General features: G+C 43.5%; 4 protein-coding genes across 17 annotated transcripts; 3 read left to right on the forward strand and 1 right to left on the reverse strand.

The window, feature by feature from the left end:
• Window positions 1–218: 218 nt before the first annotated feature.
• Window positions 219–8,941, reverse strand: LOC121550237 (ankyrin repeat domain-containing protein 13A). The gene is made up of 15 exons (XM_041862406.2): window positions 8,373–8,941; window positions 6,745–6,880; window positions 6,092–6,216; window positions 5,931–5,975; window positions 5,694–5,838; window positions 5,365–5,554; window positions 5,179–5,245; window positions 4,876–4,957; window positions 4,668–4,729; window positions 4,327–4,457; window positions 3,718–3,875; window positions 3,289–3,405; window positions 2,887–3,056; window positions 2,536–2,600; window positions 219–2,417 (listed from the first exon to the last, which is right to left on the reverse strand). The coding sequence occupies exons 1-15, from the start codon at window positions 8,469–8,471 to the stop codon at window positions 2,210–2,212; spliced, it is 1,800 nt and encodes a 599-aa protein (XP_041718340.1). The 5' UTR covers window positions 8,472–8,941; the 3' UTR covers window positions 219–2,209.
• Window positions 8,942–12,601: 3,660 nt separating this feature from the next.
• On the forward strand, window positions 12,602–51,154 carry LOC121550174 (ARF GTPase-activating protein GIT2). Of its 14 annotated transcripts, none has more exons than XM_041862282.2 (22): window positions 12,602–12,920; window positions 34,904–35,037; window positions 35,179–35,291; window positions 35,857–35,962; window positions 36,067–36,153; window positions 38,066–38,196; window positions 38,366–38,460; window positions 38,852–38,897; window positions 39,983–39,988; window positions 40,075–40,126; window positions 40,254–40,326; window positions 40,532–40,629; window positions 40,820–40,931; window positions 41,055–41,194; window positions 41,332–41,481; window positions 43,274–43,546; window positions 45,056–45,142; window positions 47,342–47,424; window positions 47,563–47,757; window positions 48,200–48,325; window positions 49,264–49,327; window positions 49,523–51,154. In XM_041862282.2, exons 1-22 carry the CDS (start codon window positions 12,869–12,871, stop codon window positions 49,733–49,735), a joined length of 2,436 nt encoding a protein of 811 aa, XP_041718216.1. In that variant the 5' UTR covers window positions 12,602–12,868; the 3' UTR covers window positions 49,736–51,154. The 14 variants fall into 14 exon arrangements, with proteins under 14 accessions (XP_041718216.1, XP_041718217.1, XP_041718218.1 ...); XM_041862283.2 differs by having other exon boundaries at window positions 47,566–47,757; XM_041862284.2 differs by having other exon boundaries at window positions 40,078–40,126.
• A 2,210-nt stretch (window positions 51,155–53,364) lies between these two features.
• On the forward strand, window positions 53,365–60,618 carry LOC121550549 (glycolipid transfer protein). The gene is made up of 5 exons (XM_041862856.2): window positions 53,365–53,560; window positions 56,973–57,031; window positions 57,135–57,268; window positions 57,717–57,867; window positions 58,109–60,618. Exons 1-5 carry the CDS (start codon window positions 53,458–53,460, stop codon window positions 58,289–58,291), a joined length of 630 nt encoding a protein of 209 aa, XP_041718790.1. The 5' UTR covers window positions 53,365–53,457; the 3' UTR covers window positions 58,292–60,618.
• Window positions 60,619–61,729: 1,111 nt separating this feature from the next.
• LOC121551194 (transient receptor potential cation channel subfamily V member 4-like) lies at window positions 61,730–97,646 on the forward strand. The gene is made up of 17 exons (XM_041863739.2): window positions 61,730–62,033; window positions 74,268–74,349; window positions 81,692–82,167; window positions 84,094–84,278; window positions 85,939–86,091; window positions 87,438–87,578; window positions 92,354–92,652; window positions 92,847–93,026; window positions 93,306–93,464; window positions 93,642–93,734; window positions 94,046–94,119; window positions 94,627–94,792; window positions 94,886–94,952; window positions 95,062–95,372; window positions 95,666–95,793; window positions 95,893–96,023; window positions 96,162–97,646. Exons 2-17 carry the CDS (start codon window positions 74,341–74,343, stop codon window positions 96,278–96,280), a joined length of 2,691 nt encoding a protein of 896 aa, XP_041719673.2. The 5' UTR covers window positions 61,730–62,033; window positions 74,268–74,340; the 3' UTR covers window positions 96,281–97,646.
• Window positions 97,647–111,123: the final 13,477 nt, after the last annotated feature.

Here is a 111,123-nt window from a genome sequence, read left to right on the forward strand (position 1 = left end):
ATCCAGTGTTGTAAACTGTAAAATATCAGTGAAATTACAGCAATTCAGGGGTCATTGAAGGGTCAATGATCAGGGCGGAGATGTGTCTGAAAAACTAATTAAGGATTGTGCTTTTATGATCAGAAAAATGAATAGGTTTCGCCATCTGCTGTTTATCTTAGCAAGAAGCAGGCTAGGAAACAGCTACTTGTAAAATAAGGAGCCATAGTTCACCCAAATTGAAATAAAGTGCATTTATTTAAGAAAGAAAACAATTTGAAACCAACATCACAGTTTACAAATGCTTTCTTGAATTCTGTTAAGAAAATAAGCTTACCTACTAGCAAATAAAGCAGTACAAAGACTGTTCCCCAGAAATCGAAACAAAGTGAACTCTGCTACATTAGAGAATGTTCTGCTGTTTGGCAACTTGATCATTAGCCGTTTTGAGCTCTAGCCCCCAGAAAACAGACAAAGCGATGCATCAGAACCATGTCCAAAGTGCTGTTGGTTATCAGTGTAATTAACTACATTGCTTAATTCATTTTATGTCCAGCAACACCACTGGATGGGAAACATTTTTTTAAGCCCCTGGATCACAGCTTTAAAGATGAGACATTTCAAATGTTCTCTGGTGTCTTTAGTAGGTCTGGCCTGAGTAGCAGTATAACACTGATCCCTCACCCCCAGACCAATCATGTCTGTGGCCCAAATGGAATCTAGACCCTACTATGCACTTGTGGAGATCTAATTAGCAATATGATTTTAATACATTCCCCTAGGAGGGCAAGTTACACTTATTACCATATTGCGTACACCTTTCAAATCCTCTCAGATCTGCATAAGAGCATAGGTAGGCTCCATTTGGGATTGGGAATGTTAGAGGGGAACGCTCCCTTCAGTACAAAATGATGCTACACGGAGCTTGCATCCATGTTCATCTCAGATCTCTCACACATCACTCAGTTCACAGGTCTATCTGTAGTTTCAAGATTTATAAAATACCTTAGAACCCTGTTGTGTTTGAGGTCTAACGGCCATATTCTTTGACATTTAAGAAAGGAAAAAGTGTTTGACAATGGATAGCCTACAATAATCCATGTTTCGACCTTGTTTATTTGCGAGCACCACTGAACCGTGTGTATGTTCCTTGGTCATCCACAGGTAGGCACAGCGGCTTCTGCTATTGCGTTGTTGAGGTGCTGATGCTTGATGATGCCCAGTGACCATGGCCAACAAGATCAAGCACTCTTAAATAACAAGCCCTTAGCCCAATTGAATAAAACCTGGTTTCTGGGGCAAGTCAAAAACTTGTTTGAATGATCATGTTCACTTTCATTTTAACATTGCATCAATGACAACAAATCCAAAACATGAATTCTTGCAGCGCAAGAAAAAAGGGTCGGAAGCACCAGCAAGATATATTGTTTGATGACATTCTGTTCAAAGTGCAAAAATGCCATATTGTTGACCAGAAAACCATGTTTGATGTGTCTACAATAAACTAATATACTGCACTTTCACTAGTTTCAGAGATACTGTAGAACAATGGAACCCTGAGATATTAAATATTTTGAATAGCTGTGTGACTGGAGTGCTATTTCCAGGGTCATGTTAATAATACAAAAATATGTTTTAAACCTTTTGCAACAGGAAACTGAAAATGTGCAGGTAGTCCCTCCCGGTTTCATTCCGCTCCTTTCCATTTGGTGCCTAATGAACCTGACCCAGGGCTCTAAAACAACAACCTTCCAGAGCCACAACTAAAGCAGCTACCAGTCACAGGTTTAACCTGATCTTGGCAACACCCAACAAAAACAATCACAGGTTGCAACCCTTACACTCCAGTGCAATGAAAATCCTTCCCAAAATAATCTCAAAGAATACCTGGATACCTCTTTGGGAGAGTAGAGTGGCTATGGCTCTGTTTTAAAAGGGACGGGAGGAATTTTGACAGCTTCTACACTTTTAAGACAGAGCCTCAGTGTTATATAGAAATACAAATATAGCAATATACATGTTAGTTTTTTAAAACCAAAAATAGGTTTTGTTTATGACATATGTTACATGGATGTTTTGCCGGTGTCATGGCAGATTGTAGTGAAGGAGGAGGGGGTGGGGTGGGGCTGGATTGGGGGTGTGGTGGTGGCCGCTTCTTGATCTACGAAAAGTTAATGCAGTTATGGCAAGGCATGGCCTTAATATTATTTTCCCTCATATTTTCCTCTTTTTACTTCTCTGTGAGCGAGAGCTGCAATATCCTCTCCAGCTCCTCCTCTTCCTTCTTCCTCCTCCTTCCCTCATCCTCGGCCTGGGCCCGGGCCGACAGCTCCATGGCCATGCGGAGGTCCGCATCGGGGCTTGAGGCCGAGGTGCCCGAGCTCGCCTGACTCGACGTGGTGTCTCCCAAGTCCACCAGCACCCCCTCTGGGATGCTTCTGGAAGAACAGAGGAGGGATATGGATATATTCTGAATATACTGCATGTGCTAATTGGAAGTCAATTTGGACAAAAGTGAAAAGTGTAGATAATGATATGCATGAATACTTGGCGTACCCGTCACTCTGGCTACTGAATATGGGGTCCGTGAGGTCACCATTGGCATCCTCCCATGTCACTTCCTAGAGGACAAAAAAAAGGGTGGAGTTAGTGAGGTGAAACTCTTGGCACGTCCAGATAAAACTGGCATAAACGTAACGGATAGGATTCCCTATTCCTTATGTCAGACAATAATATAGTTTCCATACAATCCACTATCTGGAAGTTTTGCAACATTGCAGCTTCCTGAACAGACCGACCACTGGTCGAACAGATGAACACCAAGGCGGCGGCCGTGAGCGCAAGAGGACCAGATAGGGAGTGAAACAGATGAGTAGGAGGGGGGTGTGTGTGTGTGGCATCTAGGACCTGTCCCAGGGCTCCACCACCGGACTCCAGCAGACTCTGGTGGATGGCATACTGCAGTAGCTCCTCGTCGTGATTTGACACCGCCGTGTGGCGGCTGCCACCCCCTCCTCGGTGGCGGTAGTGTGAGGGCACCTCGAACACCGAGGGGCACACCTGGAATAGAGGGGGAACTGGGTGGAGGGAACAGTCATACAGAATGATGTTAATAGTGGTGGCTGTCAATATTGACATTTCGACCAAAAGCGATATGGATACAAACATTAATATTGGTTGTTCAGCTGTTAGATGCAACTGAAGAAATACATTTGAGAAATGACTATATGTGTGATTTGTTTTGTTCAGACCCCATGGGGACAAATTCCGGGGTCACCCTGGTCAGCGGCATGGGCGTGCCTTGCCTACCTGCAGCTTCCCCACAGCTGCCCTCCTCGGGTGTGGCAGTGGAGTGGTCGCCCGTACTGCATTTGTTGACACTGCCAAATGAAATGCGGGCGTTGAGCACATGGAATAGGGGAATCTCTGAGTGAGAGGAAACAAAGACAGGTCACTCCATGGATCCCATTATTTATAAGCAAATGCCTCTATGGTGGGCTTTTCATTGTGGTACCTTGTATGTGTAGGTGCCGTTTTTCTCAATCAGGCCCGTATGTATGAAGCGTCTCAGAGTAGGAGTGCTGATTTAGGGTCAAAAGGAATAAGATTATATGGACTTGATCAGCACACCTCCTCTGAGACGCTTGATACAGTTGTGCTTGAATGAGCCGAGTGGCACAAGCATTTTGTGTAAACATTCTCATTTCATCACTCTGTTCCACAGAGGTGTGATTGTACCTATTTTTACAGGGAACCCTGGAGGGAACTTGAGGGTGACAAAATCCCGCAGCCGGGCGAAGTGGGTGCTGGTCCGGGCCATGAGATCGATGATGGGGGTGACCTGCTCCACCAGGGAGAGAGGGTGTTCCTCGCTCATCCACAATGTACCCTTGAACCTGGACACATCAGGGTCGTATTCATTATTGTACACCGTAGCAAAACATTTTCCAATGGAAAACAAAAACAATTTATAATTGGACAAGTTAAGCTAGTCCCTCCTGTTTCAGTCCATTTTCTTCTGTTTGGTGCCTAATGAATACGAACCAGAAAACAGTGTCGTCGTGTTTGAGGGATCAGTTTGAGGAAGCGCAGAATTGCTAATCTTGATCCCATCATGAGTAGTTATTTGGGATGCAGGGTGATTTGTAGATATGGCGATTTGTAGATTATGCGCACTGCAAAGTAGTCCCATCTCAATACAACCACCCTTATGCTAAAACCTAAACACCAACACCTTCTTATGAACTGAGAGGGAACCCGTTATAAAAACAATCAAGACTTCTGATGACATGAATATTGATCAGAAAGCCTTGCTCTCTCTTGGGTTTTGCAGCATAATTGTCTTACTTCTGGGTTCGGACGGTAAGTTCAATGGGCCGGCCAATGTCTCGGTCTTCAAGGTCAAACGCAGGGTCAAAGTACTCCTGTGGTGTGATGGCGGTGGGGTTGGTGGCTGTCGCATACTCCAGAGTGAGGTCCTATCCACAATATGACCAGAGTAGAGCATTCTTATTGAAGCCATTATACACCAAGTTGAGCGTTCTTATTGAAGCCCATATGAACCAAGACGAAGCATTCTTATTGAAGCCATTACAAATCAAACAGGCAAGTAAGATTCTGTCTATATAGGTCATACAAAAATGAGATAATCCACCATAACCTCAAATTCAGGTCTGCTGATCTCTTACCCCTTGAGCACTTATCTGCTGCTCCACAGTGCCCAGAAGATACTCCAGAACATTCCTCTCACCTAGAAGCCAAAAAAAAGAGACAATCCACACAAAGCGTTATTGTGTCTGACAGAGCGTTAGTCTCCAACAAGTCCCCTTCTAAACCGAGACAGGTCATTTTGGTTCTGCGTACTCTCTCTGGGTTATGTAGGGAAAAGGTGTATACTTTTTATTCTAGCCTTCTCCTCATCGGTGAGATGCTCTGTCCTTGTCCGGATCACCACGTTTACATTGTTCACAGTGAAAACCTGCAATGAAAATAAAAACAGCTCATGCAGTATACCGCATACTATCCTTCCATTTACTGCTACTAAAATAAAATAACAACTGACCATTTAAAAAAAGCTGGCAATGTACTGTAGATCTTGTCAAATTAAAGAAAGGGACTTGTGTAAGGTCAGCAAACCAAGACAAGCAACAAAATAATTATATATCAACAACACAAGAATGCTTTAATAAATGCACAAACCTTAGCCTCGAAACCATTGACAACTTCCGTTTTGTCACTCCTCCAACCCAAAATCCCAGATTTATTTCTGTGAAAAACAATTTAATGTCATGTTACTATAAATCCATGTACAAGTTTACACATCCTTCAACATACTTATTATATTACACAATAGAGAAACAAGATAAAGTATGGTTTGGGTCTTGCCTCTCAAAAGCAATGTCCCTGGTGTCCAGAAAGGTATTAACAATGGGCGTGGTCAGCCGCTTGGCCACTTCCTGTTCTGCAGGTTGCATGGAGTCCAGCGTTACGTCTTCTATCTCCCTGGAGATGTCAAAGCGCTCCGTGTCCACCACCTCTTCGTCATGGTTCACCTCCATGAACTCGGTGCAGGTATCTGCCAATGGGCACAACCACACACTATGAAACATGCCAACAGAGCAAAAGACGAGGTAAAAGATGAGACGGCCTGCTGAAACAGAGGTCAGGAGGACACAGTTGCGTGCAAGCCTCACTCAGGGGAAAAAGGGACTCACCATCTCCTCTGAAAATGAAACTCCGACGACCTCTGATCCAGGTCATGTTCTCGAAGCCTAGCAGAGTGGCATCCACGCGCAGGCTGGCCCCACTCTTCCAAATCCGACACACATCGCCGGGACAAACCCGGGACACGAGAGGGACTGGGAAAGGATGGGAAAGCAACGTAAACAACAACGTCTCAAACATCTACACACGGCCAATTCTAAAGGGGGATTTTCAAGTAGAACTTACTCCCAACTTGTGAACTCCCATTTCATTTCCATGTAGAAATCCGCGGACTGGGGGGATTGAAAAGAGGCATGAGTTTGCGGTTCTTTGTTTTTTTTGTGATGAGTGAAAAACATTTCAGAGAGGGGAGCAAACAGAGAGAGTAAGAGAGAGGGCGAGAGAACACCTCACGGATCTTGCTCAGAAGCTCAGGCACTCCTCCCAGGGCTGTAGAGGCTTTGAGGTAGTCTCTCCGCTGGAGCACTAGCTGCACCATCTCTGGGTCGCCGGTGCTGACCGCCTCCTGCAGCACTACACACAATCAGGTTTAAAACAAGAAGATATTTTAAACATATAACATACTTCTGTGACAATAAATGTATACAAAATAAATTATTGTTATGGCCAGCATCAACTACTAAGCTGTGTGTGTAGTAACAAGAGCTATTGTGTGAAGCAGTGGAAATAAATCATGTGTCCCACTTCGACTGGAATAGACACCTACTGATTCAAGCGTACATGTTGTGTGAAATTGATACAGACACCCCCACTGTCCATGTGTGGAAGTGACTTTGATCACACAATTTAACAACCAACAAATAGACCTATACCAAGGTGTCAGATGAAGCCATAGCCCTATAAATAGTATGCCAAAGTCATGGTATTAATACACATTTACATTTGGATATATGTTTTATTTTATTCATTATATAAATAAAAAAGACAATATCCAAATGTAAATGTTTATTATAAAATATAATGAATGTGGCATTCTATTTATAGGGCTAATGAAGGCAAAACACAGAGGTCTGAATTGTCATGGAGGATAGCCTGCCTAACCTGTCCAATTCTTGGCATTCTCTTTGGTAACTTCAGCGCCATGTCTCAGAAGCACTCTCACCGACTCCAGGTGGCCCAGTGACACAGCCAGGTGGAGCGGTGTCCTTCCCCTGGGATCCACAGCCTCGACGTCGTTCTGAGAAGAACAAACAAACAAACAAGCATTGCAATGGCTTCAAAAACAAATAGCCTAGCTACCTAAAGAGAATCTCTCGAGATCGTCATCATACACACTGGAAGCTATAGCTACACTGAGGGGATTCGATCATCTGGCCCGGGTTACCCCGGTGGGAGGAGTTTGCACCGAGTGAAAAGTGATTGCATTAGATTTCCCCATGGATATTCAGTCTGAAAGAAATCTGCATAAAAAAGACAATAGTCTACAAGTCAGAATGTTGAATAAAATGACATTTACACTTACTTCACCAGTTGTACATGCTGTTGGTCCATTTGATGGTAGGATGTGGAGGTAAAATATCCACAGGAAAGTGTTGTTTACCCAACTTTTTGCGGTGCCGGTAGGTTCTGCCGCTTGTATTTTCAATCTCCTGATGCATTGCACAATATGTAAACAATAGCCGAATGTAACCGAAAGTATCATCCAAAGCACATTTCCTCGCAATCTGGAAGTGTTAGTGAAATTTGCCAGTTGATTGTGCAGGACAACGTGCGCTCTGTGGTTCGGTTAGGCTCGGCCATATTGTGCAAGTGTTTGTCGGGTGCGAATTGTGTCAATATTGAAAATAAACTGGAAATACAAACCAGCATACTTAAGGTCGGATTGATAACGCTTCTCTGTGGATATTTTGTATCAGATTACCTCAGACATAGTGGCAAAATCGGCAGACAACATGTAAAGTAAGTTGAAATGGAGTTTGTTCAACATTCTGACTTGTAATGGGATTGTTCGGGAATGCTGAGCCTACATGTTAGAGACGAGAGTGTATTTCGCTCTCCTATTCTAAAAGAGGCTACATGCTGCATTGACTGAGCAGCTCAGATTACTGTTCGTTTGAGAAGGGCGCTCCTCCCTCACCGCTTTTGCATGTCACGGGCCATAGACCGGTTCACCGCAATAAATCCCCCATTTCCTGTTAATGACAAATACTCAACTGACAACAAAAACATTTAGAATGGAGTAAAGCAACCATATCTTTGGGTTATGATTAGCTGAGAATGATCCACTCCACGACATGTACATCACATCTCAATTCTCAGCTAGGTTATTATAATAGGAAAATACAGTTTCTAAACTCTTAAGGCGTTTCTATTCTTCAAGAATCAGTGGCCAGCCTATACCAGGTGTCGAACAGCAGGAAATAGCCTATGCAAAGTGAAACCAGTAGTAACGTTAACAAGAAGGCTAGCTATGCTGAATGAAATGTGTACTGTAGTTAATATCATCATGATTAATGATGCAACATGGCATTCCGTGAACGGATAAAATGGCATACATAGCCTAGGAATTACGCCAATCAAATTGTATGCTTCTCCATGTCAGGCCAAGTAGCTAGCTAGCTTCAGACATTTTGAAGCAGATAGATCTAGATCTGTAGTTAGCTAGCTAAAGGCGGCCAAACAGGCAAGTAGCTATAGCTAGCTCATTGTCCATATTTTGACATAACTACCTTTGTGGAGTCGTTTTCCAATTTCCTGTAATCATTTTCCCAGACTAAGGAATGTAGTGGAAACTTCACCCTGAAATCTTCGTTGGCCGCGGATAACATCTTCCCCCAACGTTACTAGTTTCAACTTCTCAATATAGCTAGCTTATATTTACAGCCATGGACAACCTAAGCTAAACCTTAACGTTGAAGAAATGTTAATCAATGCACCTCATCTCATATTCCAACTGGATCCATGTCAAATTGTGCTAGCCATAGATAGCCAACTAACGTTACTACCAAATAAAACTTTTCGAAAAACAAGGAAGTGTCACGTTGAGACCATTGTGGTACGGGTGTTTGAAATAAACTATTTGAGGATAAAGACCAATATAGGACTATATTTATGAATACATATTATTATTTGTATATATTTCTTAAATAAAAGACACGTTTTTAAGTTCAATATTAGCAAATAACAAATTCCGCCTCCCGAAAAATGTATTTTTTTTCTCCAAGCAATGACGTTACCATGTTACGCTATGGGCGGGGGAAGCGAGGCTTTACTTCTTCTTCAATGAGTTTTAACGGCGGTTGGCATCCACTTTGTTGCATTACCGCCACCTACTAGACTGGAGTACAACTCACTTATATTTTGCTTGAAAAATAAAATAAAGAAATACCCTACCATCTAACACTACACTCACAAATTCAAAATTATTATTAATAATTAACACCACCCTTCCCCACTATCTAAATATATTCATTCCCACCTCATACCCTCAACCTGAAATGATGGGACATCACCACTTAACAATCCCTGTAACTCTTCTGATGTCAAGTCTCGTAAACCCAAATACCTCTCTGCAGCTGCCACCACAACCTCAATTTTCTTCGACTTACGTTCCATCCATGCAGTACAATTAATAACCATTGCTATAAACGCTAAAAATCCAATCTTACTGAAACATATCACTTGCTGGCCTATCCCTCTGTACTGGTAAAAACCTACTACTCTCACCACTCCCACCCTTGACACCTCTTCCTCTACTTTCTTCACTGCCTCAGCATATGACAACTTCTTCACTACTCTTACCCTGGAAACCTCAACCTGCTTCTCTCGCACGGGACATTTCTGATCCCCAGCCCCATGGCCACCCCTACAATTAGCACATACCACTACTTTCCCCAATGCTACACATTCCTTTGTTTTATGCCCTTCTGCACACCTTGGAACCTCCCTCCTACATACTGCTGCCACATGCCCATACATTTGACACCTGTAACATCGTAATGTAATGTATTCGGCACATAAGCTCATACAGGATAACTTATATATCCTAACTTCACTTTGTCTGGCAAAGACAACTTCAAAACTCAAAAGAACAGACAATGACTCTTCTGTTTCCTCACTCTCGCCATCCGGTGTGCGTCGCACCAAACAACGAGCATCACAAACACCGGGAATCTTCAGTTGGTCCACTTTTACATTTACTGCTACCCCAGTAATCACTCCTTTCAATGGCGCCCTTTTCTTGAGAGCGAAACAATTCACAATTATTTCCCCCATTTGTTTAACTCTGAGCGCCTTCTCCCTCTGCCCAACAGAAACACAAACAATTATCACTAGACCACTTCTGATTACCCTCACCGATTCCACTACACCCAACGCTTTTTTCACCCATCTTGAAACCACAAATGGATCAGCCAAAAGGCAAGGGTGCAATTTTTCCAAAAACTTCACTCCTACTGTCACGGACTCATCTTCATCCTGACCCTCTGTGAAAGCCTCTGGCTCCGAGTACTACCACACCTACCACCTCCGATACTTCACCCTCATTCACTTCCATTTCTCCTCCTGTATTCAGCTCACTTTGCTTACATTTCCTACCATTCTTCTTTACCAAACCTTCTCCCTTTCCCCCGCCTCAAGCTCACATTCTTCCTCCCTCTCTCTCTGCCTCTCTTTTTCCTTCCATTCCTCCTCCGCCATCCAAGTATACGTCTCCTTATCCCACAGCTGTCTGTTAGACATCGTTTTTCCTCCAACTTCAGCCACCAACTAGCTAGCGCTGTGAAAGAAATCAGCGTCTCTCAGCGAGGCTTTACTAATTTCTGCCAATACAAATACTTTTTCGTACATATAATTTAAGTATTGTAAATATAGAAATGTACTTTAAGTAGTGCATATTTGCGCAATTAAATTGCAAATCAATGACAACAATTCGTGTTGTTATTGATTTACCATGCGACGCTTCCCTTTACCACCACAACAACAACAACAACAACCACTTACCAAGGTCATTGCTAGAAGGGATCCAGCTTTTGTCAAATGAACGTCAAAAGTTTTTTCTTTCTTTGCCTTTTATACTGAACAAAAATATAAACGCAACAATTTCAACGTTTTACTGAGTTACAGTTGAACTAAGGAAATCAGTCAATATAAATAAATAAATTAGGCCCTAATCTATGGATTTCACATGACTTGGCACCCACTCCGGAGCCAGGCCCAGCCAATCAGAATGAGTTTTCCCCCACTGAAAGGGATTTACTACAGACAGAAACACTATTCAATTTCATCAGCTGTCAGGGTGGCTGGTTTCAGACGATCCCAGAGGTGAAGAACCTGGATGTGTAGGTCCTGGGCTGGCGTGGTTACAAGTGGTCTTCAGTTGTGAGGCCGGTTGGATATACTGCCAAATTCTCTAAAACAACATTGGAGGTGGTTTATGGTAGAGAAATGAACATTAAATTATCTGGCAACATCTCTGGTGGACATTCCTGCAGTCAGCATGCCTATTGCACGCTCCCTCAACTTGAGACATCTGTGGCATTGTGTTGTCTGACAAAACTGCACATTTTAGAGTAGCCTTTTACTGTACCCAGCACTAGGTGCACCTGTGTAATGATCATGCTGTTTAATCAGCTTCTTGATATGCCACACATGTCAGGTGGATGGATTATCTTGGCAAAGGAGAAATGCTCACTAACAGGGATGTAAACAAATTTGTGCACAACATTTTTGAGAAATACCCTTTTTGTGCACATATGGAAAGTTTCTGGGATCTTTTATTTCAGCTCATGAAACATGGGACCAACACTTTACATGTTGCGTTTATATTTTTGTTCAGTATAGCTAACCCTAACTCTTAACTTTAACCTAATTCTCCTAACCTGCCACGTTAATTATCCTTACATGCTACATAACGTCAAATCGGAAGTTAATTTGACAAAAATGTGATCCCTTTCTAGCCATGACCACTGAACAACTAGCTACAACAAAGATTGTGGATAATTGAAGATAATTTACTCCGGTCGTTTAACGTTGAAAAAAAGATCACTTCCGGTGTACTTAACGGGTGGCTCTCCCATAGACACCAATGTGATAGCAACGGGGACTGGTCTACTTAAATATTCCATTTTGCAGACGGTTTTATCCAAAGCGACTTACAGTCATGCGTGCATACATTTATGATCGAACCCACTACCCTGGCGTTACAAGCGCCGTGCTCTACCTGCTGAGCTACAGAGGACTTCCATTGAAACAGAAAACATGAGGGAGTAGGATGTTTCGCATCCTCTTCCGTCTCTACTAGTACTAGTAGAGACGGAAGAGGAAGCGAGACACCCCACTCGCTGTTTTTTTCTGGTTCAATGAACTAAGTAGACTAGACCCAGTTGCTATTACATTGGTGACTATGGGAGACACGCCGAGTTAAGTAGACCGGAATTGACCATTTTTTCAATGGTAAACGGCCTGAGTGAACTATCTTCATTTATCCACCATCTTTGGTACTAGTTAGCGCACAAATTTTGGCACACTCAACCAGCTACTTTTTAAATTAAACAGTCGTTTGGCTGACCATTTTACATTGTAGGCGACTGCCAATTGACTAATCTACAAAATACTTTTTATGTAGTGTTACTGCTGTCCATTGATATATTTCGTAATTCCATTCTGAATAGAAGTACTTTCACGAGCTGGCTCGGCTACGGTTTGTGCTGTCCGGGATCCTAGACGTCCCAAGGATTCCAGATGGCATGGACCGCTCGGCTACAGGGTTTTAACTAGTTACCACAGCCAATAAAATCGACTATATCATAAAAATTCATGAAAACAAAAACGTGTTTTGGGGTCTTCAATTGAGGTTAGGGTTAGGTTTTGGTTTAAAATCAGATTTTAAGAAGATACATTTGAGAAATAGGCGGGGTTTATGACTTTGTGGCTGGAGTAACTAGTGAAGACCCGGCTACACACAACTAGTGGCAAGAGAGTTTCCTTCCTGACAATCGCAGCTGCTTGTTGTGTGCAAGCTAGCTAGCGGTAGCTTGGTTGGAGCAAGAAACTAAGATTGAAGAGGAAACTATTTTGCTCCTCTCCAATCAACTGCTCTGTCTTTTTAAAACAACAGGTCATATGTAATTCGCTTAGATAAATTCTTCCCAGCTATCAAATGAGTATATAAACACTCATCAATTCCCTTGACTTTTTTTAAAGGCCTTTTTTTTCTCTGCAAAGGATGTCAAAACGATTAAGGAATAGTGAGGTTTGCGCGGATTGCAGTGTCCCAGGTAAGTGACTTAACGTTACTGATCAATGGTGGGTAGCTAGCCAAACCATACATCATCCAGGCGGAATACTAGTCAAGTATTAACATGGCTAATAGATCTAGCTATCAGCTATTACTTGTTAGCTTACTTGCTAACTAGCAAGTAATAGCTAGATCTATTAGCCATGTTAATACTTGACAAGTATTCTGCCTGGATGATGTATGGCTTGGCTAGCTACTAGCTACCCACCGTTGATCAGTAACATGGTTGATGTGTTGGTTTATGAAGCTAGCACTGAGCTCAAATTTAAGCATGAGATTAGGTTAACTAAACTAACGTTAGCTAGTTATGACAGTTCAGCTGTTGACAGTGTTGTTACAAGCGGTGTCTTCCCCCTATGAAGTCAACATTATCAACTACAGTGTCAAATGTACTGCTGGTTCATTGGTTGTAAAATAAACCATCAAGCTATCTGCTGAGTCCTTGCATGAGTCATGCAAGTCTTTGCATTATTTGATCATGATGCAGCTATTCCAAGATAGGGGTGTTTTGATTTTGCAGGAATAACCATTTCAAATATGATTTCCTGTCAAAGTGCTGCCACAATGTATTTCATGTGGTTGTCAATTGAAGTAACATGTTCAGTTTCAGACAAGCCATTGTCTCTTAGTCTCAGTTTAAATGTGGGCATGCAAATCTCCTGATGATATGCCAAGGTAAAATGTGTATGACATGGGATTTGCACAACAATCAAGTCTCTTTCTGCTATAAAATATCAGAAGATGGTTACAATGTGGTGTAGTTCAGTGTGTGCATCCTTTTGCACACCTAATTGTGGTGGTTTAGTGTTGTTGATTGACTTCCTGTGTCTGTCTGGCTGCATGCTTCTGAAGAGTCATGACAGAGGGGATAAGAATTTCTCTGTGGTCATGGTTTTAGATTCTAGAGGTGCTTCCCTTCAATTGCCTTCTGGAATGAGTTTTGACAAGAGTAGAAGAACAGATGACCAGATACACACTGCTTCCACATCTGAACTGTGGTTGGGTCCCCTAGTTACAACCTCACACTGCTGTTCATTTTGGGGAAATGAACCGACTGTCAACCTGCGATTTAAGAATGATGCTGCTGTGCTGTCCAATTTGATGTTGTCACTCCACTCAGAGGCTCTTTATCAGTGGTTAGTAAACAAAATCCACTACAAATACCATACATTGTTTATCTTATAGAATAATGAACATTTCCTAACAATTTAGAGCTCGTCCAAAATGTGTAGAAATCATGTAACGTCCTGCTTCTCTGTGAGAGATTTAGGCAAAGTGTTGTGAGGGTTGTTTTGCATAATGTTTAGCCTATTTCATACAGGAATGACGTTGTGGTGATGTCCAATGAGCACAGGAAGAAAAACAGGATGTTGAGTGAATTGACTGGATGCTGAGGATGCAATGAGAATTGTGGCTATTGTATTTGACTTAGTATAAAATGTTCCTCACCTATTTTTTTTACTCTTCCTCCACTACTCTCAGTAGGTTATTCTATCATAGGGAGTTTTAAATCAGTTTAGGCCTATTGAACAAGCATCTGCGCTTTTCCTTTGTGTTAAATGTTAGTCTAAAAAAATCCACAAAAAAAAATAGAGGTCAACAGCTAGTGGTTGATGTTCCTAGTTAAAAGAGGAACACTGCTTGGTTAGAATATTGGATAGTCTTGTTGGGAAATAAGCCTAATTATTGTGACAATAAGTAGGCCTAGCTGTGTGTAATCTCGTCATCCAGCCGGCTCTCTCTCTATCAATTGAACCTGGGGACAAGGTTAAGCTGTATACAGTAGCCTAGGGCCATTTTGAAGTAGGCTAGCCCACACCAATCTATTTCCAATGGAATTCATTCACTTTTTGACAGCACCCCTTTTGATAAAAAAACATCAATGCAAATAGTCTGGGTAACTATTGGTTAACTGTTTCACTATTTAACAGTCTTATGGCTTGAGGGTAGAAGCTGTTCATGGTCCTGTTGGTTCCAGACTTGGATGGCAGGGAGCTCAGCCCCAGTTATGTACTGGGCCGTACGGACTACCCTCTGTAGCGCCTTGCAGTCAGATGCCATATATTTTCAGCCTCCTGAGGGGAAGAGGCGTTGTCGTGCCTTCTTCACAACTGTGTTGGTGTGTGTGGACCATGATAATTCCTTAGTGATGTGGACACCGAGGAACTTGAAGCTCTCGACCCGCTCCACTACAGCCCAGTCAATGTGGATGGGGGTATGCTCGGACCTCCGTTTCCTGTAGTCCACGATCAGCTTCTTTGTCTTGCTGACATTGAGTGAGAGGTTGTTGTCCTGGCATCACACTACCAGGTCACTGACCTCATCCTTATAGTCTGTCTCGTCATTGTTGGTGATCAGACCAACCACCGTTGTGTCGTCAGCAAACTTAATGATGGTGTTGGAGTCGTGCACGACCACGCAGTCATGGGTGAACAGGGAGTACAGGAGGGGACTAAGCATGCACCCCTGAGGGGCCCCTGTGTTGAGGGTCAGCATGGCAGATGTGTTGTTGCCTACCCTCACCACCTGGGGGCGGCCCGTCAGGAAGTTTAGGATCCAGTTGTAGAGGGAGGTGTTCAATGCCAGGGTCCTGAGTTTAGTGATTAGTTTGGAGGGCATTATGGTTTTGAACGCTGAGCTATAGTCAATGAACAGCATTCTCATGTAGGTGTTCCTCTTGTCCAGGTGAGCAGTGTGGTGTGCAATATAGATTGCGTCATCTGTGGATCTGTTGGGCCGGTATACGAATTGGAGTGGGTCTTTGATGATCTTCATGTGAACCATGACCAGATTTTCAAAGCATTACATGGCTACAGAGTGGCGAGGTGATGGGTCCTCAAATCCTCAAAAGGTTCTACAGCTGCACCATCGAGAGCATCCAGACTGGTTGCATCACTGCCTGGTATGGCAACTGCTCGGCCTCCGACCGCAAGGCACTACAGAGGGTAGTGCGTATGGCCCAGTACATCACTGGGGCCAAGCTTCCTGCCATCCAGGACCTCTATACCAAGCGGTGTCAGAGGAAGGCCCTAAAAATTGTCAAAGACTCCAGCCACCCTAGTCATAGACTGCTCTCTCTGCTACCGCACGGCAAGCGATACCAGAGCGCCAAGTCTAGGTCCAAGAGGCTTCTAAACAGCTTCTACCCCCAAGCCATAAGACTCCTGAACATCTAATCAAATGGCTACCCAGACTATTGCCCCCCACCCCTCTTTTACGCTGCTGCTACTCACTGTTTATTATCTATGCATAGTCACTTTAATAACTCTACCTACATGTACATATTACCTCAATTACCTCGACTAACCGGTGCCCCCGCACATTGACTCGGTACCGGTACCCCCTGTATATAGCCTTGCTATTGTTATTTTTACAGCTGCTCTTTCATTATTTGTTACTTTTATTTTATATAGTATTTTTTTGTGATTTTTGTTTTTTGGTATTCTTTCTTAAAACAGCATTGTTGGTTAAGGGCTTGTAAGTAAGCATTTCAGTGTAAGGTCTACACCTGTTGTTTTCGGCGCATGTGACAAATAAAATGTGATTTGACAGTCATTTAGACAGGTTACCTTGGCGTTCTTGGGCACAGGGACTATGGTGGTTTGCTTGAAACATTTAGGTATTAGAGACTGGGTCTGGGAGAGGTTGAAAATGTCAGTGAAGGGTCTTGCCAGCCTGTCAGCGCATGCTCTGAGTAGGCATCCTGGTAATCCGTCAATGTTAACCTGTTTAAAGTAGGACTGGGCGATATGGCCACAATATCCTATCACAGTATTTAAAAAGAAATTGAAGGTATTTTATGTTTTTGAATAATACAAGATCTACATTTGTTTTATGAGTAGTGCGTGACCCTAGGGTGGCAAAACATACATTATACGTGATTTCAATGGGTCTTTCTACATTCTGATTGCTTTATACTGTTCAATTCAACTAATTTTCAGGATTTTCATCATGTTCTGCATTTCCTGCACTCATTTGAGATCATTTCCACACTGCAACATAGGGCTGCATGATATGGGCAAACAATTTAGGCCTTATTTTTAACCAAATGTTGCAATTAAGATTTGACTCGGGATTTAGAGCAAAACTCTAATTCTATAGTTAGAATATAATGGTGGGCACTTTTATTAGCTAGCTAGCTAACTAGCAATTAGCATTAGCGGTTGACACGATTTAGGCCCAACTTGCTAAGAAAAGACAAACTAGATGTTTGCATATGTAAAAAACACAAACTAATAGTGTAATTATAGAATACTAGTGGATTTATATTAAGAAGCAAAGTAAAAACAGCATCGTTGTCATCAACATTGTTGCAGGTGCTGCATTGACCATGCAGACTGAACGCAAGTGTCTCGTGGTCAAGGAACAACAAATGCGCTCCTTGAATGACAGGGCAGGGCTAGGTCTGTGTGGAAAGCAGCATGGAGAGAGAGAGAGAGAGAGTGGAGAGAGATGACTCAAGTAGAGTAAACCGTAAAAGTGGATGTTACACACGGCATATCACATTTAACAAATCAAATATTCAAATACCGTTATATAAGATAAAGTAAAAACCCAAACTGGTACGTGCATCAATACTGGTATATCGTAAAATACGGTATACCGCGCAGCCCTAGTTTAAAGGTCTTACTCACATCGGCTACGGAGAGCGAGATCACACAGTTGTCTGGACCAGCTGGTGCTCTCATACATGGTTGTGTTGCTTGCCTCGAAGTGAGCTTAGAAGGAATTTAGCTCGTCTGGTAGGCTTGCGTCATTGGGCAGCTCTCTGCTGGGTTTCCCTTTATAATCTATGATAGTTTGCAAGCCCTGCCACGTCCGACGAGCGTCAGAGCCAGTGTAGTAGGATTCGATCTTAGTCCTGTTTTGACTGTTTGATGACACGTCGAAGGTCGTAGCGGGATTTCTTATAAGTGTCCGGATTAGTGTCCCGCTCCTTGAATGCGGAAGCTATAGCCTTGAGCTCAGTGTGGATGTTGCATGTAATGGCTTCTGGTTGGGATATGTACGTACGGTCACTTTGGGGATGACGTCATCGATGCACTTAATAATGAAGCCGGTGACTGATGTGGCAAACTCCTCAATGTTATCGGATGAATCCCAGAACATATTCCAGTCTGTGCTTGCGAAACAGTCTAGTAGCTTAGCATCCGCTTCATCGGACCACTTACGTATTGGTACTGTTACTTCCTGTTTGAGTTTTTCTTGTAAGCAGGATTCCGGAAGATAGAGTTATGGTCAGATTTGCCAAATGGAGGTTGGGGGAGAGATTTGTATGCATTTCTGTGTGTAGAGTAAAGGTGATCTAGAGTTATTTCAGCTCTAGTTGCATAGGTGACATGCTGGTAAAAATGAGGTAAGACGGATTTCAGTTTCCTTGCATTAACATCACCGGACACTAGGAGCGCCACATCTGGATGTGCATGTTCTTGTTTGCTTATGGGCATATACAGCTCGTTGAGTGCGGTCTTAGTGGCAGCATCGGTTTGTGGTGGTAAATAGACGGCTATGAAAAATATAGATGAAAACTCTCTTGGTAAATAGTATAGTCTACAGCGTATCATGAGGTATTCTAACTCAGGCGAGCAGAACCTCGAGACTTCCTTAACATTAGAGATCGCACACCAGCTGTTGTTAACAAAGAGACACACACCTCCCCCTTAACCTTACCCGAAGCTGCTGTTCGGTCTTGACGATGCATAGAAAAACCAGCTAAATGTATAATATCCATGTCTTTGTTCAGCCACGACTCCAAAGTGCTCAGAAAGTGACGTTTTGGACCTGAATGCCACAACATTCCAGAGATAAAGGTGCTCAAAGTTTACCCATTTTCTATACCCAGGTTTATTTTTATAAAAAATAAAATAATAATTAGGGTTTAGATCAGCTTAATATTGCAGATAGATTGTAACTTCCATCAATGTAATTGTCTGCATCACTTCCAATCCCCCATGTTTTATTTGTATATATATATATATATATATATATATATATATATTAGGGGTGTAACGATTCGTTTTAACAACGATTCGATTTGTATCACGATTCGTGGTTGTCGATACGATTCAAGGACGATATTGGTTCATTTAGAACGATACGATCCGAAGCGATTCAGTGACTTGAAATCGATTCAGTAACCTTTTAGCCAAAAAATTCAACCAGTGTGACTGAAATAAATACCTGGATACTGGACAGTGCAGGTGAAGTTTCCTAGATTCCTGTTTCTTGTAAGGACCGCAATGGTGGCTTGATAATTTCTCGCTCGTCGGCTTCTCCTCTGTCGTCCGCCATGCTATGTTTTGTTGTCTTTGCGCCTTTGCGCTGCTGCTGGCGCGGGGCGATGACGTCACGGATAGGCAGACTGAATCGAGTAATGTTTAAAGCCTTTATCATTAAAAGTGCAAAGAAAAAACATCCATATAAAGTCTGACGTGCTTAAATCCAATGGGTTATTTCCTAGTATCGATACAATCGATTTATTACATTTTAAAACGATGTTAGATTGATATATGTTGTCCAAAAGGCCAACTCGCCGAGCACAGATCGATGTAGTTGGATCATAGGAATATAAATCGATACATCGATGTAGTAGATGGATTGTTACACCCCTAATATATATATATACATACATACATACATACATACATACATACATACATACATACAAGAACAAGTATTTGATACATTGCCGATTTTCCAGGTTTTCCTACTTACAAAGCATGTAGAGGTCTGTAATTTTTATCATAGGTACACTTCAACTGTGAGCGACGGAATCTAAAACAAAAATCCAGAAAATCACATTGTATGATTTTTAAGTAATTAATTTGCATTTTATCGCATGACATAAGTATTTGATACATCAGAAAAGCAGAACTTAATATTTGGTACAGAAACCTTTGTTTGCAATTACAGAGATCATACGTTTCCTGTAGGTCTTGACCAGGTTTGCACACACTGCAGCATGGATTTTGGCCCACTCCTCCATACAGACCTTCTCCAGATCCTTCAGGTTTTGGGGCTGTCGCTGGGCAATACGGACTTTCAGCTCCCTCCAAAGATTTTCTATTGGGTTCAGGTCTGGAGACTGGCTAGGCCACTCCAGGACCTTGAGATGCTTCTTACGGAGCCACTCCTTAGTTGCCCTGGCTGTGTGTTTCGGGTCGTTGTCATGCTGGAAGACCCAGCCACGACCCATCTTCAATGCTCTTACTGAGGGAAGGAGGTTGTTGGCCAAGATCTCGCGATACATGGCCCCATCCATCCTCCCCTCAATACGGTGCAGTCGTCCTGTCCCCTTTGCAGAAAAGCATCCCCAAAGAATGATGTTTCCACCTCCATGCTTCACGGTTGGGATGGTGTTCTTGGGGTTGTACTCATCTTTCTTCTTCCTCCAAACACGGCGAGTGGAGTTTAGACCAAAAACCTCTATATTTTTGTCTCATCAGACCACATGACCTTCTCCCATTCCTCCTCTGGATCATCCAGATGGTCATTGGCAAACTTCAGACGGGCCTGGACATGCGCTGGCTTGAGCAGGGGGACCTTGCGTGCGCTGCAGGATTTTAATCCATGACGGCGTAGTGTGTTACTAATGGTTTTCTTTGAGACTGTGGTCCCAGCTCTCTTCAGGTCATTGACCAGGTCCTGCCGTGTAGTTCTGGGCTGATCCCTCACCTTCCTCATGATCATTGATGCCCCACGAGGTGAGATCTTGCATGGAGCCCCAGACTGAGGATGATTGACCGTCATCTTGAACTTCTTCCATTTTCTAATAATTGCGCCAACAGTTGTTGCCTTCTCACCAAGCTGCTTGCATATTGTCCTGTAGCCCATCCCAGCCTTGTGCAGGTCTACAATTTTATCCCTGATGTACACAGCTCTCTGGTCTTGGCCATTGTGGAGAGGTTGGATCTGTTTGAATGTGTGGACAGGTGTCTTTTATACAGGTAACGAGTTCAAACAGGTGCAGTTAATACAGGTAATGAGTGGAGAACAGGAGGGCTTCTTAAAGAAAAACTAACAGGTCTGTGAGAGCCTGAATTCTTACTGGTTGGTAGGTGATCAAATACTTATGTCATGCAATAAAATGCAAATGAATTACTTAAAAATCATACAGTGTGGTTTTCTGGATTTTTGTTTTAGATTCCGTCTCTCACAGTTGAAGTGTACCTATGATAAAAATGACAGACCTCTACATGCTTTGTAAGTAGGAAAACCTGCAAAATCGGCAGTGTATCAAATACTTGTTCTCCCCACTGTATATATATATATATATATTGTGACGTCACGAGAGGCTACACAGCTTTCAGCGGGATTGCTCAAGTAGTGCAAGGAGACAAGGTTCAAACAAAACAAGGATTTTATTATAGGTCTTGGGAAATTAACGAAAATATAACAAAATTCTGTTCTCTTGTGGCTCTTTAAGGGTTAACAGTTCAGGGATGTCTCTTCCACATCCAAAATCATAATTCTCACTCGCTCAGATAACTTTTCCCCAGCCTTACTGTAGTCCACGTTGCAGCTAGTGGCCAACCCAGCAAAAAGTCCTTCCAAATGTCTCTCACGTATTTCCACAGGTGCATATATCCAAAGGTGAGTATTTCCCAAAGGTAAGTATCTCCAAATCCTTATATTCCTCATGGAAGTGGACGTGCAGCACTCTTGTTCTCCAGAGAGCCCAGGTTGGAGACTGTGTCTCTTCCCTTCCCAAACCTTCAGCTCATCAGCTCCTCATTTGTTTCAGCTGCGTGGGAAGATTGGCCATAGAGGGGTGGAGTTCCCGACCATACCAGCAGATGGAGCCATAGCTGTCTGGGTTTGCAGCCACCTCAGGGGGATGTAACGTCCCTCCAGGACACAGCCTCTCGTGACATCACACATCCCCTCTCGGGACCGACGTCCGTCGCCGGGTAAAGGCAGCGAAGAAGGCATCACGCCGGGAGAGGGCGTCCGCATTGCCGTGGTGCTTGCCAGACTGCTCTCTCTTCAACTCCTCCAACTCTAGGACCAGGGACTCAGCCTCCTGTTGTCTCTCCTTGAGTTTCTTACTGAACGCATCAGCCTTGGTTTTAGCAGAGTTTAGCTTCTGTTGAGCAGCTTTCAGTTCCTTCTCTCTCTGCCTCCGCATTCTTCATCTTGTTCTCCAACACCTTGTACTTCTCCTCTGCCTTCTTCTGGACCTCCTTACTACTGCGCAGGGTCTCCTCACACTCCTCGATGGTCCTGCGCAGCCTCTCCAGCTCCTCCTGTTGCTTAGGAAGGAGCTCTGTTGGAGTTTAGCCTGGAGGATATCTAACTCTTCTGTCTTCATGTCTAACTGTTGCTTTAACAAACGATACCTCTCAGCGGTCCCCTTCAGACCAGACAGTTCTTTGTCCAGATTCTGTAGCTCCGTCTCTGTGTCGGTCTGGGCACCTGCCATCCCTATCAGAGCCCGGGCGGGAGTGAGTAACTCGGAGGATTGCACCGAGCCTTCCCAGGATGAGTCTTGCCTCTCCGTTTCCGAGGTACTCGGGTTATCCTCTCCTGAGACTCTCTCCAGAGTGGGTAAAAGGCTGGGCAGTCTCGAGCCCAATTAGGACAGGGACGGGGAGGGAATCAACCACCCCCGCTGCCGTGTGTATGGTTCCCCGTGTGCTGGTCATTGTAAGTTCAGTAATGGGGTATTCTCTGGTGTCCCCATGGACACAGGAAACTGGGAGGACTTTCCCCGGGGTCAGACACGTTGGGCCCACCAAATCCTTACGCACCAGGGTGGCCCGGCTACCAGAATCCAGTAAGGCCTCCACATCATGGTGATTCACAGTTACCGGGCAGGTGGGGGGTCGATCTGGGCCGCCATCTACGACTCCCAAGAGCGAGGCAAAACGGTGTGTGGGTGCTGAGCTGGAGGACTCCGCAGTGGGCATAGGTTCATCGGCTGGTTCCCCACACTGCCAGGAGATATGTCCCATCTCCCACACCGGTAACACTGTCGAGTTTCCCCCTCTGGTGTACTCTTCTTGGACCCGCCTGGTTTCTGGCTCCCCCTGGAGCCGGGATAAGTCCTGACGTGGCTGGGTTCGAGACCTTGGGGTCCTTTGGACGGGTTCTTCCCATTTGTGGTGGGGCCGCACTCCGGGGGTCTTTTCGGGAAGCATTCAGCATCTCCGCTGTGGCCTGGTACTTTTTCCACAGCTTCCACGGTCAGATCAGCCGTGGTCAAGGCCTGCTTGACTGATGAACCGTTTTGCCTCATAAGGCAGGGCGCGTAGGTAACGATCCACCACAACGGCCTCCACCACCGCCGCTGCTGTATTCCTCTGCGGATCCAGCCATTTCCTTGCGATTCGGACAAGTTCATGCATCTGCGCCGAGGAGGTTGGTCTGGTTGGGAAGGTCCAGCTGTGAAAGCGCTGGGCCATACCAAACTTTGTGAGTCCATATCTGCTGAGGATCTCAGACTTCAGGGCATCATAGTCAGTAACCTGGTCAGGGCCCAGGTCCCGGACAGCATTCAGCGATTCCCCGGTTAGAAAGGGGGGCTAACAGACCAACCCACTGTTGCTTGGGCCAGGCTTCCCTAGTGGCCGTGGCCTCAAATGCATGCAGGTATGCCTCAATGTCATCGGTAGCTCCCATCTTAGATATAAAGTCACTTGCCTTTATTGGGCGGGTATTTTGGACCACCCTCTGTCTCTGCAACTGCAATTCCTCTGCCTTCAGAAGGTTGGCTTTCTTTTTGCTCCTCCAAGAGAGCCACGTTTGCTTGCATCTGGGCTTGCTGGCCAGCAACAAGGGCTTTCAATATGTCCTCCATTTCAGTCGGGCGGGGAGCCTACGGCCAACTTGGAAAACTGGGTGATCAAACCTTGGGTATCCTCCTCTGACATGCACTATTAACGCTGAGCGTCCCCCGTATTCTCCACCATCTGTGACGTCACGAGAGGCTACACAGCTTTCAGCGGGATTGCTCAAGTAGTGCAAGGAGACAAGGTTCAAACAAAACAAGGATTTTATTATAGGTCTTGGGAAATTAACTGAAAATATAACAAAATTCTGTTCTCTTGTGGCTCTTTAAGGGTTAACAGTTCAGGGATGTCTCTTCCACATCCAAAGTCATAATTCTCACTCGCTCAGATAACTTTTCCCAGCCTTACTGTAGTCCACGTTGCAGCTAGTGGCCAACCCAGCAAAAAGTCCTTCCAAATGTCTCTACGTATTTCCACAGGTGCATATATCCAAAGGTGAGTATTTCCCAAAGGTAAGTATCTCCAAATCCTTATATTCCTCATGGAAGTGGACGTGCAGCACTCTTGTTCTCCAGAGAGCCCAGGTTGGAGACTGTGTCTCTTCCCTTCCCAAACCTTCAGCTCATCAGCTCCTCATTTGTTTCAGCTGCGTGGGAAGATTGGCCATAGAGGGGTGGAGTTCCCGACCATACCAGCAGATGGAGCCATAGCTGTCTGGGTTTGCAGCCACCTCAGGGGGATGTAACGTCCCTCCAGGACACAGCCTCTCGTGACATCACAATATATATATATATATATATATATATATCCTTTAAAAAAAAATATATTCCCCTTTATTACTTTCCAACCCCACCACCCTTTCCCTAATTGGAGTAAACTAGTGAACAACAATGCTTAGGCCTCTACTTCCATACTTACTATATACATTTTATGGACACAGTCAATTTTACAATAATTATATTTTGTTTGTTTTTTCTCCTGAACTTTTTCTACTCTCAACCTCTCCGATCATTTTCATGATGTCCATCCGGTTTGCTTCTATATGCCATATCTTTCTAACTGTGCTCTTTCACAAAAGCTCCCAACCTACAACCTATATACTTATTATGGACACAGTATGCTTACATTATTAGTTATCTTGTTATTAGTTGTTGTTAGTTGTTGTTAGTCCCATCTTTCAACTCCATTCAACACCACCCATCTATCTCTTAACACCATCCATATAGGATTTCTATTTAAAAGTATTATTATATTATTGATCGATTGACTATGACTTTTCAGATCACCCAGTAATGCTATCTGCAAGGTTAGCTCCAGGTAAATATTGCAATCCTTTAGCCATTCCTGGACCTGTGTCAAAAAACAAGCTACAAATGGACAGTACCAAAACAAATGATCTAATGATTCTGTCTCTTCGCAGCAAAATCTGCAGAGCTGGGAAGATTGTATCACCCATATAAATAACATTCTATTGGTAGCAAGAATTTTATATAATAATTTAAATTGAAAGATTCAAAGTTTTGCGTATCAGTTCATAAACACTATGCCATGGGATCGGTACGTCAAAAATCTCTTCCCAACTATTTTGCAATCTATATGGGACGGCTGTCAATCCTTTGGTCCTTAAATGAAACTGGTATGCTTTTTTATTTATCACAGTTTTCTTTAACCAATTATGTTCTTTAATGCAAGGCCGACAGACAAGTTCCTTACTTTCTCCCCCTTACACTTTCCTCTTCCATTTTTGCGTTAAGGCTGCAATTATTTGGTTGTAATTTTGGATAGAGCAGACATTTCCATATGTTTTTGTTAGCTGCATGTGCGACATAACTCCACAAGTCCTACCGATGATATCATTTACGAAGATTATACCTTTTTTAAACATTTTGTCAAAAGAAATAGTTTTTTTGTCAATTAGTATATTTGAGTTTAACCACGATATTTGTTGCATTATTTGTTCTGTCGTTTCTGGAGGATTACATTGAAATTGAAACCAACTTTCTATGGCTTGTTTTAGAAATAGTGATATTTGGGAGATGATTTCCTTTTCAAATAACTGAAAGTGAGAGGTTGTAATCTGAATAAAGGGAAAAAGGCCATTCTTGAACATTGGGTGAGACAATCTTACTAATTTGCCAGAGAACCAGTTCGGATTTAAGTATAACTTTTGTATGACTGAAGCTTTTAGTGATAGGTCTAATGCTTTAATATTTAATAATTTCTGTCCTCCGAATTCATATTCATTATATAAATAGGCCCGTTTCATTTTGTCTGGCTTGCCGTTCCAAATAAAATTGAATATTATTTTCTCCATATAATTTAAAAAACTGTTCGCTAGGCGTAGGCAAGACCATAAGCAAATAGGTAAACTGGGATAATACTAAAGAGTTAATCAGGGTGATATTTCCACAAATTGACAGGTATTTACCTTTCCATGGTAGCAAGATCTTATCTATGTTTGCTAACTTTCTATTAAAATGTATTGGAGTGAGATCATTTATTTCCTTTGGGATATGTATTCCGAGTATATCCACATCACCATCAGACCATTTTATTGGTAAACTACATGGTAATGTACAATTTTTATTTTTTAGTGATCCAATACGTAATATAGTACATTTGTCATAATTTGGTTGTAATCCAGAGAGGTTAAAAAATTTATCTAGATCCTCTATGAGGCTGTGGAGGGATTCTAGGTGTGGATTTAAAAGAAAACATAAATCATCAGCGTACAATGACACCTTTGTTTTTAAACCCTGGATTTCTAATCCCTTGATATTATTGTTGGATCTGATTTCAATAGCTAACATCTCGATGGCCATAATAAATAGATATGCCGATAGTGGACAACCTTGTTTCACTCCTCTTGACAGTTTAAAACTTTCGGAGAAATAGCCATTATGTACTATTTTACACCTAGGGTTACTATACATGATTTTGACCCATTTTTATAAGCGATTCTCCAAAATTGAAATGCTCCAGGCATTTATAAATAAACCCCAGTCGTACTTTATCAAATGCCTTTTCAAAGTCTGCTATGAATAGCAGGCCTGCTTTCCCAGATTTTCCAGAGTGTTCTATTGTTTCCAGTACTTCCTTATATTATCTCCAATGTATCTTCCATGTAAAAAACCTGTCTGAGTAGAATGAATAATGTCCGACAATACCTTTTTTAATTCTATGCGCTATACATTTTGCTAGAATTTTTGCATCACAACACTGAAGTGTAAGGGGCCTCCAATTTTTTTAATGGACTGGATCTTTAGATTTTCCACTTGTATCCTGTTTCAGTAATAATGAAATCAGACCTTCTTCTTGAGTATCTGATAATCTACCATTTACATAGGAGTGGTTAAAACATGCTAATAACGGTCATTTTAGTATATCAAAAAAGGTTTGGTATACCTCGACTGGTATGCCATCCAACCCTGGAGTTTTCCCGGACTTAAAGTCTTTAATTGCATCCAGAAGTTCCTCCTCTGTAATTTCACCTTCACATGAGTCTTTCTGTATGGCTGTTAATTTTACATTATCAATAGAAAAAAAATCTCTACAATTAGCTTCAGTTAGAGGAGATGGAGGCGACTGAAATGAAAACATATGCTTAAAGTACTTTGTTTCCTCCTTCAAAATATCATTTGGTGAATCATGGGTGACTCCGTCAATTGTAACCAGTTTCATTAAATTCTTTTTGGTAGCATTCCTATGTTGAAAATTTAAAAAGAATTTGGTGAATTTTTTTCCCATATTCCATCCAGTTTGCTTTATTTTTATAATATATTACACTTGATCTTTCTTGAATACGTTTCTCCATTTCTTTTAGTTGTTCCTCTAATTTATTCTGAGCCTCTATATTAGTTTTTATTGCCATCTATCTGTTCTGTTAGACCTTCTATTTCCTTTGTTAGTATACACTCTTTTGACCTAAATTGCTTTTGTTTTCGAGATGAGTACTGAATTGCATGGCCTCTAAAGGCACATTTAAAGGCGTTCCATACAATAAGGGGATTTGCTGTACCTATGTTATGTTGTAAAAAATCTGTTATAAATTCCTTTGTCCTAGTTAAAAATAAATTATCATCCAATAGGCTTTGATTACATTTCCAATATCCTCGCCCACGTGGAAATTCAGTAAGAGTAATGTATATGCCAATTATATGATGGTCCGACCGCATTCTGTCCCCTATCAACACTTTAAAAAAAACGTTTGGTGTCATCGAGAATGACATAAGAAAGAAGTCAAGACGACTAGCTTGATTTGAGTCTCCGCCATGTATATCTCACTAGATCAGGATATTTAAGCCTCCATATATCTACTAGTTCTAATGTATCCATGACATTCACGACTTCCTTAAGAGCATGAGGGTGATTGTTTGTGGTGTGATTTCCTTTACGGTCCATTGAGCTATTTAAAACAGTATTATAATCCCCCACCATAATAATATTGTCTTGAATTGCTTGCAGGGTTGATAATTTATTATATATATTGTCAAAGAAGTGTGGATCATCATTATTTGGTCCGTTAAGGTTAATGAGCCATATCTGTTTATGGTCCAATAACATATTTAAAATAATCCATCTACCTTGCGTATCCATTTGGACAATTTGCACATTCGGATCGAAATTACTATTAATTAATATCATCACCCCTTTTGAGTTTCTTTGCCCATGGGAGAAGTATATTTCTATACCCTGTTTGTAAACTTTTAAATGATATCAAACTCAACCGTGTATCCTTTCCAGTGATGAAGACATGGATGTCTCATGGTATGGTGGGGTATGTAAAATGGATCAACTTTGAACACCTTTATCTCTGGAATGTTTTGGCATTCAGATCCAAAAAGTCACATATTGACCATTTCTTCCATGGGCAAACGAGTATGCAAAAAAATATGAATTCTAATGGTTTTACCCCAATGTATTTACCAACAGATAGGGTTACCACTCACTGCAGTTCATTACATCCATTTCAGCATATATTTCTCTATCCAATTCTCTGACCATCACAATGAATTTGTCAAGGTCCCTCCCTTCCAACACCAGTTGGCCTGGACTGCCTGTCTGTGAGGCAGAGGGATCAGAATATTTTTGCAGGTACAGACGTGATTTTTAATTTAGCAGCACTTTACCCTTGTTGAGGAAAGAGTGGGCTTGTCAACACCCAGCTCTCACTGGACAGGAAGATGAAGAAACACACAAAGGTGGACCAGGTGCTGGAACCCTCAGCCCATGTCCCCCCCCTCTCCCCAAACACACACACACACACCACACACACACACCACACACACACACACCACACACACACTTCAGCTGTCGCCAGGGAGAAGTGACAACCCCACTGCCACTCATTTGCAATTTGCTTGTGTGGTTATGAGTTGCAATTTTGTTTGTTTGTCGGTCAATCTGGCAGCCAACCTACAGTATATGTTGGTAAGTTTGTCAGTGAAATGCAGTCATTTTAGATGTTAGGATGCTCCTGTCATGTCAATAGCCTATAAGTTGGTCAGTGTAACGTGAGCTAGCAACATGCAGCTCAATAGAATGCCACACAAACAGTATTGAAGCTAACACACTGACACTGATACTGTATTTAGACATTCATTGCAGTACTCGCCAAAATTCTTGACTGCAGGTTCTACATCTCTATTTTGAACCACAAGGAAGTGAAACAGCAAGTCACCCAGGGAAGGCGAACTTCTCCTCTCAAAACATACACTGAACAAAAATATAAACACAACATGCAACAATTTCAAAGATTTTACTGAGTTACAGTTCATATAAGGAAATCAGTCAATTGAAATAAATTAATTAGGCCCTAATCTATAGATTTCACATGACTGGGAATACAGGTATGCATCTGTTGGTCACAGATGCCTTAAAATAAAGGTAGGGGTCGTGCATCGGAAAACCAGTCAGTATCTGGTGTGACCACCATTTGCGTCATGCAGTGTGACATCTCCTTCTCATAAAGATGATCAGATTGTTGATTGTGGCCTGTGGAATGTTGTCCCACTCCTCTTCAATGGCTGTGCGAAGTTGCTGGATATTGGCAGGAACTGGAACATGCTGTCGTACACGTCAATCCAGAGTATCCCAAACATACTCAATGGGTGACATATCTGGTGAATATGCAGGCCATGGAAGAACTGGGACATTTTCAGCTTCCAGGAATTGTGTACAGATCCTTTCTACATGGGGCCGTGAATGGCACTACAATGGGCCTCAGAATCTCGTCACGGTATCTCTGTATTCAAGTTGCCATCGATAAAATGCAATTGTGTTCATTGTCCGTAGCTTATGCCTGCCCATACCATAACCCAAACGCCACCATGGGGCACGTTGACATCAGCAAACCACTCGCCCACACAACGCCCTCTGCCGGTACATCTGAAACCGGAATTCATTAGTGACGAGCACACTTCTCCAGCGTGCCAGTGGTCATCAAAGGTGAGCATTTGCCCACTGGAGTCGGTTACGATGCCGAACTGCAGTCGGGTTAAGACCTTGGTGAGGACGACGAGCACACAGATGAGCTTCCCTGAGACAGTTTCAGTTTGTGCAGAAATTATTCGGTTGTGCAAACCCACAGTTTCCTCTGCTGTCCGGGTGGCTGGTCTCAGACGATCCTGCAGGTGAAGAAGCTGGATGTGGCATTGTGTTGTGTGACAAAACTGCACATTTTAGAGTGGCCTTTTATTGTCCCCAGCAGAAGGTGCACCTGTGTAAGGATTATGCTGTTTAATCAGCTTCTTGATATGCCACACCTGTCAGGTGGATGGATTATCTTGGCAAAGGAGAAATGCTCACTAACAGGGATGTAAACAAATTTGTGCACAACATTTGAGAGAAATACCCTTTATGTGCATATGGAACATTTCTGGGATCTGTTATTCCAGCTCATGAAACATGGGACCAACACTTTACAAGTTGCGTATATATTTTTGTTCAATATATTTCTAAACAGGTTTAGAAGCGAAACCACAGCCTAGCCTATTTAGTTTTGACTCTAGGGCTCAGTTGTAGAGAACATAGAGAGTTCTCTAAATGGAGATGCAGATCAGTTGATCACTTCTCTCCTTGTGCTTATGGGGTCACATGATGAGGAGAATGCAGGCCTGGGGCATTGAGGCAGTCCTCATGTTACTTCTGTTGCCCCCTACCTAAAAGGAAGCTTGCCTTCTATTGGTTTCAATTGACAAATGTTGATGCTATGGGGTCAGGATTAGCCTACATTAGCATGTTTTGGAGGCCTTTGCGCCACACCTTGAAAGAAATTAAACTAGGGGAAAGACTGCTGCTTCAAGTAGGACGTCAGAGAAATATAATGGCAAGCCTTTTAATACTGACTTTTTTGTCTTTTGAAGAGACTGTAAGTGAGCATTCTCATGCTCTATGGTCTGTGTCTGTCTCAGTAGGCCTATCCCTCCCTCTGTGTGTTTGCTGTTACTTTACCAGCAGCACGGTGTGCGCAAGTTCAAACAAGTTTCATTTCTCTCTGCAGTTAGCGATTATCTTTGAAGTTCTGTGTGATCTACGCTGAATGTCTCGCTTGCTCAGTCCTTTTGTCATAAAAAATCCACACAGACCCCTTCAATATACCATCATGAGCCTAGAATGAGACTACCATCCCCATATATTGGTTGGTGGAGTGCACATGCCTCTAAAGTGCACATATTTTGTGGCTGGTTGGACGGAAGTCAGTGAAAGAGGAAATGTCTCTTTTGCTCTCTCAGCTACAAAACATAAGAGGACGAGATTTTGGAGCAGTCTCTTTGACACTGTCCATATATGGAAGTGTGTGGTTTAACTTCCCCCTTGCAGTCTGCATGACTCCACTACCTAAATGTAGTGAACAGTTATTTATATATATATATATATATATATATATAAAAGGCTATAGGCCTATACACTCAGTGGCCAGTTTATTAGGTACATCCATCTAGTACCGGGTCGAACCCCCCTTTGCCTCCAGAACAGCCTGAATTCTTCAGGGCATGGAAACGTTGCTCAATTGGTATCAAGGGACTTATCGTGTGCCAGGTAAATATTCCACACACAATTACACCACCGCCACCAGCCTCGTTTTGCCCATTCTAACGTTCAATCGAATAGTAACTGAATGCCTCGATGTCTATATGGCTGCTTTATATAGCAAGCCATGGCCACGTGACTCACTGTCTGTAGGAGCAAACCATTTTCGTGAACGGGATGGTGTACCTAATAAACTGGAGACTGAGTGTATATGGGAGCTATTTGCTATTTCTTATGACTAGCATTGTAATTACAGTGCAATCGGAAAGTATTCAGACCCCTTCCCCTTTCCCACATTTTGTTACGTTTCACAATACCCCATAATGACAAAGCGAAAACAGGTTTTTAGAAATGTTTGCTTATTTATACAAAACTAAAAACAGAAATACCTTATTCACATAAGTATTCAGACCCTTTGCTATGAGACTCGAAATTGAGCTCAGGTGCATCCTGTTTCCATTGATCATACTTGAGATGCTTCTACAACTTGATTGGAGTCCACCTGTGGTAAATTCAATTGATTAGCATTATTTGGAAAGGCACACACCTGTCTATATAAGGTCCCACAGTTGACACTGCATGTCAGAGCATAAAACCAAGCAATGAGGTCGAAGGAATTGTCCGTAGAGCTCCAAGACAGGATTGTGTTGAGGCACAGATCTGGGGAAAGGTACCAAAACATTTCTGCAGCATTGACGGTCCCCAAGAACAAAGTGGCTACCATCATTCTTAAATGGAAGAAGTTTTGAACCACCAAGACTCTTCCTAGAGCTGGCCACCCGGCCAAACTGAGCAATCGGGGGAGAAGGGCCTTGGTCAGGGAGGTGACCAAGAACCTGATGGTCACTCTGACAGAGCTCAAGAGTTCCTCTGTGGAGATGGGAGAATCTTCCAGAAGGACAACCATCTCTGCAGCACTCCACCAATCAGGCCTTTATGATAGATTGCCAAGACGGAAGCCACTCCTCAGTAAAAGGCACATGACAGCCGCTTGGAGTTTGCCAAAAGGCACCTAAAGGACTCTCAGACCATGAGAAACAAGATTATATGGTCTGATGAAACCAAGATTGAACTCTTTGGCCTGAATGCCAAGCATCACGTCTGGAGGAAACCTGGCACCATCCCTACGGTGAAGCATGGTGGTGGCAGCATCATGATGTTTTTCAGCGGCAGGGACTGGGAGACTTGTCAGGATCGAGGGAAAGATAAACGGAGCAAAGTACAGAAAGATCCTTGATGAAAACCTGCTCCAGAGCGCTCTGGATTTCAGACTGGGGCGAAGGTTCACCTTCCAACAGGACAACGACCCTAAGCACACAGCCAAGACAATGCAGAAGTGGCTTCGGGGAAAGTCTGAATATCCTTAAGTGGCCCAGCCAGAGCCCGGACTTGAACCCGATCTAACATCTCTGGAGAGACCTGAAAATAGCTGTGCAGTGACGCTCCTCATCCAGCCTGACAGATCTAGAGAGGATCTGTAGAGAAGAATGGGAGAAACTCCCCAAATACAGGTGTGCCAAGCTTGTAGCGTCATATCCAAGAAGACGCTGCCAAAAGGTTGTTCAACAAAGTACTGAGTAAAGGGTCTGAATAATTATGTAAATGTGATATTTCCGGGGTTTTTAAAATACAGTTGCTAAAAAATATAACCTGTTTTTGCTTTATGGGGTATTGTGTGTAGATTGATGATGAAAAAAAAACTATTTAATACATTTTAGAATAAGGCTGTAATGTAACAAAATGTGGAAAAAGTCAAGGGGTCTGAATACTTTCCGAATACACTGTATATGGCAGCTGTGAAATAAATGTGTCACAATAAGTTAACTGACCAGACTAGATGCCTCACTCTGCTATCAGAATAGTGTGCCCCGAGGTTGTCTCCATGTTACATTAGCCTAAATAGGGTTTCCTTTATCAACAAAGGCATCTAAACAGGACCAGTTAGACCTCAGGCGTATAGATTCCAAGGGTGTGTCTGGGACGGCTGTCCCGTCAATGTAGCCTAACTGGGATGCCACAAGAATGGAAAGGCTGGGGCCAGAGTGAGTTTGCAGCTGAGTGAGAAGTGAAGTGGCCTAGATGCCAAAGGCGGCATGCCAGAGATTTTAATAATGAATGTGAGGAGCAGTGGAAAAACCCAGTCATAAGGAAGGTGTAAGAAACCAAGATAAGCTGTGATTGTGTAAAGGCGTCAGCATGTTTCAGTTCGCCTGCCGGCTAGCCGAAGTCGGCTAGGCAAACAGAAGAATTGTGCTCGGATACTTTCTTAAAACACCTCATCTTGAAAAACTAGAAAAAAGTGACAATAGTACTGTTTGTCCATTTTGAGACGCCGTATCCAGTATACACTTCCTCAAAATAGGACAAATTAATCTAAGATAACTCAAGAAATCTGTCACTAAATTTGACGTGGAGATCTTAGTCACGCAATTTTACATCTAAGATGTTTGGTGCAGTATTTCTCAAAGAAAAAAAGTGCATGAAAACGAGTAATCTCTCGTTGAATGACAAAGACTTTACCTAAGAATCCCTACTGCTGACCAATCACCGACGAAGGGGCGTAGACTTCGGCTACCGACTCCGGCTTGCCTCAAGGAAAAAATGTTGTGTGCCCGAACAACCGAAGAAACCCTTACCGAAGTCAAAAACTAACATAAATGTCACAATTTTTTCAAAGTCGGTGTGTCGTGTCATAGCTGACACCCCATTCTTCCTGCAGACATGGTTGAATCTTAATTCGTAGGAGGTATTTAAGAGTTTTCTGAAAATGTTTACACACAAAAAAAACGAGGACATTTTATGAAACTTTGCATCTGCACAGTTCTTCCAGTAAATGTGTTTTTGTTAAATGTTCAGTGTAAATTGTTAAAAGTACTCCGTGTGCATAGAGTTGAACTTTGAAATCAAGGGTTTTTGTTTGGAATACATTTTAAGTGAAATATTTAAATCTTAGCGCAATTCCGTTACCGTGGAATTGCCCAGTTATTAAAATGAGTGATTATTAAGCTATAGGTTATGAGAACTTGGTACAAGCACTGTGTCAGTGCATTTACTCCCACAGGTCCTTCTCAGTATAGTAACTACGTGGCATTACAAATGAATGAATGAAAGCTAAATAAGGCTTTGCAATTGAGGTGATGAAATATTCAGATGAATGTCTTTGTATTTATTTAGTGTACGTATTTGTTTCCTTTCTGCTTAGAGCCTCGCTGGGCCTCTGTGAACAGGGGCGTGTTGATCTGCGACGAGTGCTGTAGTGTTCATCGGAGTCTGGGAAGACACAGCTCCCAAGTACGTCACCTGACTCACACACCATGGCCTCCTACACAGCTACAAGTAAGATCTCCACCACACACACACACACACACACACTATTCTTTACCTTGGTCAAAGGTATCCCCTTTTCTGCTTTCATGACAGAATAGGCTGTCTGTATATTTCATTTAATGGATCATATCTCTTTGTCTTTATAAATAGATGGTTCAGACGTTATACAACAACGGTGCAAATTCGATATGGGAGCACTGTCTACTGGACCCGGCGTCGGTGATGAGTGGGAAACGAAAGGCCAACCCTCAGGACAAAGTGCAGTGAGTCATGAGGGTTTGATGGCTGCCGAGTGAGCGAGGAGTGCAGCCTTGTTCACCAGTGAAGGAGCGGCAATTGGCCCAGTTACACTAGTAGAGAGGTTCTTAAGCTTTTTCAGCTCGAGACCCAAATGAGAAACTGACTGTCCTAGAACGACCCAAATTAAGAAGAAATAGTGTGTGATTATAAATGTTTACTCATAACCCGCGACCCACCTCTCACATGCTCAGGGCCCACTTTGTGTCCCAAACCCTGGTTTAAGAAACCCTGGACTAGTACCTTTTTCACACTACTGAGCTGATCCGAACCAGGCTGAACTGCACTGGCCTGGATACACATTCACCAAAGTGCTGGTTTGGGTCAGCACGATAGCATGAAATGTGTATGGTTTTCAGCAGGAACACACAATGCTGGAGAAACCTGAATTGCTTCAGTTAACTTATGGTTGAGTCAATTCACCTGAACCTAAGAGTGATTGTTGCTTGAAATTGAAGTGCTTGAATTGAAATCCTCCTACAACGCTCTGCTGTTCTGTTAACCCCCCTCTGTTTTATGTTATTCCCGAAGCCCAAACAAGACAGACTTCATAAAGGCCAAATACCAAATGCTGGCTTTTGTCCACCGGATGCCTTGTCGAGATGACGACAGCTTCACAGCCAAGGACTTAAGCAAGGTGAGACTTCGGCCACTCTGTGCCCACACAACTCCCTAATGAAAGAGTATCAAGCTTGAATGAGCAATATTTTACTAATAAATGTTGATTTTATTTTTCCTCAGCAACTTCACTCCAGTGTCCGCACTGGTAACTTGGAGACATGTCTGAGGTTACTCTCTCTGGGAGCCCAGGCCAATTTCTTTCACCCAGTAAGAGATCTAATTTCTCCCCCATCCAGCTTCTAAACATATCCTTAACAACATGTGAATACAACAGTGTTACTTCCGTAAATACTGCTTTCCTACACAGGTACGAGAGCAACTTAATAGAAAGAGTGAAGGACCGTTCACACTGCTTGTGGAAAAAAACGATGCCAAAAAGGAAGCCTTTTCATTGGATTAATTGCAACCTTACACTACAACCAATTAAATGTCTGTTTATGTCCACAAGCAGTGTGAACCGACCCTTACCCTTTCTCATACCCTATCTACAGTTGAAGTCTGAAGTTTACATACACCTTAGCCAAAACTCAGTTTTTCACAATTCCTGACATTTAATCCTAGTAAAGATTCCCTGTCTTAGGTCAGTTAGGATCACCACTTTATTTTAAGAATGTGAAATGTCAGAATAATAGTAGAGTGAATGATTTATTTCAGCTTTTATTTATTTCATCACGTTCCCAGTGGGTCAGAAGTTTACATACACTCAATTAGTATTTGGTAGCATTGCCTTTAAATTGTTTAACTTGGGTCAAATGTGTCGGGTAGCCTTCCACAAGCTTCCCACAATAAGTTGGGTGAATTTTGGCCCATTCCTCCTGACAGAGCTGGTGTAACTGCGTCAGGTTTGTAGGCCTCCTTGCTCGCACGCTTTTTCAGTTCTGCCCATACATTTCCATAGGATTGAGGTCAGTGCTTTGTGATGGCCACTCCAATACCTTGACTTTGTTGTCCTTAAGCCATTTTGCCACAACTTTGGAAGAATGCTTGGGGTCATTGTCCATTTGGAAGACCGATTTGCGACCAAGCTTTAACTTCCTGACTGATGTCTTGAGATGTTGCTTCAATATATCCACCTAATATTCGTTCCTCATGATGCCATCTATTTTGTGAAGTGCACCAGTCCCTCCTGCAGCAAAGTACCCCCACATCATGATGCTGCCACCCCCGTGCTTCACGGTTGGGATGGTGTTCTTCGGCTTGCAAGCAACCCCCTTTTTCCTCCAAACATAATGATGGTCATAATGGCCAAACGGTTCTATTTATGTTTCATCAGAAAAGTACGATCTTTGTCCCCATGTGCAGTTGCAAACCGTAGTCTGGCTTTTATATGGTGGTTTTGGTGCAGTGGCTTCTTCCTTGCTGAGCGGCCTTTCAGGTTATGTCGATATAGGACTCGTTTTACTGTGGAAATAGATATTTTTGTACCTGTTTCTTCCAGCATCTTCACAAGGTCCTTTGCTGTTGTTCTGGGATTGATTTGCACTTTTCGCACCAAAGTACGTTCATCTCTAGGAGACAGAATGCGTCTCCTTCCTGAGCGGTATGACGGCTGCGTGGTCCCATGGTGTTTATACTTGCGTGCTATTGTTTGTACAGATGAACGTGGTACCTTCAGGCATTTGAAAAATGCTCCCAAGGATTAACCAGACTTGTGGAGGTCTACAAATTTTTTTCTGAGGTCTTGGCTGATTTATTTTGATTTTCCCATGATGTCAAGCAAAGAAGCACTGAGTTTGAAGGTAGGCCTTGAAATACATCCACAGGTACACCTTCAGTTGACTCAAATGATGTCAATTACCCTATCAGAAGCTTCTAAAGCCATGACATCATTTTATGGAATTTTCCAAGCTGTTTAAAACTTCTGACCCACTGGAATTGTGATACAGTGAATTAAAAGTGAAATAATCTGTCTGTAAACAATTGTTGGAAAAATTACTTGTGTCATGCACAAAGTAGATGTCCTAACCGACTTGCCAAAACTATAGTTTGTTAACAAGAAATGTGTGGAGTGGTTGAAAAACGAGTTTTAATGACTCCAACCTAAGTGTATGTAAACTTCTGTATTTTTTTTCCCAGTTTTAATTGTTCACATATGGGTGGTATCTTACCTTTTACCCAGGAAAAAGGGAATACGCCGCTGCATGTGGCTGCCAAGGCAGGGCAGGTGTCTCAGGCGGAGCTGCTGACCGTCTACGGGGCCGACCCCGGAGCTCCCGACACTAACACCAAGACCCCCATCGACTATGCAAGGTACTGCATCAACCAGCCGTTAAAGGGATAGTTTAACATTTAGAAATTGTAACTTATTTTATCTAAGTAATTTTTATGTTTTAGTGGCTATGCGACCAGGCAGGCTTTTATGGGCTTTATGGGCAAGAAAAGAGGCATAACGGATTTCTATTGTGTGTCTCTTTCTCAGGCAAGCTGGCTACCATGACCTGGCTGATAGGCTGGTGGAGATCCAGTATGAACTTACTGACAGACTGGCATTCTATCTCTGTGGGAGAAAGCCTAGTAAGTGAGGAGACGCTTTCGCCTCCTCAAATTAGACTGCAAGTGTTGCGTGTCCGCTTATCCTAACGTCCGTCAGCCACAGTTGAAACAAACCCACAGTAATCAATGAGACATGCTACACCAGCCACAGAAGCAGCACGTCAGTGAAGCAAAGCTTGGGTCGCTAAACATTATTTTTCCGCTTCAAGACTATTTCTAGGGCAGAGACATGCCTCTGTGAAGCATATATGCGCTTTAGATTTTTGCCTCTGTGATATGATTCTGGTATAGCAGGCAAGAAACAATGCACACGCAACGTTTGCAGCCTAGTTTCGGGGGTTACTCAACTGATCGCTTACAGTATCTCCCATGAGGGTTCTAATCCCAACAACCCATCCGTGCTTGCTTTCAGATCATAAAAATGGCCATCACTTCATCGTCCCACAGATGGCCGACAGGTAAGGAAGGAAGCATTGTGTGGCTCGATGTATGAAATAGTGGCCTGGTCCCAGACTGTTTGTGCTGTATAGCCGAACCCTATGGTCGTTGCAATGTCAAATGACAATGACCATAGGAGTTGGAAAGACCGCTTAAACTGATCTGGGACCAGACTAATGAAATAGCACTTTGGGGGGCTTGTTCTTGGATAAGTAAAGTGGGTGAAGTTTTAAATGTGTTTTTTTGGGGCAAAGAAACCGTGAGCTGTTTGACAGTGCAATCCAATTCCAGGGCCTGCCAGGACATGTTTTGTGGCTTTTTGTAACAGGCATGAGAGGAAACAGGCTGAAACAATTGTTGCATGTTGTCAAGATCATAATCTTCCCCTTAAATCATTGAGTACATTTACATGCCCACTAATAATTAGATATGAAAGTGATTATGGCAATAGGCCGAGGATGGCATTAGTCATGTAAACACCTTACTCTGCTTATCTTAATTGGTGTAAGGTCATAATTTAAGTAAGCACACACCAATTAAAATACCTGGTTTTCAGAGCAATTGTTCTAATTATTAGGACATATAAAAAAATAAAAAATAAAATATATAAACACCATAATCAGAGTTCCAGCGGTGTATTTGGTCTGGGCATGTGCTAGCACCAGCAGCGCAAGCCTCTCTTTTGCGCGAGTGAAGTAAGTTCGGAAAAACTGAAAGTATGCATCTTAGAAATAGTTATCACATACAAACTTCATATGTCCGAACTCAATCAAAATGGCTTCCCAAAAATAACATGGTCGCTGTGGTAGAACATTTATTTTGATTTCAGATGTGTCCCTGTAAACCGGATTATTAGGGAAATCGTTCTTCTTGCAAAGCATGTAAATGTTTTAATCGAACTATTATATTAATCTGACTAGTGTGCATGTGAACGTTCCCAATGTCGTTATTGCACCATAATAAAAATGCATATCTGAGCTAAATCGTTCCAGTTGGTACCTTTCTGGTCTTATTATAGCATATTATTAACTTATTATAGCATAGTTCTGATATTTGAACTCAAACAAAACATGTTGTCTTTTTTTATGCTGTCTTGATGGATAAGGAACATGTAAGTATTTTATCATAATTAGGTTTGACCATTTCCCCTCCCATTCAACATTAGAGGCTAAGCTGATTTATGTTTTCCATGTATAGCAGTTTAGATTTATCAGAACTGGCAAAGACGGCAAAGAAGAAACTCCAGTCTGTAAGTGTTTACTTTAAGATTTGAATGGATAAGATGTATGATATTACAATCTAGAGACATATGTAATCAAAACATATTCATAGAACTAGTTCTGGGTTGTTTTCACAAATCACACATTTCATTTCAGCTCAGTAATCATTTATTTGAGGAGCTGGCGATGGACGTGTATGACGAGGTGGACCGAAGGGAGACGGATGCAGGTAAGACGGACAGACAGTGATGTGGAGTAACGTCGGTGCATGTTTTTTAGCATTCAGTCCACCCTGTCCAGTCAAACATCTGGGTGGTGTTCATTTGGCACCAAACGGACTGAAACAGGGAGGGACTACCTAGACTTATCCAATAAGAAACACACATTTTTGTTTTCCGTTTGCGTTTCCTAATGAACATGGCCTTTATGCACAGTATGGCTGGCGACGCAGAACCACAGTACCCTGGTGACAGAGACCACAGTGGTGCCTTTCCTTCCTGTGAACCCAGAGTACTCATCAACACGAAACCAGGCAAGTCTGCTGCATACCTCCTTCCCTAGTAAACACTTTGATACTGATTGCTTTAGTTAAATATATTCCCCTCACTGTTTTTCTCTCTCCTTTTAAATATGACTGATTCTCGGTTGTCTCAGTGAAGTTTCATCAGATGCACAAGGAGAGGATGCATTTTGCTATGCTTTTTTCTAATTTTTTTCTCCAGGGACGGCAAAAGCTTGCGAGATTCAACGCACATGAATTTGCAACTCTTGTCATCGACATATTAAGTGACTCGAAACGTCGACAGCTGGGGAACTCGACCACAAGTCCCAAAGGTAAAGTACTGGATGATAATGGACCTACTACCTCAGACACACATGGCTTATGGTCAAAATAAAAATTGCATGTCTTCTTTATTCGAAATGAGAAAGGTGTAATTTGCTTTGTTGTGGTTACAGAAAATGTTGAACTTATCCTAAAAAGTGTGAGCAGCCGGAGTGGCAGCGAGGGTCTGGACAACGACCAACCAGATTACGACAGCGTGGCCTCTGACGAGGACACGGATAAGGAGCCACCCTCGGGCAAGGACCGGACCAAGGTAACTAATGTGATCGCTTGGCACGCAAACCAAGTAAAGGGTTTCAGGTAGTACTTACTTGTTGTCCTGAAAATGAGCGCCTGCAGTCTGGACTCAGACAAGTCCTAAAGCCCACCCTCTGACTTTTCCCCCTACAGAGTCTGGACTCGGAACCGTCAGACGGGCCTGTCACGGTGCAGGAGTTCCTGGAGGTGAAGAACGCTCTGTCCGCCTCGGAGGCCAAGATCCAGCAGCTGATGAAGGTCAACAGCAACCTGAGCGACGAGCTGCGGCTGATGCAGAAAAAGGTACCGCCCACTGCAGAGATCCACCAATCAGATCACTAACACCGTTCGGTCCGTCCGCCACTCGGCCAATGAGACGGAGGGTTGGACTGGGGGGGTGGCACAGTGGTTGATCAGCCGAGCTCTGGTCCCTCCCCTCACGGTAACCTCCCTTCACACACTGTGGTTCTAATGAGGGTCCTAACCAGTAACCACCAGGCTGCTGGGAAGGTTCTCCTGCAAGGCAAGACTGCTCTCCATCTAGCTCCACTGTTTGGGCCAGCATGTTTCAGTCCATGTTCAGACAATGGCTTCTATAGCTTGACAAATTCTTGTTATATATATTTTTTAAAACTTGTGTTAAAGAGATGCATTCTTGCTCCACTCCACTCTATTGTGGAAAACGATATCCCTCCCAGTGTATCATACACTAAAAGCTGTGTAATTTCTTATGGTACGACTAACAGGCATGCTCAAGTAATCAGCATGACATCACTCGCACTGTGAGTTTCCCCTCCCCTCGTCGTTTCCATGGTGACTAACATAGTAAGCATAGCGTTGTTATTATTTTGTGTTCTATCTGTTTGATCCTGCATTATGATTTCAACAAGCTTATCAATTATAAGGGATGTTCTTCTTACACTTAATGTTAGCTCATCAGAATGCTCCTCTTGAAGGTGTGAGATAACACAGCTCTTATTGTTATACAGGTGCAGCATTTGCCTTGTCATTCGAAAACAGTCCAATGGTCCTCTGCTGTGGTTTTAAACAGAATCTTTACAGCTGATTGTTTCCTAACAACAAAGCTGTATTCATAAAGTGTCTCAGAGTAGGAGTGCTGATCTAGGATCAGGGCCCCTGTGTCCATTCATTCTAATCTTAAATGCCCAGGAGTACTGTCACTTCCCTATCCATATGACCCCTATGATTTATTATACTAAATCCTTAATGATTTAAAGCCACAATCCAGAGTGTGTGTTTCAGCCCAACAGCAGCCCCACCACTTGATTGGGAATAGACAAAACTATCATTGCCCCAATCAACAGCCTCTGTTCAACCTAAAAGGCATAAATGGTGACAAACGACCTTTAAAAGACAGCTCGAGTAACCTTAGAAATATAGGTTATGCCTTTACAAGGTGGTGAGCTAATTTTGTCGTGATTTGAATAGCTGTTGTTGCAGACTTACAGGCTCCATATCGTGCCTTTTGAAGCCCTTCTTTGTCCTGGGTCGTGAATCCTTAAAAAAACTAATGGCCGATTCGATAGTCTTTCTTAGCTGTCAGAGAACTTCCCCATTGCCCTCTCTGAACAAATAGCACAAACCATAGGGTTGGATAGAGGGCACCATTGAGATCTATCTATCGAGCTATCTGTCTATCGAGCTATCTGAACTGTTTGGCTTGCCTGCAACACTTTCTGCTTGCTCTTACCCCTTGCTTTTTGAGTGGAGTTTTCGGATGCCTAGCATGAGTAACACCAGGGGGGAAATGCTTAACAAGACGATGTTAAAAAGACATGAGTAGTAGCCTATAACATTGGCTCTGGCCTTAGCTTCGTACAGATGGATGCTGACAGTTCAACACCTGAAGTAAACATTTAGAGGTAGGGAAATGGGGCCCAATCCTAACTTCTGCTTTAGTCTAATTTTCACTTGGTCTCCTATTGACATCAATTCAAGTGAAATTCAACTTAAGTGAAAGTTAGGATTCGCCCTGTGGAGAATAAAGCATGCATTAAAGCTAGAAAACCAAATCACCTTGCTCTCTGATAAGAAAAGCGCCCTCTTAGTGTATTTGCTGACCCGTCTCTTCCAGCTGCAATCGCTGCAAAGTGAGAACACGTCTCTCAGGCGGCAGGGCCCAACCACCCATATCTATCAGGTCCCCATCAACAGCGGGTCAGAGTACACTGACCCTTCTTCCTCCAGCCCCTCGGCCATGAAGCGCCAGCAGTCAGCGCGTGCAGGTCGGCCCATGTCCATGTCTATTTATGAGACTGGCTCAGGCCTGAAGCCCTACCTCCCTAAGGGGGACACCCCCTACCCAGAGGAGGGTGTCCCCACCCTGCAACCCTTCCTCCCACCTCATGTAAGTAAAAATCCCGCATCCAGCCTCCTTTGCCATTTCCTCTCCCATTTTCACCTTCTAGTCTTCTTCTTCTCCTCCTCCTCCTCCTCTTTTCTCATTGTATCTGTTTCTGCAGTCCTTTTTTTCTCTGATTGTTCCATTTCCTTTCTGCTTTTACTGAAATCTGTTGTTCTTTGGTGTACCGGTAATGTTTGCCTGTAGCTATTATTTGGGACCTGGCAGTGATAATCAGCCAATACAATGCCAAGCACACAGGTCACACACACAGCCACGCTCAACTCAGTGTCTGCTCTGAATGGCTGCAGTCTCATAGGATTCTTCTCCGGGCTGTTGGTTTCGCCAGTGTTTATTGGGCCCGGTTCCAATGCCTTTAACATGCATCCTTCCTCTCTCTTCCTCCTTGAGATAATCACTGATCTATAAGTGAATGGATGTGTGAAACATTTCCACTATGTTGCTTTCACCAATGTTAATGTGTTAGATCAGTGATTTCCTCAAAGAAAAGGATGGGTGCATTTTAAGGTATTCAAAGTACTCTCTTGGAGTACTCTCTGTTCAAACATTTTCTCAGGTAGACAATAGGAAAGAAGTCATGATCCCACTTGTTATTTCAAGGTTGAATCTGAAATATTTTGAAGGTTTTCATGTAACTTCAAATAAGAATTAAACATCCCATTGAAATTTGTTCAGAGTGTTTATTTTATTCTGTCTGTGTGACTAGCAAGATCATTTATGGTTCTAAATCCAGGTGTATTGTCATTTCTCTTTAAACAAAGGGGAATTTTGTGTTTTTCTAATTGTAACGAATCACTTAGTTCTGGTACAGTATTTTAAGAGGGGCAATCCGGAATTGGTACATCTATTTGTCCTACACTGTCAGAACTCAAAGTGCAAGATGGTTTCACGCCGTTGTTTGTTGACAATGTAATTGTAAACAATAGTGTATAGCTTTAAAACATTGTTTAAACTATACCCTTTGACCTCATGGATGGTCTGTCCTTTCCTCTGTAGCTCGGTCTATCTGTTTGCATTTCTCCAGCCCCATCCCTCAGCTGTTCACCAAAACAGGTGGTGGGTGGTGCTTTGTTGTTTTTCGAATCCCGGATTGCCCCTTTCAGTGTCTATGGAAACAAATGTGTACTATGCCATACCAAATAATAAAATATGTTCATTGTCTAGATGTTTATTATGTTCAAGGTATGGGATTTGAGGTACAGTATGCTCAGATCCAACAAGGAATTGTAATGCAGTTATTTAAGTCTAATTCCTTGTCATACAGTCTCGTTCATAATCACAATTTATGGTGATTCTTACTATGGTTTTGTTTTCTTGAATGATTTTTTTATTTTATTTTAGTGCTCCCAAACCCTGTTATTTGCATGAAGTAGTTTGAACAAGACTTTGTTTTTGAGAGCACTAACTACTTTTTTTTAAACCCATTTTTGTTTCATTTCTTAAACATATTTTTGTTTTATATTTTTAAAACATATAATTTGAACCCCTTTCTAGACGGGAAGGGGCGCTTTTGTGACCTCTTCATCCCTCCCCTCCTTCCCATCCACCCTGTCCTGGTCTCGGGACGAAAGTGCTCTAAGGGTTAAGTACCTCCTAACTTGGTTCTTGCCTCTCGGGACGCAGCAAATCCACTGGGGGTAGCCCCTGTCCTCCTCCTCCCTCCCTCCCTCCCTACCTGTCCTGCTGTGCTGCATGAGCCATGGGCTGCCTTCCCTTCACCACAACCACTCATACATATCTCCACCATCACTGTCCTCATCCTCATGCCTGTTACAATCAGCTAGAAGGTTTTCAGTGTAGAGTCAAGATCACATACCCATCTCAATGCAAAGGTTTGCCTACCCTCCGTGAGACCAGCTGCCAGGTTAAGCAGTCAGCCTATTGAGATTTTTCACGTTTTTTTACATTTTCCCAAATTCCTCATGCTGTTAAACCAAAAAAGGCCTTGAGCTCCTTCCACCTCCAGAGCCAACATTTTGCTATACGTTTTGAAATGTATGACCTCTTTTCTCCATCTCTAATCAGCACACGGCTGTCGCACAGTGAGCTTCATCCAGCATGCCCTCCCTCCCCTCTAGTAACACCCAAACTCTCCAGTTATCCAGGAGTCTGTTCCTCGCTGAGACTGTGGACCTGTCCAGAAACAAACAACCCATAGCCCCTACCCCTAGACACTTTCTGAGATCTTGTGAAGATCTGAGAGGATTTAATAGGTTTAAGCAATGTGATAACAATTCCACCTAACCTATCAGAGGGCAAGGTGGAGCTATCACCATATTGCTCAAATCTTCTCAGATATCCACAAGTGTCTAGGGGGTAGGGGCTAGGGGTTGTTTCTGGACAGGGCCTTTGACTGACATATGCGCAGAACTGCAAGTCCAGTGGGAGTGAAATGAACAAAACACTTATACAAGCAAATCCCACTTTCAGCAGTTTGCTGTATTGTGTGTTTGTGAGGGGTTTGGCATCTTGCCCTGCAGACAGGAAGAGGATGTTGTATGAGCGGGTCTATTGGGCTAGGCTGGAAAGGGTATGTAACTGTACGGTATGTGGCTTGTGTCCCTCTCTGGGTGTTTGTCTCTGCTCCTTTCTTTTGAAATGCACCTCCTCTACATAGTTTCTCTTCTGTGCTGAAAGGGTGAGGGATCTGCGTGGATGTGACAATGCAGGGTCAGTGTTGTGCACCCAAAGCTTCCTATCTGATACTAGAGTAAAGCTCAAGCGATGTTATCCACCAGTCTCGTGACGCAGCACAAATGCTTACAGGCTGGATGGAGCACACAGTATTGCGTATTGAGTACAGCCGACTTTAGATGGACAAATACACATTTGTGAAGCAGTATCTCCATCAGCATTGTCTTAGCCAATTGACTTACGTTCAATTTGTGCCACACAATTGTCCATTGTCGCAGTGCTTTTTTCCCCCTAGACTTGTCAGCTTTTGACCCGAATTCATCGGAACCTTGATTCAATGTCATGAAAGTTATGACTCTTTAATGAAAGTCTTGGATCAGAGTTCTGGAAAATAATGGATCATGGTTCTGATGTAATTCAGTGGAGGTTGTTTTTTTTCTGTGTGATAGCTATCCAGTGATTTCTCTCTCCTCAAACATCCCTGACTTCATCTGTCTTGGCGTATGCCTTTAAAAAGGGGGGTTTGAAGCTTTTCCTGGACTATGCATTTGGCCCTTCATTCTTCGCCATGGCTCAGGCTACTACTGTGATGTTTTTAATATTGTCTACAAGTCTCCATCTTTTACACGCAGGAGTTCAAAGGTATTTGTAGACATTGAACCAGCCTAGCATCCCCACTTGGCATGGTACCAATCAATCAAATCAGCCATTCCATTTGCCAGTGTGGTTTCTGTCACAGTAGCTTATAGACATTGAACTTGCAATTTTTTGAACCCCGGATAACCTCTTTTTACTAACCCTGGCAATGAAATGTAAAAGGCTTCACTATGATTTTCTGTTTTGCTTCCAGGCTTTTGTTTGTTTGTTGACTCGTTCTCCATGTTGCTTTCCCATGGTTTTAGTTAATTTAATTTGTCACTGCCATACAACAATGTAAGTTGTTAGTAAAACTGTTTCAAAGTCACATTTCTGTCAGCTCCTATTTACGTTTAGGCCTAGAATATAATGCAATGGTTTGTATGATGCATTGCATTGAAATGGGGATTTTTATCTAGCATTCTATATCCATTTTCTGCTTGCATTATCATTGACATTTGTCCCTGTGACACATTTTGTTACTCTAGTTCTCTCTCCCTCTCATGTTAGGCCTCCAAGCTGGACAAGCAGAGCAGCATGCCAGACAGTGACTATGACAACACAAACAATGACTATGAGATGGAGGACTCTGGGTAGGAACACACACACACTTTGTCACTTTGAAGTTGCCACTGCTTTCTGTGTTGCACATCAGGTGGACAGTTAGGGCTGGATGTAGGGGTGCAGAGATTGTAGTAACATCCCGGATGACCCTGTCTCTACCCCCCTAGCAGTATGGGCAGGCGGGGGAGGCTGAGGAGCAGTGGTTGGCTGGGGGAGGGCAGCTCCATCCCTGAGCTGGACGACCTGGGGGCAGAGCCGGACCCAGCGCTTCCCAGCACTGAGGATGTCATCCGCAAGACGGAGCAGATCACCAAGAACATCCAGGAGCTGCTCCGCGCCGCGCAGGAGAACAAGCACGACAGGTGAGGAAGAAGTGGCGGGCCACAAGATCGAACACTGAAGCCAAATTAAATAGAGCTCTATGTTGTAACTATCTCTATGGAGATAAACTAGGCTTTTTCTGTGTTTCCTGAAAAGTTCCAGATAGTCACCCCCCTTTTGTTTTAACCGAATTCATTATTGCAGCTTCGCCTTTTCCCTTTTGTGTATTCATCAAAGTACTTCCACTTTCTAGATTCTTCTTGAGTTCCCCCACTGTCACTGTTTGTTTATTAAAGTTCTGCATTTTACAGTATGTCGTCTTGGTTCAGTGTTTTTTAATCCTCCCTATGATTTCACCTCTTCCACTTTTTCTGTGTTCTCCCCTCCTCCCTCCTCTCTTCTCCTGTCCTCTGTGCTGGCATTTCGTTCTTTCGGGGGGGGGTTGGTCTCTCCTCCCCTCCCCTATCCCATTCCTGTAAGCAGACCTTGTGAGCGTGTGCGCCGGCTCAGGCACAGTCTGGGCTGTTTCAGCACCCTGGTGCCCTGGGCTGAGAAGGCCCCCTCTCCCCTGCAGCCCCTCAGCCTGTGCTCCCCCGATCCTGCCGCCTGGTACTCTACTGGCCTCTGTCCCTGCCTCCCAGGCACACTGTCTCCTCCCTCTCTCTCACACACACCTTCTCTGTCTTTCCTGCCCCTGCTCTGTTGCCCAATTCCGATGACTGATTTCCTCCTTTGCTATGGTGTGTTGTCTGCTAGGCATTAGAGTGAAAGGCTAATCCTAATGAACGCTCACTCACCTACTCTCTTCATTTCTCCCGTTGCAAACATCAGTGCAAACACCACTACCTCAAAACTAGAAAACTCAGACAACCCATCAAAGGGCTAATGATATTCAAGGTACCCACGGTTTGTTTAATTGGTATTCCGTGTGTTTAGAGTAGAGCTGGAGCTAGTTGAATCCATAGTAGTCCATCACCAAGTACATCATGAATACAAGCAGTCTTATCAATTTTATAAGATCATTTCTGTATGTGTTTAGGTTAAGGAATGTAGTCTAATATCCAAATGCAATTATTATTTATTTATTTTTATTATTGTTTTGGCGTAGCTGATAGTTCATCACACATGATCAGCTCTGGTCCCTCACTCCTGTCTTTGAACCGTGAATTATAGCTTCGGTGCCACTGTTTCTGCTCTCTTGCCAACTCCATAGTGCAGAAACAGATTGGCACCCAGGCTACATTCATTATGGCAGCTGTTGTCTGACCATGTCAGAATGCAATATTTGGAATAGTATAATAGATTAACCAAGCACTAACCTGGGACTGCAGTTTGTTTTTCAGCATGTAGCTCTGCGAGTGTTGAATTGTATTTTGCCTCCCCTCTTCACCTAGACTAAAAACATGTTTTGAATAGTGTTGTTTTGGGATCGCAAGAGGTAACTTTTTATTGCAAGTTGTTTCGGCTTTTCTCCATGAAATAATGATGACATTAAGAGACTGATTGTCTTATTAACCACCATCCTCCTGATGCCTTTCCTCTTCCAGCTTTATACCCTGCTCCGAAAGAATATATGTGGCTGTGACGGAGATGGCCGCTCTCTTTTCCAAGGTAAGCTCACAAAACACTCCATGGTACCATCATCACTGACATGCAAAGGTATTTCAAAATGTTTTGCAACGGAAAATGAGTTTCTCTTCCGTGTGATGCCTAATGAACACAACCCAGGTCAGCTCACAGTCGCATGATGTGTTGAACCCCTTATTGGTTACCTGTAACCTCCTCATCTCACCTTGTGCTTTCCAGAGACCACGTTCGGAGATGGTGAGAGGCCCCCTGCGCCTGTTGACGTCCAGCGCCTTCCGGCTCCAGGGTGAGTGTCGGAAGGCATCGCCCCCCGAGGAAGGCCCAGGGCCCGACATGCAGCTGGTCACCCAGCAGGTTATCCAGTGTGCCTATGACATTGCCAAAGCTGCCAAGCAGCTCGTCACCATTACCACCAAGGAGAACAGCAACTGACCATCATGACCACCGTCTCAGGCCTTTTAGATACCCTAAGGCCCTGTAACGTCTCCATTTTGTTAATGTATTGTTCGTCCTTTAACTTTTCTGTTTAAAAAAATGCATTGTTTTACTGTGGCATTTTAAAAATCAGTGTTGGTGATATTTGCATGTAATTTTCTATTTAAATACAAATGTACAAAATGATAGAGTATAAATATTGGGACAAAAAGACTGAACTACAGCTATGGGAAATCATCCGGAGCTCTACTAACTGGAAGGGAGAAGCTGTTTGTCGTGAGCTACTACAGGAATCCACAGTACAGCCAAATACTGACAAGATGATTGCGCGTTCCAGGGAGATCCTTTGTCGCTAATGTGCAGTTTCCTAACCGCACTTCTTAATAGTTTTTTGTGGTTCTACATACTTCTAGATCCAGTATTTCTCTCTCACCAACGAAGAAGCCATGTTTTTTAGCTCCCTAACACCTATACCATCCTTCTTACAAAGGCCTTTCATCCATTTTGATGCTCCTTGTCGGAACCAGGGGTCTCAAACTGGCAGCCCCCAGGCCAAATGCGTCCCGCAAGCAAATGTAATGCGGTCCAGTATAGTATTCCACATGGTTAAGGATGTTGTGAAAGCTATGAATAAGCCATAAAGCCATTATCAGTGTCTAACAAACTTTACACACCTTGGAGCTACATAATATCATTATACTATAACCTAACTATGGAATTATAATGTATCATTTTAATAAAATTCCAGCAAGCGTAGGAAGGAATGTTGGGAGGAATGTAGGGCGATTTGGAACTGATGTTGAACCATTTCTCATCTGTGCACATATTTGTATCCCTGCAATGCCAATGTCTCCCCCGTCCAAGTGTAATCGCTTTCATTTCAAAATGCATCTACTAGAACTATCTATGCCTATTATTGCATTTCAACACTTGTTTGGGGGGAATAATGCTCTTTACCAGCAATGTGTTGTACTTGTATTGAGTTGTAGTGCTAAAAAAAAAAAAAAAAACTTTTTTTATAAGCTAATATGCTAGACACGGTCTTGTGTGCTAGAACAGTGTTAGTGCTGTGACAGTAGATAGATTTGCAGCGCAAATAATAATTTGCCCTCTTCCATGTGTTTTTGTGCTCCATTCTGTAATGCTGCTAGGTTTATATGAAATGTGCAACTATTTGGATAGGATTGTAGATATCCCCTGTACATATCTCCACTACAATTCTGCAAGTGGATGGTCGTCGTCATCAGCAGATGGTTCAGAGCTGTGTTATACTTGAAATGTGATCAAGGAAATGTCCCTCTGTGCTTGACTCTTGTTCTGAATGGACTTCAAACAGAGGTGTCAGTCATGCAGTTATCATAGCTGCAGTGGGGAAAAAAGCCTTATTTTTAAAATAAATGTAATTTATAATTGTAACCTCATGCCATGTCGTATTTGGCCACGTACTGTACAACCTTGTCTATGTGTACTATTTTGTGATGTACAACTTCCATGAGTGCAGAGAAACGTGCATTTGCACATGCCCTCCCCTCAGGTCCACTCACCTCCTGCATGAGCCTCTCCCTGGCTCTCCTCTCCTTCTCCCACACTGCCTCCCGCTTCTCCCAAACACGCTGGAACTTCTCCCTGACAGGACAGGACAAGACATTCAATTAACTTTGCAACACGAATGCAGATCTCCACCCCCTAGTCAGACCTAGACTGGCAGTGGGAGTCATGATAGTAGTGATACTACTAACCGGTACAGGACATCAAACTCTGCCTCCCACCCTCTCTCCAGCTGGAGTTGCTCCTCGATGACATGCTTCTTCCAGGCGACGTCCGCCACTGCCCTCTCACGCCACGTGCTCTCCAGCCGCTGGTTCTCCTGCTCCCCCTCCAGCCAGCAGGTTTGCCAGGATCCTGCAGTCCACCTCCTGGTGGACGACACAGGCATTGCAAGCAGAGGTCACTTTGGTGAAGGGGGATGATCCCATCGTGTCAATTCACATGCAGTTGAGCAGTTAAAAAAAACAAACAAGGGAACATACCAGCTGGGCTCTCCTCTTCAGTTGGGCACGATAATGGCGGGTCCAGAATTGCCTGAGGAAGGAAACAGTTTTATCCATAAGAACAACAGTTCATGGCCTTGTGGCAGTGTTTCAGTCCATCTGGTTAATTTATTGTCATCATCCTAGAACAAACTCTTCCAATGGGAGAGTCACTTACCCCATTTCAGATTTCTTGCAGCACTCCTCCACCTTCTTCCTCTCCTCCTTCCAGCTTCTCCACCTCCCAGTGCTGGGACAGCAGGGCCTCCTGCTCCTTCTTCAGAGGGCTTGCCTGGAAAACAGAGACAACATAGCTACTGTAGCGATGCTAACCAAACACCTAGCGACCTCACTAAGAGTGTTCAGATCTCTGTGTAACGGCTAAGGGTTGGGTGACAGTTCAATGTCCGGGGTTCAATGTGACCTCTGACTTCGCTACATTGGTGTCAGAAGAAGGATGACATCGAGAATATGTTCCAAGCGTTCAGTGTGAGAAACTTTAAGGGGTAGTCTTCGACAGCATATCCCAACGTAGGAGCAAGGTCAAGGGACTTGTTAGAGTGAAATGTGGGACTGGACGAGCTTTCTGAAGACGGGTTGTGTGTATACACGTATAAGTACAACACCTAGCGACCTTGTCAAGAGGTCTAGGCATAGCAGGTAATGTGTTGGACTGACAGTCGCAGTGACCTGGTTAGAGGCAACCCTCCGAATTTGCCAGAGTACATTTCCTGCAGTAATATTATGCAAATCCTTTCTGGGCCCATTGTCACCTGGTTGTGATTCTACATTGCATAAAGAAGCTCAACAGGAGTAGGCCTGAAGTGGAGACATAATTGTCTGATAAATTATTTATACATGGCTAAATCTTTAATGGGGACCAGATAATTGTAGGCCTTTGTCATCTGTATCTGCTAAATCAAGGATTTAGAAGAAAATGGACCAGAAGTAAAAGGTTTTATCTTCCTTTCTCTGTGAAACGTCTATCAGTGCACAATGAGTTCAATTTGAATATAGTATGCTCATTTTATTCTAATTGTATTGTTGATCACTAGATAATTGCAGGAATACCTACATCACAAGTCCTTTTCCATGGCCACATGAGCGAGCATCATCCATCTTCTGACACCAATGCTGCAAACAACAGGGGCGTATTAATTAAGTCGATTCTGATGCAAAACGTTTCTTAAACAGAACTAAACAGGGAGGGAGCTATCTGAATTTGTCCAATATAAACTCTTGTTTTAGTTGCAACTGTTTGGCTAATGATTACACCCCCGGATAGATTCCACCTGACCATATAATGATGTCCCTCACTAAAAAGTACCTAGCTCCCTGACCAGCTCCCAGCATTTAAAAAAGGCAGCTTTTACAAGTTGCATAGACTACTATTACATCATGTACTACATGTTGAGACGTTGTTCTGCTGTCAGATAGAGAGCTATGCAAAATTCCATGTAGTGTTTTGACCTGCCTCTCTCACATGATTGGTGCACTGCTTCCCACCTATTTAAATGGGCATTCTGATTCTGCGTGGTGAGCTTCTGTGCTTTCCAGGCAGCTTTCAGACCAGAGAGGGGCGTACACCGTGGGAGAGGCTCATGAACTCACTTCGGTGCCAGTTCCGGGTTTTACAAATCACTTCACTGGTCGCTGTTATTGTCAGAGGGTTTGTGTATAGTGTTAACGATGGCTCTTCTTATGGAGCACCAATTTAAACAGCTTCCAGCCGATAAACAAGTGGAAACTAGATCATTCTTGGAGTCGGTGTCGTATCTTCCGCCATTCTTTGGTAAGTAATTAGCTTGCAAACTATGATTTGAGTTTGCTACATGAATTCTAGCCACAGCCTATGCATGGACGACCACCCAAATCGCTTGCTATTTTGTTGCAATAAACGAACCGTTACTTTGTTGCAACAAACAATATATTGTCCATTAAGCAACACCATTTACTACAGCCCGTCATGGATGAAGACAGAATTTATGATCATACTCTTGTGGTTAGCCATCAACTTGTCATAGGCAAATATTTTTCTCTCAATATTTTGTATGCATGCAAGAGTAGTGTTATCAACATTTGATTGACTTGAGAATACCAGGAGTGAGGAGAAGCATTCCTATATGTAGAAAACGGACATAAATTAGCTTCATAGTCTGATTTGCCTGTGGGATTGTTTTGCTTTTGGAATTTAAGAATGTGAGAATCTGTCAAAACACCTCTGTCAATCCCAAGCAATTAAATGCCACAAGGGACAATCTTTTTTGGATCGTATGACTCTTTATCAAGCAGTCAACAAACCTTTTGCATTAATAATGTAATTCACTGGCCTCGATTTGAAGTTGTTAAAATTGATTAGCGCGGTGTTGAGTTCCCCTTGGCCATTCACTGGCTATGTAGCCCACTGGGGCATCATTGTGTGGCTGCATCCTGTATTAATATGCCAAAGATACTCTATTGAATTGGGCATGTGAAACCCCTGAAAAGACCCAAGTCTGGTGTTGATATTAACATATTTCCATTTCGTTCTCATTGACCCAACTGACCTAATAATTCCTTAGCCAACTTTCCTTTTGACCTTATCAACTCAAGAAACTGGATAAGTGTTTGTATGGTTTCATTTGTTTCCTCTGTTTCGAATTTAGTGTCTTTATGATATACTCACAGTCACAACTCAATTATACATAACTGCTACATTGAGTTGTGACCAGCCTATATAATGTTGTCATTCCAAAGCTCTTGGAGGATATGCCTAGGATCTTCTCTTTGTTTTTCCACCAACCTTTAACTCAGTTGTATATTTACATTTGATGTTGTTAGGCTTCAAAGATAATACAATTGATGACCTCTGCTTTTATCACATAGCCTGGACCTTCCAATGCAACCGCACAAGCACAAAAGTATTATGTGGAAGCAATTGAGAGAAAGGGGTTTCATTGTATGGGTGGAAGCCGAGAGATGGGCATCTTTGGTGGTAATCATTTGTAAGTCGCTCTGGATAAGAGCGTCTGCTAAATGACTTAAATGTAATCATGAATGAATAACATTAAGGATAGATAGAGGCACGTCTATCTCTAAATGATAAGGACAAAGGTGGGGCTTCTCTGTAACTAGAGAAGACACCGGTACCACTAGCACAATGGACAGCACTCTGTCACAATAGCCTTCTGGGGCTGAGGGCTAACAGTTGTGTCAGTTGTTCTCCACTTTAAGCCGTGTGTGGTCGGAATGTTGGTTGTCCACTGGGCTACCCCAAATGACTGGCCAGGACCCCTTTTTATGTAGTTATGTAAATGGTGGTGATAGTTGCTTGGCCAAATCTCCTAATAGATAAGGCTAAGCGAAGAAAGGCATTGTTACAAACTGTTGGAAGTATTTAAACGGAATGCACATAGGTAGGTTGCTATACAGAACTAGCCTATACCTTGCTATGAAGAAGAAAAAACTGTTTGAAAATGTTGGTCCTGTTTGAGATCTCACCAAGGTTCAAAGAGACAGATGATGTTAGGATATATTTCCTTTTCCGGTTGCAGAGATAGGCCTAGGGCCAATGATGGGACGCATTGGATTAGACCCATTGGATTTGGCATGATACTAGGACCTACTTAAAGTTTTATGAGTCTCTCTGGTGCTTTCAGAAATCTGTCAGGTGCTCGGAGCAGAGTGAATTATTTAGCATTTTGTTGATTTTAAAGTTCAATAAGAGTTTGCTGTCGACCTACCATTTTGTATCAAAAGCATTTAAAAACATGATCAGGATGCAGCTCAGAATGCTCATATACTCTATTTGTCTCAACCCTGTGTTTTTTTCTAGTTCTAATGAAAAAGCTTTGTTTTGCGAATGTATGCCTCTCACAAAAGTATTTGACAGAGCATAGCGGCTTATTAGGCCACATTGTTAATCTTCAAGGGACATGGCCCATCGACGCTACAGGTAGTCCTCTTTCTCTGTCTCTCTGTCTTTCTCTGGGTCGTTCCACCTCAAAAAGCACACCCACCATCTCAGATTGTTCTGAAATAATTTCTGTTATTAGAAACAGATAAGATTAGCATTCCTGCAAGATCATTTTGTTGAAATATAATTTCAGCTAACTAAGCAAATTGATTGCATCCAAATTGACCATTTTAATTTATAGGATTCATATAATATTCAATAAATATAGTACCAAGCATCTGATTTGGACCAAACTTTTTTCTAACAATGAGTTAGACACCCCACGCCAATCCCACCGCAACAGCGAGTATATAGTATCAGTATATAGTATGGAGCTGCCCCTCAGAGTATTCTTTGTTTCTTCATCCATGTAATGTATTCCCAGTAAATTTGGTGATGTTTATTTTCCATATTTCAGAGAAATGTGTCTGTGAAGTTGTTAGGTTTATGTCCCATCCTACATCCTGATATTACCAAGTTCTGACCACTACATGGTGCTGTTCCTGCTAATAGGTGAAACAAGTTTGAAGATTCCCCCGCTTTCAATGTTAAAGGGATAGTAAACCCAAATTACAAAATGACATTGGTTTCCTTACCCTGTAAGCAGTCTATTGACAAGGTATGACAGCAACCCATGCTTTGGTTTTGATTCAACTGCTAACTTTTTAGCAATTGTGGCACAAATCCAATGCAAATCAATGGTACCTATATTAGCATTTTCACACCATGTTTAAGCATCCTAAATTGTATCTAAACATTGATTGTTTATCTCAATGATGTTACTTATAGATGATTTGGATATGAAGTGTGAAAATGCTAATATAGGTACCATTGACTTGCATTGGATTTGTGCCACAAATACTAAAAAGTTAGCATTTGAAACAGTGGCCAGGTAAACAAAACCAAAGCATGGGTTGCTGTCATACCTTGTCATTTAAAAAATGATCACCTAATAGCAGGAACAGCACCATCTAGTGGTCAGAACCTGGGAATATCAGGATGAAGAATGGGACATTTACCTAACAACTTCAATTACTAATTTCTCTGAACGGGGGGGGACTCACCAAATTCACTGGGAATACATTACTTAGGATGAAGAAACAATACTTCGACCCGCAGCTCCATACTACTTTTCAGACATAGAGATACTGCATCCTCTTGTTGGGATTGGTTTCAGCAAAATAGTTTTGCAGGAATGCTGACATGTGAATTGTGCAGGATGTTATTTCTCCAGTACTGGCAAACATGGTATTTTGACATCTCTCGACAGACTGCCTTGGCTCTACTGTGTTTGCTCCAATTAAAGCAGACATTGTAGGGAACATCACAGTAAGTAGCCTACAGCAACATTTTCATATGGTCAAAGTGCAAACTGGTAACCTTAGATCCATAAGGAAACAAACAACTATGTTACTGTACTATCCCTGTTTAGACAATCAAAGCGGTTTATGACAGCAACCCTAGCAGGTTCAAGACCCTCCAAAAAATCCTGGAGGCAGAGAAGGAGATGCATGGAGCAGACTGGCCCAAAGTGGGAGCCACCCTGGCACTTATGTGGCTAAAGAGGTCAGATAACTTTGTATTTTTGGAACTAGAGTCGGTAACATTTTACTTAAAGCCTACAGCTGTAATGCATTATGATGCAGTTATAATGCATTATAAGACTTGTCATGAGCATACGATCCCCTTATAACATCTCGGCGTCATCTCATAATGATTCTAATAAGTACCAGCCGTTTTGATTTAGTTGAAATTTCGATAGAGGGATATTTATATCATCCTTATTATAAGACATTATAAAGCCTAAAATCTGCTTATAATAATAATAATAAAGCGATCTACCTAATCGCTTTATTATAAAGCGTTCTACCTGAAGGTTAGATAATAGCGATCTAACTGAAGGTTCTCAGTGTTACCCTTGAGTCTGTCTACTTAGATACACTGTATGTTGGTCCACATTTGTACCATCTGTCTGATATGTGATTTGTTTGTTTCCTTGTTCATCATTGACCAGGGGACTCCGGTTCATCCAGGTCCTGCTGCAGAGTCTGGTGGATGGGGAGAAGGACGAAAACAACCCCAACCTCATCCGGGTCAATTGCACCAAAGCCTATGAGCTGGCCCTGAAGAAGTACCATGGTTGGCTGGTGCAGAAGCTCTTCAAGGTAAGCGCTCTCACCAGAGCATGATTGCTTTAGATTACTGCTTGATTACACAGCTTCTCCGTTGCCATTTCAACTGTGCAAGTGTAGCTTATTTGAGCTTGATTGGTAGTTAGTTCGTTGTGCTAGTAGCGGCCATCGTTTAAGTGATGTCACCTTCCCTGAGGTCTAAAAGTCAACTTTGTTTATGATTCTGACTAGTCTGCATTTTGAACTGACTTTACTTGAATGTCTTCCGCTGTAGGCAGCTGTTTTCGCAGCTCCCTACAAGGTGGATTTCCTGAAGGCACTGTCCAAGGGGCGTATGGTCAAGGAAGAGGACTGCCTGGCCAAAATCCGACAGTTTCTAGTCAACTTTACTGCCGCTAATGATACCATCTATGAGATGTACACCAAGATGAATGCCGAGCTAGATTACACCGTGTGACCACGCCAGATAACTCCCCATTCCCTCAATGATCTGCCCCCCATTGGGACAATTACAAGCAGTGAGTTGCAATGGTTTCCTACAGGTTCGTGTGTGTGTGTGTGTGTGTGTGTGTGTGTGTGTGTGTGTGTTAGATCCGGTGTTGTGTCACACATCCAGTCTGTGCTCTTTTTAAGATCTCCTTTGAGTGCATTTGCTTGCCGCTCTTAATCAGTATGTTTATCTGTCAACTTTGTTGTGGTCTATTTTCAATGCCTCAAACTTTCTTACAGGGAATAGCTTTCAATAGGACCCGAGTCTTTACATGGCGATTTGTGTTTGATTGTTATCAGGGTCAGGTTCACTAGGCACGAAATGAAAGAAAACGTACCGAAACCGGGAGGAACTACCTGGACTCATTTTTGTTTTCCACTGCGAACTGTTTTAAAACATTTGCCATTGCTTGCCCCAATGAACATGACCCAGTTTCATATAACAAAACTGCAGATGCATCTGGACTGTCGAAAGTATAGTCTATAAACATTTCAGTCAACTGTCATTTATTTTCCCTGAAAAATATATATTTTTAGAATTACCGTAATTATAAATTCATCTTACCCAAGTAACTTGGGTATTATTATTTTGTGTAGGTACTTTTCATTGAGTTTATTAAACACAACTGCATAGCGGGCAGTTTCATTGTACTGTATAGTACCATTTTAAAACTACTAACAGTAGAGATGGAGGAAATTATTGTTTTAGTAATTGCTATTTGGTAATTGTTTGCAGTCACACGAGTAACCTATGCACTTTGAGAATGTTTAGAGGATTGTGGTAAATGAATAATCAAAACCAAAAATAGAATTATGTATTCTCTCATGATATTTGAATAATAACATACAAATATATTTGTATTTTATATTAATGAACCTTTTAACTCTGCTGGTATGTAATGTCATTTATTGATTCTATCTACTTGAAAACGTAATATTTTTCAATTTCTTATTTGTTTACATGTTATAATTTTCTGACTTTGATAATGCAACTCTGTATCATTAGGACAGTAAATATACATTTTGTGTTATTTATGTGTTATTTATTCTTGGTTAATTCTCGATCCTAGGAGGTGATTCCATTGGTACATCAACGTGATTACTGAGTGATTGTATGTTATCAAATATATTGTGTTATTGATTAGTATCTTATATAATCATACAAATGTCATCTTACATAATCACATCATCTTGGAACTCAAAACCAAATCTCTCTTGTGACAAGACTGTTTCCGCAAGATACTAGTATTTATATGGTCAATGCACCTGCAAGAGTAAACACTGTTAAGTTAAAGTGGATGATTTGTTTTATATGTTCAAGATTCAAATAAGTGAGTGTTAATGTGTTGTGGAAAAATAAAGCCATTTGTTAGAAAGGAAATGTTTTATAACCATTACTTGATGAGTGACATTGAAATCAATCCATGGTGACATTTCATTTTAGGCTGTTTAATAAATATGATTAATTGTGAGATTATATCATGATGCAGTGTTCAATATGAATAGTAAACCAGGTTCATTTGAAGTGTGCTTTGTAATTGGAGTGGGTGATTCAAGCCATAGACTATTGCCTTCTAATATTGTTAACCTAACTGTGCCTTCTTCTAGTGACACAGGAGAGAGGGTGAACTCTCACTATCTTTGTCTTCATCCAACAGTGCAAGTTTACTGAATGGCTGCCTCTTGAGTTAGGTCATGTTCATTAGGCACCAAACGGAAGAAATGCATGTTTTCCATTCCGGTTGCAAAACGTTTTATTACGATGTGTCCTAATGAATACAACCCTTGTAGACAGTTTGTCTTGCTCCATCATGCTCCTTGTCATGTATCTTTGCTTGGTATTCCTCAGTTTCAATTCTGAATTTCTTCCTAGTACCATTTCATGTGCCTCAAGATAATCTTTGTGTAAGTTTGTTTGCACATTGACATACTCTGTCATTGCTGAAGAAAGTAGTGTAGCCTAATCTTATAAAATGAAGAATGTTTGGGTGAGATGTTTCCCTTTCCATGCAATAGGAATTTGTGTGGTTGCCTGGACATCAAAGAATGTAATAAGACACTATGGAATTATAGCAAATTTTAATCAACCATTAAATGCACTGAAAATTGATTGCTTATTTCAACATCTTTTCATTTTCTGGTTATGAAATTGTATTTATCTCTCTTAAAACGTTTGTGTGATGGAAAGGATTTAATTGCAGTGCATTCATTCTGCAAGATAATGAAAATTGTTTTCAACTAATATTGTAAACTAATATTTTCTCAATAAACAATGACCAATTGTTTGTAATTTCATATTGAATCGTGTCATTGTTATGACTGAATGTGTGCATATCAAATTGAATTTGTGTGTGTATTTTGTGAAATTCAATGGTGCATGGCAAACACTTCAGTTACAGTAGCCTAGGTTTACAGTATATTACACTGAACAAAAATATAAACGCAACATGTAAAGTGTTGGTCCCATGTTTCATGAGCTGAAATAAAAAATCCCAGACATTTTCCATACACACAAATGCTTATTTCTATCATATGTTGTGCACAAATGTGTTTACGTCCCTCTTAGTGAGCATTTCTCCTTTGCCAAGATAATCCATCCACCTGACAGGTGTGGCATATCAAAAAGCTGATTGAACAACATGATAATTACACAGGTGCACCTTGTACTGGAGACAATAAAAAGCCACTAAAATGTGCAGTTTTGTCACACAACACAATACCACAGATTTCTAAAGTTTTGAGGGAGCGTGCAATTGGCATGCTGACTGCAGGAATGTCCACCAGAGCTGTTGCCAGAGAATAGAATGTTCATTTCTCTACCATAAGCCGCCTCTAATTGTTTTAGAGAACCTCCACATCCGGCTTCTTCACCTGCGGGATCATCTGAGGGGGTGCTGAGGAGTTTTTGTCTGTAATAAAGCCCTTTTGTGGGGAAAAACTCATTCTGACTGGCTGGGCCTGGCTCCCCAGTGGGTGGGCCTATGCCCTCCCAGGCCCACCCATGCCCAGTTGTGAAATCCATAGATTAGGTCCTACTGAATTTATTTTATTGACTGATTTCTGTAAATGAACTTGAGCTCAGTAAAATCTTAGAAATTGTTGTATGTTGCGTTTATATTTCTGTTCAGTTAGATACACTTATGGGTATAATAAGCAGGTCAAGCTGTCTTATTATCCACTTGGGGTGCTACTGGGTTACTTTCTGGCGGTATTCAGACTGATGTATTACAGTAGCCTATCTGATTTAGACGGCATGTGATTATAGCCAATTAATTGAATTAGGAAAAACTCCACTACAAAGAGTTTAGCAGTTTCACATACAATATAAAAGTCCTCCTGTGGGACTGACGTTAAGAGTAGTCACTGTACCGTTAGTCCCCACACAAACTATTTTAATAGAGCGTCCCTTGTTTAGGTGGGCGGTGAGTTGGATGCGTGAACATGGAAAGCAGAGGACTGAGGTATGCTGCTGTAGCAGTTTGTAAATTTAACTGGGCACACTGCCTGGAGAGCTGAAGAATAACTGGACTAGGCTACATGCGAAATCAGATCATCAATTTCTTCAAAATAGTTGAAGAAAGAAGTAACTAGGGTACTAAAGTCGGGAGGAAGTCGATCCAAATGTTTTGTCCACCAACTTTTGAGAACTTTTCCTATCGTTAAGAATGAAAAACTGCACTGCACAAAAGGTCCATTGATTAAAGGACAAGGTAAGCATGAACACGTTTTACCCCATTAAGGGGATCATATTTTCATCAGGGAGTATTTTGTGTTAAACAACGCATTTATTATTTTTAGAACTATATTTGAAGAACACGTTATGAAGATATCTACCCTATTGTGCCCATTCTATGTGTGCAATTTCCAGGCTTCCCGTTCTGAAGTTTTTGTGTCTTTTAAAATCGGTTTTGTACACCAGCTTCATACAGCTGAATATACAATATTTTTGGTTATGGAAAATATATTTCACAGTGGTTTAGATGGTACAATGATTCTCTACACAATGACTGTTTGTTTTGTCACATAAACTGAAATTAGGCGAACTATTAGAATTTCTGCAAACAGGAAATGGCAGAGCGATTTCTGCATAGTGCATCTTTAATAGCTTTTTATTGGAACTTATCTATTCAAAGATGCACTATGCAGAAATCGCTCTGCCATTTCCTAGTTGCTAAAACTATAATAGTTTGCCAAATTTCATTCATTGTGTAGAGAATCATTGTACCATCTAAACCGCTTTTAAATGTATTTTCCATAACCAAAAATATTGTATATTCAGCTGTTTGAAGCTGGTGTACAAAACCGAAAGTAAAAGACACAAAAACGAAACTTCAGAATGGGAAGCATAGAAATAGCACACATAGAACATATCTACCGCTTCTTAGACTTGCGTTCAACGGGAATGAAAGATCTACAACTCACATTTCTATGTGAATTTGGTCAGGTTGCCCGAAAAGTTACAAATTGTAGCTTTAAGACATTGAGGTTATGGACATCTCCTCTGCTGTCAGGCATGCATCCACATGACTGTGAAACCTATTGTAGAGTTGGGGGCTGTGGTTGAAACAACAGTGGAACATATTTTCTCTAACTCCCATTTTCCCACAACCCTATTTGCACCCGGACATTCCCCAGTGGTCCGGATCATATCCACTAAGTCCATGAGGAGGATTAAGGAAGTCACGCGTGTCTCTAAGGGGATAGTTATCCTCAGTCTGACCCAGCTGACATGTCATCACAAATCATTCACCTGTTCATTACTACTACCAATAGGTTGGAGGTGTGTGTGAATGTGTGGAGACTGATGAAGGGAGGACAGCTCATAGTAATGGCTGGAATGGAATTAATGGGATGGTATCAATTATATATTTGACACAGTTCCATTGCATAATGAGCTGGTCCTCTGATTTAAAGGCCCAGTGCAGTCAAAAACTAGATTTTCCTGTGTTTTATATATATTTCCACACTATGAGGTTGGAATAATAATGTAAGAGCTGTTTGAAAAGACCGCCTGAAGTTTCAGCCTGTTTTCGTGGGGAGTCATAGCCTCCCATGATGACATCACCATGCAGTAAATTAGTTAATAGACCAATAAGAAAGAGTTCCAAACTTCTCTGCCAATAATAGCACATTCTCAGTTTTCCCATCCCCACTCAGACCACTCCCAGATAGTCCTAGCGTAATTCTTGCTTGAAGAAGCTGCTAAGAAGCCATTTTTGTTTCTTTTAGACCATTTTAATTGAAAACAATCACCTTAAGGTACTTAATTGTTACCCAGAAATGATTTGATATTGAGATAAAAACGGCTGCATTGGACCTTTAAATTGAAGCCATCTTCCACTGGTGTGAACACACAATATTATTAGCTCCTGGTTCTGGACTCATTCTTTGCTTGAACTCAACAGAATAGTCTCAAACACGCCTGGTGGATGACTCATTCATTTGACACCCCTCTGTTTGGAGAGTTTATCAAAGGAAGCCTCTTCATCCTTTCATCTTTTCACCCTCCACAGTAAAGTCCATTGGTGTGGAGAAGCCTGATAATCCTATGTGTTGGAGTTGACTGGAGGCACTCCTCTGTTTTCCCTGACTGGACCCCAGTCTCTCTATTTGTGTTGCTCCTCTTGGAAGAAGTTTTCATGTCAACCCCATGTGCTGTCAGAGAGAGTGAGAACATTCAACAGCCAAGGACATGCTACAGTTTATGATGTTTGTTTGTTTATACCAAGGATGTACTGTATAACTCACTGTTAAAGGACTGCCTAGACAAGGTGACTACATTCTGGGGAACCCAGAATGATGACATAGCATTGCTGTCCCTGTGTGTGTGTGTGTGTGTGTGTGTGTGTGTGTGTGTGTGTGTGTGTGTGTGTGTGTGTGTGTGTGTGTGTGTGTGTGCACATGCACACATAAAAACATATATATATTTAACCTTTATCTCATCCTCCCAGTTCTTCAACACATCCCAGTTCTATGCTTGTGTATACAGATGTAGGCTGTTAATTTGAGCCAGTTTGCTGCAGCAGGAAAATAATCCTGCAGCAATGGAAATGGAAATTGAATTAATGCAGGAAATGTGAATTATTATGTGGATTATAATTAATGGACATTTTTGTAGAGGTTGATACATTTTTCTTAAGGGAAAATCAAGTTGAACATTTCAAAGTGGAAATTACAAACTTCAGAAGCCTTTTTAAACCTCAAATACACTACAAGTTTTACATTTCCTGCATTGCAGGAAAGTTCTCCTGCAACAGTGTGATCAAATGAAGACCCCACACCTGTAAAGTGTGAGGTTTTGAGCAGAAGATGACTCCGCTATCTCCCCTCTTCAGTGTGTTGTTGTTAAGTTGTCCTGTACAGTCCAACAACACATTGGCATGCCCTGTGGCAGTGACATGTTTGAGTTTGGGGTCATATTTATACTGAACATTCCCCTTGAAGAAGTAGATTATTTATGTTGGGAATAGAAAATATAATTGAGTATGTGGAGTGTGATGATATTCAAAATCAGGCATAACTCAAGTTCTATCGTATGCATTTATGGACTGAGGGTTACGATAAGGACTTATAAATGTATCCGATTTTTTGGGATGCAATTTCTATACAATAGCTACCTTTCATATACAACGGCTGCATCCAGGGGTGTATGTATGCCTGGCCACTGTTGGGCAGTAGCTTGGGGAGAGCCCTCCTCCAACCTTCTCTGCTACTCATCATACCTGAAGATATGAAAAATGTATGCACTCACTAAATGTAAGTCGCTCTGGATAAGAGTGTCTGCTAAATGACTAAAATGTAAATGTAAATGTAAAAACAAATTCTTATTTACAATGAAGGCCTACCAAAAGGCAAAAGGCCTCCTGCGAGGATCGGGGCTGGGATAAAAAATAAATAAAATATAGGACAAAACACACATCACGACAAGAGAGACACCACAACACTACATAAAGAGAGACCTAAGACAACAACATAGCATGGCAGCAACACCTGACAACACAGCATGGTAGCAACACAACATGGCAGCATCACAACATGGTAGCAGCACAAAACATGGTACAAACATTATTGGGCACATTCAACAGCACAAAGGAGCGGGACTCTAACCAGGAAGCGTATAAGCAATCCCGCTATGCCCTCTGACGAACCATCAAACAGGCAAAGCGTCAATACAGGACTAAGATAGAATCGTACTACACCAGCTCCGATGCTTGTCGTATGTGGCAGTGCTTGCAAACTATTACAGACTACAAAGGGAAGCACAGCCGCAAGCTGTCCAGTGACACGAGCCTACCAGACAAGCTAAATGACTTCTATGCTCGCTTCGAGGCAAGTAACACTGAAACATGCATGAGAGCATCAGCTGTTCCGGACGACTGTGATCAAGCTCTCTGTAGCCGATGTGAGTAAGACCTTTAAACAGGTCAACATTCACAAGGCCGCAGGGCCAGACTGATTACCAGGACATGTACTCCGAGCATCCGCTGACCAACTGGCAAGTGTCTTCACTGACATTTTCAACCTCTCCCTGTGTGAGTCTGTAATACCAACATGTTTCAAGCAGACCACCATAGTCCCTGTGCTCAAGAACACTAAGGTAACCTGCCTAAATGACTACTGACCGATAGCACTCACGTCTGTAGCCATGAAGTGCTTTGAAAGGCTGGTCATGGCTCACATCAACACCATTCTCCCAGAAACCCTAGACCCACTCCAATTTGCATACCGCCCCAACACATCCACAGATGATGCAATCTCTATTGCGCTCCACACTGCCCTTTCACACCTGGACAAAAGGAACACCTATGTGAGAATGCTATTCATTGACTACAGCTCAGCGTTCAACACCATAGTGCCCTCAAAGCTCATCACTAAGCTAAGGACCCTGGGACTAAAGACCTCCCTCTGCAACTAGATCCTGGACTTCCTGACGGGCCGCCCCCAGGTGGTAAGGGTAGGTAACAACACATCTGCCACGCTGATCCTCAACACGGGGGCCCCTCAGGGGTGCGTGCTCAGTCCCCTCCTGTACTCCCTGTTCACTCATGACTGCAGGGCCAGGCAGGACTCCAACACCATCATTAAGTTTGCAGATGACACAGTGGTAGGCCTGATCACCGACAATGACGAGACAGCCTATAGGGAGGTCAGAGACCTGGCCGTGTGGTGCCAGGACAACAACCTCTCCCTCAACGTGATCAAGACAAAGGAGATGATTGTGGACTACAGGAAAAAGAAGAGGACAGAGCACGCACTCATTCTCATCGACGGAGCTGTAGTGGAGCAGGTTGAGAGCTTCAAGTACCTTGGTGTCCAAAACACCAACAAACTAACATAGCACACCAAGACAGTCGTGAAGAGGGCACGACAAAACCTATTCCCCCTAAGGAGACTGAAAAGATTTGGCATGGGTCCTCAGATCTTCAAAAGGTTCTACAGCTGCACCATCGAGAGCATCCTGACTGGTTGCATCACTGCCTGGTATGGCAACTGCTCGGCCTCCGACCGCAAGGCACTACAGAGGGTAATGCGTACGGCCCATTACATCACTGGGGCCAAGCTTCCTGCCATCCAGGACCTCTATACCAGGCAGTGTCAGAGGAAGGCCCTAAAAATTGTTAAAGACTCCAGCCACCCATAGACTGTTCTCTCTGCTACTGCATGGCAAGCGGTACCGGAGCGCCAAGTCTAGGTACAAGAGGCTTCTAAACAGCTTCTGCCCCCAAGCCACAAGACTCCTGAACATCTAATCAAATGGCTACCCAGACTATTTGCATTGCCCCCCCTGCTGCTACTCTCCGTTTATTATCTATTCATAGTCACTTTAATAACTCTACCAACATGTACATATTACCTCAATTACCTCGACTAACCGGTGCCCCCGCACATTGACTCGGTACCGGTACCCCCTGTATATAGCCTCGATATTGTTATTATTACTGCTGCTCTTTAATTATTTGTAACTTTTATTTCATATTATTTTATATAGTATTTTTTTGTGTGATTTTTTGGGGGTATTCTTTCTTAAAATTGCATTGTTGGTTAACGACTTGTAAGTAAACATTTCACCTGTTGTATTCGGCGCATGTGACAAATAAAATTTGATTTGATTTGATTTGAAGGCAGAGACAACAATACATGTGTCCATGAGTTTTTAATTTTTTACAATTTATTTATTTAACCAGGCAAGTCAGTTAAGAACAAAGTCTTATTTACAATGACGGCCTACACCGGCCAAACCCGGGCGACGCTGGGTCAATTGTGCGCCGCCCTATGGGACTCCCAATCACGGCCGGTTGTGATACAGCCTGGAACTGTCCAGTTTGAGTGTTTTTTGCAAAAGAGGAGCGACCCATGGATGTGTGTGTTTTGGGGACATTTAACAGAATGTGACTGGCAGAACGGGTGTTGTATGTGGAGGATGAGGGCTGCAGTAGGTATGTCAGAAAGGGGGGAGTGAGGCCTAAGAGGGTTTTATAAATAAGCTTCAACCAGTGGGTCTTGCGACGGGTATACAGAGATGACCAGTTTACAGAGGAGGATAGAGTGCAGTGATGTGTCCTATAAGGAGCATTGGTGTCATGTCTCCTCCCGTTGCTCCCCTCCAGCGCTCTGATTCGCCGGTCTACTGAGCCACCGGTCTGAGCGCACCACCTCGGCAACACAAGAATGGAAACCCAACGCACCCTAATCACCTCCAGTGCACCTGTACCTCATCATCTCATCACCACCACTATATAGCCCTGGACTGTTCAGTCATTGTTGTGTGTAATTGTTAGCGTCGTGTCGTTTACTCACTCTTTGTTATTCTCTTTCTCATTGTTAAGTAAACCTTTACCTTGTTGATTCCTGGTACTGCGTCCTGCCTCTTCGTATCCTCAGTACTCGTCACAGAATTACACACCTCTCACGAAAATGGATGCAGCAGGTAATCCTCCTGGAGTTTCCCAGCGCCTCGACCAGCACCAGCAGCAGCTTGCCCAGTTGAACGCCGCCATGCAGGAAGTGCTCCAAACTCTGCATAATCTACCCAGTGCTCTGGTTCCACCTCAGGGAGTGGCGAGTGCACCCAGTCCACCTGTTCCCGTGCTATCACCAACTTCTGAGGGACCCCTCGCCCTACCGGAGCGCTATGACGGTAAAACTACTAAATGTAGCGGCTTCCTACTAAAGGTTTCACTTTATCTGGCGCGTCAGCCTGGGGCATATCCATCTGACCAAGCCAGGATAGTGCTGGTGATTTCGCTACTTAAAGGAAAGGCGCTGGATTGGGCCATGGCAGTCTGGGAAGGAGGTGAGGCCACGGCGCTTCCCTACTCCACTTTCTTCGCTCGGTTCAGGGCGGTGTTTGATCATCCCACGGAGGGAACGGATGGGGGTGAGCATCTCCTCCATCTACAACAGGGAGAGGGCGCCCGCGTCCGAGTACGCTCTGAGCTTTCGCACGGTGGCGGCGTCTACCAGCTGGAATGAGCGCGCTCTGCACACGGCATTTAGGAGAGGCTTACGGAACTCGCATGTCGGGACGACGAGATAGACCTTGATACCCTCATCGCCACGTCCATCCGTCTTGACGACATGTTGAGAGACAGACGGCGTTCCCCACACCTCCCGGAGCCTCGACGCTCACCCCATCTGAGCTATGGAAGCCGCGCTACCTCCGAGTCCTCACCCATGGAGGTGGGCAGCACCCCCTACACCACCACGGACCACAGATCCCCTGGCGGCTCCCAATCTAGGCGGTATGATTCCCGTTGCCGCTCCGTGAGTGTTACTTCATCTCCTATCACAAAACCATTGTTTTTAGTTCCCATAACGGTGAATGGTTATTCCTTCTCTTCCATTTCCACTGCAATGATAGATTCCAGATCAGCGGGGAACCTTATAGATAGGGAGCTGGTCTCTGAATGGGGGTTGCCCACCGTGCCACTGTCTTCTCTGCTACACGTCACCTCACTGGACAATAAACCACTTGGATCAGGCACCATTACGCACGTCACTCTCCCCATCACCATCACCATTCCCACACTACCAGAGCACCACGCGGAGCTGTCATTCCACATTGTCACGTCACCCCTTCTCCCGGATCGTCTTGGGATTGCCCTGGGTCAGACTACACAACCCCACCATCAATTGGATCACCAAGAGGATTACAGCCTGGTCCACCTCATGCCGGAAGACCTGCCTGTCGTTGGTTTGTTGTTCCACGTCAGTGGAGAGTCCAGAGTCCGTCCTCCAGCACAACATTCCACGTGAGTACGCAGATCTCTCCGATGTCTTCTCTTCATCAAAGGCTATGTGTCTCCCTCCTCACAGGCCCTGGGACTGCGCCACTGACCTGCTGGAGGGACAACACCCCCCGAAGAGTCGCATTTACTCCCTTTCCATGGCGGAGACTGAGGCCATGGAGAAGTATGTGGCGGAGATCCTGAAACAGGGGTTCATCAGATGCTCTACCTCTCCTGCCTCCGCCAGCTTCTTCTTCGTGGCCAAAAAAGACGGAGGACTGAGGCCGTGCATTGACTACAGGGGGCTGAACGCAGTCACCACCAAGTACCGGTACCCCCTCTCTCTGGTTTCGTCGGCCATTTAGCAGCTACGAGGGCTCCGGTACTTTACCAAGTTGGACCTGAGGAGTGCCTACAACCTGATCCGAATCCGGGAAGGAGATGAGTGGAAGACGGCATTCAGCACTACCTCAGGCCACTATGAATACTGCGTCATGCCCTACGGCCTCGCCAACGCACCTTCTGTGTTCCAGTCCTTCGTAAATGACGTGTTCCGAGACATGCTGAGTAGACAGGTGATGGTGTACATCGACGATATCCTGATCTACTCGGATACGTTCGAGGAGCAAGTCAGGGACGTCAGAGCTGTCCTACTCCGCCTCCGGGAACACAGCCTGTTGGTGAAGGGGGAGAAATGCGAATTCCACCAACATGCCATGTCCTTCCTGGGATACAGGATCAGTCCTCAGGGGGTGTTCATGGAAAGAGAGAAGACGGGCGCCGTCAGGTCATGGCCAGTCCCCACAACCATCAAGGGCCTACAGAGCTTCTTGGGCTTCGCCAATTTCTACCGCCGTTTCATCAGATCCTTCAGCTCCATAGCCGCCCCGCTCACCTCTCTCCTTAAGGGTGGGCCTCAGAAGCTGGCCTGGAACCCTGAGGCTGACGCTGCCTTCAAGAGGCTGAAGGAGAGGTTCACCACAGCGCCCATCCTAAAACACCCAGATCCATCTTGTCCTTTCATCCTGGAGGTGGACGCATCTGAGGAGAGCGTGGGTGCGGTCCTCTCCCAGTGGCAAGGTAAGCCAGAGAAAATGAATCCCTGTGCCTTTTTCTCTAAAAAGCTTACCCCCGTAGAGAGGAACTATGGAGCTGGAGACATGGAGCTGTTGGCGGTGGTCCTCGCTCTGGAGGATTCTTACTGACCACCGGAATTTGGAGCACATACAGGCAGCGAAACGGATGAACTCTCGTCAACCCTGGTGGGCCCAATTTCTCACTCGCTTTCAGTTAATTCTGTCCTACCGCCCAGGATTCCAGAATGTGAAATCCGACGCACTCTTCAGGATGCACCATCCCGGAGAAAGGAAGCATCTGGGGGGTCCTATCCTGCCCCTGTCTCTCATCGTTGCACCTGTAGTTTGGGATGTGGACGAAGACATCCGCCTGGCGGCTCAGGAGGACCCAGCGCCTGCCAACATCCCTCCGGGGCGCATGTATGTACCCACCAGTGTCCTTGACTGCCTGCTGATCTGGGCGCACACCACCCTTATGGCAGGGCACTCCGGTATTACATGCACTCTGCATTCTCTATCACAATAATACTGGTGGCCACCTTGGCTACTGACGTCTCTCGCTATGTCAACTCCTGTTCCGTATGTGCCCAAACGAAGAGACCTCGGAACGCCCCGGCAGGCAAACTAGTTCCTCTCCCAGTGTCTCAGCGACCTTGGTCACACCTGTCCATAGACTTTGTCACGACCTCCGTTTTTTGCCACTAACCGGTCTTCCTTCTGCTCTCCAGGTCGCTAAAGGTCCTGTTCCAACAGGTCTTCCAGCACTATGGACTTCCGGAGGACATCGTCTCGGACCGTGGCCCCAAATTCACCTCCCGAGTGTGGAAGGCTTTCCTGGAGAAGATCGGGGCCACCAGCCTAACATCCGGATATAGGCCTCAGTCAAATGGGCAGGTGGAGCGCATGAACCAAGAGCTGGGGAGGTTTCTTCATTGCCACTGTCTTCATGCCTCCCCCAGGGGACGCCCCCTCCGCCCCTGGACATTGACGGGAGTCCAGCGTATGCTGTGAGGGACCTGCTGGACTCCAGGTTCCGTGGGGGATGGATCCGTTACCTGGTGGACTGGGAGGGGTATGGCCCTGAGGAGAGGACGTTTGGGACGTTCTGGACCCCAACCTAATTCGGGACTTCCACCGTCGCCGCCCTGACCGGCCCGCTCCTCGTCCTCGGGGTTGTCCTCATGGCCGGTGACGTCCTGCGGCGGTAGCCGCGCGTCTGGGGGAGGGGTTACTGTCACGTCTCCTCCCGTTGCTCCCCTCCGGCGCTCTGATTCGCCGGTCTACTGAGCCACCAGTCTGAGCGCACCACCTCGGCAACACAGGAATGGAAACCCAATGCACCCTAATCACCTCCAGCGCACCTGCACCTCATCATCTCATCTCCACCACTATATAGCCCTGGACTGTTCAGTCATTGTTGTGTGTAATTGTTAGCGTTGTGTTGTTTACTCGCTCTTTGTTATTCTCTTTCTCATTGTTAAGTAAACCTTTACCTTTTTTATTCCTGCATCTGCGTACTGCCTCTTCGTATCCTCAGTACTCGTCACAATTGGTGGCAAATCTGATGGCCGAATGGTAAAGAACATCTAGCCACTCGAGAGCACCCTTACCTGCCGATCTATAAACTACATCTCCGTAATCTAGCATGGGTAGGATGGTCATCTGAATCAGGGTTAGTTTGACAGCTGGGGTGAAAGAGGAGCGATTACGATAGAGGAAACCAAGTCTAGATTTAACCTTAGCCTGCAGCTTTGATATGTGCTGAGCGACGGTACCGTCTAGCCATACACCCAAGTACTTGTATGAGGTGACTACCTCAAGCTCTAAACCCTCAGAGGTAGTAATCAAACCGGTGGGGAGAGGGGCATTCTTCTTGCCAAACCACATGACCTTTGTTTTGGAGGTGTTCAGAACAAGGTTAAGGGCAGAGAAAGCTTGTTGGACACTAAGAAAGCTTTGTTGTAGAGTGTTTAATACAAAATCTGGGGAAGGGCCAGCTGAGTATAAGACTGTATAATCTGCATGTAAATGGATGAGAGAGCTTCCTACTGCCTGAGCTTTGTTGTTGATGTAAATTGAGAAGAGCGTGGGGCCTAGGATCAAGCCTTGGGTTACTCCGTTGGTGACAGGCAGTGGCTGAGACAGCAGATGTTCTGACTTTATACACTGCACTCTTTGAGAGAGAAGTTAGCAAACCAGGCCAAAGACCCCTCAGAGACACCAATACTCCTTAGCCGGCCCACAAGAATGGAATGGTCTACCGTATCAAAAGCTTTGGCCAAGTCAATAAAAATAGCAGCACAACATTGCTTAGAATCAAGGCCAATCTTGACATCATTTAGGACCTTTAAAGTTGCAGTGACAAATCCATAACCTGAGTGGAAACCAGATTGTTTACCAGAGAGAATACTTTAGACATCAAGAAAGCCAGTCAGTTGATTATTGACAAGTTTTTCCAACATACGTTTATCTCTGTGAAACAAAAAGGTGTTGCTGGATTTGTCATAGTAAAGGCCTGACACAGAAGACACGCCCAGTGGAAACATCTAGGAGCAACAATGGCTCAGCCGCAAAGTGGTAGGCCACACAAGCTCACAGAACGGGACTGCCAAGTGCTGAAGCGCGCAGCACTTAAAAATTGTCTGTCCTCGGTTGCAACACTTACTACCGAGTTCCAAACTGCCTCTGGAAGCAACGTCAGCACAATAACTGTTCGTCTGGAGCTTTATGAAATGGGTTTCCATGGCCGAGCAGCCGCACACAAGCCTAAGATCACCATGTGCAATGCCAAGCGTTGTGTAAAGCTCACCGCCATTGGACTCTGGAGCAGTGGAAACGCATTCTCTGGAGTGATGAATCACGCTTCACCATCTGGTGGATGCCAGGAGAACTTTACCTGCCCGAATGCATAGTACCAACTGTAAACTTTGGTGGAGGAGGAATAATGGTCTGGAGCTGTTTTTCATTGTTCGGACTAGGCCCCTTAGTTCCAATGAAGGGAAATCTTAACGCTACAGCATACAGTACAATGACATTGTAGATGATTCTGTGCTTCCAACTTTGTGGCAACAGTTTTGGGTAGGCCCTTTCCTGTTTCAGCATGACATTGCCAAAGCGAGGTCCATACAGAAATGGTTTGTCGAGATCGGTGTGGAAGAACTTGACTGGCCTGCACAGAGCCCTGACTTCAACCCCATCGAACACGTTTGGGATAAATTAGAAAGCCGACTGCGAGCCAGGCCTAATCGCCCAACATCAGTGCCCGACCTCACTAATGCTCTTGTGGCTGAATGGAAGCAAGTCGCCGCAGCAATGTTCCAACACCTCATGGAAACCCTTCCCAGAAGAGTGGAGGCTGTTATAGCAGCAAACTCCATATGAATGCCCATGATTTTGGAATGAGACGGTCGACGAGCATGTGTCCACATACTTTTGGTCATGTAGTGTATGTTTAGTAACCAGAAGATCAACCAGAGCACACATTTTGCCATAGTGATAAATGGAGTTTCCCATGGAATGACTGTGGACTAACCTCTACTTACTGTGACACCCTTCTCTTTCATCCGTTTACCAAGCTCTCCTGCCAGGCAACCAGTCTGTATTAATGCTGTAATTAAATGCCTTGTATTTTCTTTCACAGGACCCCCACATGCTCCAGCGTCACTTCCAGTTTCCCCTGAAGAAGAATTCAGCACCTCAGCGTGATATAAGGGATGAATGAGGTACGGAGGGATTAAGTGCCCATCTGAATAGAACCCAGGACCCCAAGAGAACACACATGGGAATTGCCCTTTACCATCGCAAGAGTCATAGGTCTTTACTAGCTTTCTGTTTCTGTCATCCCCTTGTCACCCTGAGTAGAAAATGCACCATTAGCAATGTAGCCAGTCAGAATTTGTCAGGTGGTGGTTGCATGTTTCCCCGCCGTGGCCATTAGGGAAATGTTTTTAAATATTTTGCAACACAAAATTGTTTTTTCTTATTGAACCAGGTAGTTCCGCTCTGTTTTAGTCAGTTTAGCATCTGCATAAAAAAAGGAGAGAAATATGACATAACATTACTATAATGTATTAATGGGTTACTTACAATGCCTTCAGAAAGTATTCACACCCCTTTACTTTTTCCAAATGTTGTTGTATAACAAAGTGGGATTAAAATGGATTTCATTGTCATTTTTGGTCAACGATCTACTCTGTAATGTCAAAGTGGAAGAAAGATTCAAACGTATTAAAAATGTATGAAAAATAAAACACTAATATATCATTTATTAGATAAGTATTCACCCCACCTTGAGACAATACATGTTAGAAACACCATTGGCAGCGATTACAGCTCTGAGTCTTTTTGGGTAAGTCTCTAAGAGATTTGCACACCTGGATTGTACAATATTTGCCCATGATTCTTTTTTAAATTCTTCAAGCTCTGTCAAGTTGGTTGTTGATCATTGCTAAAAAGCCATGGTCAAGTCTTGCCATAGACTAGGCCACTCAGAAACATTCAATGTTGTCTTGGTAAGCAACTCCAGTGAAGATTTGGCTTGAAATTCACTACTTGATTGAGGGACCTTACAGATACAGTGCCTTCCGAAAGTATTCACACTTCTTGACATTTTCCACATTTTGTTGTGTTACAGGCTTACTTTAAAATGGTTTAAATAGAGATTTTTTGTCACCAGTCACACACAATACCCCATAATGAAAAAAGTGACAATTATTTCTAATTAATAAAAAATGAAAAGCTGAAATGTCTTGAGTAAATAAGTATTCAGCCCCTTTGTTTTGGCAAGCCTAAATAAGTTCAGGAGTAAAACTTTGCTTAACAAGTCACTAATAGTGTATAACATGATTTTTGAATGACTACCTCATCTCTGTACCCAACCCTCAGTCGAGCAGTGAATGTCAAACACAGATTCAACCACAAAGACCAAGGAGGTTTTCAAATGCCTCGCAAAGAAGGGCACTTATTGGAAGATGGATACAAATGTAAAAAAGCAGACATTGAATATCACTTTGTGCATGGTGATTAAATACACTTTGCATGGTGTATCAATACACCCAGTCACTACAAAGATACAGGCGTCCTTTCTAACTCAGTTGCTGGAGAGTAAGAAAACCGTTCAGGGATTTCACCATGAGGTCGATGGTGACTTTAAAACAGCTATAGGGTTTAATTGTCACGATCGTTGAACGGAATGGACCAAGGCGCAGCGTGATGAGCGAACATACTTTATTATCAAAAGTGATAACACGAACAAAACAATAAACGATAACGTGACGTCCTAAGTTAAACACAACCAACACGGAACAAACCAAAAGGAACAAGATCCCACAACACCTGTGGGAACACAGCCTGTCTAAATATGGCTCCCAATCAGAGACAACCAGCAACAGCTGACACTCGTTGCCTCTGATTGGGAACCACTCTGGCCAACATAGAAATACAATACTAGACTGTGAACATAGAACAAAAACACATAGAATCTACACACCCTGGCTCAACATATAGAGTCCCCAGAGCCAGGGTGTGACAGTACCCCAAAGGCGCGGACTGCGACCGCGCCTCAACATAAACCAAACAGGGGAGGGCTGGGTGGGCATTCCTCCTCGGAGGCGGTTCCGGCTCCGGGCTTGCCCACCACCCTCCAATAATCCCCCCGTAGCGCCCCTGGTCTGGTCTGGCCCCGCTGGCTGGAGCTGGACTGGACATCGTAGGAGCGGATTGCTTAAGCTCCGGTGTGGAGCAGCTGACCGGTACCTGACCAGGCACCGGTGACCCAGGCACGGGTTGTGCCGGACTGACGACGCGCACCCCTGGCTTGGTGCGTGGAGCAGCAACGGGCCGGACCGGGCTGACGATGCGCACCCCTGGCTTGGTGCGTGGAGCAGCAACGGGCCGGACCGGGCTGACGATGCGCACCCCTGGCTTGGTGCGTGGAGCAGGAACGGGCCGGACCTGGGCTGACGATGCGCACCCCTGGCTTGGTGCGTGGAGCAGGAACGGGCCGGACCGGGCTGACGATGCGCACTCCTGGCTTGGTGCGTGGAGCAGCAACGGGCCGGACCGGGCTGACGATGCGCACCCCTGGCTTGGTGCGTGGAGCCGGAACAGGCCGGGCCGGGCTGGCGATGCGCACCGTAGGCTTGGTGCGAGTGGCAGGAACAGGCCGGGCTGGGCTGGCGACGCACACCGTAGGCTTGGTGCGAGTGGCAGGAACAGGCCGGGCCGGGCTGGCGACGCGCACCGTAGGCTTGGTGCGAGTGGCAGGAACAGGCCGGGCCGGGCTGGCGACGCGCACCGGAGGCTTGGTGCGAGGAGCAGGAACAGGCCTGGCCGGGCTGGCGACGCGCACCGTAGGCTTGGTGCGAGGAGCAGGAACAGGCCGGGCCGGGCTGTGGAGACGGATAGGAGGCCTGGAGTGAAGAGCTGCCACAACCCGTCCTGGCTGAATGCCTACCTTCACACACTCTGTGTGAGGCATCAGCACAGGACATATAGGGCTGTGTACCCGTACCGACATAACAGCACGTGACACTGGCGCAGGATATCCGGGACCAAGGAGAGGCACTGGAGGCCACGAGCGCTGAGCCGGCACACTCCGTCCTGGCTGCATGCCCACCTTCGCACGACACGTGCGGGGTGCTCGCACAGGATGTACCGGACTATGCCGGACCACTCGTGGCACAGTACGCAGCTCCGCATACCCCGGAACCTGCCCAGTCTCATGCTGCCATGCCTGAGTACGGGGAGTTGGCTCTGCTCTCCATCCAGGCTCCGCCAACCTGCCTTCTGGCCCCCCAAACCCGGTGGCCTCCTCTCCTAATCTCCCAATACAACCTGTGGCAGCCTCCTGCTGCCCCGTCGCCCATGCCGTGTGCCCCCCCCTAAACATTTATTGGGGGTGCCTCTCGCCTGTCCGACCACGGCCCGGTTGACGCCGCTTCTCCTCTCCTGCCTGGGTCTCCCCCTTCATAGCCTTCCGGTACCGGACGGCCTCCTCCTCTGTAATCTGCCCCTAACCGAGGAGGACATCCACTAGAGTTACCTCCTGCCTGTGTTCCTGGGCACGCTGCTTGGTCCTGGTATGGTGGGATCTTCTGTCACGATCGTTGAACGGAATGGACCAAGGCGCAGCGTGATGAGCGAACATACTTTATTATCAAAAGTGATAACACGAACAAAACAATAAACGATAACGTGACGTCCTAAGTTAAACACAACCAACACGGAACAAACCAAAAGGAACAAGATCCCACAACACCTGTGGGAACACAGCCTGTCTAAATATGGCTCCCAATCAGAGACAACCAGCAACAGCTGACACTCGTTGCCTCTGATTGGGAACCACTCTGGCCAACATAGAAATACAATACTAGACTGTGAACATAGAACAAAAACACATAGAATCTACACACCCTGGCTCAACATATAGAGTCCCCAGAGCCAGGGTGTGACATTAATGGCTGTGATAGTAGAAAACTGAGGAAAGACTTAATACAAAGACTTAATTTTGGGGCAAATCTAATACAACACATTACTGAATACCACTCTCCATATTTTCAAGCATAGTGGTGGCTGCATGTTATGGGTATGCTTGTTATCATTAAGGACTGGGGAGTTTTTCAGGATAAAAAAGAAACGAAATGGCGCTAAGCACAGGCAAAATCCTAGAGGAAAACCTGGTTCAGTCTGCTTTCTGCCTGACACTGGGAGATGAATTCACCTTTCAGCAGAACAATAACCTAAAACACAAGGCCAAATCTACACTTGAGTTGCTTACCAAGAAGACAGTGAATGTTCCTGAGTGGTCAAGTTACAGTTTTGACTTAAATCTCCTTGAATATCTATGGCAAGACCTGAAAATGGTTGTCTAGCAATGATCAACAACCAATACGACAGAGCTTGAAGAATTTTGAAAAGAATAGTGGGCAAATGTTGCACAGTCCAGCTGTGGAAAGCTCGTATAGACTTACCCAGAAAGACTCACAGCTGTAATCATTGCCAAATGTGATTCTAACATGTATTGACTCAGGGGTTTGAATACTTATGTAATCCAGATGTTTTATAGTTCATTCCATTTTGACATTACAGATTATTGTGGGTAGATTATTGAATAAAATAAAGGATAATTTAATCCCATTTAATCCCACTTTGTAACACAACAAAATGTGGAAAAAGTCAAGGGGTGTGAATACATTCTGAAGGCACTGTAATTGTATGTGTGGGGTACAGAGATGGGGTAGTCATTCAAAAATCATGTTAAACACTATTATTGAACACAGAATGAGTCAATGCAAATTATTATGTGATTTGTTAAGCACATTTTGACTCAAGACATTTCAGCTTTTAATTTTTTATTAATTTCGAAAATGTTCTACAAACGAAATTCCACTTTGACAGTATGGGGTATTGTAGATCACTGACAGAAAATCTCAATTTAATCCATTTTAAATTCAGGCTGTAACACAACAAAATGTGGAAAAAGTCAAGGGGTGTGGATACTTTCTGAAGGTACTGTAAGTTACTGTTGTTCATGTTTAAGTCTATAATGGTATAACAGATCATTATTCAAAAACATAGGTTCTTGTATTACACAATGTAGAGTTGCAATGTAGAGTTTTGCCAAAGATTTTGATGATGGGAGAAAACGGTCATTTGAAAAAAAAAATATATAATAACAAATTAAGTTGCTCTTCATGGGAAATACTCAGTCATGGGAAAAGTGTATTTGAAGTCGTCCTATGTTGTGTCCTCTGTCTGGTCAGTAAGCTGGTTGGAAATTCAGAGTCATCCCACCCTGTTCTCCTACCCCAAATGGAAAATTTGGGCACTACTTCCATGCACTGGCCTTGGGCCAGTAACGGTCAGGCAATGCAGTGCTCAATATTTACAGATGACTTTCCCAGGCTGCCAGAGGCTGCAAATGGCTGACTGGGGGACATCCTGTGCCATCAACGCGGCCCACAAGATGAGCAGGATGCCAGAGCTCTACCCACACACATCTGGGCTGCAGTGCACTACATTTGACCAGGGCCCATAGGGTATTACCCCCGTAGTGCACTATATAGGAAATAGGGTGCCATTTCAGGCATAGCCCTGGCTACTTCAGGATCAGGGTTACATACTGGAGAATCACGTTCAAAAGTTTGGGGTCACTTAGACATTTCCTTGTTTTCCATGAAAACACACATTAAATGAGTTTGAATAGGAAATATAGCAAAATGCATAGGAAATGTGGACATTGACAAGGTTAGAAATAACGATTTTTAATAGAAATAATAATTGTGTCCTTCAAACTTTGCTTTCGTCAAAGAATCCTCCATTTGCAGCAATTACAGCCTTGCAGACCTTTGGCATTCTAGTTGTCGATTGAGGTAATCTGAAGAGATTTTACCCCATGCTTCCTGAAGCACCTCCCACAAGTTGGATTGGCTTGATGGGCACTTCTTACGTACCATACAGTCAAGCTGCTCCCACAACAGCTGAATAGGGTTGAGATCCGGTGACTGTGCTGGCCACTCCATTATAGACAGAATACCAGCTGACTGCTTCTTCCCTAAATAGTTATTGCATAGTTTGGAGCTGTGCTTTGGGTCATTGTCCTATTGTAGGAGGAAATTGGCTCCAATCAAGCTCCGTCCACAGGGTATGGCATGGCGTTGCAAAATGGAGTGATAACCTTCCCTCTTCAAGATCTCTTTTTTTCCCTGTACAAATCTCCCACTTTACCACCACCAAAGCACCCCCAGACCATCACATTGTCTCCACCATGCTTGACAGATGGCATCAAGCACTCTTCCAGCATCTTTTCATTTGGTCTGCGTCTCACAAATGTTCTTCTTTGTGATCCGAACACCTCAAACTTCGATTAGTCTGTCCATAACACTTTTTTCCAATCTTCCTCTGTCCAGTGTCTGTGTTCTTTTTCCCATCTTAATCTTTATTTTTATTGGCCAGTCTGAGATATGGCTTTTTCTTTGCAACTCTGCCTAGAAGGTCAGAATCCCGGAGTCGCCTCTTCACTGTTGACGTTGAGACTGGTGTTTTGCAGGTACTATTTAATTAAGCTGCCAGTTGAGGACCTGTGAGGCGTCTGTTTCTCAAACTAGACACGCTAATGTATTTGTCCTCTTGCTCAGTTGTGCACCGGGGCCTCCCACTCCTCTTTCTATTCTGGTTAGAGTCAGTTTGCGCTGTTCTGTGAAGGGAGCAGTACAAAGCATTGTACGAGATCTTCAGTTTCTTGGCAATTTCTCGCATGGAATAGCCTTCATTTCTCAGAACAAGAATAGACTGACGAGTTTTAGAAGAAAGTTATTTGTTTCTGGCCATTTTGATTCTGTAATCGAACCCACAATTGCTGATGCTCCAGATAATCAACTAGTCTCAAGAAGGCCAGTTTTATTGCTTCTTTAATTAGCACAACAGTTTTCAGCTGTGCTAACATAATTGCAAAAGGGTTTTCTAATGATCAATTTACCTTTTAAAATGATAAACTTGAATTAGCAAGGACTGATGGTTGCTGATAATGGGCCATTTACACCAATGTAGATATTCTATTAAAAATCAGCAGTTTCCAGCTACAATAGACATTTACAACATTAACAATGTCTACACTGTATTTCTGATCAATTTGATGTTATTTTAATGGACAAAGAAATTGATTTTCTTTCGAAAACAAGGACATTTCTAAGTGACCCCAAACCTTTGAACGGTAGTGTACATTTTCTCAGTTTCTTGAAATACACTGAAATACACTGTCCAATCAGTCAAAGGCTAATTGTATTAATGTGACTGTTTGTCGTACAATCAGTGATAGTTGTTCAGTGTCCTGTTCATTAAGTACCAGATGGAAGAAAACAGACTGAAACAGGAACCTTTTTATTGGTTTTCTGTGGCAAAAATAGTTTCTGCTTGTGTGCCCAAATGAACACGACCTATGTCATTCACGGTTGAGTGAGACCAAATGCAAGGTTTATGATTAGACTGCTAAGTTTCTCTCCCATGCCTTTGACCTATGACCTAGGTGGAGTTATAACCTGTGTATTTTGCTACGATGTTTTTTAGGACCGCTCCCCTGCCGCTCTACTGAGAAGGTGTCACATCGGCGTGACAGAGACGGACACGCCTCCCTCGGCTGGGACCAAGGCTGCCCTGTCCTCGGGCTCATGGGATGGAGGAGGAAGTAGGGAGGGACAGCCTGGGGAGGGACAGCCTGATGCCGATGGTACCTGCCCTGATCTGTCGGCACTGGCCAACCTGTTTGAGAGTGAGGAGGGCTCCCAGTCACCTCAGGACCCGGCTCCGGACGTAGACCGGCCAGGCCAGCTGCAGCCAGGAGACAGCCGACAGAACCTCCGCATGAAGTTCCACGGTGCCTTTAAGAAGGGCATCTCCAACCCCATGGACCTGCTGGAGTCGACCATCTACGAGTCACCCGTGGCGCCCGGCCCCAAGAAAGCCCCCATGGACTCTCTCTTTGACTATGGCACCTATAGGCACACCAACAACAAGAAGCCACGCAGGAAGAAGCTCCCACGAGGGTGAGGAGGGCCCTCGGTTTTGAAGTAGATACGTGACTCATTTGTTATGGTGGCTTTCATGGGTCCATGAGCACATGCAGAGGCATAGATTGTTAAACAACATGTAGAGTTAGAAGCAGCATAGTAGATCACTTCTGGGGTGTAGATGTGACCAACTGGGTTCGAACCCGGTTTCGCCTGCATGCCACAAGACTGTGTTAGCCCCCTGAACTTAAAGCCTAGGCATCGGCTTTGGGATTAAACGCAAGTCTTCAGGTGTCAGGCAAGGTTGTTTATCACACAAGTGTGATTCACCTAACTATCTCTGTTACACAGACCACACCATAGGGTTTGTACAGGGAACCAAAGGTTGTTAGTCAGTCATGTTTGACACCTCACCATATGATATAAAGGACACATTCCCATAAGAGATGATCTGGGTTACAGATACACAAAAACTGCTTCTATGATTGTGGCAATATTTTTCTACCTTATAAGTGATTTCCCCTAAAAACGTTGATCAAATTGGCTTGGTTTCTGAGCTGAGAGTTTCTGAGTTGAGAGTATCAATATTCTATTTTACAATACATTGCAGTTTTCTTTATTAATCAAAGGCTTGGCTTGGAAAAAATGGCTCATTGCAAAAAAAAATAAACTCTTCAACCGGCAAAAAAAAAAGAAACTCTTCAACTGCCACTGTTTAGTCACATAGGTGTGTCCCTCCCATGTGGAAGTTCATAAACAGAAGGGCTAGTCAGAGGGACATTCAGTCATCTAACAGAGAGTGTGTTGTTGTTTCCTTCCTCACAGCCATTGAGGTAATATTTAGGCTGGAGCTTGTTCCTGGCTACATGTTTCACAGTGAGGTCTATTTATTGAGTAGCTCACTAGTAGAACTTGGACAGCAGTTCACTTTATATGGTTTATCTTTCTACCTTTTTTCTAGGCTACAACTACCGGTAACACTTTACTTAGTCCACAGGTATAATTATGATGCAGTTATATTGCATTGTTAGACTTATCATAAGCACATATGACCCCCTTATAATGTATTTGTATCATCGCATTATGATCCTGACAAAATACCAGCCATTTTGAGTCTGTTGAACATTTGCTAGAGAGACATAACATATAAGCCTCATAATAAGATATTTAAAAGGCTCATACATGCTTATAACAAGTAATACAGCATTACATTACTGTTGGCTTTAAATAAAGTGTTGGCCCAACTACCATTCTTGACCCCCACTGTTTAGTCCCACCACCTGTAGGCCTACTGATGCCAGAAATCACCATTTCAAAATCATCCAATAATCAGCCGCCATCTTTCATTTCGGATAAGTAATGTAACACTAAGGGATTTCTGTGTCCCTACTAATGATGTATATAAACACTTATAGTATGTGTTATACACTGAGTGTATAAAACATTAGGAACACCTTCCTAATATTGAGTTGCTCCCCCTTTTACCGTCAGAACAGCTTAAAATTAATCGGAGCATGGACTCTACAGTACAAAGTGTTAAAAGCGTTCCACAGGGATGCTGGCCCATGTTGACAGTTGTGTCAAGTTGGCTGGATGTCCTTTGGGTGGTGGACCATTCTTGATACACACGGGAAACTGTTGAGCGTGAAAAACCCAGCTGTGTTGCAGTTCTTGACACACTCCACCTACTACCATACCCCGTTCAAAGGCACTTAAATATTTTGTCTAGCCCATTCACCTTCTGAATGGTACATACACAATCCATGTTTCAATTGTATCAAGGCTTAAAAATTCTTATTTAACCTGTCTCCTCCCCTTTACCTATACTGATTTAAGTGGATTTAACAAGTGACATCAATTTCACCTGGATTCAGCTGGTCTGTCTTTGTCATGGAAAGAGCAGGTGTTCCTAATGTACACTCAGTGTATGTGAGTATATGTATGTCTATGGTCCCTACATAGTAAGACTGAGACGTCCTGCAATGAAGGTCTGGACCCTCCGGGTTTGGACCCACCCAAGGTGATGAAGGTGTTTAACCGCATGCTGCTCTTCGATGGCGTGTCACGGGCCGACCCAGAGGCCCTCTCAGGCCTGCTGGAGTACCTACAGGGTCATGAAAAGAGGCTCACCGACGAGGAGTTCAAAGGTGAGACGACCCCAGTGGTGGTATGGTGGGTGGAGCCCTGTGGTGCCAAATATCTCTTCTCTCACAAATGAGCCCTTGTCAGCTTTCACAGCCAAACGCAGAAAGGTCGGAGAAAAATATAAAAATATTTTGTGTTGAAGGGGAGGTGGGGCTTAAGATACCCCTTTCTAGTGACTAAAATAGCATCAGAACATTATCTCAAACATGTCACAACTGGCCTCCTGAGTGGTGCAGCGGTCTAAGGCACTGCATCACAGTGCTAGGTGTCACTACAGACCCTGGTTCGATCCCAGGCTGTGTCGCAGCCGACCGGGAGACCCATTAGGCGGCGCACAATTGGCCCACTGTCGTCTGGGTAGGGGAGGGTTTGGCCGGCCGGGATGTCCTTGTCCCATCGCGCTCTAGTGACTCCTTGTGGCGGGCTGGGCGCATGAACGCTGTCTTCGGTTGTCAGTTGTACGGCTTTCCTCCGACACATTGGTGCGGCTGGCTTCCGGGTTAAGCGAGCAGTGCGGCTTGGCAGGGTTGTGTTTCGGAGGACGCATGGCTCTTGACCTTCGCCTCTCCTGAGTCCGTACGGGAGTTGCAGCGATAGGACAAGACTGTAACTACCAATTGGATATCATGAAAAAGGGGTAAAAAAACAAACATGTTGCCTTACTAAAGGAGAAGTCTTACTTTTTAGTCCACTTAGCCCTGTGACTAACACCTTATTGTGTCATCCTGGAGTTTGTCATGACTTTGTGTAGTGATAATAGGTATAGATGTCTTAACAGATCTCTTTCTGCCCCAAGGGCTTCAACTCTTTGGCGTGTCCTCTGACTTGGTTATCTGTCTCTGACATTTCAGTATTCCCCCCTCCTCTCTTCCCTGTTGTTCTTGGCTCCATAGAGCATGTGTCAAACTCATTCCAAAGTCATTCAATGGAGGGACGAGTGTCTGCGGGTTTTCACTCCTCCATTTTACTTGATTGATGAATTAAGGTCACTAATTAGTAAAGAACTCCCCCTAACTGATTGTCTAGGTCTCAATTGAAAGGAAAACCCAAAAACCTGCAGACACACGATTGAATGACTTTGACACCCCTGCCATAGAGTAATGAGAAGGAAGCTACTGTGATGTCAGAGCTTCTGTCCTGCCAAAAGTGGGTCCAAGGACAGCTTTCTGTCGGCAGTGTGCATGTGTTTGTGTGTGTGTATGTGTGTGTGTGTGTGTGTGTGTGTGTGTGTGTGTGTGTGTGTGTGTGTGTGTGTGTGTGTGTGTGTGTGTGTGTCGGGGGCAGGGGTTTATAACAGAGAGCAGAGAGAAATCACAGCAAACTGTCTCCTTCTGGGAAGAAAAGGACTAAAGTGGGCTTGACAGACTACATGAAAAACTCAGACTGAAAGTAAACAATAGAAGCAGACAACTTACTTGACTGCCACGTTTGGTTTGGCTGTTGTTTCTCATGGTTTTGAGGCATTTCCATGTTCAGTGATATGGCTTGCTTGCTTCCCTTTCCTTTCTTATCTTATCACTAATGATTTATCACCAGGACCGTTTGACACATGAACAATGTACCTTGCTGCCTCAAAGGAAGTCATTTTTTATGTCCAGAACTATACATGTCGTCTCTGAGTACCCCTCCACCCATCCTTCATTTGGTTGTATTTTCTCCCAGAACCTTCTACAGGGAAGACGTGCCTGCCCAAAGCCCTTCTGAACCTGTACAGTGGTCAGAATGACACCATCCCCATGCTGATGGACATAGCAGAGCAGACAGTCAACCTCCATGAGTTCATCAACACGCCCTTCAGAGATGTATATTACAGAGGTGAACTCTCTTCACATTTTAGCCCTTAACTAAAAACACCAGGGTCCTGTTCAATAGGTACCACATAGACTGAAATGCTCACTTTTCGTTTCTGTTGTGAACCGTTATAAAATGTTTTTTTTTTTTTTTGTGCGCCCTAATGAACACGACCCAGTGCTGTATTAACCAGTCATTTGACTAGGATAGAAGTAGATTATTTCAAACTTGGACTGTGTTGTTTTAAACCTATCTTAATAATTTGATATTATCACAGATAAAAGTACCTACCTGTAATGTAGGGCCTACTATGCACACATAGCCCAGTACTAATTCCATGAAGGCAGGCTGCATAGAGACGCCCTTACCTACACTGAGTCTTCCACTGCCCCTTCTGCACAAAGAACCCACACATCCTAGTCTGCGGCCCAACACAGGGCTGCTCTATGGGGCTTCTATTTCCAGAGGAAGGCCGGATGATGTGGCTGTTACACCTCCAAGATTTGCCCTTACAGTTTTGGCATTAGTTGGAAACAGAAGTGCAGCACACCTTTTTCTTCCATCCACTTTCTTAGGTCTAAGCCCAATAAACAACCTGTCTAAAAAAAACTTCACTCATCACACACTATGTCAGCCACTTTAAGATTTACTGTTAGAATGGGATTTCACACTTTTGCCAGGATGCCTCACATTGAGCGCATCTGAAATGTCTCCCTATGTAGTGCACTTTTTTTCATAGGGCTCTGGTCAAAGGGAGTGCACTATATAGGGAATAGGATGCCATTTCAGACACAGCCATAGTCCACCTCCACACAGTACTGAAGTAGGAGACAGATGGTGATTGCTGAGGAGCCCATGGCAGCCATATGGTATCCTTACTGTTGCTATAGGTCCCCTTTAATGAACATACAAGCCAGAAGGAATGTGTTTATGTCTGTATGTCTGTGTGCCATGACTGTTCACAGCTTTGACACTGCAGCAGAACCAGGCCACCTTTGTTGACCTAAGAAAAGAACCACACATTTATTGATGAGATACTGGGACTTAGTGAATGTGGTATCGCGTTAGTTACAACAATACCATTGTTGAAGTGTGGATAGGAGAGGAAAGAGGTTGACCTTCGACCCAGTCTTGGAATGGAGATATTGTTTGCGTCTTTGTCCGAGACCTCTAGTCAGTGCACCTTTCCTCACTCCTGAAGGTGGGACTCAGCAGACAGTGAGAGACCAAACAATGCAATACATTCACTGTAGAGTTCATTCCCTCTCAGGCAAGGCTGGAATAGAGAATATATTAATGATCTAATAATCCCAATTTAACCACTTGTCCCTATGCCCAATGTGTTGACTGACTGTTGTGTGGTTCGCCAGGCCAGACGGCGCTGCACATCGCCATTGAGAGGCGCTGTAAGCAGTACTTGGAGCTGCTGGTGGAGAAAGGGGCAGACGTTCACGCCCAGGCCCGCGGACGCTTCTTCCAACCCAGGGACGAGGGGGGCTACTTCTACTTTGGTAAGACACCATAACATTAGGATCAGATCTGATCCATTCTACTGTCTACAGAAACTGCAAGATTCAGATTCGAGATTCAATATTTTATTGCAATATACAACCAAAGTCCTCGGTCAGCAGGGGCTTAAAGTGGCAGTGCATTAAGTGTAGGAGTATGGTTTAAAACCTCTTAGATTTAAAGTCCCCTGTTTAGGGGACCTGCGTGATTCTGGTACCAGTTCTAACTGATAGTTTTGCTTATACTGTATGTTTTATTGCTTTTCAACCTCTGCCATATCGTGGATTCAGAGCTATCTATGTTATAGAACTCAGAGGGTTTTCTTTAATGGAAGCTTCTCTAATGTCAAACATGTAGGGTGTGGTGTACCACAGGGCAGTTCTCTAGGCCCTCTACTTTTTTCTATTTTTACCAATGACACGCCACTGGCATTAAACAAAGCCTGTGTGTCCTTGTTTGCTGATGATTCAACCATGTGTCAGCAACCATAGCAAATGAAGTCACTGAAACCCTTAACAAGGAGTTGCAGTCAGTTTTGGAATGGGTGGCCTGTAATAAACTGGTTCTGAACATCTCTAAAACTAAGAGCATTTTATTTGGTACAAATATTTCCCTAAGCTCTAGACCTCAGCTGAATCTGGTAATGATTGGTGTGGCTGTTGAACAAGTTGAGGAGACTAAATTACTTGGTGTTACCTTAGATTGTAAACTGTCATAGTCAAAACATATAGATTCAATAGTTATAAAGATGGGAGAGGTCTGTCTGTAATAAAGACATTTTCTGCTTTTTTGACACCACACTCCACACAGCAAGTCCTGCAGGCTCTAGTTTTGTCTTATCTTCATTAGGAGCGTTGGGCTAGTAACCGAAAGGTTGCTGGATCGAATCCACGAGCTGACAAAGTAAAAATCTGTCATTCTGCCCTTGAGCAAGGCAGTTATCCCACTGTTCCCCAGGTGCTGATGATGTGGATGTCGATAAACGCAGCCCCCCGCACTTCTCTGATTCAGAGGGGTTGGGTTACATGCGGAAGAAACATTTCAGTTGTACAACTGACAAGGTATCCTCCTTTTTAGTTAAGCTGCAGCTGGCCCGGAACAGAGCGGCACGTCTTGCTCTTCATTGTAATCAGAGGGCTAATATAAATACTGTGCATGCCAGTCTCTATTGGCTAAGAGTTGAGGAGAGATTGATGGCATCACTTCTTCTTTTTATAAGAAACATTCATGTGTTGAAAATTCCAAATTGTTTGCATAGTCAACTTACGCACAGCTCTGACACACACACTTACCCCAACAGGGGTCTTTTCATAGTCCCCAAATCCAGAACAAATTCAAGAAAGAGTACATTATTATATGAAAATGTATGCACTAACTGTAAGTCGCTCTGGATAAGAGCGTCTGCTAAATGACTAAAATGTAAAATATAGAGCCATTATTGCATGGAACTCCCTTCCATCTCATATTGCTCAAATGAACAGCAAACCTGGATTAAAAAACAGATAAAGCAACACCTCATGACACAACGCCTCTCCCCTATTTTACCTAGATATTTTGTGTGTATTGATATGTAGGCTGTGTGCCATTTTTAAATGTACTGTATGTAGTTCTGTCCTTGAGCTGTTCTTGTCTATCAATGTTCTGTATTATGTCATGTTTCATGTTCTGTGTGGACCCCAGGAAGAGTAGCTGTGTCTTTCGCAACAGCTAATGGGGATCCTAATAAAATACCAAAATACCTTGCATCGTAGCGCAGCAGGAGAGAGTGGTTCCATCACTATAGCACATTCAGAGATCGATTTATATCCATTAATCTAAAATAATTCATAGATTTTAAACAAAAAACACTTTATGTTTGTCATACATGGATGAGATTAATATGATGAAAGGCAGGTTCCTAACGAGTTCAGGAAGCCAAGCTAGAGCTCTGTGTGACATTCACAGCGATGGGGGCAGATGTTTTGATCAAGAGAGACCTTTAGAAAATGTTGCACATTTTCTCTAACACTAACCATACAAATATGTATTTTACAGTTATAAGGTTAAATCTTATAGTTAGTGATTTTATAATTTGATGATACTATATTTAGAAAGCATATAAGTCATTTCAAGCCTTATTCATACAGTTTAGTTGAATAGGAAATACGTCATATGAAATATTTTATATTTTCATATTTTTATCATATTTGTACTGTGTACTTAAGCTTATGTCCTCAAAAGTGACTACACCTCAGCAATTTATAACTTTTCTACCAGAAAGGTGAGATTTTAACCTTGGAGTATACAGCATTACTAGTTATTGTTTATGGTCCTCTCATGATAAATGATTACTTTCGGGGATCACGTAGATTACATTCTAGATTACATATAGTTACATTTAAGAGTTAAGCACATAAAAAAAAATAAAAAAAACACATGATGAGATTTCATACATATCTCAGATATCCCTCTTTTTTTCTGCTCTATTTATGGTAACATTCATGCACTAGTATTGTATTATTGAACTTTGGCAGTATTTCGATACTGGTAAAGTCATATTCTATTCCTCTTGGTTTTTTAATGACATGTCTGTAGTTTTCCATGACAGGCGCCTGGGTTCCCGACACTGTGAGGTCATGTCAATGTGTCTTTAAGCAGTGCACTTGAAAAGTGGTTTTCTAGCTACCTCAGTGTGGTCTACAAAGGCTGGATCGCTGCACAGTTGGATAACTTGGAGTAAATATGTACTGGACCACTACTAAGGTAGTGTTAAGCTTCTCTTGGAAAATGCTCTCAGTTGCCATGGTAAGATTAAGTGACATTAGAGCCCGCCCTTCCCTTTTTACATGGCAGGTTTGGGCTGGGCAACACAGTCAGAACAGTTCGCAAGGCCAATGATAAACTCATATAACCACCCAAAACAAGTCTGAAGTCATATCATCAGAAATGTCATTATTGGTAGTAGGCTTCTCCAAAAAAGAAAAGAGAACAATGATGTCACAAGTTCAACAAGTATTTCTGAACAGTTTAGTGAAAGCTGTCTGTGGCTTGCTGCTGAAAAAAAGCAAACATACTTTCCTTCAAATGGGCAGGCTGCCTCTGTTTTGCTGACCTCACTGAAGTTGCTGGCAGAGTCCATTGACAGAGAGCCTCCAAATAAAACGTATCACTCCATACTGCCCTCTGCTGATTGGAGAGTATCCCTGCAACTCTCATGCTGAACCCAACATCCCACTACAGGTGTAGGATCTTCATTGATCACCCTGTTGCAGGAGAAATGTAAAACTTGTAGTGTATTTGCGGTTTTAAAATGTCCACTTTGAAATTTCAGACTTGATTTTCCCTTACGAAAAATGTATCAACCTGTACAAAAATGTCCATTAATTATAATCCACATAATAATTCACATTTTCTGTTGCTGCAGGATTATTTTCCTGTTGTAGCAAACTGGCTCAAATTAAGATCCTCGGGACTAGGCTACATCCCATTCACCTCAACAGCCCTTCCAGCCTCAAGTTCAACAAACTAATACACTTTTCACACTATCCTGTTGACCCGAACTGGACTGTGCTGACTGATATTTCATTTTGACATTGTATTTTCTGGCACTGTGTTTGCAACTATGGTGGATGCGTTACCAGGCCAGTGTAGAAGCCTACAGCTCTGCTCAGGAATGTGAAAGGGTTATGAAGGAGATAGAGGGAGAGACAGAGAAAGAGATACAGGTTAAAAGAGAGGAGATTTGAGTAGGCAATTATTTCCCAAGAAACTCACTACTGGCATTGTTATTGTATTAATGTGTTATGTTCCATACTCATCACCCGAGGGATTATATCCACTTGCACTAAGTGCGACTGTCATTCCCAAATCATTCCAAACCCCCGGCGTGTCTGTGGCACAATGCGAGTCATTCACTCTGGAGCTTTGCGCTGAAGTAGGTAGCTTAGTGGTTAAGAGCGTAGTGCCAGTAACCGAAAGGTTGCTGGTTCTAATCCCCGAGCCGACTAGGAGAACAATCTGTCGATGTGCCCTTGAGCAAGGCACTTAACCCTAATTGCTCCTGTAAGTCGCTCTGGATAAGAGTGTCTGCTAAATGACAAAAAAAAAGAAAACATAACCAGGAAACCTGGCAGAGGGGTGACAGCTAATGTGATTTAATGCTTACTCACTCCGTGAGCACCCGTGCAAATCCATGAAGAGGAGCGTTTCCCATGCGAGGTGACAGGGTAATCTGTCACCCGTGGCAACGGCTCGTTTTCAGTAGCTGCTTTTGGCACACTGGTTTCAATGCACAGGCCCCTCCCTCAGACAAGTAGTACTAACTGTGTCCTTTTCGTTGCAAGGTTTTAAGTCCAATCTTTGACATGTGGGGTGTTGTACAAAACAAAGTCATCAGCGATTGGATCGTCTCTAACCAAGCAGAGTATCAAAGCCAATGACACATTTTCAAACTGCCGCTTTACCCAAGTGTGTTCTGGCTCTGGCCCAACCCTATTGGTTTCTGGACCAATCAAGAGGGCCCTGAAGGGTTGGGGACGTATTCAGATCCAGACTCATAGACGTGGTGTAGCGTTATGCCGGAGTAAGGAGTCTGGGTAGCCAGGCAAAGATAGCCTTCAAAGACATGTGGAAAGTGGTTTGCTGTTCCATATGAACCCAGAGTGGAAAGAGACTGCCTGAGTGCGAGGTGGGCAGGGTTTGCACTTTTGGGACTTTTCTATTAGTTCCATTGTAAAATGGGATCCCCTTGATTGATGTGCTTGTTGCTGTGTGTATCTGACTGTATCTCTTTGGCCAGGCGAGCTGCCTCTGTCGCTGGCAGCGTGCACCAACCAGCCGAACATGGTGCACTACTTGACTGAGAACACCCACAAGAAGGCTGACCTTCGACGGCAGGACTCGCGCGGCAACACAGTGCTACACGCCCTGGTGCACATCGCCGACAACACCCGGGACAACACCCGCTTCCTCACCAAGATGTACGACCTGCTGCTGACCAAGTGTGCCAAACTCTACCCAGAATGCAGCCTGGAGGACATTCTCAACAACGACGGCATGTCGCCCCTTATGATGGCGGCAAAGCTGGGAAAAATTGGGGTGAGAACGAACTCATATATCACGTGTATGAGGAATCATACTCTTAAAGGGATAGTTCATTTAACACTAGCAATGCTAATGGTAATGCTACTGTGTGGTGCCTTGTTGGATTATGTATTGTATTATTGACAGAAAATATAATCACATGCATTATAAAACAGACAGGTCAACTTTGTTATTATTATTTCTCCCAGGTTTTCCAGCACATCATTCGCAGGGAGATCAAGGACGAGGAAGCGCGTCACCTGTCACGGAAGTTCAAGGACTGGGCTTACGGCCCTGTGTACTCCTCCCTGTACGACCTCTCCTCCCTGGACACCTGTGGAGAGGAGGTGTCCGTGCTGGAGATCCTGGTCTACAACAGCCGCATCGAGGTGCGTGATAGCCTGCTTAGATAAAGCCTCGGCTCTAAAGCTCTGGGAGCTAACGCAAGTCTTCAGTGTATTTTTTGTGGCTAAGATTATGAAGTGGGGATGGGGCAGACAGAGGCCAAGTGTGTGTTTTTGCATTTTTACCTATAATAGATTTGTTTATCTGAGATAAAGGGAAAGCCTGTATGGTAGGAAAGATAGAGTATGATTTCTCTTTCACTCTCTCTTTGTCACCATACTCTCCTCCTACCATTATTGTGAGTCTTCCTGCGCTGTCCATAGAATCGCCATGAGATGCTGGCTGTGGAGCCCATCAACGAGCTGTTGAGGGCCAAGTGGCAGAAGTTTGCTGCCGTCACCTTCTACATCAGTGTTGTCTCCTACCTGGTGACCATGATCATCTTCACCCTGGTGGCCTACTACCGCCCCTCCCAGGGAATGGTACGTACATGACCAACAACTCACATACAAACACAACAAATGTATGCACTTATTCAAAGTCGCTTTGGATGAAAGTGCCTGCCAAGTGGCATTATTATTATATTAGTATATGTGTACTGTACAAACAGTATGGGTGTCACGACCAGCAAAGCTTTAACTTTGTTTGTCCCTGACTAGCCTCCGTACTCCTACAACACCTCCACAGACTATCTGCGTCTGGGAGGGGAGGTTATCACCTTGGGCTCTGGAGTCTTCTTCTTCCTCACTAACGTAAGTCTGCAGCCTGCAGCCACTGCAGCTTCTCTCCGGTTGAACCATCCAATCAGAGTCACATCTTTGAATGTTGACTCTACAATAAACAACATTTTTTTTCAAGAGGCCTCGAAATGTGTACACAAACACACACTTTCACTATAAATCTTCAATCTCCCCTGTAAATTGATCTTGTTTCTTTTCTGACATTCCCTCTCTCTCGCTCTCATCCTCCTCATCCTCTTCTTGTGTCAAGCCCCAAAACTAAAATACAGTATGTTTGTGGGCAGCCATTACCCAAATCTCTCTCTTCCTGCCCCCCTTTGTAGATTAAGGACCTCTTCCTGAAGAAATGCCCTGGGGTGAACTCCTTATTTGTCGATGGCTCCTTTCAACTGCTCTAGTAAGACTCCAGCTCCCCCCTCCTTAACCTTCTCCTCCTCTGTAACTCCCTCTGACTTGTACCCGAAGCTAATTTATCATCCTCTCTTAATTGAGTCTATTCAATTCCACATTAAAGCCCCCCTTTTTCTGGCACATTTTATAGTTTACATCTTCTTTAATTAAACCCATGATCCCAACAAAGAGCGGAGGATGTTGAGCGCCGCTCCGAAGGGTGTTTTGTTTCCATCATTAGTGCTGCATCTACATGTTGCCCGTTAAATCCCAAATGGCATTCCTGTGTATTGGAAATGTTCTCTGTATCTAACACGTAGGTAGGATAAGGATTATTGTTGTTTCCTGGAATCTTAACACCAGGGCCATTAGGGTACACCGTTGCAAAACATTTTGAATTGGAAAATTAAAGCGTGTTTCTTATTGGAGAAGTTCAGATAGTACCTAGGCATTTTGGTCCGTTTTCTTCCATTTTGTGCCTAATGAACATGGCCCAACTCTCCTATATCTCTAGCTTCATCTACTCTGTGCTGGTGATAGTAACTGCGGCTCTCTACCTGTCGGGTATCGAGGCCTATGTGTCTGTGATGGTGTTTGCGCTGGTCCTGGGCTGGATGAACACTTTATACTTCACCAGAGGCCTGAAGCTCACCGGCACCTACAGCATCATGATACAGAAGGTATCAACTCCTTCACATTGAATTTGAAATCAAAATGGACTAATATGACACTAGACACCTGATCACAATTTATCCTTCTTCCTTGGCTCTCAGATTCTCTTCAAAGACTTGTTCCGGTTTCTGCTGGTCTACCTGCTCTTCATGATTGGATACTCGTCAGGTACAGTGTCCCCTACTGCACACTTCTTCTTCTCAGCAGTCTGTCGACCAGTTGAAACAGAAGAGAACCTACCGTATCATCTCCTCATGTTTCCCATCTCACCCCCCAGCTCTGGTGTCCCTCCTGGCGGTGTGCCCCGGGCCGGATGAGGTGTGTCCGGAGGAAGGCGGCTGCCCCACCTACCCCCAGTGCCGGGACACGGACACCTTCAGCAACTTCCTGCTGGACCTGTTCAAGCTGACCATCGGAATGGGCGATCTGGACATGGTCAGCAGTGCCCAGTACCCGGCTGTCTTCCTCATCCTGCTGGTCACCTACATCATCCTCACCTTCGTGCTGCTGCTCAACATGTTGATCGCTCTGATGGGAGAGACAGTGAGCCAGGTGTCCAAGGAGAGCAAGAAGATCTGGAAGCTGCAGGTGAGTGAGGAGGACAGCTGATGGACAGCTACTGTAGGTTCCCTATGCAGTAAACACTATTCATTAGAGCACACCGTAGCAAAGGTTGCAACGGAAAACAAAAATAAACATTTCCAATTGGAAGTAGTCCCTCCCTGTTTCAGTCATGTTTCTTACGTTTGGTGCCTAGTGAATATGACCCTGGGAACCCCTGGTGATGGCCTTATACACAGTGCATCCTCTAGTTCACGGTCACATGAGTATGTTATGGAAAACATTACTACATGTTGGTTGATGTTATGTTTTAACAACAGTGGGCTACGACAATCCTGGACATCGAGCGCTCCTTCCCTGTGTGTCTGCGGAAGTCCTTCCGTGCTGGGGAGATGGTGACAGTGGGGAAGAAATGGGACGGCACCCCTGACCGCCGCTGGTGCTTCAGGTACACATAGTTGTTTCTCTGGACTCTCACCCCTCTCTGCATCAGAGAAACGTGTCTGATTGGTAAGTCAAATGCAAACATCTTCTGGGGTAATTTCAGGGTGGACGAGGTCAACTGGTGCCACTGGAATCAGAACCTGGCCATAATCAACGAAGACCCGGGCAAGAACATAACAGAGACCCAGCAATGCTCCGGTACAGTGCATCAAACCGTCCGTGGCCTGAGGAGAGGTGAGACTCTTTTACTGCATTCGCAAAAAAATGCTAAAGTGCACTGATGCATACGTACAGTTCATAAAGGCAAATATACAGTGTATAAGGGCAAGCCGAATCACATCAGCCAACATTTGACTTTTGTTCCCCATGTAGATCGCTGGTCCACGGTGGTGCCAAGGGTTGTGGAGCAGAATAAAGGGCCACGACCACGAGACCTAGTACTGGAGATGGAGCCACTGACCCCCAGACACAGACCCTTTGCAGAGGGCTAGAGCCCAGCTAGGGCTATGGCCCAGCTCTGGGAGCCTCCAGGAGCCCGGGTCCTTAAGAACACCCTGCAGATCGTAGGTATTCAGACTGACAAAGAAAAGTTGGGCCACAAAGTTTGCCACTTTGCACAAAACTCTGTTGCATTGAGATTAGAACCAAATATATGTACAATGTATTATAAGACAATATAAAGGATTTAGAAAAGATAGGAATGTAGTGTATGGTCAAAGCAAACCATTCATTTGTTTATCAAATGCTTTTTTATTCAACTAGTTTATTCAACTAGTTGTGAATGGTGGTCATAGCTCTGATGATTAGTATCCTCTCCCTTGGTGGTTTTAACCCAGGAGGAAGGACCCTCGGGAAGCTGTTACCTGACAGAATGCTATGGCTTCAACTTTCAACATATCCAAATGTGTGTTTTCAAGAGTTGATCATAGATGAGACGTATGTGGATGTGGTCTAATGGGAGACTGCTGATGAAAGTATATTGTACCTCTGTATTTAAGAAACCTCGCTCAGGGAGTTCAAGAAGCCCAATATATCTCTTCTATTCTTCCACATATCCTTCTTGTTTTTAGTCTCTGGAAAAAAAACGGAAGAGGAATAGATTAAAGTTCAAACAACCATTTTGGAATGGGATGTTCAAACACAATATGTACTGTATGTATGTAACTATGTACTAAATGACACAAAACTAAAGCTAGCTTTATATGGCTAAATATATATATATATATATATATATATATATATATATATATATACCATGTTTAATTTCCATCAATCTAGTCCTGTTGATAGTCCAAAGCACAGGGCCCTAATTGTATTGTTCATGCTTGGATAGGATTGCTTTGATCATAACTGCAATTTGTACTTGTTTTATGAAGTGTGTATATCATTGCAAAGTATATCGAAAAACAAACAAACACTGAATTGATTTGTTCAGAGGAAGATAATATATTCTCCCTAACAGCATTTATGTGGATTTATAGAGTTTTGGTGTTATACCAAAATGAAAATATGCCTTCAATTAAAACTGGAACATTTGCTACTGATCCAACATCACCCAGAGAATGGTTTTGAAGATGTAAGCTGTTTTTCCATCATGTTTTGTTGAGGCCTTTTGATTCATAATGGACATTATTTGATGAATAGCTTCCTATGTGTTTCAATATGTTTTTTATTTTATACAATTCCTTATACATTTTGCAACAACGTTAACTCCTGGTCCTTTTTGCCTTTTTATGAACAAATTATATTATATACTATGATATTGTATAGGCTACAGCAGGGATCATAACTCCTGAGTGGCGCAGTGGTCTAAGGCACTGCATCGCAGTGCTAACTGTGCCACTAGAGATCCTGGTTCGAATCCAGGCTCTGTCGCAGCCGGCCGCGACCGGGAGACTCATGGGCGGCGCACAATTGGCCCAGCGTCGTCCAGGGTAGGGGAGGGAATGGCCGGCAGGGATGTAGCTCAGTTGATAGAGCATGGCGTTTGCAACGCCAGGGTTGTGGGTTCGATTCCCACGGGGGGCCAGTATAAAAAAAAAAAAAATTGTATTCACTAACTGTAAGTCGCTCTGGATAAGAGCGTCTGCTAAATGACGTAAATGTAAATGTAGATTCAGCCGAGGGATGATTATTTTATTGAGTGGATGGTCGGGTGGCCGGAACATAATTACAAATAATTTGTAGACTGCCCAAACAGATATATTATTTGACTAAAATAATAATTTCAAACCTTGCTTACATTTGTATACGATCTATTATGCGTGGGAATACTTGGGAACAGCTTTCCAAAATAAAAATCACTTGAAGCTGATTTCCTGGTGTTTTGACAGTATTTTATGTCCAACAATGAAAATTCTAAAAAGAATGGGGGGGGTTAAACCCATTTGGCCTGCGGGCCGCAAGTTGGGGAACCCTGTGCTATGGTATATGATTTCTTGCTGTTCTGAAGCCACAATCTACTGCATTCCTTATGTTTGCCAGCAGATGGAAGCAGAGGTCTATATTCGTAATTTATACAGTCAGTGGCCTCAAGTCGCGAAAGCACCAGGGTTGTATTCATTAGGCACCAAACGGAAGAAAAAAACGACCACCTGACCTGTACGTGTCCAATAACAAATGCTATTTTTCCATTGGAAATTATTTGCTAGGGTGTGCCCCAATGAATACGACCCTGACCAATTACTTCTTTAATCTAAACACACATTCTAGTACAAGCCCTACTACCTCCGAAAGCACCTCCAAGATTTTCCCCTTCATCCAGCCAACCTGCTCCTATGTCTTCCCCTGCCGTCTAGTTTAACAGTCATGTTTCTCAGATATGTTGTAGGCATAAGTGCTGCACGACCCTCCAACCATGATGCCGGGGCCTGTATTAACAAAGAGTTTCAGAGTGCTGATATACACTACCAGTCAAAAGTTTGGACACACCTACTCATTCAAGGGTTTTTCTTTATTTTGACTATTTTCTACAATGTAGAATAATAGTGAAGACATTAAAACTATGAAATAACACATATGGAATCATGTAGTAACCAAAAAGTGGTAAACAAATCAAAATATATTCTATATTTGAGATTCTTCAAATAGCCACCCTTTGCCTTGACAGCATTGCACACTCTTGGCATTCTCTCAACCAGCTTCATTAGGTAGTCACCTGGAATGCATTTCAATTAACAGGTGTGCCTTCTTAAAAGTTAATTTGTGGAATTTCTTTCCTTAATGGGTTTGAGCCAATCAGTTGTGTTGTGACAAGGTAGGGCGGGTATTCAGAAGAAAGCCCTATTTAGCAAGAACAGCTCAAATAAGTAAAGAGAAACGACAGTCCTTCATGGTCGAATTGCTGCAAAGAAACCACTACTAAAGGACACCAATAAGAAGAAGAGACCTGCTTGGGCCAAGAAACACGAGCAATGGACATTAGACCGGTGGAAATGTGTCCTTTGGTCTGGAGTCCAAATTGGAGATTTTTGGTTCCAACCGCCGTGTCTTTGTGAGACGCGGTGTGGGTGAACGGATTATCTCAGCATGTGTAGTTCCCACCGTAAAGCATGGAGGAGAAGGTGTTATAGTGTGGGGGTGCTTTGCTGGTGACACTGTCTGTGATTTATTTAGAATTCAAGGCACACTTAACCAGCATGGCTACCACAGCATACACCCTCCCATCTGGTTTGGGCTTAGTGGGACTATCATTTGTTTTTCAACAGGACAATGACTCAACACACCTCCAGGCTGTGTAAGGGCTATTTTACCAAGAAGGAGAGTGATGGAGTGCTGCATCAGATGACCTGGCCTCCACAATCCCCCGACCTCAACCCAATTGAGATGCTTTGGGATGAGTCGGATGGCAGAGTGAAGGAAAAGCAGCCAACAAGTGCTAAGCATATGTGGGAACTCCTTTAATACTGTTGGAAAAACATTCCAGGTGAAGCTGGTTGAGAGAATGCCAACAGTGTGCAAAGCTGTCATCAAGGCAAAGGGTGGCTATTTGAAGAATCTCAAATATAAAATATATTTTGATTTGTTTAACACTTTTTTGGTTACTACATGATTCCATGTGTGTTATTTCATAGTTTTCATGTCTTCCCTTTATTCTACAATGTAGAAAATAGTAAAAAATAAAGAAAAACCCTTGAATGAGTAGGTGTGTCCAAACTTTTTACTGGTACTGTATAATCGTATTCATTATGGTCTAAAAGGGAAATCTGACCCTATATCAGCACTTTGTGAATAATGGCCCAGAGCTTTATCTTCCCATCACTTTCCCCACCTTTCTTCCTTCCTCCCCTCCCTTCCTCCATTCCCAGCCTTGCTGAAGCACACCGGAAATCTCTTGCCACCTCACACGAGGAAAGGCTAATCTTCTTTGCCCCAACTTTAACAGTGCCACTAATCCTCCAGGTTTATCTAAGTAGTGTGAGCACCTGCTGACAACTTGGCCTGCCTTCCTCCATGCAGCCTCATAGGCTGCGTTTACACATGCAGCCCAATTTTGATATTTTTTTCACTAATTAGTCTTTGACCAATCAGATCAGCTCTGAATATGATCTGATATGAAAAGATCTGATGTGATTATTCAAAATACCAATTAGTGTAAAAAAGATCAGAATCGGGCTGCCTGTGTAAACGCAGCCTTATTAACTAGGACAGGGCCAGGGCCTGCTAGTGTCACCATCAGCAACTCTCTCTGGAATTGCACACAGGAAGCCGTTAAGCAAGGGTGTTTTCTCTCATGTGCTGTACTCGCCTTGCATTGTCGCGTGTGTCTATGACTGTGTTTAGACAGGAAGCCCAATTCTGATATTTTTTCCACTAATTGGTTGACCATTTTTGACCAATCGCATCAGATCTTTTCACATCAGATCTTTTTCAGAGCTGATTGGTCAAAAGACCAATAGTGAAAAAAATATTAGAATTGGACTGCCTGTGTAAACACAGCCACTGTGTCTCTGATCAAACACCACAAGTGGCAGACAAGTGGGGTCAGTCCCTGTGTTGGGGCCTCTCATTGGTTGACTGTCTGTAACATGTTATTTACCATCGTTATAGGGACATTCTTATGCAACTTTGTCTGCATTTAGACAGGCAGCCCAATTTCACTAGTGCTGCAAAATATCTGATGTGAAAAGATCTGATGTGATTGGTCAAAAGACCAATTAGTGAAAAAAAGAAAAAAAGAATTGGGCTGCCTGTCTAAATGCAGCCTGAGCTATAGCTATGGCAGCACACCTTGTCCAGGTATTGTCATCCAGCCAATTAGACCATTAGAAGTAGAGCCTGATGAGTCTGAAGATTATGATATTTGGACTTCAGTCTTGCTCAATTCACTCATGCTTACCTTTCTCACTCACCGCTGCTTTTCTTTTATTTCAGTTTCTTTTATTTCAGACACTTGATCCAACTTGGATCAAGTTTCCTGCCCAGCCACCCTGGTCTCAGAGCATTTCGTATTATTCTGTATGTAAATGCAGGAGGCTCAAATTAGTATGATATGTTTTGCTTGGTATGGTTACATAAGACAGATGGTTACTAAAAGCAAAAACGAAAGTAGGGTGGTTGGTCGGGGTGTATGGGTGAGTATATAACGTGGTTGGTCGGGTTGGATGGGTGAGCATATAACCCAAAGGTTGCTAGTTCGATTCTCTTCACGGACAACATTAGCATTTTAGATCATTAGCAACTTTTCAACTACTTACTACTTTTTAGCTACTTTGCAACTACTTAGCATGTTAGCTAACCCTTCCTCTAAGCCTAACCTTAACCCTTTTAGCTAACCCTTCCCCTAACCCTAACCGTAACCCTATAACCTAACTCCTAAACTTAACCCTAACCTTAACCCCTAACCCTAACTCCTAGCCTAACTAACATTAGCTAGAATTAGTAACATATCATACATTTAGCAAATTAGAAACATATGGTATGTTTTGCAAATTCATAACATATTGTAAGTTTTGCAAATTCGTAACATATAATACGAATTGTAATTTGTAATATCATTATTCATTAATACATACCACACGAAACATAACGTATCATACGAAATGGGAGGTCCGGATTTACGCACAGAATAATACAAAATGCTCTTAGAGCAGGTTGGCCCAGCCGATTGCTAGGGTTGTTGATAACTTTTACAATATTGAATATCAATCAGAAATTGCCACACATTCACTGTTTGTTTTGGTTTTTAAAAATAAACTCGATGGTAAATGAAGATCTCGACATTCTGGCTGTACTTTAAAGTCATGAACCAACTCAGCTTTAACACAACATATCCACAGATACTGATCATCATGGATCAGAATGTGGCAGAGACGGGAACTGTAAGTCTTTCATCAATGGAATGAACCACAGCTAACATATTTACCACATTCCTCATAACCATTAAAAGATGATAGATGGTAGAGTCCAGAAACCATTGAAACCCAGTGGGCACAGACATCAGTTAAATGTCTAGTTTTGATTTACATTTGGTTGAGTTGTCAAATAATGTGAATTCAGTTTGAAATCAACCAAAATGTTTACCTTGTCATTGGATTTAGGTTAAAAGGCCATTTTCTTTGACTTTTTTGCAAATTCAATGGAAACAACTTTGATTCAACCAGTTTTTGCCCAGTGGGAAGATAGATGGTAGAGTACAGAAAGGACAACCTTAAGAGCCATGCTGACACATGTTTATCTCAGGATCACTCATTGCCCCTCAGACATTTTCTTCTGCCAAACGTAATTAGTCTTTCCTTTGAAGTAATTGCCTAAAAGGCTTTTCATATGCACCTGTGAAATACCTCATCCGGGTGGGACATTTCTGAATGAATCTAGCCATTGGGAGAGTTGGGAATTGGGACCAGGGCCTCGTTTCCCAGTTGCGCTGTAATTGAAGCATTACAATGATCATACCAGATGCATTGTTATCTATGTGCCAACTATTTAATGCTAGGCATACACTACACGACTTCTAAAATCTTAACTACTTGGACATGCTCACATTCCCCGATTTCCTTGTCCCAAATCTTTAATTCCATCCATCCTCAACACCAGGATGTGGGTGCTCACATTACAAATGATTCCCTAGTTGTTCCTGCCCTGCGTTTCTCGGTTGTCATAGGAAAAAAATGAGGACAGGCAAACAGTGAGCTGCTTTATTAGTGTGCACATTATTATGTGCAGAAAGGTCCAAAAAAAGACATGCAGGCCCAGAATATAGACTTAATATGAAATAGTAATGATAATATTACATTCCCTTTTTGGTTTCTGTCATGTTAGGACGCAGATATAATATTGGTGCGAGTCCCGACATAGGCTACTGTTCCTAGCCCAAGTTAAAAAATGTGGCGAATTCGTGGCAAAATCATGTATTGTATGCCCGGCATTGTATCCCAAACAAGCACATAAGAGAAAACGTTCCCTAAAGTACGTTGTTCCCTAAAGGGAGTCATTATTATAAACATTATAAATATTCCGCAACACTGACGACGGATGAGCTCCAAGAGAGATGTTACCACCTATGGCTGCAAATAGGCTATTGAGGAGGCTTATTATTCTTACCCAATAACAGTGGTGATTTTAGCATGTAAATCTTGGTGGGGCAAACTAAAAAAAAAATGTTTTAGATCCAGTACACAACACTAAACAATACATTAATTGCACTATAACTGTGACAAACGGTGCCCACAAACTGTTAGGGCCTACATAAAGCTGTCCCAACAGCAGAGCTTTCTTTTCAGCACCATGGAGTGAATCTTTACCACCGCTACACCTGGCTATCAGCGGAGCCTTGTCTGGCAGCGAAACATTTACATTTACATTTTAGTCATTTAGCAGACGCTCTTATCCAGAGCGACTTACAGTTATTGAATACATTTTTTTTTTTTTTTACACTGGCCCCCCGTGGGAATCGAACCCACAACCCTGGCGTTGCAAACACCATGCTCTATCAACTGAGCTACATCCCTGCCGGCCATTCCCTCCCCTACCCTGGACGACGCTGGGCCAATTGTGCGCCGCCCATGAGTTTCCCGGTCGCGGCCGGCTGCGACAGAGCCTGGATTCGAACCAGGATCTCTAGTGGCACAGTTAGCACTGCGATGCAGTGCCTTAGACCACTGCCCCAAACAGTTCATTCAGCCTCATTTACTGCCTTTTTAAAAAACATAGCTGATATCGCTGACTTGCTTAAACAAATGTGGTTCTACTGACAGTTGAGATGAACAAACTATAAGGGAACGATGAGTGGATAAGCGGCAATCCGTAATTTCGATTAAGACATTAATGAGCGAGCTAAGACGGACATAGTCAATATAACTATTTGTTCAGCACTTTTGAAATGTTAATGTTAATGAAAATATATTTTATATTTGAGATTCTTCAAATAGCCACCCTTTGCCTTGATGACAGCTTTGCACACTCTTGGCATTCTCTCAACCAACTGTGTATCTCCCTGGCATATTACATAATTTATGCAGTAGCTTACAATACATTTTTGGACTCACCTTGTTGTGCTGTAATCACTTGAACAGGAAAGTGACACAGCGGTCCTTCTTGTGGGCATATTTTGTCATCAAACTTTGGCATCAAAGTCTGGCATTCTCTGGATTTATGGTGCTTTCAAGACAACTGGGAACTCTGAAAAAAACACGGTCGAATCATGACGTCAGTGATCTTCAGGTCAGAGCTCTAGAAAGAGGCCCGAGTTCCCGACTTGGAATTCCGAGTTGGATGACCGTTCAAAACGTATTTTCCCAGTCTAAGCTCTTTTTTGGAGGAGTTCACAGTTGTCTTGAACTCAATGAAGTCTGAGATTTCCCAGTTCCGAGTTTCCAGTTGTTTTGAACGCGGCAGAAGTCATGCTGAATTGACAGCATGGCCAATGTATTCAACCTTTTCTGGCCCATGGTGTTGCATGTGAATGTTAATCCTTTTAAGCTTGGAAAAGAGACCCTTAAACCCAGACTTGGACCACACACCCTCTCCACTGAATAGCAGGCTAGTGATTGCTTTTCAACGCTTGCAGTTAGCCACTGATTCCTTCCAAACCACTCATTGTTGAATTTGCGATTTCCAACTTGTTGTGTAATGTTTATGTCCAATGGCCGATGACCACTGATACGTTTTATCTATAATTTCTCTTCATATGACAAGGATTGAAAAGGATTTGCCAGTAGATCATCGACTTGATTCATGATGATGATTGCTTGTCTAGCTTGCTAGCTAAGATTTGAAAATATGATGTTGACATGATCAGTCCAATAAAAGCTACTGTACATACAACGTGATTTGACGTCATTTTATCTGTGGCCAATGACCATGAGCCTTCTTGGATGGGTACTTCTAATGTAAATCTATGGCAGCACCCAAGGGGCCTGAATCTTTTAGCTCTCCCTGTAGATTTTGCGGTGACGTAGTGTCGCCATCAGTGACAGAACGCTGAGCCAATCACAGCGCAACTAGAGAACATTACCAACCCCTACGTGTAACGTAAGTGCAGGTGGTAAGTTTAATATAACAAAGAACATGAAACGATACAACATAGGAGTAGCGTCTTGACATGAAACACAGAAACAATACTGCCTGGGGAAAGATCCTAAGGGAGTGCCAGATAAAGGAGAGGTATTGAGTGAGGTAATGGAGTCCAGGTGTACCTCATGATGAAGCGCATGTGCGCGTAATGATTGATGCCAGGTGAACGTAATGATGGTTACTTGGGTGACTGGAGTCTTTGACAATTTTTTGGGCCACAGTGATGTACTGGGCCGTACGCACTACCCTCTGTAGCGCCTTACGGTTGGATGCCGAGCAGTTGCCATACCAGGCGGTGATGCAACCGGTCAGGATGCTCTTGATGGTGCAGCTGTATAACTTTTTGAAGATCTGGAGACCCATGCCAAATCTTTTCAGTCTCCTGAGGTGGAAAAGGTGTTGTCGTGCCCTCTTCATGACTGTCTTGGTTTGTTTGGACCATGATAGTTTGTTGGTGATGTGGACACCAAGGAACTTGAACCTCTCGACCCGCTCCACTACAGCCCCGTCGATGTTAATGGGGGCATGTTCGGCCCTCCTTTTCCTGTAGTCCACAATCAGCTCCTTTGTCTTGCTCACATTGAGGGAGAAGTTGTTGTCCTGGCACCACACTGCCAGGTCTCGGACCTCTTCCCTATAGGCTATCTCATCGTTGTCGGTGATCAGGCCTACCACTGTTGTGTCATCAGCAAATCTAATGAATGTGTTGGAGTTGTGCTTGGCCACGCAGTCGTGGGTGAACAGCGAATACAGGAGGGGACTGAGGACGCACCCCTGAGGGGCCCCCGTGTTGAGGATCAGCTTGGCAGATGTGTTGTTGCCTACCCTTACCACCTGGGGGCGGCCCGTCAGGAAGTCCAGGATCCAGTAGCAGAGGGAGGTGTTTGGTCCCAGGGTCCTTAGCTTAGTGATGAGCTTTGTGGGCACCATGGTGTTGAACGCTGAGGTTTAGTAGTCAATTAACAGCATTCTCACGTAGGTGTTCGTTTTGTCCAGGTGGGAAAGGGCAGTGTGGAGTGCGATTGAGATTGCGTCATCTGTGGATCTGTTGGTATGCGAATTGGAGTGGGTCTAGGGTTTCCGGGATGATGGTGTTGATGTGAGTCATAACCAACCTTTCAAAGCACTTCATGGCTACCAATGTGTGTGCTACAGGGCGGTAGTCATTTAGGCAGGTTACCTTCGCTTTCTTGGGCACAGGGACTATGGTGGTCTGCTTCAAACATGTAGGTATACAGACTCGGCCAGGGAGAGGTTGAAAATGTCAGTGAAGCCACTTGCCAGTTGGTCCCTGCATGCTCTGAGTAAACGTCCTGGTAATCCGTCTGGCCCCGCGGCCTTGTGAATGTTGACCTGTTTAAAGGTCTTGCTCACATCGGCTACGGAGAGCGTGATCACACAGTCATCTGGAATAGCTGGTCCTCTCATGCATGCTTCAGTGTTGCTTGCCTAGAAGTGAGCATGAAAGGCATTTAGCTCGTCTGGTAGGCTCACGTCACTGGGCAGCTTGTGGCTGGGTTTCCCTTTGTAGTCCATAATAGTTTGCAAACCCTGCCACATCCAACGAGCACCAGAGCCGGTGTAGTAGGATTCAATCTTAGTCCTGTATTGATGCTTTGCCTGTTTGATGGTTCATCTGAGGGCATAGCGGGATTTCTTATAAGAGATCTTTGGCTTCTGGTTGGGATATGTACGCACGGTCACTGTGGGGATGACGTCGTCGATACACTTATTGATGAAGCCGGTGACTGAGGTGGTGTACACCTCAATGCCATTTGATGAATCCCAGAACATATTCCAGTCTTTGCTAGCAAAACAGTCCTGTAGCGTAGCATCCGCGTCATCTGACCACATCCATAAAGATACATCATAAGAAGGTATCGTAAGAAGGTTCTAACGAAAAGGCTTCAGGTAATCCCTCCCTGTTTCAGTCATTTTTTTATCTGTTTGGTGCCTAATGAATAGCGGCCCAGATATCATGGGCGAATGTTGCTGCTAAAATGACCTTTTGCTGGATGTTCATCTTGGATCCGAGAAGGACCTGGGCCCGGTTTCCCGATAGCGATGGAACTTACGAGTGTTTTAAGGATGTATTTTTCCTACAACGGCCGAAGATGTAACATGCGTTTCCCAAACCACGCAGAGAGAACGTTAGCTAAGTGCATTATTGAAGCATGCGTCGATACTGATAGGATCGAAAGAAAGGGAGCGCTGCTCTCTATTCAGCCTTCTCCATTCTTACCTTAACATTATAATTATTTCACAATACTGATAACGGATCAGCTCCTAGAGAGTTATCTACGGCTGCAAATATTATTCTAACCCTTACCCTATAAAGATGCACTGAATCACCGATTTCACACATCATTGTGCGCATGTTAGGAAACACATTACAGACAGTAGCCTACAAGTAGCAAAATATAACTCAATTGATTGAACATGAAATGTATTTCAATATGATTAAAATAGGCCTATAGACTACTGTTTATATTTTAATGTAGTCATCTTTGTTTTCATTTTCACAAGTCGCTTGTTTGAATCAATTTCAAAGACATTGGGATCTTTGTGTTTTGGGAAACAGTTCAGAGATTTAATGATGTTCCTACGAATGTTCTAACAATGAACTTAGCCTTAAGATGCTTTTGAGAAACCGGGCCCTGAACTAGAATTGAGTATCTATGGCTGTGTTTACACAGGCAGCCCAATTCTGATATTTTTTCCATTAATTGGCCTTTTGACCAATCACATCAGATCTTTTCACATCACTTTTTCAGAGCTGATCTGATTGTTCAAAAGACCAATTAGTGAAAAAACTATGAGAATTGGGTTGCCTGCGAAAACGCAGCCTAAATGGCAGGTTGATGTTATGGTGACAGCAGAGCTACAGCAACCCGCTGGAGGCCCATGCTATTGGCATCTGTCCTCCTGATTTCTTGTGAAATTGCCAGGGACTCAATGTGGCGCGCTGGTGGATGAGTTTTGCTAATAAGAGAAGCATTTCTGTTTTACAGATCCCCCTCTTTACTGTGTGAGTGAGCGTGCATGAAATCGTTGTGCATGAAATCAGTGTGCATTGAGTCTCCCAGATCCACACGCTCTGGTGGAGGCGGCTGCCTGTGCCTGCCTCATCAGCCTGGGAGCTTATCAGAGGATTTAGTTGGGTGGACTGGAGTGTAGTGGTGGTGGGGAGGATGGAATGGAGAATAACAACCACAGCTCAACTTTCGGGGTTAAAGGTAACAGTGTCATTAAACATTTAAATGGAGTGCTTGTAGTTTGAGGCCGGGATTCAATCCAAGGTGCATTATAGAGCAGTGCACTGGACAGCTGACAATGCAATGTGCCTTTTTAAAGGCATTTTCCTCAACATTTGCGGATATCGCATTTCATGGTTAACATTGTACATGTCAGCTCAAGCGTACATTATCTATAAAGTCAAGTGTAATGCGCTGCTGTCATGCAAATGCACAGATAGGGGTCTACCTGTGCTCAAGCACCTGCCTCTTTGCTCTCCCACTTGCCACATTTACTGGATTGGTTGAACAGTGCAGAAGAGAACCTCCCCCAATAGTTTTTTTCTTCTCATCAAGATCAGTATGTAGTGGATCTAGTTTCATGCGTTTCCTTTAAGCCTGCTACGTTAGGTTACCCTTACCCCATTTGTTGGTCTGCCCTGTAGCCTACAGAACTCATGTGCCCGGTTGTGCATTTTCCCAGGCTGCCCTGTACAGAGATTGCACACTGTATTGGTTGCTGTCGAGTGTGTGTAGCAAGCTGCCTAGTTTAAATATCAACAGTACTACCACATCAGAATAACATTTGATTAACACTTGATTTACATCATCATCAATATTCGGTCTGGTTGGCTGATAGCAGATGTGCAGCAGCACTTCATCATTTATTTCCTTACAGAATCATCGTGCTGGAGGTGCTGCATCACCCCTGATAAATTGAAATACAATTTACAAAGTTATAGAATTACTGCTGCCTGTTCAGAAGAGATGAAATAATTCAGAATAGCCTCCTTACTACACCATGAGTAGGCCTATAATTTAGCCAAAGAGGATCAATAGCTTCTTTTTAAAAATGTGTGTAGCATATAGGGGATATGTATATTAATTTTAGTCAGGGGGTGGGTGCTGCAAATACAATCGGGAAAAAACAGGTTGGAAAGCAAATGGCTCCTGCTGAGAAGACTCTAATCTCTCTGCTGTAGACTACCAAAATATTTGCTCAACTTCCAAATAAGCCTGTTGAGTGAACAAAGTAAAACAATGGAGATAGATGTAGGCTTTTGGCACGAGCACAATCAGTGCATCGGCCATCACCAGCGAGTTAGCTGCGCATCATTGGGTGAGTCAGTGAAACTGGAAAGCTTTTTTAGGACTATAATTTCCTCCTCATATTGTACAATATGTGTGTCTCCACACACCTAGGTCTAGGCTATTGATGGATTCAAGACCAGGTCGTTTTTATTGATCTCAGATTCCCAGATTGTCAGTGTCAAACTAATTTTGATAATTTGTGCGGTATTTAAAAAGATTCTGCCTCCAGACATGCCAGTATGAAAAATGTATGCACTCACTAACTGTAAGTCGCTCTGGATAAGAGCGTCTGCTAAAATGACTCAAATGTAAATGTCAAATGACGTAGAATTGCATGAAATGCATTTATAAAAATACATAATTTATTCCAGGATCCTAGGCAACTACAAATGGTCCCCAACTTCTGTAAGAAGCTCTAATGTACTGCTCTATGCCACTATGCAATTGCCATGATATGCATGCAATGCTTTATTATAAAGTAAAAATAACAAAATCAAAACATCTGGTACCTCAGAGCTCCCCGGGTCACCCCCTCTCGTTTCTGCTCCTCCCGATTTCCAAATTAAGCACTGAACACAAGTGGTCTAGACTCTAGCTAACCACTATACTAAAATATCCACACAAGCCACTTGCCAGCCATATATCATGAGTTAGAAGATTATGGTTATTAGGCTATATTATGAAGTTGTTATTTAAGAGCTTTGAAGATAAGTCACAACCAGTAAAAAAAAGTATCAAGTTAGCTAGCTAGCAGATTTACATCAATCATCAACATCAATGATTAGCTGATAGCCTACCCTCTGTTCCTGATGTCAATTGTCTTTAGGAGGCACCTTTGTGATTAGTGTGTTGTTTAATAGGCCTATGCAAAAAAAAAAAAATCCTACAGTCAGAGGCAGTTAGTATGGGGTGGTTTTTTTTCATTTTTAGCACCTGCCCCTGAAAGGTCTTTGCAAGGCCCTGGCTGCTCTATAACGTGTCTTGAATTGACTCCCGGCCGTGCTCTGTGGTATAGAGTGTGGCAGTGTTTGCAAATGCGCTAACACTTTCATACCGTATAGGCCTACTGTTGTACACACTCTCACATACAGTACACACAAACAAAAGTTATAACATGTTCACTTGGATAATGGACCCAATTGTGTCTCTGGCACTTCAGTCAACAGAGATGGAGCACTTTGATGAGGGAAGCAGTGTCTTTTTCCCCCCAGCAAATCAGAGAGTACAGCCGTGGAGCAGCAGGACCCCAGGAAGTTGCCAGCACAATGAATTCAGCCAGCATCTCGACCACAGTGCTTCAGAAATATAGCTTCCTCGCATCGAAGATTGTGTCTGAGGTCACTGTCCAGCAAGAGGGTCGACCTGGCAGGGCATTAAGTGTGAGCTGCGGAAATACCTGGAAGAGGTAAAGGGGGGCATGTTTACAGAGTCACCTCTCCAGTTCTGGCTGTTTATCCAAAGCTGTGCCCTGTGGCATTGGGTCTGGTTTCTTCCCC

The sequence above is a fragment of the Coregonus clupeaformis genome, chromosome 18 (genome assembly GCF_020615455.1).
Source record: "Coregonus clupeaformis isolate EN_2021a chromosome 18, ASM2061545v1, whole genome shotgun sequence".
Classification (NCBI taxonomy): domain Eukaryota; kingdom Metazoa; phylum Chordata; class Actinopteri; order Salmoniformes; family Salmonidae; genus Coregonus; species Coregonus clupeaformis.

Coding starts and splice junctions, on each gene's coding strand:
- LOC121550549 (XM_041862856.2), top strand. CDS start 53,458: ATGGCTCTTCTTATGGAGCACCAATTTAAACAGCTTCCAGCCGATAAA. Junction 53,561..56,972: donor GTATCTTCCGCCATTCTTTG/GTAAGTAATTAG, acceptor ATCTCTCGACAG/ACTGCCTTGGCTCTACTGTG. Junction 57,868..58,108: donor TGGTGCAGAAGCTCTTCAAG/GTAAGCGCTCTC, acceptor CTTCCGCTGTAG/GCAGCTGTTTTCGCAGCTCC.
- LOC121550237 (XM_041862406.2), bottom strand. CDS start 8,471: ATGTTATCCGCGGCCAACGAAGATTTCAGGGTGAAGTTTCCACTACAT. Junction 6,881..8,372: donor TGGAAAACGACTCCACAAAG/GTAGTTATGTCA, acceptor TGTTCTTCTCAG/AACGACGTCGAGGCTGTGGA. Junction 5,976..6,091: donor TTCTGAGCAAGATCCGTGAG/GTGTTCTCTCGC, acceptor CAATCCCCCCAG/TCCGCGGATTTCTACATGGA.
- LOC121550174 (XM_041862282.2), top strand. CDS start 12,869: ATGTCAAAACGATTAAGGAATAGTGAGGTTTGCGCGGATTGCAGTGTC. Junction 40,932..41,054: donor CTCGACCACAAGTCCCAAAG/GTAAAGTACTGG, acceptor TTGTGGTTACAG/AAAATGTTGAACTTATCCTA. Junction 48,326..49,263: donor TCCCCCGATCCTGCCGCCTG/GTACTCTACTGG, acceptor TTCCTCTTCCAG/CTTTATACCCTGCTCCGAAA.
- LOC121551194 (XM_041863739.2), top strand. Junction 93,027..93,305: donor TCTACAACAGCCGCATCGAG/GTGCGTGATAGC, acceptor CGCTGTCCATAG/AATCGCCATGAGATGCTGGC. Junction 94,793..94,885: donor ACAGCATCATGATACAGAAG/GTATCAACTCCT, acceptor CTTGGCTCTCAG/ATTCTCTTCAAAGACTTGTT.